This window comes from Orbicella franksi, chromosome 1, assembly GCF_964199315.1.
Source record: "Orbicella franksi chromosome 1, jaOrbFran1.1, whole genome shotgun sequence".
Lineage (NCBI taxonomy): Eukaryota > Metazoa > Cnidaria > Anthozoa > Scleractinia > Merulinidae > Orbicella > Orbicella franksi.
In genome coordinates this window covers 34,555,421-34,696,099 of record NC_138145.1, presented here as the reverse complement: position 1 = coordinate 34,696,099, position 140,679 = coordinate 34,555,421, and the positions used below count along the sequence as shown (strand labels likewise).

The following is a 140,679-nucleotide window of genomic DNA, read 5'->3' as shown; positions in this document are numbered from 1 at the left end:
TTGTACGGGAAGAAATTTGCTGATCATCTGTAAAAGTCGTATTTGTTTTGTCTTGATTACTAATTATAATATAGATTCGATTCGAATTGACATTGAACTAAGATCATTTCTGAAGAACGAGCCTCAAAACATTTCTCAGACTAGCTGAAGGGACCTTAACGAGCTCTAATTCCATTAACAAGAAATGGTCAATGTTCTTTCATGCGAGGTTAAATGAGTGATCCGTAAAATGACTCTTAGATAATTTCTTGGTTTTAGCAATCATCTGATTTTGAGTGAAACACTGGCAAGATTTTGCCGGGCTTATGAACAGCTCACTAAAAAAAAATGAATGTGAAATTTTGGTCTTTAAAGTGAATAAATCAGGTACTCACTATCAAATAACTGTGATGGCGGCATTTCATATGGAGCGTGTCTTTGAGGAGGAATTCCTCTTTCGTTTGTAGACATACAATTCTTCTCTCTGTGTTGTTTAAACTGTTTGTCCGACCCCTGTGTTCGTGTCGCTTTGTGTCTTGAATTTTCATTTTTTAATTGTTGTTCGGAAGTTCTTTGCGAGTCTCTAATTCTTGCTTGCGGCGGGCAAAAGTGATTGTCATTTGACACAACTGTCTGAGGAAAGTTCATTGCAAATTGTCTTTCACTTTGCACTGGAGTTAATTTTGCCTCACTTCTTTTGACTTCACCAGATCCTGCTGTAAAGCTGGGACCACCCCTAATACCAGAGGTACCAAGATGGTCTTGTTGAAGCGCGTTACCCGTAGTACTTGTCGCGCGAGCAAACCGCGGTTGCACAGCACGTGTTGCAGGGACTCTGAAGTTTCCCACGTGATTATCACGTGACTCTTGAAGGCCGAAATTTTTAGCATTTGAGTTGAGAAGGGTGCTGTTTGAATTGTTCATTGGAGAGGCTCGGGCATTGGAAGATGTTGCTGAAATTAAAGGAAGAGATTTCTTGTTAAAAAATAAAGTTAAACGTTTTTCTTTGTAGGTTTTGAGAAAAAGTCCTGGACAAAAAAGCTTCCAACGATTTAAAATTTTATCTTAAAAGATGAGATATCATTCAAACACGAAAGGTTAGCATCACCTAATAACGCATAATAAACAATGAAAGTACTGCCAAGTAACATTCATTTAAATGATCATACGTTAGTGTCTTATTCACAGCACTAAAAACTAAATTGCGCAGGACAGTAAATAGTACCATATGAAAGTACTGCTCAATGGCTTTCATTTGAATGGTCACACACTAGGGTTTCTTCTACAGACTTAAAAGTTACCCTTTTCCATTTCTTTTTTCGAGATATTTGTGAGAGCTTCCTCTTCTTGCGTTAGGACAATGTAGCTGCGCTGATGATTTTTGCTCTTCCCATCATCTGTCTGCTTGAAAACGTATAAATATTACTAGGGGAAATTGGAGTTTGATTATTGAAGTGTTCAATGGTTCTTACCAGAGTCATAGTCTTGCATGCCCAGAGGAATCCCTAGGAATTGCGGGTATTTGTCATCGTACCAAACCAGTAATTCTCTCCCTGGAGGAACCTCCTTAAACGCACGATAAAAAATATTTCCACAATATTGGAAAGCGTACAAATTCTGTTCCTTTATGTGACGAGCACAGCGGATAAATCTCATCCAACTGGAGTTTTCTTCATCGCTTCCATCAACATAATGACTCAGTTTACCATCTTTGTAGATCTACAACGAAAGAAATGTTAACATCTCAATTCTCACCACTGTCTGCCATACATTGTATGATTGTGCTTATGAGAATTTACGTTTGCATTAAAAAATTGTTCCGGAGATGTTTTGGTCGTTCTTTTACATGGCTGACTTACTTGAAGTTGTGAAAGAGAGGATGACAGAAATTTATTAAGAATTCATGACCTCATCGTAAAAAATGGATTTTTGAAATGCTTCAGTATTAAGTGGAGTTTCTTTGATGAGTACAGTTTTTCGCCAATAATAGAAAAACTAATATTCGCACTCAGGGTGGACTTTAAGTTGATGATGTTTACGTTTTCCGAAATCGAGCACTGGAAATCAACAAAAAGAAAAAGAAGTATAACCATTTTTGGTATATTTCTGTGATTCTTTGAAAATAGAAGAACCGTAGCCAAAACAAAACATTAAAAATTTATAAAAACGTCTACTGGCTATATAAAGTTAAAACTTTCGAGCTTTCGGCTGACACACTACAGCGCTTCGATGGATTAAAATGGAAACAAAATGACAACTACAACTACGACTACATGCAGATAACAATTCAAAGCCACTCCCTAATCAATACTCTATTCTTTTAAAAAAGAACAATTAGTTTATTGATACATATTTTTCTCGTTTTAAAATACTCTTTTTATAGTCCCACTGGCCTATAGTTTTGTGTATATTTGAAGCTGTCATTTTTCCAGGGATGACAACATCGTAACGAATGTAACGAATGTTTCGTGAACTTTTAATTGACTGATCAAAGGATCCATTTGGGATGAAAAGTCACGCACTGGGGTAGCCAATACAAAGAAAAGTCAAACTTGATTGTTTGAAATCGCTTTGTTTAGGAGGCTATCGCATTCCTGTGCCATACAGAATGGTACATTTTATAGATCTTTGTACTTTGTGAATATTTGCTACCAAAGGCCCATTTATGTGCTATATGCCTTTATCTCTAGGGTTTGTGTTTTCCTTTTTTACTTCATAATCACTCGATGCACAGAGCTGCACGTCATCCGGGAAAGACCGTATGGCGTTGGTGAGCTGTTGTTTGGAACAATCTAGTTTTTGACCAGAACCTTACCTCCCAGAGGTATTCCGTATCTATGTCTGGTGAGAGGTTCCGTGGAGACAGACGCCTGCCTTCATAAGGTCCTATCCATGTCCCAAGTGGTATGTGCTCTTTAGCGCAAACACCGTAACTCGCCCCAGGAATACTCGATGCACAGAGCTGCACCTCATCCGGGAAAGACCGTATGGCGTTGGTGAGCCGAGGCTCCTCGTGGTCAGCAGCAAGCTTCTGTTTCTTCGATGATGCAGTCTCTGAGAAAATCGACAAACGTCATCAGTACTAAATGAGCGGGAAGCAGGCTTTAACGAACAAAATGTATCTCGATTCGCGATAGTTCCTAAAAGGTTTTATGGCAGATCTAAACAGAGCTGCAGAAAAATTAGACGAACTGAGAACATTGCCCAGCATTCATTGACGTCATTATCACGTGCATAACAGGTGCCATGTATGCTGCCGCTCATGCAATAAGGAACAAAGCTCAAAGTGAGCAGGGTAGTCGCAAAATTCAGTTACATTCTACCATTTCTTGTCAGATAATTTTGTCCCTAACTCAGCAGGTGGTCATAACACGAGAGCAGAAACCGCACATTTTTGTTCCATTTGTCCCTCTGGTACACAAATAGACTCATCTATTGACCATTTTGCTACAAGTGAAAAGATCCACTGACGAAATTTGTCAAGCATAGAACTTACAGAATTACTAGAACGAACTCTTGTGTTGTCGATCTGATACAAATTATTTTGAAGATCCAATACGTCTCAGTGCGTGAAACCAAGACTTATGTACGTATTAGATAAAAAAATGTTGTAATAATAAAATTCTTTGCTCCACTAAACTTAAACTAAATAAAACCACAAATAATCAGAAAATGTTACAGCTTTCTATCTTTTTACCCACGGAGGTTTTACTTTAATTTCAGGGTAAAAACGTGGGTCTGCGAATTGAAAAATGAGTATATTGGGTGATATTGGTTTAAAATCAGCAAATTCAAATTTATTGCAGCTATTCTCGTAAAGAGCATGGAGTTCGTAAACACTGTGGTGAAAGCGGAACTTTTGAGAACAATCGGGTCGGGGCAAGCTGAACAAAAGAATAACAACAAAATTAATCGTATACCGCATTATTTATCAATATATTTCGAGGCAAAACCTTAATGTAAAAATATCACATAAAAATGTTTATAAACTAGAAACAGAAATGGTTCATATTGCTTGTTGACCGTTACGACCTGAGCTATATTACCACTTAGCGCAAAATATATGTCTATTAAATATGTACTAAGCTTTCTAAATAAGTGTCTGAATGGCCTGGCTTATATTTAAATTTCATACCTTGTTCTCCTTCAGCTTTTCTTTTACGTTTTTTCACGTCTATAGCTCTCACTTCACGGTTGCCGTACAAGTAAGACATAAGTGTTTTCTCTTCGAATATATGGTATCGATTTCCTCCGCTGGTTTCTTTTGCATTTTCGTGTCTTGCAATGATCTTGTTTTCCATATGCAGTGTTTTAATACCCTGAAGGAAAAAGAGTAAGTTTGCAAACTTGTTAATCTGAAATTCCGTGCCTCTAACGAGAACTTATACTAAACAAAGTCTTCATATACCCGACGGTTTGAGAAGCACTTTAAAGAAAGGTCACATTTGCATGATGCGGAGGGCTGTTAAAAAACATATTAGACAACAGGTGAATAACTTGGTTTTTTTAAGTTATTTAACACCTGGCTTTCCCTTTATGTATTTTGCTTTAACTTCTTTAGGAAAATGCCTTTAAATAGAAGTTATTTTTTCTCCTTCCTAGCGAAGCACTTGGCGAAGCTCCACACTTTACCAGTGTTTAATGCTAGTGAATGCAATATTTGTCAGTTCTTTATATCCGCAATTAACTTCTCTCGCTTGCTTTAGGTATTCCTGTTTACAAATGTCTATTTTTATTGACAAATCTTGTCTAAGCCGTCCATATTTGTATTCCTAGCGGCTTTTGTTGCGGTCGAGCTTTGCAGGAGTCACTGTAATACACAGAAAGAACTTATTCCTGTTATGGTGTTCTTAATTTAAATTTAGGATCAGAAATCAGAAATGACGTAATTATGTGTGGAGTTCTGCACGATTCTAAACTGACCGGCGAAAAATCCGGTTAAAGATTAAGCAACTTGTCGGGAGCATTCCCCGACGCGGGATGGTTGAGTTACCGACGGCTTACGCTATGCATGAGCAAAAACAAACATGCCGTAATGTTTGTCACGATGATCCCGAACTTTCACAAAAGCATACACGGAACCGCGAAAAGTATTTAACTAGACTTTTCAGCTTATTTTCCGGCTTTTTTGTTCTTATAGGAAGAAAAAGTCTACTGGATTACTCGCTCAGCCCCCGCACAGAGAGGAGTTCATATTTTTTCCGCCTCCACTATGGAGCTACTGATAAAAACTTCATTCAGTTTTCCCGTTTGCTGTCATAGGGCAGAGGCCGCCCAGAAAAATAAAAGCCGTTGAAACAAAATAAGCGCGCGAGTGATGAGATCAGGGAAAAGATTTCAAGTCGTTCCTTCTGAGGAAATAAAACATGTCATTTAAGAAGTGGATAAAATTACTAAGATCAAGATGTCAAATTTAATAGGGTGAAGGCAAGTACAGGAAAAGCAACACAACGCAATACGGTACAACTGTGGAAATGCTCAGAGCACGTTTTTCCACTCTGAACTTTCCGGCTTTTGAATTTTCCAAATCGTAGCAGCTATAGGCAAACGGTCTTTTGATGGAAAAAAGGTTAACCTTTTCCACGAGGTTTAAATTTGATTCGAGAGGCAGGCGCACTAGTACGGCTAGAATATTTCAATTAATTCTTTGCAGATAATCCTAAGATTAGCGTTTTAGTTGACATCGGCCAAGAGCGTAACCCTACATGTTGTTTCCCTTATACTATATTTTACTAGTAGGATCTGAATTAATATAACCGTCTTTACCAGTAAATTAGTTTCTTCATCTAAGTGTACTAACTCACCAATATGAGCTTCTCTTTACATGCAGAGGGTTTCTATTTCCTTGTTCTGCTTGTTCGTTTTCAGAGGTAGACTTGTGCACGTGAGTAGTCGAGGTTCTCAGAACCACTTTCTTGTATCAGTCTTACTAGGCATAAAATGGATAATGTACTTGTAAATCTTTGTGTATAGTCATGCCGAATGAGTTATTGTTCTCAGAAATTCCGCATTCCACTGGGTTCCTCGTGACCGGCCAACGCAGGTACAGAGTTAAACTGTGTAAGTGTGTTTACACTTCGTCGTCGAACTGCAAATGAGAAGTTTTTACCGCAATAAATACCAGGCAGGTCATCGTCGGGTTCTTTCAACCAACTGGAAAGATTTTTACAGAAGAGTTGCGAGAGTTGTGAAAGATGGCGAAACAAGCTGACTCACTAGTCAAACGTTGCACATATGCAAAGTAGATCTAATTACTCCAATTACGTGAAGAAGAGTATTAGCTGCTCTTTTAAAATATAATTGATGAACCCGCCGGTAGAGAAATACTAGATTTTTATTTGTTTGTTTACTTGGAAACGGGGCTTTTCACACTCGATATTCAAGTCTATATACGTAGGAATTTAAATATAGAATTTAGAACTGGAAACAGTCGGGTATTGCGATAAGTTCTCAACTGCATCATATGATATTTGACTACGCATCAAAAATCGTTTCAATACGAACTAAAAGTTGAAATGCTAAAAAGTAGGTTTTAACTGAACTTACATAATCGCCCGAAGTCTCCAGTATATTCTTTTCGCGTAAAAATGTAACCTTAGTAGCAGCGAAATCAATAGGTGTTTAAAAAAATGCATAATCACATTAACATACGCAATTCGGTGAGATACCGAGTATCTTAAATAGAAAACGGAACACGTAAAAATGTTTTCGACAATATGAAACGTCCATATCACCGCTTCATCGGAAACGGAAATATTCCACAGTAGGGGTCAGCTTTAGGTCTTGTATTTGTTTTCATTCACAATGTATGCGGAACTTTGAACTCTTGAGAAGCAATTTATTCTGCACTGTGGAAATGATTGTTTGATCTAATATTATTCTTGTCTGGACCATTATCTCATTAAGATTGACAGTAGCCACCCACAACACGGAAAAAGTTTGGTCCAAATTCAAAATAGCTTCTGGGGCTTTATGCTATGTCACGAAAGCAGTATATTTATGAGCAATTTTGTTTGAATACGTAGATATAAGTGAATAAAATTAATGGAGAACGTGAACACATTAACGCTGAAAGACCGCTCAACTCGAAGGCATGCTTCGTGAAGTTGTGAAGACAAGACACACACACCGCTGAATAAAATGTTATTCCATTGTGTGTTATCACGGTTTTATTTCGCGAACGTGAAACTTCATTGAAGTGAAAACAAAATGCCATCACAGGCATTTTCTGTCATAACCATGGATTTGGGGTTTGAAAAGCATTCACATCAGAGAGAACGGTATGGAATTTCAAAGGTTACCAAGAAGCAGTGCGGGAATTCATTGAATTTGAATAACTGCAATTGTCTGTTTAAACAGTGGTGAGTCAAGAGACAAATGACTCACATTATACTTGGTCCAAAAAAGAGGCAGTCAAAAACATTCGTAAACTTAAGCGGTATTTTTCGTGCAGTCAGTAACAAAGAATTATTATTTCTGTGTTACTTTGGACACCCTATCTTTCAATCATGTCGATTCATTCCCTCGGAATTCACTCTTGCGCCTATGAAGTATGAACTGAAAGAAGGAGCCGAGGAAACAAAACGGAAAGTAAATAGCACTCGACTGAACGAACCAATATCAGATGAATTAAGACAGTGCTAAAAAAAAAAACCGACCACGACAGTGTCAGAGTACATGTTGTCGACACGAGGCTCCATGCTGGTTTGATCGCACCAAAACAGTGGAATCAAATGATCAAAAAATAACGTGGAATCAAAGTGCTTTAACACAACGAAGAAATCGATAGATGCTTTAAGTTTTTACAAGGAGAGTAGAAATTATCTTTGCTGTTATTGTTTCACTGACTTAAGACCACTAAACTAAAGAAACCTCTCGACAGAAGTTGCAAGACATCTGCACATGCGCACAAGAAATGGCGGGAAAATTAAGCACGTTATGTAAGAGTGAAACGAGAATATCACAAGAGACCAAGATACAGGAAAGCCACTTATAAAGGAAACGAAGATGTTCCCAATTTGAAATGACTATTGCCTATAAAATTATGCTATTAAGTAAAAAGCTTCAATCTATGTCTTGTCAAATGCGCAATCACTTAAAATATATGCTTGTTTGATGCAGTACACACCTTTTTAAGTAAACGTTTTCGTGTAACAATGAATTTTAGAACTTTGTTTGTGCCAGCATCGTCTTTAAAGAAAATAAGACAACAAGCAAGATTTGAATTGGTTATACTTCGAAAAAATTGCTTAATGACACAACAGCTAGAAGACTTTAAAGGATTCTTCACGACGTTGTCTCGTGTAAAACTAAGATTCACAAAGGCATTCATTGTCAACACGTGCTTGCTATCGTTCTCAGCCAAGAGCTGAGTTCCACGACTAACAGATGGCAGAAATCTGCAACAGAAGATTAAAAACGCATTAACGGTTGAATTCGCGACTTAAAAGCTGCAAGAAAACTGAAATAAAAGCAAATCTTCTCAGGTTCAACAGACATTTGAGTGGCTTCGTCAGCTCTCAGCTGGCTTCCTAAGGCTTTAACCAATGTGCAAAGATTTTAAGCTCCACAGGCCTTTTTAAGGCCTTCTGTTATTCAATTACTTATTTTAAAGTATCATGTTTACATTAAATTATTTATACCAGGGTTAGAAAGTGGATACAGCAGACAAAACAATGGAAAATCTTGTGAATATTTCACTCAGTATTTGCTGTTTTTAAAAGGAACCAAATGCAGCTCTCAGCAACGACCAAAGTTTTCCGGGATTTTAGATTCTATTAAAACCAATTGAACCCCATTAAGTTCAATTCAAAACATAAATGCCGTGTTTCAGGTTTCACGGTAAATATCAGGATTCAAGGGAGAAATCTGACTTGTTTTGTTAAGTAGCAATCAGTTCAAGTTTTGAGTTGAAAGCACTGTGCTAGATACGTAATCATATTGTGCCTCTTGAACGAAGATATTTTATATGACTCTTGTAGAGTGCATGTAATATGTTTTTAAATTTCGACTAGAAAACTGATTTTACATATCGCATGCTAGAGAAGCAGAACACGAGGTCTGGAGGGTACTGTATAACAAGATAAACTCAAAGTGTCAACTTTTGAAACTCTTTATGAATTCGTAAACTCTCAGGGACGGCCATATGGCCTGAAGAGAGACAGTCAATTTAATGAGGGAAAATGTCAAATACATTAATGGCCGGATGATGTAAAATAGAGCTGGAATTGGAGGTGTAAAACGTGCTGAAAATAATTCGTACAGATTCGTTGACAAACAAGGTACAGTTTACTATGGCGATAAAATTCTTGTTTATTTTACTTTAAATGTCACTAAATTCACTAGAGTTTCTAGCAATTAGCATTCTACAGTAGTGTCCATTCAGATTTTTACCCACGTTGAACATTAATTACATAAATTCGTGCATGATCGGATTTCCACCCACAAGCTAGTCTGGTCTATTAAAAAGCCTACTTAAGTCATTTGAAAATGTTTATACCCAAAGCAAATATTTACTGACGTCAACCTTTGAATACAGACAGGAGTTGAATAGGTTCTTTAAAAATTGTTTCCAATTGTTTGTCTTTACGTATTTGCGAGAGCGAAATAAGTTCACCATTGTCAAAATAAACCCCACCCCACTCCAGTCTGACACACGGTGAAAATATTAACCACGTGTGTGGAATTGTTATTCGTTTGCCTTCACTCTTAACACACGGTAAAGAAAGGAAAATTTTACATTTTGTAGCTACACAGCTAAACAAATGTTTAAAGATTTCCCTTGAATAAAGAAACTTCTCTATGTCCTCATTCACTGTCATACCATAGCATATTCAGCTCGTTTTCAGTTCGTGTTTGTAGAATTTATCGTTTTACAAACTGTCATTGGCTTAAAATACTTGCAAAAAGTCACGAAATGCCACATAATTCAAAGAGAAAGCTTCATCTTGTTTTGTCCTAACAAAGGATTTTTCTTCTCCGTGTTTACAAAAAGCAACCAATTTTTGACTTGTGCAATTTGAACGAAATATTTCTGGCAGTTTTGTTTTGCTGAGGCGAACGAAGCGTCAATGACATTTCCAGAAATAGTTCCATAATGAAATTTTCCCTGCGGTCATTTATCTCACTTTTACGGTGAACCAGAAACTTCAAATTGTCGGTAAAAACTAACTATTTACTCTAATGTTCTAACACTACGGTATCCCGGCTTTCAAGGCATGATATCAGAAGTTATTTTTCGCTCGTTTTTGAAGTGCGCCCTTTAGACGACCGCCCTCATTAAATATTTATCATGTAGCTCGCGGTCACAAGCCGCATTTGATCAGCGCGAGGACAGCGAAGATTTGTAATATTTCAATTCAAATAAGACCTGGCATTTCTGTTAAATATGACTAGGCCTCATGTATAAAATGCTCTTATTGGCTGGCTTAGAAATCGAGTTGAATTCGACGAAATTGGCATACATTAGATCGGGCAGACGGCTTCAAGAGTGAGCGAAACAATTCATCTGCACGCGGAAAAAATTCCAAGAGAACAAAGTGATTTCAAAGGTAAGTCACAGCAGTTTTTCTAACACAGATAAAACAAACAAACGCCAGGCAAATATTTTGCCTTTTCAGGTGCGGAACATGCCATAAAATAGTTGCACTTCACTTCCGTTTTGTCAAACATGGTCGAGTCATTTCTCCAACATTACCTCCCTCTCACGAAGTGTTGTTTGATCTTTTCCCATCGATGTTGTGATAAGTACGATATGCTTCAGATGTTTGCCTGAAATGTTTTTTATTTGATTTTTTTTTTGTTTTTTTTTTTTTGTTTGGTGGAGTCCTTTTCGCTGTAAGCTTTTGAAGGCGGGCCTGCGTCGCTCTGAAAGCACTCCATTCTTCTTTGTTGACTGACACGAAAACGATGAAAGAAAAAAGGTCATTTAAACAAAGAATGAACTAACCCCCTCAAATTGAGCTATTGAAAATCACTTCTGAGTACCTAAAGTTTTATTTTGACTTTGAATTGTCACTGAATATACACATTGCTCATGCAATGTTTGCTACTAGCCAGTCTCGAAGACTGGTTCAAAAGGGTCGATGGACCACGATGCAAAAAGACTAGAGTTGTGTTGAGATAAAGTAACAGTGGATTGCATTCTTCCTCTCTTGAAACCTCTGGTCCAAAGTACCTTTCACAGTACATCGTGTTTTCTTTTAATAACAAGTTACTGATGTGGCATCTGCGATGTTTCTCGCTTCTGGAAACTCTTAGTTCTAGCTTCTCTGCGATGTGCGTTTGAACTCAACTGACAGCTGCTGAGTTTTACGATATGTTCATTATCTTGGCGCGAAGCGGACGAATGTTGCATGTTTGTGGAAATGAAATAATCTACACATTATGGTTGGTGAGTTCGCCATTAACACCTTGGTAGAGAGAATTCCGAATTCGAAAATTTACGAGCGGTTTACGCAGGCATATTTCATGGTATTTTCGTGGTTTAGTTCCCAGTCGGAGTAGCTATTTTCTTCGGACCCAGGTAACAAGGCGCTTAGAAAATATTGGTGTTCCCTATAATGCAGCTAGCTACCTAGAAGATCATAAAAAAGAACACCATATCTCAAAGTTTGAGTTAAAATATTAATTTTGTTTCGCTAATCAGGCGCAGGATTTGCAGTCGGGATGCAAAAGGGAACTGAAATGGTTTCTTAAAGGGTGGAGTTATCAATTGACCAATCAGAGTTCAGCATGCGAATCTTAATTAACATACTGATTAGCGGCCGACTCCTTACCACACAACAATCGTCAGATCATTTAACATAGGCATTAGATAGTATTAACATTGCCAGCAAAAAGCTCTCTTAGAGAATTTAAGGGGAATAACCAAATGTCTTAGTTTTAGGAGTTGTTTTCCCCGCTGAGTGACAGAATGGAGAAAAACGCGTTGCTACACGCCGCGAGATCAAAGTTTCGTACTACGTGAGTGATTTGTTTGATCAAAGTGCACCAATTAGGAAGCTTCTTGTAACTAAGAAAGGTAGCTTTTCATTGGGCAGTGTCCAATGGGGAAATTACCTCCGCTCAACATTTATGAAATGCGAAAATGTAATAAGGATGAGGACATTAGCGAGCAAAGCATTCCAGAGTAAAACGAAAGACATTTTTTATCTAGCGTGTTTTCTAAATTAAGGTTACCGTATACCTTCAGGGGTGTCTCACGTCCAAGCGATGTAGCGCGTCCGGTTTAAGCTGTAGATACCTAAACCCCTATATCAAATTAAAGCTTATAGAGCTGGCTATCAAACCATACTAAAAATTTTGAAATAAACTGAAGTGCCGATTTTTTCACGGCCACTAAATGCGAGCGTCCTAATCGCCTTTTGGAAGCTACAAGTCAAAGCGAATTTTGTTTTTCGCCAATTTATTTTTTTCCTCGGTTTCAGGACAAAAAGCGCTAAAAAAGCGTGTCTGCGTTTTTCCACATTCAATTGCAGTAAAAAGTTACAGAACATTTTCAAAATAGGATTTAAAAAATGTGAAGTGATCGTACAAAAATTGCTCTCGGAGAAAAAATATTTCGAAATAAACAATTCGCAGACACGTTTTTGTTTTTTATATGTTAATCTAGCTACTGTCCAAATTTGAGGGCAATCAAACAAATCCCCTTTGAGTTGTAACTCTTTAAAGTGTCTGCTTCAAGCGAAAAAATTTATTCGAGAAAACAGCGCTAAGAAAAATCCCTTGCTTCGCAAACAAACTCCGCCCACAAACGCCTTCAACTGGGTTCTCAGATCACTGAGCCAATCAGCGCTTGGAAAATTTACTACCATTAACTCGCGGTGAAATTTACGCGTGAATCTCGAAAAAACCCTTGTGTTTCGCAATGCGAGGAGAGGTGGTCGTTTACGAGAGGTGGTCTCAACCGGAGTTTCGATTGTACGTAATATGTTTTTTAAGTAGGAGGTCGCTGAACTGGATCGTTTGAAGCGTAGAACTGAGTCAGTTTTGTTTCCAGAAAATTGCGAGGAAAACACAGGGCTAAGTCAAAAAAAAAGCTATAAATATTATTTGCAAATATCTCTTGAATTTCTAAATATCTTAATATTTTCAAATATCTCGTTCACTTTTAAATCTCCCAAAAAAATATCCATGTATTTGTGGAAAGGCCTAGAGCGGAGTTTCTGCTTCACCATATCCGTGATCCGTTATGTCGGACATCCGTCACGCACAATAGGGTCTGTAATAAGAAGGGTCTCGATGTGGAGTGCTGGAATCTCGGTTCTCAGTTAAATTTTAGGCAATTTCTCAGCTATCAGTTCAAAATTTCAATTCATTTCTAAGGTATCAGTAAAGTTTTCAGATCCGAGATCTTATTCGCCAGTTAAAAGCCGCGTCATGTTATTTCCGGCTTCGGAGCTGTCAGTAAACATTTTAGCCAACTCTGAGCCTGCAAGTTAAACCTAATTAAATCCGTCTTATATCAATAGGGTCATCAGTTAAATCGTGGTCCGTTACATTGCAGGGAAATTCGACACAAATCGGTATACTCAGAGAGGTATAAGATTTATCAGCAAAAAATACGCTTTCGTGATCTAAATTCAAATTCTCTTAGTTAAAACAATGGAGATATATAGAGACGAGTGAGGAACATGTAAATTTTGACACTGAACGTAAAGCTATGTAACCAAAGTGACACAAAATGTGTAATGAATATATATTTACAGATAAAGTGAGTCGCGAAAAATGAAAAAATCTGGGAAAGAAATGCTGGGAATTGAAATGGATGCGTCAGGGCGGACACAACAGCCAGGGCATGCGTACTTGCCTGCCTGGGCGCGCGCACGCTTGTGTGTAGACGCAGTTAGTGGGGGAAGGGGTCGGGCCACAGGTCACCCAAGCGTAATATAAGAGTTTGTGTGGAGAACGGTGGCTAAAATATGAGTTTGTATGGAGATCAGGAGTTGACATTTAATTCGTTCAATGTATGGGTAATTTACCGAATGAAGACTCTTGAACATTGAATGGTGTCATTTTTTCTCATCCTGGAGAGTTTAAACGAGATTTGAGCGAATTTTGAAAAATTTGTCCTACGGCGTTATAATAAGAGACAAGGTAGGAAACTCTGGCCAGTTTGACGACAAAATACTCTTCGGAAACGAGTCAAATTTGCACAAAAAAATTGCATTTAGTCACAATATTTCTCACTGAACTCGCAATGTAAGGCCTGTAGTTTCTGTCTCTGCAATCCAATGAATCACACATTCCGTTTTCACCGTGTTAGCTGGCCAAGAGTTTGAAATATGACAACCAAAATAGCGGAAATTGATGCTTGACGACGCTAAGTTGATTAGTTTGCTGTGGTCGCCGCTCGGCCGAAACTGGGAACGTGGTCAATTATCACCTCACGGGTGGAGGGCAAGAAATTTTTGAGCTTATAAACTTTGTTTCACAAGTCTGCTGGTCAATCGATCTTCGGTCATCACCGTGAATAACACTCACTCACGCATACAGAGGTATGAAACTCCAACGCAACCGTTTTTCTTTTGCTGCTTTTGCTGTAATCCTAAACTCTTTGGCTACAGTAGGAGTTTGTAAGATCAAAAATTTCTTGCCCTCCACCCGTAAGTGTGATTCATTGGATTGCAGAGAGAGAAACTAAAGGCCTTACATTGTGAGTTCAGTGAGAAATATTGTGAGTAAATGCTATTTTTGTGTACAAATTTGACTCGTTTCCGAAGAGTGTTTGTCGTCAAACTGGCCAGAGTTTCCTACCTTGTCTCTTATTATAACACCGTAGGACAAATTTTTCAAAATTCGCTCAAATATCGTTTAAACTCTCCAGGATGAGAAAAAGTGACACCTTCAATGTTCAAGAGTCTTTATTTGGTAAATTACCCATACATTGAACGAATTTAATGTCAACTCCTGATCTCCATGCAAACTCTTATATTTTAGCCACAGTTCTTCATACAAACTCTTATATTACGCTTGGGTGACCTCTGGTCGGGCGAGGGAAGACAAGTAAACGCAAAATATATTTTTTGAAAATTAAAACTTCTGGTTTATCCGCGAAAATAATTTGGGAATATATCTGTTCGTTTTTACAGATGGAGGACACCTCATCATCAACGGATGTTAACTCATCTTCATCTCACCGACAGCAGTTTACTGCTCAAGATCTGCAGCATGTTCTGTATGACAGAAATCCTGTTAAGATTGTTCATGTTTACGGCAACATCAATGAAAGCAGGGTTGATTGCTCAGGTGAGAAATAATGTGCTACATGCACAAAATTTGATCTGTAATGTACAAACATTTATTGGTTGTTTGGTGTATTGTTAATGGTTTTTCAAAATTGAAAAAGGCATTATTTTATTTTCAAAGTGTGGATCTAGCAAATTAACATTGATAAACAAAGCCCCTTATAACGGCAATAAACTGTAAGATTTTTTTTGGCCCCAAGATGCTACGAAGCGTCCACAACTTTTATTTCTGAAGTCAAATAGGTTTGGATTTTGAAAGCTAGCGTTTGCAAAAAAGCAACTTACGTAATAAAGAGATTATTTTGCAGAACACGGCACTGACACAGCATTAAACAACTTACTTTCACAAACGCCATACTCAGAACAAGTCTCTTAGAACTGCTTTCCATTCTCTGCAAGCTATCAGTTGTCTTTATTTTGAATAAGCGCTCAAAAATAGCTTGTTATAAAATAAAAAGAAGTTAAGATTCGATTTCATTTTCCATTACGTATTGTCTGTTATCTTACAGACCAGGAACCCAAGATATCAACTGCAAGGCAAGGTAATGAAGAAACGACAGTTACCATAGAAACCGGCTCTAGAAAGTCCCCAAGAACGAACGCAAAGCTAAGCTATGCTGTGGCTTCGTTCCCGGATGAAGTAAAACTGTGTATATCAGGCATACCTGGAGCTGGTTATGGAGTTTGCGCCAAACAACATATCCCGGTGGGAACATGGATTGGTCCATACGAAGGAAAGCACGTTTCTATTGATGACGTCACATCTGATATGGACACGTCATACATGTGGGAGGTATGATCATTGACATCATCGATTTCTTCACGCTCAGAGCGTGTGCATGTTTTTATCGAGTCGTTCCCTTCTCCAGAGTCGCCGGTCTCTTTTAGCCGGTGAGGCTTAAGCACCAGATAATGCTGCCTCTGGAGATAAGTAATGTGATTGGCTTAGAAACTCATTTGCGTATTGGATTTTCGTTCGAAGCTTGCAGCCGTTTACACGCGCTAATCAGTTTATCAAACAATTTTGAAGACGCATAACGGCCAATTCCTTTCATTTCTCTGTCTCCGAAATTGAGTTATCCAGTATTGTTTCTAAATCTTCCTCCGGAACATCGGGGAAACTAGAAAACGTCTCCATTATGTAGACGACCTCCAGCTATTGCACATGAATTAATGCTACAATAGCTCATCTAATCAGATTGCAGCATTGCATTAGTATACTAGAAGAATTCTACTAAAGAAATTTGGTTTTGGTGCAAGCATGAATATCTATGAAATTGGAACTCTGTTGTTTTTCTATTGTAGATATACGAGGATTGTAAATTCGTGTATTGTTTGGATGGAAGTGATAAGAATTGTTCAAGCTGGATGCGGTTTATACGTTGCGCTCGACACAAACAAGAGCAAAACCTGTTTGCATTCCAGCATGACATGAGCATTTTCTATCGAGCATTCCGAGACATACCACGTGGTACAGAGCTACTAGTGTGGTACGATGACAACTATCTGCAGCACATGGGGATACCCGTGGGGGGCTGGGTCAAGGATTTTTCACAGCATTTACCCGGTAAGATATTTTATTATACTAAGAATATTTTAAATTCATAGTTCAACTGTGGTTCATTGATTAGTTTATGTCATGTCCGATGCATACGTAATGTTCATAAAATGTCCGTTTTTATACACGCGCAGAGATTATATCTCTCAGCCATATTGATTATTTCAAGATGTATTATATAAATTATACAATACCTCAAATTATTTTCGTATTGTGATTGGTTGTTACTTATGATCAATTGGAGGACATACGCATACATGACGTCATTAACCTCTTTTGTTTCTTTATGTTATAAAGCAACTAGATTCCATGTAGCCGTGCGTCTGTTCAATGATTATAGATCACGGAAGACGTTTGCCACTTTTTAGTTCTTACCACTGATTTTGACGTCGTCTGTGATTTTAAACTGCTAAACAGTCGCACGGCAACATGGAATCTACGAATTTTTTCTTGGAGTGCTGATGGTATCTCTCACGAGTGAGCGCAGGATATTGATGAAGTATCCTTATCTAAGACATCTCAGTTCTTTATTCATTTAAAAAACACTGAAAATAGTGGTCACCTTAATTGAGGTCGGGACTGTAATCGCAAATGTTTAATTTATAAACGACAACCATTCAGTTTAACAAAATGCCAAGATTAAGTCCGTTTGCTTCTTAAGAAAACGTTATTTTCTGTGTTTAAAAAGCGGTCAGTGTAAAACGTAGACTGCAGACTGCAGACCAGGGGTAAAATGCAGACTGAGTGTGAAATAAAATATTAATAATAAAAAACACGAGGATCAAATCCCGATCAAATGAGTGTTCGTACGCGTACCCGTAATTTTTTTTGTCCAAAATCCCGAAAACTCAAACCAAAAGGCGTTTCCTAGCCTTAGTCAAACATTATATTATCAACCTCGAGTTCTTGAACCAAGTTTCCCACAAGGGCCCGAACTAATCGTAATTCTACGCATCTTACCTTTGTTTACTTGTCGACAAAGTCTAAATAACGTTCAAACCACCGCGTGTCATAGTTGCTTCAAGTAGGCTTGGAATTGTTCGGAACACAAGGCAAGCAAAACACAAGAGCACAACAACAGGGCAAGCTAAACTTGTACGTATCGAGCCTAGTTTGTGAAATGCATTCAATCTTTGTACTCGACTTTAATATATCAAAAGGTTTGTGAATTGGTATTTGCTGAAAGGTGACAGTCCGCTATCCAAACACGAGAAATTACCCTCAGTCTGCTTTTTGCCCTCAGTCTGCATTTTACCCATCTTACGCCATTTTACCCTCAGTCTGCTTTTACCCCCGGGCTGCAATCTGCAGTCTGCGCTTTACACTGACCTGTTTAAAAAGTCAAATTCAACTTCAGTGATGTGAAAGAATAATCATACATGTCCGTAACCATGACGACACATTACCCTCACTGCGTAGTAGGGAGCTTAAGCAACGACGATGACGTCCAGGACGACGCCCAGTCAAAGATGAATTTATATTTTACCAGTGAAATTCGCGACTGTCTAGATCTGTTCGGTACGCCAACGGCTCTAAAAATATGCTTAAGCTAAATATGCAACGACGGCCTTCAATTCTAAATGAAAATACGAAAAATTAGCCGTCGTCGTCCACGTTCCGAAGACGACGCAGAACTTGGTCATTTCACATGGTTGTTTTGCAGAGGACGGCAAAGAAATATACACAGATTTATAACGCACGTGCACAGCTATTGTTTTGCTCATTTAACCTTTTGTTTGGTGACGTTCTCGTTGCCGTCGTCGTCGTGGTTTGCTTAAGCTCCCTAGTATCTTCACTGCGCGCGACGAAGAAACTAAATATTAGAAACAAGCTATTTCATCAATATCTATATAAACACAGCATAAGTACCAATGTCAGTATTTTATCAATATTTATATGACAAATTCGATTTCTCTTGACGCCCCCTGAATCCGTCTTATGTCGGTCTTTAAATAGCCTCCCGCTTAGACTTTTTAATAGCTAGTCATGCACTTCTCCTCAAGTAAGATTGCGTGACAAACGCAAAGAAATTCTGCGTAGGAGGATAGTTTTTATGTTGAGAAGTATTAACCTTCCTCTGTTCTATTTCTAAAGGGAAGATATCAAGTCTGAAACATCCTGTTGTCGTTCGTTTGTCACGCGAACGAGAATCACTGGGTGAACACGACATTCCATTTGACGCTGATAGCACTTCCAGAGCAAGCCGCGTGGAGGAAAGAAAGTCTTCTACACAAACGGTTTACAGTTTGCTTCCTCGAGAATCTTGTAGGCGCCTTCTTGACGAATCTTCGCCTTCAGAAGGACTGAGACCCATCAATAGATTCAGAATGCAACAAGAAAACGGTAACAGCAACCCACTCAGTCACAACGTTACAAAGTCAAGCGCAGGAATTCAAGAAGGTGCTGGTTACCGCAAGATATACGATAAAGTACTGGAGAACATTGGGGAAGGAGACGAATTCCAGTGTGGCCAGTGCAAAATGACCTTCACTCAGAGATCCCTCCTGAACAACCATCTCTGCTCGCGCATGCCCTGTAAACCTTACAGATGTGGTCATTGCCAAGAATCGTTTGCGCAACCGAAAGAACTGCGCATGCACGCCATCGTGCACGTCAGCGAGAAACCATTTAAGTGCGGTTACTGTTTGCGATCGTTCTCAGGAGCGACAACTTTAAATAACCACGTGCGCACGCACACAGGCGAGAAGCCATTCTTATGTGAGCGGTGTGGCAAATCGTTTACGCAGGCTTCCCAACTAAGTCGACATCGAAGGATCTGCTTGGAACATATTGATTAGGAGAGTGATCCAAATCGCTCCCTGAAATTATGGAAACTTTATTTGGTTAATTCAAGTTTGTACACAATCTCTACAAAGTTGAATTTCGAGTGCGGTATAATTTACAGCGAAACTCCTTAATTAATTTGACGCTAACCTTTTAATACCCTGCGAGTCCCTCACAGAAAAGGTTAATTGACGAAAAATAATATATAATTTGATTTGAGAAATAATAGTACTGCCCAAATGCTAGCATGACCAATGGTGGAATTGATAGAAATCGAACAGCAACACTCACATCTCTAACATCATCGAAAAACATTACAATTTGGTGCTCTCTTCTAACCGCTGCAAAAACGTTTTTCAGCATTTGCCCGTTGTAGCCTTCAGACGCTCCTCCAACCTTCGTGACTTACTAGTTACAGCTAAACTCTCTTCTAACTCTGCCAATCCCCAACTTCCTTCTGGTTCTTTCCGTTGTGGCAAAAACTGTGCTACGTGTCCCTACATTTCTCACGGACTTACTACATACACCTTCTTTTCTACCGGGGAAACACGCCCCTTAAAATCTAACCTGACCTGTGACACTAAAAACCTCATCTACATGATTCAATGTAACCGCCGTTATTCACAATACATAGGAGACACGAAACGACGTTTAAAAGACCGATTTAATGAACACCGCGGTACCATAGATAACCCTAACACCAAATCTAAACCTACTACAGCCGCAGAACACTTCCTGTCCTCTCCTATACTACACTGCTAACGACATGCAATTAATCCCCATCGAAAAAATCCTTTCCAACCGAAACTCTATCCGTAAGGCCAGGGAAGCTTTTTTAGTTCAAAAAGCAGAACAATTGATCTCGATGGTCTGAACATCCGCGGAGAAACATATCAATTGTTTCTTTTTGTTATGTTATTTCACTATTTTATTTTACCATATGCTCATCATTTACACTGTCAATTAGTTAGTTTACGTATTTCCATAAATTAGTTTTCCGTATTTCCGGTATTACGAAAATATGCTACATAAAAACACGTCCCAATGTAAAATTCTCATTGTACCCGAAGAAGGCTGGTTTGGCCAGCCGAAATATAGTACACCTAAAAAAATCATCCCACGTTATCTCGGTTTCTGCTTTTATATTCTTTATTTTACGTGTGAAGCCGATTAGATCACTATTGATCCAACGTATACTAGAAGGATCATCGTTCTGGTTGCTCGCTTAAACATTTTATAGTCAGTCTATTTTAGTTCAGACACGAAGACTCTGGATTCTTCTTGCAATAACTGTGGTATCGTGTTTTAGTAAAGACGATGATAATGGTGATGATGATGACGACAACGACGACGACGACGATGATAATGATGGTGATGATGATGATGATGATGATGATGATAGCGTCGTATTGAAATAAACTCATTTCATCATTTAGAATGTGGCATTTCGTCTAATCATATTTCCTAAGCTCATCTGGAGGCAGTGTGGCCGAGTGATTAAAGCGCCGTGCTTGAAACTGGAAGGTCGTGGGTTCAAGTCCCATTCTGAGCACTAGCTGGTGTTGTTCCTGGTAGTCCCGAAATCAGCTCCTCGGCCACGCTTGAAAATAGCCAACTGGTCTGCCTTCTTCCTACCAGTTGGGATATTCAACCATGTTACGATCATAAATCGGCATGTTGGAAAGCAAGATTCATTTAACTTGACGTTTCCTATGTTCTACGATGTCCAAAGAAAAAGAATATTAATCGGCATGAGATGTTTCACTGTTTTTTTTTCCTTTTGACCATGAAAAGCCCCATTAGGGAAAAGTTCAATTAGATTTTTAATGTTATTTATCTCCAATTCCATCCCGTATCCCACGTCCCGCGTCCCGCGTCCCGGCCTCATGCTCAGGTCCTGCTAACACTGGAACTCGTGACACCACAACCGGGGCCTTTGCACCCCCAATACCTTTTGCCGTTTTACATACAACACGAATCCTGAAACAAAACGTTGGAAATGTGGGAACGTTCGAATCCAGAATCCTACGTGATCCTATACATTTTTTTTAAGAAATTCACCACCCGAGCGAAAAATAAAATCAGAGAAACGTGACGCTGGACGGGTGCATAAGTTATCTGATCCCGTGAATGATCCCGCGTAAGTTCGCGGCCGGCCTAACATCTGGTCAAAAGAAACTGGGAACGAAAGAGATAATCCAAGATGTTTCATTTGCAGTTAAAGACAGGAATTACACCACACCAAATTGTTTTCTGGTTAGCCTGAATATCACTTTGGTTAGCCTAAACAGCACTCCAGTTAGCCTAAATACCACTTTGGTTAGCCTGAATTAGCGCTGACTTGGGAATGGTTATTTCTTTAATGGGGTTTCTAGCGGATTTAATGAAAGTATTTTGACGCCAAAGCCACTACTAAGACGCTTTTAATGATATTATTTGAGTTTTATAACGAATTTTCCTTCTTCTACTTGGATTTGGGTGCAAGTAAAATGGCTTCAGCTGCTGCAAAACACTGAAATAGGGGCCCACCTTCGATGCCGCTCATAGACTACAGCTGATGCAAGACTTCTATAAACAAAGGTAAGCTTTAGCACAAAAGCTGCTGTTTATGATAGCAATTTTACTGATATTTTCTTACTTGTTATAGACTAAGTAAGCATGCTTTTTTTTGAACTGAAATAATACCGGTGCGATACCCTGTTTTTTCTTCATACCGCCCAACCGCGGGAAATTCAAATTCTTATATCTGACACGGCACCGTTGTTTTGAACAGAAATATCAGACTATCAAGCTTATATAGACACGACTGTTTAACTGGTAAATACACCAGTCGTAAAATTCATATGAAAATACATCTGGGACCCACGTGCAATGTTTTCCATTTGTTTTTTTCTCAAGCATCTCAGCGGGCCGGATTCCTAAATCCTCGAATTTGATTGGCTAATCATACGCACGTGACCGTTCCAGCTTTTTACGATACGGCCCACGGGCCGGATTTTTTCTTCGCAGCCTAAATTTCGCTCCTTAAAGTTGGCGGTAGTTGTCAATCTTTTGCCTTTTTTACACGTCCATCGACGATTAGTCAACGCATGTTTATCTCTGTTCACTTTAAAATGGCAAGGAAAGTCACTGTAAGTAAATTCAATTGAGCGTTTTGAAGTTGTGAGAGGTTGCTTGGTTGTTTGTAGCTTGGCGCTGTAATGGCGCGTAATCCTGTGTTTCTCTCACCATAAAATTTGAGTCAATTTCAGTCGAGTTTACCTCTCTGATCGTTGCTGTATTTAGGAGAATTTCTGTGGAATTTCCTCGCTTCCTGCTGTTCAATTTACGGTAGAAAAGTCTGATTTCAAGTGATTTTAAAAGCAACCACTGACAGAAATTGTTTTTGTAGTAAAACTTCAAACTTCGCACGAAATTTCACACCGTAAAAACAATTTTGGAGAACTTAACTGGTGAAATAAATGCAACTAACATGAAGTAGTTCGTAAAACATCTGTTCTTTAATACGTCTTTCTTTGTCTACTATCTGAGTTACTCGCTCGTTGCCGAGATTTTTTTAACAAATCGTTAGTAGACGGCGCGGAAGCCGATTCAGTGACAAGAGTTGCGTAAACAAACCCATTTGTAATCTGTAAAACCAATTTACTGTAGGAAAAAAAAATAAACATGTTATTTGCCGGCTTAGGGTCGGTCCGTATAGTGAAAAACTGTGACCTCGGGCAGCATTTCCAAGACCTCGGTCACAGTTTTTCACTATACGGACCGACCCTAAGCCGGCAAATAACATATGTATCTTCACTGGTGAAGATATTGATGATGTCATTTCATGCTTTTCCACTGTTGTTTGTGTAAACAACCGTTGGCCTCAAGACGTGAATTTTATATTCTATATTTCACACACTTGCTGCGCTTATGCTTAAAATATTGCCGTTTTTACCACTCAGAAATAAAATTTGTATCTTTGTGCTGCTGTGTATATCCACTAGATAATCTTGATTCAAGTTTCAACAGTTTCTCATGTACAACAACTAGGGCAATAGTAGGCTTCCTGCCAGATTCTGAACTACAGCAGCATGACTGGGGTAAAGTTAAATTTGACCAAAATAGCTAAAACAAGTTAGGTTGTAGTGACCTCTAATAACAGGTGCCGTAGGGTGTGTTTAAAATATGAAATAACAAAATGATGAAAATTTATGGCACCACAGGTAAGAGTCAATGTGGGATACGGGTGTCTGTAATCGTTACAGTCGAACCTCGATTATCCGGACTCGTTGGGACTAGACGAAATAGTCCGGATAATCGAGGGTCCGGATAATCAAAAATAGGAATATTAATGAAGAACAAAACTGTTTAAATAAAGCAACATTTAATCACGAAAGAACACTTTTACAAATCGTTTGGAAAACAATATGGTCTACTGAACATCTTGAACCACTCAACTCTGAGCCAATCAGAACTCATTTGAGTGTTCTTCATTAGTTATGATGCGTGCGAGCGCTGCTTTTGCTCTTTAAAAGCAAAACAAACTCTCTTTTGACTGCCCTTTTCAATGCTATAGTTTCAAAAAGAATATTGCTACGAATCTTAATCATGATTAATAAATATTCATGGCAAAATTGGGACTAAAGACAAAGTCTGGATAATCGAGAAATCCGGATAATCGAGGTACGGATAATCAAGGTTCGACTGTATTAAGAGCTCAGCACTCTTGAGTAAGTGATATTTAGGCTAACCTTAGCGCTATCTGGGCTAACCACAGTGCCATTCATATTTTTTCATTTCCCCTTTTCATATTTTAAATATACCCGGTGTCATATATTGTGAAAATAGACAAGGTACATGTATGTTTCATTAGCTCCTGTGAGCTTAGGGGGGGGGGGGGGGGGGGACAGGGGGATCAGAACCTGCCGCCTCCCGTACCCTGCTCTCCCGCTTCCCGTACCTCCATCTCCCGCCTCGCGCCCTTTTCCGTGCTGCTCCCGTCCCCTGTAAATTAGCAGAGTCAAAACACATTCTAGTCATTTAGCTTCGCAATTCTTAAGCATTTCCTTTGTTTTTAAATAATTTAACAAGATTACCACTGCCATATGTTTCAGTTCAATGAAGTTTTGACCTACTTGTTTATCTTCTTTGAGTTTCACCATTTTCATCGGCTCTTCAGATTTGTTTCTGAAATCCGTTTTCAGTGACGACGGTCTCAAAAGTTAATTCTAAATTGTATCTTGTTCTGATAAAGTATACGGATTTCCAGTAACCAGTCCGGCGTTTATTGGGATCAGACAATTAAATCATGGAAGTAGGATTTGACGGAATTGCAGCCAAACGTCCCAGGCGGATTTCAGATATGCGTATTTATTGTTCGGGAAATCTAAAAGAAGTCTCCCATGTGCCTAGGTGGACGCACTGGTCTCCTTCTGCTCCAAATGGTCGTTAGACCTGTTAAGTCTCCTTCCTCTTCCGAGTAAAACGTAAAACGAACCACTCCACACTCTCCAGCGCGCTCATTAAAGCAGCATTCAGTTGAGGCATCTCTACACCACGCGGTGAAATCTTTGGTCCGTTCTGATTCACGGTCGTAAGGAGCAAGCTCCCAAGAAGATCTTCCATGCACGGACCTTTCACTGCCGCACCGAAAAATACTGAGACCTAATAAAATTGTCTTGGACGACATTGAGTTGAGATCGCCTGCTCGTCTCACCTTTTTGCAATTTGACAGCTTACGCGACACGTGCACTCATGCCGCTTGACATTTCATGACCTATGACGTAAACACTGTAAACGGGTTTACTATTTGACCGGAAGTAAGCCTGTTTTTCAGCCCAAGCGCAAATTTTCATTTGCTCGTTTGCTCAGAAGTCTCAGAAGTGACTGAGAAGACGTTAAATGCAAGTCAAATATATTTTGTTTCTTGTTTTTGAAAGTATTCTAACGCATTGTTGAATTAAAAAAATTAGCGTTTCGCATTTCTCTCCCGCTTCCCACCCTCTTAGAACTCCCGCTTCCCGCCCTTTCCTCTCCCGCCTCCCGTACCCCTCCCGCCTCCCGTACCCCTCCCGCCTCCTATTCTCCCGGGCTCCCGCCCCCCTGTCCCCCCCCCCCCCCCACAGCTTACTCCATGAAGCTTTTGTTTTTATTCTGCTATAGATATCACACTTCTACCTCTAGTCTAGTCATAGGTACATGTAATTCATGTGCTTTACTTGTGACTAGTTTGTATAGGTAATTGTATGAATGCAACTCAGTGGAATTGAGAATTATTTTACACTATAACAATAATAATAATAATAATAATAAATTTGTATAGCGCTAAAATTATAAAATATTCTAAAGTGCTTTACAATGTAAGACTATGAGTGAGATTTTAATATTTTCTCAAACTTGCAAGAACATTTGTGCGAGTGCAATTTGAAAGAGTTTTTTAAAAACATCATGAGTAATGTAAATCTTTAATTGCTTGAGCTTTCATAATATTACTCATTTATTATATAACTGAGAAAATTACGAACATGCTCACATTAATAGTTGTGCTGCAGTGCATTTGGCCTGCTCTCAGCCAATCCCAATGAAGTCATTTTCTCGGTCATATTTAGGACAAAGAAATTCAGACTTCCAACAGTCATCCAAGGTATTTTGAATGTAATAGAAGTTTGCCTGAAGCTTGCCAAAGATAATTATGAGACTTCTGAACACAAAGATCATGTGAAAAGATTCCTAAATGTCACTCAAGCATTATTTATTATTATTTACTATACCCAAACACTTCCAAAGATTTCCAAACAAAATTCCTAAAATCATCCAAAGATTGCCGAAGATTGTCAAAGATTTTCAAAGTTTTTCCAACATCATCAGGAGGTTGAAAAACTTTCAGAAATTTCCAAAGATATTTGGAAGACCAAGGGCACTGTCCAGTGCCTAATGTGATCAACTAATGCATAGCCAAAGGCTGATAGTCTGTTTCTCAAGGGTATTATTGTCAACCAATTGCACAACTTTTCTTGTGCAATTTGGAGTGAATAAAAACAGGCTCCTACAATTCATTCTCATCTCCAGAGCTGCCTGTGCCTGTTAGGCAGCAGCACCTTGGCAGCAGTGATTTAATGCTGGCTTTCTCAAGCCAGGGAAGTTACAAAATTTTGAAGTAAACGCCTTCTTTGTTGGAGGAGGCAGCTGATTTTGCCATCTTTTCTAGAGAATCAGATGAAAAGCCTAGCAGAGTAGCTGGGCAAAACTGATCAAGAAGTACATGTAGATAGTGATTTTTGCTGCTGGCCAGCAATCCTGACTGAGTACAGTTTTACTACATTTCTTTACCACTTCATTACCTCTCCAAGCTTTACACAATGAAAACAAAACAAAAAAATTTTTTAAAAAAAGCGAAACAAGAATTTTGTTGATAATTGCATGACCAGTGTATGAAGGTAGTCATATAAGCCGTAATATTTTGTACACGATTTGTAAATTGTTTAAAATGCCTGTCTTGTCATGTTGTGGCAACCAAATTTCATGATTTACAGTAAATTTGGTTCTAATGATGTTTGTACAAAATGCACACCTGTCATGTAAAATTGAAAATTGTTGTGCCTTAATTTTGGTCACTAAAATGAAGACTGCAGACTGCATGTCTACTATTGGCAACCAAATTGTTGGAAATTCAATAGACACTGCCTAATGTGCAGTGTTCACAGGAGACAGAGATGAAATTTACTTGCAATTTTTGCTGGTGATGTAATTTGCTGCGACTAGAGTATAAAATCATGATGTATGGCTGTGGCTTTTAAACAGGTAGTCAGGAATGATTTACAATGAAACGTTTTTGTCAAATATAATGTTAGGTGAACATTTCTTAATTTGATCATTTAAGTAGGGTTGAAGACACACTCATCCTGAATGATTCTGAATGCCCAGTGCCTTCGACTACAAATCATTATCTGTCTACTTGAAATTTTTTGGAGGAGAACCCTGTGCTTGAAGTTTGATTATTCAGACCCTATATAAGGCAGCTAGTTAGAGGTCAGGTCCATTCTCTACGATCATATTCTCATACTGTATTGTCAGTACTGGAAAGTTTTTGCATGTTAGTTATATATTGTCATCAGTGGCAATTTAAAACCACTAAAATCACTGCAACTACAAGACAACGTATGAAAGTCTATGATCATTTTTTGACAAGAAAGGTTACCAGAAAACAATATGATCCGATGAAAACAGCCTCAATTTAGCTTAAGGTGTTTACAACTGAAAAAACGAGTTCAGTGATTTCCTTTGGTATTACCGAATGTGACTTTGGCATGTCAAGATCTTTTCACAAAGTTCAAAGCATGTGGAAGCGGATTCATTAAAGTAGAACCTCCTCAAAGCTATAACAACGGTGTTTTTTAACGGCTATTACTTTTGCTATCATAATAACCTTTTCGTCTCGAAAATGACAGTAATTTGGTCATTGATGATTGAGTATATTTGTTTGATGCAATTATTTTAGCATTGTCTGAAAAAGAATGGAATTATTGATCTATCAAACAAGAAGTGCTGACAAATGTTTGAAACCGTTGAGAGCCACCTTAACTGTCTCAGGAAGTATTGAGTACTTTTTTCATGACGCAGGTTTTAAACCCCAACTGACGGATCTATGGGCTTATAATTCGAAAACGAACTCGGTGACTCCCCCTTTTATTAAAAATTTAAACTTCCGAAAGTAGCGACCCCGCTGAAAGTAACGTCAAAAAATTGTGACCGCTAATAGATCCCGAAAGTAGCGACCCTCCGAAAATAGCGAGCCCACCCCCAACCACCAGCGCCCTCTACCAAAATAGTGAGACCCAGGTTCAATAGTATATATATTTTTCCAGTCAAATAGTCAGGTGAAAGTTACGTATGGTAACTTGAGTTAAGGCCTTCTACAACAAGGGAGGGCATCCCTTATGCCACAAAGCGTTGTGAAATGTCAATTCGTGCTTCATAAGTTGATGTTGCGCTATGTTCGGCGGCTCCTCCCAGCTTCCGACTATGTTGTCTGAACTGTGCTCAACGATTTGATTTGATTACTGCGCGCTCAGCAGTAGTCGGAAGCTAGGAGGAGCCTCCGAACATTTGATTGACGGTATCGCAAAACGGATTTGTCGGTTGAGCTCTGAATTTTAGAGTCCGCATGTTATTGAAAGGCGCAGTAAAAGGTCTTAAAACAAAACCCGTAGAATTTTCATCAAGTAACAGGAACGAAATATAGGAAACCTTGATTCAAATTAACATTTCAACAGGAGCGTATTAAAAGGAACGTTTCTTCAAATTTAAGTTCAAAACTCGACCAACGCACCGAGATATTGTTAATAATAATAATAATAATAACTTTATTATTGTGTCAAAAGGCAGTAGCCGAGGGGAAAAGTCCTCTCTACTAATCGTGGACACCTAACTAGTAACGTAATTAAAATCATTTGTTCAACTCTAAATTACAAAATATTTGTGGGCCCTTATACAGTATATAGAAACCTAATTACAACCGTTAACTTAGCTAAAAAGACTACGAATATATTAAAATTATATATCTTAAACCCTATTAAAATATTAAAATTATGTATATTACAGCAGACTAACGTAGCAGGGCGTCATGAGATGCAAATAGTTGATTGTTGCTGTTAAACGCATTGGGATTTCGATGTGTTAGCACCTTAGACATGTGTGAACAACCAATGACTATGATTTCTTGCCGTGTTATTAGTGATTTCGCTGTAGAACATAATTTACATATTCATGTGGACTTTGTGTATATGGAATAAAGGTGATTTGAAGTACAGTTGTTCTGATATATTTATTTGGTCGCTATCCGGGACTACATCAAGTAGGCTATGATAAAACTGGAGCTCTGGAAATAATTCAATGAATATAAACTAACTTTACTGGCTTCTGCTCACCTAGCATGCGTTTAGCGGCACCCATTCCCCAAGTCCTCGCCCGGAGAGGGGAGGAGTGAGTACAGTTTTTACTTATCGTCCAGTGAGGCAGTAATCGTATATGACGTCATTGGATATATAATTAAAGTTGTTTCATTTTTTTTCATTACTTGTATTAATATATTTCGTCCGTGTTTTGATTTCAACCTCTGCATGTCTTTCAGTGCTGAAAATGGCAGTCGGTCATGATGACTTTGTCTGACCAAATTTGTGAAATTCAGGCCGACTAATTTCACATTAGTAGCTTAGCTTTACTTACCACTTCATATATGCCTATGGATTGTATCATCAGATTATTTCTGCGTTTGCAAATTACGTAATATGGTAACATGTCAGGGTAAGATAGAAATTTGGAAGGACACATGTCATGCTACGTAATAAAAATTACTTCACTGGCTTTTGCTTTTGTGATGAATTAGAACACTTTTCTTCTTCAAACTACAGTCAAACCTGTATTAGGCGGACACCCTCGGGACCCGTGCTAGTGTCCGCTTAATACAGGGTGTCCGTTGAAAACAGGTTCCCTCAGAAGTCGTCGCAGAAGGGTCATATTAATATTCGTCAGTATCAAAAGACCTGTGGAAGGGTCAAATAGCATTCCCGTGAAGGGTCAAGAACTCTGAAATACCGTATTTCCATAAACAATATTACAAGTATATGAAGTTAAGCGATTTACTGAGTATACAGTAACAGTATCTATATTGATCGAATCATGTGAAGGTTTACTATTTCAAACAAGAACAAAAGTTCAGTAAAACCAAAACCAAATAACAAAATATTGCATTTCTGTGACAGCCCAGTTTTTTGGCAAACTTAAGCCGGTGACCGATCCACTAAAACGTGGACAAAAAAATCATGCAATCTTTTTGCAGTATCCGTTTGATGCAGATTTCTACCAATAGAAATGACCATAAAAGTCAAGTTGAAGGCCGGTTGTCCGCGTCCGCTTGATAGAGGTGTCCGTTGAAAACAGGTATTTTTTACAGTGAATGTGGGAAAATGTGCGCTGCTGTCCGCTTAATAGAGGGTGTCCGCTTAATATGGGGTCCGCTTAATACAGGTTTGACTGTACATCATTGCCTCTTTAATTAACGCTTTCTCTGATATTAGCCCTTTTTTGTCGAAGAACGTCAAAACATCAGTGAAAATTTCAAGAAATTTAATGACAGCTAATCACACACGAAGTAAGTTTTGTTCTTGATCACTTTGGCATATAATGATTCTTCGTCATTTCCCCTGCAACGACGGAAGCACGTTATTGTCGAGGTAACTATTCAAATTACAGTAACCTTCGCTCCTTGCTTGTTAACTCATGACTTTTTCAAAAATAGCAAACAATCTAGACTGTTCTGAGCGGTTTCCGAAGCTTAAACTCCGGTAATTTATATATACTGGGGAAGTAGGAAAATTTGGAAAGGAAGAATGAGCTCTAGCGAGGCTTTTGAAGTGAAGTTGGTTATGTATGAAGTCTATATTGAAACAGTTTATTTGCGATTAAAGATATTGAGCACTTCTGCTGAAGAGCGTCAAAGATTTGTTATCTTTCTGACGTATTTCCGAGACACTGCTCAATGAACTTAGCTTAGAATGACGGGCAGTTTCTTAATCAGTGTTATTCAAGCGTCACATCATGGCCTTTGACTTTGGTTTATTACACTGACTGAAAAAGAGAGTTGACACAATTCATCCCATGTTAACAACAATATCTGTGTGTTCTCTGCTCGCATGGAGGAAGGAGATCTTTAAGAAGAGTACGGGCTGTTAATTGGGCCGCCATCACGTTAGTGCTGTTCGACCATGCAAGACAGATGAGTTTTGTGCAAGAGTCGAAACTACAAGCATGGCGGCGAAGGCCAACATGTCAACAAAATACTCAAAAGAGCCCAGGCGTTTATTAAATAACTGTCATTGGTTAGAAAATTTTCAAACTTAACACACAGGATTAAAAACTGAAAAACTGTGATTGTGAAAAACCGTTCCTCCCCCATCTGATTGCCACGTTTTAACCCGGGGTTGGCCCCCTAGAATGGAAAGTTGAAGTTAGTGTACTAATATTAGACTAGACTAGAGTCTGAGATGCCATAACCAATCGCTATAAAGAAGCCATTTTACATTCAGTGTGGTTAATTTATATTAGTACACTAACTTCGACTTGCTCGTTTGAAACTTAATCTATTCAGTTAAGGAGTTAACTAATCACATTTAGCAAGAAAGCAAACATACGTTGAAAACAATAGAACGAAAACGGTCCATATGCCTATGGATTGAGTCATAAGATTATTGTGTATTCAAAATACGTAAATAGTAACATAAAATAGAAATCTGCAGGGGACATGTCCTGCTACGTAACAAACATTACTTCACTGGCTTTTGCTTTTGTGATGGTTTAGAACACTTTTCCCTTACATCACCGCTTTTTTCAGTTTAGTCTACCAATTATTTACGCTTTCTCTGATCTCAACCCTTTTTTGTCAGAGAACGTCAAAAAATCAGTGAAAATTTCAAGAAATTAAATGACATCTGAACTCACATAAAGTAAGTTTAGTTCTCGATCACTTTGTCATCAGTTATGATTCTTCATCATTTCTACACCTCCACGCCAACAAAGCACTTAATTGTCGAGGTAGCTATTCAAGTTACGCAAGCATTGTTTCGCTTCCTTGCTTGTCAACTTGACGTTTTCAAAAATAACAAACAATCTAGAGTGTTCTGAGCAATGTTTTCATGGAAGATCCAGAGAAGAAGAATGAGCTCTATCGGGGCTCTTGTAGTTAAGTTCGTTGAATATTGAGCCGGACCGTTTATTTTCGATTACAGATACTGAACACTTCGGCTAAACAGCGTCAAGAATAAGCTCCTTTCCTCATCTTCCTGACATGTTCCCGAGACACTGCTTAATTTAAGACAGGGAACGTAAAGTATGATAAGAGAATTGTCATGTTTTTAGGTTAACACGACTAAGAATCATCTATGAAATGACTCCACGATATTTTGTAAATATATTTAAATGGCAAAAAATAAAAACAAACAAACCTCAACCGCAAGGAGGAATAAGTTACAGACCGTGAATAGTTCGTTGGTGACCCGTGCAGTTATCATGATCATTGCGTCATCCAAAGCGGAAAAACTCCTAGCGTTGCGAGCGTCTTTCACAATAAGTGCGACAAAGCGTAAACAACACTGAAGAAGAGTTATTCTTGCCGATACGAAAAACAGGAATTCAAAACGGTGCTACGCATGAAATAACACTTTCTGGTTTGCACTTTTTTACTTGTCTGCTGAAAAAACGGATGAAATAACACAAAGAGAATTTAGTTTAGAATGACGGGCAGTTTCTTAATCAGTGTTATTCAAGCGTCACATTATGGCCTTTGACTTTGGTTGATACGTTTATTACACTGACTGAAAAAAGAGAGTTGGTACCATTCATTCCTTGTTAACAACAACATCTGTGTATTCTCTGCTCTCATAATTAAAAGAGGTTTTCATGGAGGAACGAGATCTTTTGGAAGAGTACGGGCTGTTAATTAGGCCGCCATCACCTGTTTAACCAAGACAGATAAGCTTTGCACGAGAGTCACAACTAGAAACATGGCGGCGAAGGCCAACATGCCAACAAAATACGACAGAAAGCTCAGGCGTTCATTAAAAAAATGTCATAAGTTAGAAAATATTCAAACTCAACGCACACGATTATAAACTGAAAAGGCTGTGATTATTGCAGAACATATAGTGAAAACCGGCCCCTACCCCCAATCTGCCACGTTTTAAGTCGACTTTGCCGCTCCAAAATGGAAAGTTGAAGTTGGTGCACTAATGTACATCAACCACACTGAGTGTAAAACGGCTTCTTATTAGCAATCGCTCATCGGCACTCAACACGTTTGGACGCATTGCCTTTAAACGATATTGTCATCTTGTTTACTGATCACATTTATCAAGAAAGCATAACAATAGGAAGAGAACGGTCTGTTAGCTCTTTTGTCGTTGCTGTTTCACTGAATTGTATTGCCTTTTTTTTAATGCAAAAAGAATTGAAAACGATAAATTCATCTGAAACATTGTCATAATTACAAAAGGTTAGACTGAAACTGTCTTCAATGGTAGGTTCCCACATTCCTACAAGTATTTAACAATGACTGAAGTAAAAACCTTAAGATCATTCTCTCTAAATGTTCTCGAGTACATCTCTATCAACAAGCTGGGCAGGAAAGGTACAAGTCAGACTTTTAGCTCGAAAGTCAACCGTGACTACATGTCAATCACACCGCCTACTGCAGCTAATCAGCGTTAAACAAGGGAACCCATTCAATTGTGCTGCAAAGATGTTTCTATCGAGAAGATCAAAACTCGTTTACAATACTTCTGACTTGGATAAATGCAATAGGTACATCAGCAACTTATATCATTTGGTGCATAAGCCAAATCTAACAAAAAGGGACGAAACAGTTGCATGTGAGTTTGATATCTATGGTATGCAAGTGATTTGAAACACAGTTCTAATTTTTCTGCAAGGTCGCTATTGCCAAGTAGATATGATACAACTAGAGCTTCGGAAATGGTCACTTTACGAATAAAAGCTTACTTTTGTATTGGCTCACTTTTCACTTTTATACTCGCCCGGAGAGGTGGGAGTGGGTACAATTTCTACTCACCTTCTAGTGAGGCAGTAATCATATATGACCTCCTTTCTTCGCCTGTATTATTATATTTTGTCCGTGTTTTTATTTCAACCACGGCATGTATTTCAGTGCTGAAAATTGCTGTCGGTCATGATGACTTTGTCCGACCAAATTTGTGAAATTCAGACCGACTAATTTTACATTAGTAACTTAGCTTTTAGTCGTAAAGATCTTGTTTGTAGACCATATTTGCTTTGAAACTTATTAAAAGTAAAAATCATATGGATTAGCGTTTTGTTTTGCTTTAACAGCCTCTCCACATGTCTCCAGACTTACCGCACAAAACGTGACACGTGCATTCCTAAGCATACTTATTGCTTCATAGATTGCTATGTCTATAGTCATAAGATTATTTGTGTATGCAAATTAGGTAAATGGTAGCATAAATAGAAATCTGCAGGGACATATCCTGCTACGTAAGGAAAATCACTTCAGTGGCTTTTGTAGTTTTGTGATTTTGTGTAGAACACTTTTCCTTCACGCCACCGCTATTTTAGTTTAGTCTACCAATTATTTACGCTTTCTTTGTTCTCAACCCTTTTTGTGTCAAAGAACGTAGAAAAATCAGTGAAAATTTGAAGAAAGTTAAAATGACATCTGAACATTCTATGAACTAATACTATTATCGTGGTGACACTGAAGTTACGTTAGCTTCGATGGCTGTCATCTGGACGTTTCCAAAAATAACAAACAATCTAGAGTGTTCTGAGCAGTGTTTTGAGGCTAAAACTTCCATAATGTATATAAACTGGAAGAATTCGACAGGAAGGCTCTTGTGGTTAAGTTGGTTGTTTATTGAAACAGTTTATTCCGGATTAAAGATAGTGAACACTTCTGCTAAACAGCGTCAAAGATTAGCTTCTTTTCTCGTCTTGCTGACATGTTTCCGAGATACTACTCAATTTTAGACAAGGAACGTCACGTATGACAGGAAAATTGTTATGTTTTTAGATTATTAGCACGACTAGATAACATCTCTGAAATGACTCCACGCTGGCGCCCCTGTTAATTTATCATGGTACCTCAACCGGCAAAGAGGAATAAGTTACAGACCGTGAAATAGTTCGTTGGTGACCCGTGCAGATATCATGACCGTTGCGTCATCCAAAGCGGAAAAACTCCTAGCGTTGCAAGTGTCTTTCACAATGAAGTGCGGCAAAGCTTAAACAACACTGAAGAAGAGTTCTTCTTGCCGATACAAACAACAGGAATTCAAAACGGTGCTACGCGTGAAATAACACTTTCTGGCTTTGTACTAAAAACGATGAAATAACACAAGGAGAATTAAGCTTATAATGTAAGACGGACAGTTTCTTAGTCAGTGTTTGACTTGACAATTCTTGTCAGCTTGCTCATTTGAAATTTAATCTATTTTAAGAAGTTTACTGGTCACATTTATCAGTAGAAAGATAACAAATACATTGAAAACAATAGAAAGAGAACGGTTTGCCAGCCCTTTTGTAACTGTTGTTTCGTTGTATTGTATTGCTTTCTTTTTGATGTATCGAGAATTGATAACGACAAATTCATCTGAAACATTTTTATAATTCCAAAAGGTTAAAGAGAAACTGTTTTCAGTTGCAGGTCCGTACATTCCTACAAGTATTTAACAATGAAGTAAAAAGCTTCTTAAAGATCATCTTCCTCAAAATGTTATCTCGTAAATCTTTATCAACAAGTTGGGTAGGAAAAGGTACGAGTCAAAGTTTTCGCTTGAAAGCCAAGCGTGACTTCACATCAATCACACCTACTGTGGCCAATCAGGCGTTGCACAAGGGAACCCATTCAATTGCTGTCACTAAAAAAAATGTTTCTATCGAGAAGAATAACACTCGTTTAGAATATTTCTAACTTGGGTAATACAATATGTATATCAGCGGTTATATCATTTGATGGGTCAGACAAGTCTGACTCTAGTTATAATCACCATGCTGTATGACAATTTATTTACCGGTTCAGAAATATTGACGTCATCATGGAAAAAGAAACATAAAGTAAACCATTGTAATCTAATTTAAACGGTGGAAATTTGAAAGGTTTTAAGCTTTTAAAGAAGACAGGAAAATCTGTACGTGAAAACCTGAGCGGATTTGATCACTTTTTGGATTAGGCCTGATGATGAAGAGCATAAAAAGCCTGCTACTCTGTAATTAGAATAATTATCTTTGGCAATGCGGAACTTGGCGGGAATTATGCTTTCAATCGAAAATGAATTAAAAGAACGAAAACAAAGGATATCATATTGGTTCTTCAAATAAACTGATAACGTGCCGCTATGAAGCAAAGCGACAATATTGCCATCTTAACCGTCAACAAATGCATCATTTGTGAAAGAATAAGTTTCCGACCTGGACTCGTATATTAAACTCCGGAGATGTTGTTATTTGAGCCGACTTCGAAAAAGAAGGGAGCAGTGCTTCTCTTTCCAACGAAAATGAAACAAAACCGATTGTGGGTAGACAACATGCGTATATATTGCATCTCTGTTGACCAATTTGTTTCAGCTCTGCTCACATAGTTTTCATCTTTTTGAAGCAGGAAAAATTACGCAATGAAGGTTACTTGAAGTTAGTACAAAAACTACGGCGAAAAACGGACAGAATTTTCCCTTGGAAAACTGAGATCGAGAGAGTCAAGGACTTCTAACATGTCATTTAATTTCAAAACGAGAAACAAGGCAAACATATTTCGGTTTTCCTTCATTAGAGTTTCAGTACTCCTGAAGATTTAGAAATGCGTGATTACTGTTTGCTTGAGTAACTTCAATTTTTTTGTGTCATTCAGCAAACTTGAAAAGAATAAATTGTCGCTGAAGGTTTTCGCTAAATCCTGTATTAACCCTCGAGATACTTCCCTCAGCAGTTGTAAACTTGCCAGGAAAATATATAGTTCTTTGCGGATATTGAACCCTTCCGAGGCTATTACCTTCTATAAAAACATTCCTGGTTAGGAAAAAACTTATGAAATACCAAGCATTTAATATTTGAATGAAACGACGTGATATATTTACTCAAATCACGTCAATTAAAGCGAGAGTTTACTTTAGCCATGGAAGTATTTTATGCAACGTAGCGGCATTGCGTTTTTAATTGAAGTAACGGCATATTGAAGAGTGGCAAGTTAAGCGGGTTGTTGCATTGGTATAGAATGCTTTGCCATGAGAACGTTACCCAGAACAGTAAATTCGTTTAAGAATTACAACGTTTTGGGTTGATAGTTTGATTCAGAAATAATTTTACTTGATTATTAATTCAACGAAACAGGAAAAAAGCTTGAAAGCAGCTGGGGGTAAATGATGCGTGAAGAGCTGAACACAATGGCACACGATATTAAATTGTCTTTCACAAACAAAAGTGCTCATCCATTGATGCTAAAATTCTAAGGATCGAAACGTGTTAAGACAAAGCCCTTAAAATGGGAACCCAGTTGCACTAAGCCTCCAGGTTAACAAGACGAAAACTACTTTCGACTAAAACTTTTACACTTTCCTTGAAAATATTTCATACCATCGAAACCGACACTGAACAAGTCCAAACAACTTGCGTTTTCCTAACTTTAACAACTGTTGCGAATTATTCAGCCCGTATGAAAGTTCGTTAATTAATCTCAAAGATGTTTTTTTTCCCTTTTATTGTCTATATCGTATTGATAAAGAGCTTTGTTCTTTCAACCGTGATAAGTCCATTATATAACAAGTGGCACATGATCACTTGTTTTCGAAATCGCCAACCAGTTTTGACATCATAATAGCCTGTGTGCATATGACGCACGTCAGTAGTAAGCCGAGCAGCCTACCGGTGCGGCAACGTTTTTACTCCAAGCTCTCACAAATCAAGTGAAAAAATCAAAGCCATCAGCATTGTTGAAGTGCAACTGGCGAAATTTGATCTTTCCCGAAGAGGACGGAGCAACTCATAGAAAGTGGCATAAGAGAGGGATTAAATATGATGGTAGGTTTTCGCGCCGAAACTGACATAATCCACGTAACTTTCCGGCCATAACAAACTTCTCGTTTTACATATTCGTAGACGGGCTATAATTGGTTTTTGTAGTGTAAGCGAAGTTCTTCACTTCAAAGCCAAAGCTGATCCTATGGCCATTTTATCGAACGTTTCTTGCCTCAAATAACTGTTGTTTTGTGTTAATGATCTTTAGGACTACCTGAAGCGTGTGGAATTTTTTCCTGTTTCGGACTTTTTTGATTTTTCGACCTAGGATCTTATATTCTTCAGACACTTGTAGCAAAAGGTAGAGGAATATTCATCCTAGCTCGCAAGGCGCCAAATAGTGGTTTTACTCAATATCACGGGTGATGTTGGACAGACAGCGAGCGTAACGTGTTTATGACTTACTTCAGGAATTCACGCATGAGCGATTCTTTATTCATCAAACATGTGCAGGCAGTGGAGTATAAAATTAATTACTTGCAGCACGCCAAAACTAAGCAAATAAGTGTAGTTAACTTCGCTTGTAGCCGTTTTGGTTACTTCTCGACAACTGCAGTTTTTACGACCAGTACGAATTTGATTTTACAATCTTGATTGACTACAAGTTTTGAGTTACCGCAAGTTACCGTTACTTCTTTTCTACACTCAGACTATGCAACTTGTTTTGTTTGCAACTTTTTGGACCATGAATTTTTCTATAATCCCTGCAAGACTTTATCATATCTTTTACTGAGACGAACATTTTTCAACTTTGTCAGCTTGATTACCCACAAAACGTTGACAATATCGCGAAAAAGGATTAAGTAATAGTAGGATATTAAGTTTGAAAACAACGGACCTTTCCTTGATCGTTTAGTTCATATTTTTAGCCTAATTTTCTTCGTAAATTTTTAATATTTAAATAACCTCAATGTTGAAGTGTATTTTGTTTTGTTGTAAAAAGTCTCAATTCACATGTATGCATCTTTAATACAATAATAATAGATTTCTATTTACATTGTGATATACATTTTTCAGAAAGAAAACGTGACATTGACTGTTTTTTTTAAAATTTGGTATTAGTAAATCAAAACTATATGTATTATACTTTAAATTGATCAGCAAAACCTAGGAGAAACTATTTGTAAAAGAACAAAGAAAAATTAAGAAGGTTTTTCAGTATTGCAGTTTAACGTTGCTTGGAAACCAATGTAAATACCGGTGTGTAAACACATGGATAAATGACTCATTGCCGAGTAATTTTCTTGAAATAACTGATCAATATGTCGGATAATGAACTCCAATATTAGAAATATATAATATAAGTAGGTTCCATTTGTTACACTGCTTAGATCTAAAGCACTTCTGATATTTAACATATTGCGTGATGTAAAGTTGTTATATTGGTAACTGACTGTAAAGCGCATTTGCTTCTGTCTTGTCCAGGTGCCAATTTTGTATTTATTTATTTATTTTTTGTACTGAACTATTTTTAACTTTAAAGAAGAATTAATTCATGTCGTCCATTGTTTACAAATTTATCATAAGTTATTGCTCAGTGACCTGTAGATTTTTTGAGTACGGGTTTCTTGACTTATCTTTTGGCGTGATATTAACAACTTTTAGAAAGATATAAATCGAGATTTGTCGCACTCAATTTTGACAACTAAGATTCTCCCCACTTTTTAGTTTAATTACTTTTCTGATGGGTAACTCTTAGCTTAAGATATAAAGTTCATCAGTTATACTAATGTTTGGCGCTTAAACACAAAGAATATATGACTCTTCAAATTTGGAAAAAGGATACTTTTTGCTACTTACAGTTCAAACGTACGTTTTTGTCGCTCTGAAACTGCACATGTTACGTTTATCATCTTTTCACCGTTTCAGACACTCGCTTGGGGCAATTTGTGATATTAGAACACCTTTGTAGTCAAATATTCAAGGGACGTAATCGCATTGAACTTTTAAATATATTGATGCGACGTATAAGAGCGGTTGCAGTGTAACGACAAAAATAATACATTTAATTGAGGCACAGCTATATTAGTGTTATTTACAAAATACAGTTCCCTTTTTGTCTCAAACAAAAATAGCAAATTCAACGCAGGCACGTAGTTTTTGTTCTCAGGCAAACATCTCGGGGTTATATCTCTGTTGAGCAATATTGACCTACATGTAGATGAGATCGTGCTTTAAGATTTAAACTTTATAGCATTTAACCTAATTGTTAAGGTTAAAATAGGCATTTTTATAAACGACTTTGTTTATAAATAGACTTACAATCAATTAGCAAAGTATCATTTGTTCGTTTTACCTGCGTCAATGTTTTGATTTAAACCGCACAGCGCAAAAAATAGTAAGTTTACATAAGTGGCTGTTGCTTGCTTGGATTTTAAAGTTCACCTCCTGTTTATTAAGTTACCATGGCAAGTTATCGGCGAATGAAAAGTCTGATTTAAAACAAGGTCACAACATAACAACAAGTATTGTACTCTGAGGATCGAAATTGCTCACATTGAAATAAAATTGTCGTTTCTTTGCGCGGATCTTAATGATATCACCAAAAGAGCCCTCTAAGGCTGGAAAGCTTAGAACTGTTATACGAGATGAAAAGAAATTTTCTACCAAGCGATGGTAAGTTTTATTTAGTATTAGTATATATTTTGCATAAAAAGTACAATTTGTGGAGTCTTGACGGGGAGTTCCGTGATGTCTTTTTTGAGCAAAAATACAAGCAATTATTTGAGCCAGAAGAGCCCTTTTACCTTTATAAATTCGGTATCTGATTAAAGCCATTTTTCACAGAACTGTTTCTGATATTTTGGAAAAAGATTTATGGATTAGATAACCACGAAAATATAGATTACGTACCGAAAGTAGCAAAAGTGTGTTGTGAAGGAAATGAAAAGATAAAAGGCATTTTTAAGACGTCTGCAGAACCTTTCCTTTCCCACTTCACATGTCTTTATCTGATTGAAACTAGGAAACGTGAATAAATATTTTTCTAGACGAATATATTACAAGGACAAGGCTAATATACGCATACATAGTTTTTATATCCCTCACTCGATCTTCCAATCTGTCCAATATCACATATAATCAATTTAATTTTTTCGCTTTGTTAGACGTTACGTAAGTGGTGACGTCAGTGGAAATAATTATGGAAATAATCCGGCAGAATTTACCACAACATACCTTAGAATGTTTTTGTTTTTATTATTACTATTATTATTATTAGTTATTATTATTATTATCATTATTTTGAGAAAAAACCCTTTACTTAAAGTGTATCTGAAGTTAGAGGCAACAGGACCAAGAAGAGTCACTTTACTTTCGGTCAGTTACTTCATTTTAGGAGAATACAACTTTAACATCCATTGAAAACCAGACTGATCAGTTGACAAGTAAATTATTAGAATTAACTTATCTCCTAGTTATTGATACTTATGACCCTTTTGTAAACATAAACTGATACATAAACTGTATCGTTTTCCGATATAGTTTATTAAAACCAAACACCAAACTTTGCTTCTCATAGTTTTAACACTTATTACTTAGTTTAATGTATCTCTTAACCAGTAAAATCTCGCCACGTTTTCTAGTTTTTGCTGTCCTTAACGCTTCTTAACGTTTCGAATACTGGAGAAATCAGGTGGAATCATCTTTGCTTGTTACGAAATTTATGACAAGACTATTACTTATATTAAAGCACTGAATATAAAAGTCACCTAAAACAAAGAGGGCAACCAATACTGGATCTTTATATAGGATTTCTGTCGTCACAAATCTATTTCTGTGTCTTGTGACCTATGTATAACAAATGTGCTTTTCATCTTTTATTACTGCGGCTTACGTAACTATGTTAATAAATAATATCTTCGATTCGAGAGGAAATTCATAGTGTGTTCGCCTACAAAAGTAATTGTGAAGTTATCTTCAAATAACGCCAGTAGCGTTGAAAATTTCTAAAGTAACGCGCTTTGTTTTGCAATGCAGGCGTCAACTGTTGAAAAGGCGGCGTATTTGAGACCACAGTTCAACCCGGTAAAGACAAAACAGCAGAAGGAAGCAGTGAAGCCCAGTTTTTTTAAGTTTACCGAGCAAGATTTATATGATTACCTGCATCAGAAGAGTGGAAAAGTTGAGACGATTAATATTGAAGAATCCAGGAATAGGAAACTGGAAGACAATGGTGCGGGGACGGAGAAACAGTCTTCGTGTAAGTTAATCTGTATCTGTTCTAAAGTTCTCTCTTTTTTTGTTTGCTTGTTTACTTGAGAGTAGTGTGATATGCGGACAGAGAAACTATTTAAAGTAAATTTCAAAGCGGAAAGTTGTCTGTTTTAGCTAAGAAAAGCACTTAGTACAACCCGAGATTTCCGAGATTAACACTTAAGTATAACGGAGCATCTTAAATTGGTAAGATCAGCTCGCAAAAACGTTTCATGTACTCGTCAAACGTCCATAATTTTGGAGATGTCATGGTTTGGTACGATAACCTAGGTTGGATAGTAGAGCCTGCTTCAGTTGCATAACAACCAGTCAACATTCAGCTAAAAATCTGGTCGCTAGTCAGTTGTTAAAAAGGGTATCGGGGACGACTGAGAACAATCTTTTAGTTAACTGAAATTTCAGGCGGGCCACTTGTTGAAACTCCATCCAAACTTTCCGAGATAAACATAGATATATCATGGCATACAGATGGAAAATAGAACTCATTCCATGTTTTACCTTCAGTTTGCAGAACATGTAACAAGGTATACAACATACGCTGTCCTATTCACTCATCCCACAACACACCTGACCTTAGCTACCCAGGGGACTGGGACAGCTATGCCATGAAGTCATTCCCTGATGTGGTGCAGTTGTGTAAATCCAGCATCCCAGGCAAGAAGTATGGCGTGGCTGCCAAGCAACACATTCCTGTGGGTACGTGGATAGGTCCTTACGAGGGAAAGCGAATTAATCCAGATGAAATCAACCCAAACATGGACTCCTCGTACTTGTGGGAGGTATGAGAACAAAACAAAAATTACTTGTGTTTAACTGAATGTTACTGACCTATTGAGTGAAGTGTTTCCAGAGTGACTTGACTAAACTCCATCTTCCGAACCTGTCTATTAGTGTAGCTTGTTTATATCTGACAAACTAGATTAATGGTTTTGTGAAGTCATTATCTATCGAGTTTATTTCCTTGATACTCCAAATTAGTGCCTACTCTTCTCCGACAATATCTTCGTGCGATAGATATTGAGCTGATTTATAAATCCTGTTTTGAGTGATATTTCGTTTTACCGTTTAGCTAGTTGTAAAGACCACAAACTGATTACAACAATGTATCCGTTTTTACCTACACAATTACTGATTTCGCTTTTACAATAGAGAATTAATCATTAACTTCATTCTCTTTAATCTCAGATTTACAAAGATGGCCGCCTCTTGTACTATCTTGATGCGACAGACGAGGCCACCTCAAGCTGGATGCGATTCATAAAATGTGCTCGTCACAGAAACGAGCAAAACCTGTTTGCTTTCCAATACTGTGGCAATGTCTACTACCGAGCCTTCAGAGAAATTCCCATAGGGACAGAGTTACTGGTGTGGTATGAAGATCTCTACCCGCAGTACTTTGGGATTCCGTTAAGCATACACGACTTGAATTCAATGGGTGAGTCAACGTTTTCTTCCGTTGTTATGTATTTTATTACCCGGTGTTTATTTATGTTCAAGTAAATGAAAACTGCTGCGTAGGGACGATTTCGGAAATTTTAAAGATCTCAAAGATTTACAAGTGGGCCAAAGACGGCGCGAAAGACGTTGTCTGTTTGGGAATCTGGTACCCAATTAAGTCTCGCAACATGATAGTTCTGCAATGTTTAAACTTTTTAAACTGAAGATTTCTCATTACATTTTGACGACTTTGTTTTGCAACTTTCACTCTTAACTTAACATCAACAGAACTGAACAGTACTTATTTTTTCGCCTCAGGTTCCAGGCCTTACCCAGTGATGGCGACGCCGTACGCAGATGAACAACAAATTTCCCCCGTTCCTCCTCCGACCTCTGCTGCTATGAGACAAGCGTCTCCGCAGGTGACTGGACCTAACCAGAGAACATCACCGCGTGATTCGCCACAAGTAAGAACCGCGCAAGAAAGAGAACTTCAAGCAAACAAACAGATACCAAAGGAAAGCATCAAACGAAAGCACGAAGAAAACGACCGCAGCAACAATGCTAAGAAGGTGAAGCTGCAGAGCACGCAGAAGACTGACGGTCCAAAAGAGATGCTACGGAAGTTAGAAGAGGCACGTCTCAAGGACAAGACAGATCTGCCTTGTGAATGGCCGCGTGTAGCTGACGGAGAATTCATCTTGGAGAATGGCGAACCAAAGATATGGCATTGTGGTCAATGTGACAAATCTTTCGCTCAGCGCAGTCTGCTTCAAATGCACGTCTGTTCCAGAAATCCAAACAGACCTTACCAGTGCGGTCACTGCGCACAGGAGTTCGCGCATCCTAACGAGCTGCGCACGCATGCTGTCATTCATTCTGGCAAAAAGCCATTCAAGTGCGGATTTTGCTCGCGAACCTTCGCCGGAGCCACGACTCTTAACAACCATGTCCGAACCCACACAGGAGAGAGGCCTTTCACCTGTAACAAGTGCTACAAAACTTTTTCACAAGCATCGCAACTCAGCAAGCACAAGAGATCCCTCTATGAATGCTTCTCTTGAGAATTTTTCTGTCGTGAGGACCCCAAGAACAATTTTACATTAGCAACTATAAGATTGCGTGGAGTTGTAAACATTTATATATCACGTTATAAAAAGGACTCTTGTGTATTTTATAATTAGAAACACTTTGAGCGTAACTCTAAGTAATTTGTATTTCAACGTGTTTTCCTACCTTTCATTGTGGCGTTTTAGTCACACCGGATTTTAAACAACAACGACAGAAAATAACTGTTGGTCTTAACCAGTTAAGTGATTTACAAGTAATATTTACCTGTTTCATTATCGAGTCTTTAAAATTGTTGTTTTTTTACTTATTTCTAACCTTAGCTAGTTAAACTAGGGATGCGTTTCTTTGGAAAAATCCAAGATTGTTTTTTTCAATAAAAGCAAAAACGGATTTTGTCTTTCTGTACTAAACAGATTCATCCATGATCACATTCTTTGGTTCGTTTGATGCACCATGATCCGAGTGATCCTCGATTATTCTGTTTAGTAAAGAAACGCAAAATCCGTTTTCGGATTTAAGAATCCAAACTTCGATTTTCCCAAAAAATTGCACCCTAGTTTAAAAGATTACGGAAACACTGCGCAAATCCGTTTGTGTATTAAGTAATTATTTTAATCAATGGACTCGTTCCAACAAAAGAAAAACTGACGTAGTTCATGTTATCGCAATATTATGGATGAAACTTCACCAGGCGCTCATCACTCAGGAGAATCCAATGGAAGTCATTTTCAGAAAAATTTACCTTTCGTCACCATGGAGATCATAAAGATACAAATTACAGAGGTTGACGACAACGTATCATTAGTATTCTAGAAGACAATCTGCAGGTTAAAAATAGATGTAAATATTGACATAATCTCCTGAGTAATGAGCTCATGGTTATTTTAATTTTATTTTTTTCCAGAAATTCCTCGACTGTCTAGACCAACTCTAAAGGGACACCATAAGTGCTGACGTATATGCGTGTTAAGCTCAAGAGCGAAATATATTTATATACTTGTAAATAAACAGACATTGCTGTATATTTTTGGAAAACCTTTCAAAAAGGTTCGAGAGCAATACATTCGTTTTCTTAATGTATATTTACTTGCGCTTGTAAAATATCACCAACCGGTATTCATTAAAATACACTGCGTTCGTTATTGAAATTCCTTTATTTGAAATTCCATGGAAAAATAGCATTGTTTTAACGTTTCTTCGATAAAAGAAACAAAATTTCTCGCCTTGTTTCCACATAAGGGAGAAAGGTTTTCCACGAGTTGCCGAATTTTTCTTTAAAAAGTTTCCCCCAATTTGTTAAAACGAAAACGAAACTTTTTTCTGTCATTTGCTCTAATCACTCTAAGAAAGTAAGCTTTCCAAGGCTCTAAAAACCATCTCATCTTTATAAGGTATGTTATCTTTCAAACGTGAAGATATCGACATTTATGGAAAAATGTGTAATACGGTTATGCTAAATGAGCCAAAAACTGTCGATATCAAGTCAAAAGATTTTCGAAACCTCCTCGGAAATCTCCGGCAAACGTCGAGAATCTTACTTAAAATTCGTGATAATCGGGAACGCATGTATAGCCTTTAGGAAACATATTCGGAGATTATTCGGAAATATTCAGAAAATGGTAAGACGAATATAAACACTAAAAGCTGCTCCGATTTCTCAGAATGGTTAAAAGTGGCTCAGAATGCAAAAAGGTTTCAATAATTCATAGAGGGAAAAAGACTTTGTTCGAAGGGAAAAATTTGCTCCAATCAAGAGAAGTTGCCATGCAACTTTTCTTTTGAATTTTATTAATTTTTACTGTACATTTTAGTAAAATTACACGAAAAGAAATGCATTAATACTAATAGAACAAATTTAAAATTTTACAGATGTATTTGTCTCCATGAAATAAAACAAAAAAATTATAAAGAAATGAGAACTAAAAGCAGAAATAAAGAAAAACACTAGGAGAAGACAGAGATACTCAAATATTGACATACTCGAGTACAGAGCTTACTGATACAGTATCAGACCTTTTCACACTTTTTATATAGCTTGGCAAGTTTATCATTAGAGTGGAACTCCGTTAATCAGGCCACCAAGTTAATCAGTCTATTTAAAGTGACATCTTGACAAATATATCTCAATTACACTGTTCTTTAACACGCATTCGAAATGCAGACACAAAAATTATATTTCACAGACTCCGTTCAAAGTGTATGAGACAACAAATGGTAGGAATTTCCCGGTTAGTGCTTCAAACCACTTCTAAACGCCAACAGAAGGGCGAACCCCCGTGAAGAAACAATAGAAGGGCCCTGGGACCTACATATCGTGGACCCATGATGCTTCGATGGCTTTTTTCCTTGTTCTTCAAACCATTCGGTAAGTATTTTGCTTTTGCCCTGCTTTTTTTTACAAATTCTAATCGTTTTTTAGGCTATACCTTGTGTTTTTACACAGTAGGTTTCTTTTAGGTGATATTTGTCGCTGTTCAGGATATTTAAAATCGTTGAACATGTCCCATAGAGGACACAAGTCGCGTAAAAGGTCTCGTTCTTGGTCGCCATCTTCCCGCCAAAACTCCGTTTCGTCGCCTGACGTACATCATGAAGGGTCTCCGCCGAAACGACGCAAGGACGAAAGCGATTCCCTTCAGAAGATTCTTCAGGCGATTGAACGTCTTTCCAACCGAATAGACTCGTTAGAGTCCCGAGCAAATCAGCCAGAAACTATTGCAGATACTGATTGTAATATATTCGTAACCGGAAGTTGTGTTAAGCTGTTGTATTAACCAAGATGCTTAGAGAATAAAGTTGTTGTGTTAAGCAAGCCTCGTCAACTTGTGTTGTTATGTCACCGAGCCATACTTTTGCCAGTATGTTTCATTTTGGCGACGAGGATGGGATACTCTACATGCACGAAGACGCATGAGAAATCCCGTGAAGTTTTGATTTTCTCTGTGTGAGGAAAAAGGTTTGTTTTCGACCGAGGCAACTTGATCAAAGTTTGAGCACGTGCTATCAAAATGGCGGGAATTGGATTGTTTGGTCGTGTCGGCGAGTTCAGCCCTGAGCGAGAGACTTTTCGTTCCTATGTGGAAAGAATGGAAATGTTCTTCATGGCAAATAATATCATAGAAGAAACAGGCGAGGGTAAAGAGGAAGCCAATCTCGCAGTTGCAAATAGAAAACGTGCTATCTTTCTGACTGAGATTGGACCCGAAGCATATTCTACCCTGAGCAATCTGCTGGCACCAGTGAAACCAAAAGACACTCCTTTTGCGGACGTTGTCAAAGCATTGGAGAAACATTACAATCCAGCGCCATTGGAGATAGCAGAGAGTTTTCATTTTGGAACTCGCTTTCAAAAACAAGACGAATCCATCAGTGACTTTATTGTGGCCTTGAAGAAGTTATCGATTCATTGTAACTATGGAAGTTTCTCAACCGAGCTCTGAGAGACCGTTTTGTGTGCGGATTGAACAATCCCAAAATACAGAATAAACTTTTGAACACCGAGGATCTTTCTTTTGAGAAAGCGTGCCAGATTGCAAAGTCAATGGAAATGGCAGAGAAGAACACCCAAGAATTCCGTCCTGTCAGTGCAAGTGACGACAGCCAAGGCATAGTAAATAAACTGGAAACTGTAAACATTAAGGAACCCTCATGTTACCGGTGTGGTGGTAAGCATGCTGCATTTAAGTGTAAATTTAAGTCAGCAAAATGCTACAAATGTAGCAAAGTAGGTCACCTTGCATCAGTTTGTCGCAGTAAAGATGTTGAGTCTAGCATGAAAACAAAACAACCAGGAGCTAAAGGTACTGTTCATAGTGTCTTAGAATCAAACACAGAAGGTTATGATGATAATGATGAGTTAGGTATTTATTCCATGTATGCAGTTGGTACAGATAATCCTACCAACAAAAGTTATACTGTAGAAATGACCATAAATGGTTCACCATGTTCAATGGAAGTAGACACTGCAGCTGATTACTCAATAATGAGTAAGAGCACACATTTTCAGAAATTCAGTAATTTTCCACTTCGTCCGTCAAAAGTTGAATTGAAAACCTATACGGGTGAAACCCTTACATTGTGTGGTGAAATGCTGTGTGATGTAGTGTACAAGGGCCATGAATATACATTGCCAATTATTGTAGCTGATTATGAGAAGAAGCCTACTTTGCTGGGAAGAAATTGGTTAAACCATATAAGGCTTGAGTGGGGTGAAATATTTAGTTTAACAAGATCCGAGTTGGAAAGTGCCAAAAGTCAACTTGATGGATTACTAGTTAAACACAGTGAGTTGTTCAAAGATAGCTATGAGGGCATGAAAGGGTTGGAAGCACACCTCACCATGAAAGATGGTGCAAAGCCCATATTTATTAAGCCACGTAGGGTTCCATATGCACTAAAAGATGAAGTTGAAAAGGAGTTGGATAAATTAGAGAAAAATGGGGTAATCGTTAAAACTGACAGATCAGACTGGGCAAGCCCAATAGTAGTTGTGCCAAAGGCTGACAAATCGGTTAGAATTTGTGGGGACTACAAAGTAACCATCAACTCTGCTGTTGAAGATGAGCAGTATCCCCTTCTCACCCAACAGGACTTGTATGCTGCCCTCTCGGGATCAAAATTTTTCAGCAAACTTGATTTGTCGCATGCATATGCTCAGCTAAGTGTTGATAAAGCAAGTCGTGAGTACCTGACAATTAGCACACACAAGGGACTCTATTCCTACAGCAAATTACCCTATGGGGTTAAATCAGCACCTAAAATATTCCAAGCTAAAATGGATATGATTTTGCAAGGAGTAGAAAAATGTGTGTGTAAGCAGGATGACATTCTTATTGGTGGTGTCAGTTGGCAGGAGAAAATCCTGGCTGAGGTATTGGAGAGGTTGCATAAATATAACCTGCATTTGAAGATGGCAAAGTGTGAATTTCTGAAGAGGGAAGTTGTCTATTTGGGTTTGAAGATAGATGCTGAAGGTTTGCACCAGTTGAGGAAATAGTGGATGCTGTAAAAAGGGCACCAGTACCACAAAACGTCAGTGAGTTGAGATCTTTTTTGGGTATGGTCCAGTACTATCACCCATTTCTACCAGGTTTAGCAACCACACTAGCACCACTACATGAGCTCCTCAAAAAGGGTGTCCAGTGGACATGGACAAAAGAGCGTCAGCAAGCATACGAAGCTTGTAAACAAGGTCTCACCAGTGATGCACTGTTGGTGCATTATGATGGGGACCGTGAACTGAGACTTGCTTGTGATGCGTCCAGCTATGGAATTGGAGCAGTTATTAGCCATGTGATGGATGATGGCCAGGAGAGGCCAATAGCCTATGCCTCTCGGACACTGAGTTCAAGTGAAAGGAACTACGCACAAATTGAGCGTGAAGCATTATCAATTGTTTTTGGTGTAAAAAAATTCACCAGTTTTTTGTATGGGCGTAAGTTTACCCTGATCACTGATCACAAACCATTGTTGGCAATTTTCAATCCAAAATCCGCTATCCCCACACTAGCTGCAGCTCGAATGTAGAGGTGGGCTCTAGTAATTTCGGCGTATGACTATGAGATTGAATACAAAAGATCTGAAGACCATGCCAACTGTGATGCTCTCTCAAGCCTACCACATGAGGACTCCACAGTGGGAAGTGAGTGTGTGGTCTACAGTGTGAGTGTAATTGATGATGATTTTCCAATCACTGCAGGAGATATAGGAAAGGCAACCCTTGTAGATCCTGTACTTGGTAAGGTACATCAATTTGTGATGTCAGGTTGGCCAGAAGGGTGTCCTGATGAGACCCTCAAACCCTATCATAATAGAAGAAATGAGCTGTCCTGTGAACAGGATTGTGTCCTTTGGGGCTCTAGGGTGATTATTCCACCAATCTTTAGAGCCAAAATGCTGGGGCAGTTGCATTGGGAAGACCCTGGTATATGTGGTATGAAAGCAATTGCTCGTACATGCATGTGGTGGCCAAAAATGGATCAGGAAATCGAGGAAGCAGTGAGAGTATGTACAGTATGCCAAAATGTTAGAAATGCCCCACCCAGTGCACCCCTGATCCCATGGAAGTGGCCAACTAGACCATTTCAACGGATCCATATTGATTTCTGTCAGAAGAGTAATGATTACTTCCTTGTAGTAATCGATAGCCACTCAAAGTGGATTGAAGTGAAACATATGAGCTCTACAACTACTGAACGGACTATTGATGAGCTCCGTTTAATTTTTGCTACTCATGGTTTACCTGAAGAGGTGGTGTCTGACAACGGACCACAGTTTACGTCCATTGAATTTGCTGAATTCATGCGCAAAAACGGCATCAAGCACACGTTCGTTCCACCCTATCACCCTCAATCTAATGGGGCAGCGGAGAGGTCTGTGAGAGTTGTTAAGGATGCTTTAGTTAAACAAGTGCTTGAGGGTAAAACGGGCATCTCTATGAAACACAGACTTGTTAATTTTCTATTTCGGTATCGCACAACCCCTCACAGTACAACTGGTGTGACCCCCGCTGAGTTGATGGTGAAGCGTTGCCCAAGAACAAGATTAAGTCTGATTAAGCCTAATCTGGCACAAGTTGTAGAGAATAAGCAAGAGAAACAGAAAATGTATAAGGATTTGAAATGTAAGAGGGAAAGATCCTTTGTAAGAAATGACAGGGTGCGGGTACGAAACTCGAGGGCTAATTCTAAGACTGATAAGTGGATTCCAGGCACTATAATTAAAGTTTGTGGGCCCAGAACCTATGTAGTTAGGACAGGACACAAAACCAGATATGTGCACACTGATCACATGATAAGAGCACATGATAATGTACCAGATGATGTCAGTGAGCCAGATGTCGTGGTGCCTGAATCAAGTGGTCAGAAAATAAATGATGATAATGTGAATCCTCTCGATAGTACTTCTGAACCACATGTAGATCTGCCCGAAAACGAGGATACTGTTGTATCTCCTTTAGTTGTAAGTCGTCCACCTACAGTTTTGCGAAGATCTCAAAGGATTAGAAAACCAGTTGTTAAACGTAACCTGTAACTGTAGGTTATCACTATGTCTTGGGTATAAGAGCATCCTGAAAATCTGGGGGAAAGCAGTGTAATATATTCGTAACCGGAAGTTGTGTTAAGCTGTTGTATTAACCAAGATGCTTAGAGAATAAAGTTGTTGTGTTGAGCAAGCCTCGTCAACTTGTGTTGTTATGTCACCGAGCCATACTTTTGCTAGTATGTTTCACTGATGATGATGCTTTGTCGATTATGTCGGGTGAAACGTCAGGCTTGGAGATTAGCGAATCTTTGACGACCGAAGCGTCTTTTTAAGACAGCTACTACGCCCATTAGGCCACCCGTAGAGCCTATTCAGGCACCCGTAGCGCCTACTAAGGCACCAACAGAGTCTAGTAAGACATCTGACGAAGCTGAAAACTCAGCGAAATCTAGTGATGATCACAGGCTGTTCCACCCACTTGCCAAGTCAACCTCCTGGAAACCATCAGCTTCTTTCTCCAAGTTTCTTGATACTAATTTTCGGAGAAAATTATCTTTCATCTTAACAGCAATCTCTCGTTATTTTGGATGACTGGGCAAATCCTGAAGTGGATGCACTGTCTGCTCCAAAACTCGATCAACAATTGTTGAATCAAGTACCATTTAAAGTGAAAAAGTTTGCACATGTTCAGGGTGCTTTCTTAATTGCCACGGGCCCACTTTGTGGCCTTCATGATTGTATCGAAAATGATTCAGCTCCAAGTTATGAGGAAATTAAAGTAGCTTTGGAGCAAGCTCTTTGCCTTTTAGGCTCAGACAATGCTCGGCTGTCTATCCTGAGACGACAGAGAGTCCTCGCAGCCATAAACCGTTCGAGGATAAACCTCGCGGAACTACCTCTGCCTAATGCAAAATCATGACTATTTGGAGGTGATTTCCCCTCCTTGGCCTCAAAACAGGCCGAATTGTCCAGGGGTTTCACGAAAAACGTGGCACAAACTACAGGGAAATCCTTTGCTAGACGTAATAATAAATCCCAGTCCCAAAGCAGACATCGAGGAGACACCTTTAACAAGGATCAATCCACTGGGTATTCAAAACCCTTATAAATTTCGGTCAAATTACCAAGAGCCTCGTTCAAAAAACGGGCTTTTTCGTTCCCCTCACCAGAAGGGACGTCAGCCAGACTCTCAGAGTGCATAGTGTCTTGGAGAACCCTAACATCGGACTCACAGATTCTCTCAATTGTTTCAGGTTACAAGATAAGTTTCCTCAAAACTCCTTTTCAAAAGTCTCCACCATTTATCCAAACATCGGATCAGGAAGCACTCCTAATATCCCATGAAGTGAACGAGTTATTGCAAAAAGGGGCCATACATAAGACTCCTTTTACCAGAGACGCTTTTTACAGCCGCCTGTTTCTTGTATCCAAAAAGGGAGGATCTATGCGTCTGGTGCCGTAGACCTACGTTCCTTGAACAAGTTCACCGTAATCGGGCATTTCCAGATGAAAAACCTCAGTTGCCTAAAGACGTTGCTATTACCAGGAGATTTTATGACAAATATAGATTTAAAAGATGCTCACTTTTCTGTACCTGTTCACGAGTCTTTCCGAAAGTTCCTTCGCTTCATTTGGAAGGGAACATGTTACCAGTTCAAAGCTCTCCCATTCGGCCTGTGTTCAGCCCCCAGAATTTTTACGAAAGTTCTAAAACCTGTTGCCGCATTCCTGAGGAGGAAGGCTATTCGAGTCCTTATTTACCTGGACGACTTTCTTCTTTTGGCTGCAGCAATGGAGGAAGCTGGGAGAAATACTCAGCTGGTAGTGACTCTCCTCTAGTCCCTAGGTTTTCCAATAAACCTCAGGAAATCATTACTGATTCTAACACAAGTGATAACCTTCCTGGGTTTCCAAATAGACTCATTGTGCATGATGATATCACTCCCGGCAGAAAAGGACAACAAATTTCTAGACTGTTGTCACAGTCTGCTCGTTTCTCAAAGTATCACATTGCGAAACCTAGCAAGTTTAATAGGTCTGTTAGAGTCCTCGAGACCAGCCATTTGGCGAGCTCCACTACACTTTCGTAACTTGCAGTCAGATCTGATAAGGGGCCTACAAATAAACCAGGAGTCTTACGACGCTTTGTTTGCCCTGTCATCGAGTGCCAGAGTAGAACTTGCGTGGTGGTTGAAACACCCTCAATGCAAACGGCAGTCCCGTGCACCTTCCTCCATCGGATATGATCATCGCAACTGACGCCTCCAAGAAAGGTTGGGGCGCAGTTCATCAATCCCTTCAGACCAATGGCAGATGGTCACAAAAAGGGTCTCTCCAACACATCAATTATCTGGAGCTAAAGGCGTCCTTTTTGGCTTAAAAACCTTTCTCAAAGGCAAGTTTCACGTAAACGTATCTCTCCAGTTAGACAACAGGACCACCAACGCTTACATCAACAACAAATTTGTCGTTGATGCAAGCGTTGGCGCTTTACGAACGAAGAATATACATTGTATTTACCGTGTGTTTGGGCTCGCACACTTTAAGAACGAAGAATATACATATCGTATTTATTTAGCGCTTTTGGGCTCCCACACTTTAGGCAAACACAAATGGCATGAGAACGAAGAATATAAATTGTATTTAGCGTGTGTTTGGGCTCGCTTTCATAACGAAGAATATGCATTGTATTTAGTGTGTGTTTGGGCTCCCACGCTTTAAGAACGAAGAATATAAATTGTATTTACCGTGTGTTTGGGCTCGCACGCTTTGAGAACGAAGAATATACATATTGTATGTCGGGCATTGTATTTAGCGTGTGTTTTGGGCTCGCACGCTTTAAGAACGAAGAATATACAAAAAATATTCTATGTCTTTACAATAAGATGCATTTTACCAATGAAACACCAATCGAATAAGTGCAATTCCATTGGCACCAATCGTACCACTGGTGGTACCAATGGACGAGTAGAATGGACCCCTACTCAGCCTGAAGCCATCGGAAATATTCAAACTCTTTATAATGACATGCGCTTCACCAATGAAATACCAATGGATTGAGTGCTATTCCATTGGTACCAATCGTACCATTGGTACCAATGGACGAGTAGAATGCACCCCTACTCAGCCAGAAACAACTGGAAATATTCTACGACTTTATAATGAGATGCATTTCACCAATGGAACACCAATCGAATAAGTGCAATTCCATTGGTACCAATTGTACCATTGGTTGGACGAGTAGAATGGACCCCTACTCAGCCTGAAGCCATCGGAAATATCCAGTCTTTATAATAAGATGCATTTCACCAATGGAATACCAATCGAATAATGCAATTCCATTGGTACCAATTGTACCATTGGTTGGACGAGTAGAATGGACCCCTACTCAGCCTGAAGCCATCGGAAATATTCTAAGTCTCTATGATGACATGCGCTACACCAATGGAATACCAATGGATTGAGTGCTATTCCATTGGTACCAATCGTATCATTGGTACCAATGGAGGAGTAGAATGCACCCCTACTCAGCCAGAAACAATTGGAAATATTCTGCGTCTTTAAAATGAGATGCATTTCACCAATGGAATACCAATGGATTGAGCGCTATTCCACTGGTACCAATCGTACCATTGGTACCAATGGACGAGTAGATTGCACCCCTACTCAGCCTGAAGCCATCGGAAATATTCTAAGTCTTTATAATAAGATGCATTTCACCAATGGAACACCAATCGAATAAGTGCAATTCCATTGGCACCAATAGCACGACAATTCTACGACTTTACAATGAGATGCATTTCACCAATGGTGCAATTCCATTAGTACAAATCATACCATTGGTACCAATGGACGAGTAGAATGGACCCCTACTCAACCTGAAGCCATCGGAAATATTCTAAGTTTTTATAAATCCCCATGTGGAGACATTTCCCAATGGATTACCAATGGACTGAGTGCCATTCCACTGGACTCCGTTTGTGTGTATTGGACAACCCTCAACCAGCTCAATTCACACAACTGTCTCATTTGGGCCTACCGGCTCAACTGGCTTCGAACCAGCTCAAATCGCATCCTGACAGAAACATTTGGAAAGTTACGTACCAGGAATATTTTTAGATGAAAACTATATTCAGTATTGTATAACTTTGAAGAGGCAAGGTTAAAAATTCAGTTGGATTACTGGGTTAAGGGAATAAATATAAGATTGCCCTGACACTTGTACGGTTATGTGTAAGAACTAGTGTACATAGGAGTAAGGGAGCAAACGTATACTGATCACTGCACAGTCCTTATACATTAAGGGTCCTTACACGGACTCCTCATACCACCTTATATTTGTCATTTTATGAAGTGTGAGGTGAGGTACTTCCTGCGGCTGCAGCTGTAGTTCGTCTCCTACTGGTTAAAATGTTAATATTCATTGTTGTTCAAAGAACCATCTCGCTTTTGTGCTTTGGTAGATGTAGCAAACAACTGCAAATCCGTTTGCAGAAACGTGACGGAAACGAACAACGGCGGAAATCTGCTAGTTTAAATATGACGGAAACGTGACTTGGCATTTCCTTTCCGGAAACGTGACGGAATCACGTAGACTTGAATTTTCACGTTTCCGCAAGACGTAAACATAACGGAAACATGGAGTTACATGTTTCCGCCACGTTTCAGAAATACGGAAACATGTGATTTCGTCCCGTGAAAGGGGGTACACGTTCCTCCCAACATATGACTCTGGCCTTAGAGATGTGGGATTGGTGTTGGGAAAGAGACATCCTTGTGATAGCTTCTCACATCCTAGGAAGAGACAACGTCTCAGCGGACAAGGAGTCCAGAGAATTCAAGGACATGAGCGAGTGGAAGCTGGTCCGAACAATTATTCAGCCTTTTTTCTGCTGAATTGTCTGACGGATCTGTTTGCGAGTCGCCTAACCAACCAACCGTCGGATTACATCAGTTGGAGACCCGACCCGGAAGCCATCCACACAGACGCCTTTACGATAAACTGGGCTCCTCTACGGAGCTATGCCTTCCCCCTCTTCAATCTGATATCCAAAACCTTACCGAAGGTAACGATCGACCAAACGGAACTAATTCTCCTTGCTCGGCCCAGCCCTGGTGGCCGGTTCTGCTGAGACTTCTAATATCTCAGCTAGTTTTGCTACTGAACAATCCAACCCTCTTAACGGACCCGACCGACCTGAACCGAGTTCATCCAATGTATCCTCGCCTTCACTTGGCCGTGTTTCACATCTCTACCAAGGTTTTCAAGCTGAGGGCATTTCAACAAACGTTGCCGATCCACTCATCGCAGCAACTCGTACCTCCACCTCGTCGTACCCCTGGACGGCAAATTGACCCTCTCTCGTCATCTATAAGTGACATTCTAAATTTCTTAACAGAACCCTTAAACGAAGGCTTAGCATACCGATCACTTAACGTCCTTCGTTCTGCTATTTCATCAACTCATCCAAAGATAGACAGTTTTTCAGTGGGTCAGCATCCTTACGTTGCTAGGATCCTTAAAGGAGCTCTCAATAAACGTCCTCTCAAGCGCAGGTATTCCCATACCTGGAATGTTGATGCCATGATTGAATACATGATTTCTTTGTGGAAAAGCAGCACCCTATCAATTAAAACTATCTCATTGAAGTTAGCACCCTGTTTGCATTAACCTGTCCTGAACAGATTTCTGCCTTGGCTTCCCTGGATCTCAGACATTGCAGCGTCCTTCCAGGAGTTTCTTTCAAACTCACCGTCCCTAGAAAAACTGGCAATGCGGATGAACCAGCGGAAGCAATTTTTTGCCCGCTTTGACCAAGACAAGAAGCTCTGTCGTCCCGTGGATTGTTTTAGACAATATGTAAAATTATCCAGGAATGTTTGACCCGTTATCCCGTCTTCTCTTCCCAATAAGTTGTTTATTTCATTTAAACGCCCCCACAAACCGGTCACTTCTACGACGTTGGGGCGTTAGCCACGAACCTTTATGAGTCCAGCAGAAATAGACAGTCAAATTTTTAAAGCTCACTCTGTGCGTGGTGCATCTACGACAGCAGCAGCCAATGCATTTGTCCCGCTGTCGAGTATCATGCCAATAGCCGACTGGTCTTCTGCTTCAACTTTCAGAACATTTTACTATAAACCCTTGTTTACTTCAGACTTTGCTACAGGGGTCTTATCCTCAAAGTAGATCTACGTGTAAACTCAGCTATTCTCCTGTTAAGTTTTGAATTATATATAATATATATAAATGTTTTGTTATGTGGAACCATGGCTGTTTTATCGCTCTTAGTAGCAGCGTTAAAAACTACCATTTGTTGTCTCATATATTTCGAACGGAGCCTGTGAAATATAATGAGAATTATACTAGGGCCGCGAAGCGGCCCTAAGTTATCATTCAAATTATATGAACAGATGAAGTGAGAAATATATGAGCTTCCCACCCTTCTTCCCTCCCTTCTATGGGGTCTCTCTTTTGCCTGTCTATTCCATGGCGTCAAAAAGCCACCGAAGCATCATGGGTCTAAGAGATCTAGGTCCCTGGGCCTTGTGGGTATACCAGGCCCCTTCTACTGTTTCTTCAGGGGGGTTCGCCCTTCTGTTGGCGTTAAAAAGTGGTTTGAAGCACTAACCAGGAAAGTCCTACCATTTGTTGTCTCATTTATTTCTCACTTCAACTGTTCATACAATTTGAATTACAACTTCAGGCCGCTTCGCAGCCCTAGTATAATTCTCATTTTTAACCTTAATTTTGAAAAGCGTCCTTTTTTAACTTCTCGCGGATTTTCTCTTCTTTCTTACACGCGGGTCCAGGTCCGACAACCCGTCTGACACAAGCCTTTTTTCACCAAAAGGTCTTTGAGATATTGTGAAGGTTTACTGATTTTTTTAACATTTCCAATTCCCAGACATGGGTTGCGCATAGTTAAGCCTAATTTATAAAAGTATCTTGTTTGTTTCTTCTTCTGGATCTTTTCTGCTCTTTTTACACGCGAATTCAGTGGCAGCAGCCCGTGTGACACACGTCTTTTCTTCTACAGGGTCTTTGAGACATTTTAAACCTTTTTTTCAATGTTATAAATTTTCGGGTTTCCACAGGTAGGTTGCGCCTAGTCAACCTTAATTTTGAAAAGCATCTTGTTTTTTACCTGGATTTTCTCTGCTCTTTTACACATAGATTGAAAAGGAGCAATCCGTGCTACACTTTCCATTTTCCCCATAAAGTCTTTGAGACGTTTTAAAGCTATTTTATTTTAATATTTTAAAGTTTTGGTATTTCTCACTGGCGGCTTGCGCCTTGTCAATCTTAATTTAAAAATTATCTTGTTTGTTTCTTCTCCTGGATTTTCTCTGCTTTTTTATACGCGGATTCAGCAACCCGTGTGACGCACGCCTTGTTTCCTCAAAGGGTCATTGAGACGTTTTGAAGCCTCTTTTTTACAATCTTTTTTTTTATTTTTCGCACACCAAAGGAAGGTTGGACGTAGGCAACCTTGATTTTGAAAAGCATCTGGTTGCCTACTTTTAATCTCCTGGATTTTCTGTGTATTTTGTTACACGTGGATTCAGTGACAGCAATCCGTATGACACTCAACTCAACTCGACTCAAATCAACTTTACAAAATGTGGCTCGTGTTTCCACCACTTATATTTCTCCCAAACCTCCACTTTAATAATAAAACAGGTTTTGTTGCCAATAACTAATTTGTTGCCAATGACTAATTTCATTACTTTTATTGCCAATGACTCCATGGAGGCACGAAAGCACATGATATTCTATTCTTGTCTCAAAATACCACAAGATTTATCTGGCGATATCATTTCATCACGTGACTGTTTCTGCACAAAATAAATTATCTGATATTTAATGGATACTGATAGGACTTTGGAAAATGTTAATCAGAAAGCTAGAAACTGAATCAGGACGAGTTATTAAGGATAGAAGCTTCTAGTATTTAGAACCTCACACAATTTGTCACTGCGTCTGCAAGATCTTTTCGAGTGCTAATTTCAATTTATTAAGGATATTACGCCTGTTGAAAAGATGAAAACAGGGAACTCTGACAGAAAAGACAAAACCTGGCATCAACTACAATGATATTAAATAAGAAAAACATAACAAAATAAACGTAACAAAATAATAACAAAGAATACAAAAATTTACAAATCTCGTAAGCTCTCTGCAAGATCTTTTTCAATACTAATTACAATTGATCAAGAAATTACGGCTGTTGCAAAGGTGAAAACGATGCAATCGGACAGAAAAGACAAAACCTAGCATCAACTGCAATAACGGTTAACAACAAATCCTTTCAGATGGCAAAATACAAAATTTACTCACAGTTGTCCAGCGTTTGGTTCCGTTGTTCATGATGTTTTGAAAGGATTTTAAAGGTTGCACTAGGCTGTTTCAACTAATTTTCAGCCGTTCGATGTTATGTTTTTCTTTCATTGTGGAACTATTCTCTCGTTACCTCTTTGAATCTGTGTTATTCCGTCATCAGTTGTACAGTTGCCCGGGTTCCATCCTTGTAATCCTGAACTTCAACCCAAAATAGTTGTTCTGTTTTGCTCTTTATCTTTTAATCTTTTCATCCAACTTATTTGTATATTTAGTGTTTTTTGTCACCATGATAGGGAAATTAGGAAAGAAAACTTTTGATTATCAGTCCGAACACTGTGCCTTAAGCTTTTATCCAATTAAATTTCGTAAACATACAAAACAATTAAAAAAATAAAAATAAAAAAACGTCTCGTAAACATTTTGCCATCACCCACACTCATCAGGGTTTTTGTAAGAAAAAGTAAATTATTGGTCATAAACAACGAAACTGCTCATTATTATTCTGTAACTTCAAATGTTCCACTTTTCATAATACACCTCTTCAATCTTAACACTCTCCTATGTCTTAATGTTCTAATTAAATCTAGACATGTGATCAATTTCACTGATGTGCGACGTAACCACGTTGACCAAATTGTAAATTCCCTAAACTGGGCTACACATTTGACCGTTACATAGTAAAGTTTTTCTTTATTATTTCAAAAGGTAACTTTTTCGTTATTCTTCTTATTATTCTAATCTTATTTCGTTCATAACTCTGCTGAAGAAGATGGTCTGTCAGGATTCTAGAAAGTTCGTTTTTACAAAGAAAGAGTTTGGTATGCAGCCATTGTTTCTAAACACAATTGATCGACTCATTTTAAGATCGCTCGCCGTACAAATCCTATTTCTTACATAACCAAGCTTTCCATGTCAGACACCCTATAACTCAGTTAACAAGAAATTTAAAAAGAGCCCTTATCAACCAGCCTCTGTAGCATCATTTACAAACACCTTGTGTTCAAAGCGCCATAGCTTACTGATTAAAGGCGAACAAGGGAAACTTGTTATGTACTTGTAATTTTGTGTGAAGTTTATAAGCTTACTACAGTCAGCCACATGTCACATGTCAAAGTATTTTCAATCTTATCTGGATGCCTTAGAAGTCATTAATTTCTAATTCGAGCCTGCTTAAAGAGTTATGTATTTGTGGCATGCTATTACGTTGCTCGCTTGTTATGTAAATTTTTCAGTGTCACTTCGACAAAAGGTGACCTTTTCCTCTCCTCCTCCGCTAATCACTAAATACTCTTTCAGCATAAAAACATCCGTCCCAGAAACATCTTCCTTTCACTTAAATTGAATTTTAGTTTCATTCTTGATAGAAAGAAAGTTAATGATGATCATCCGTTTTATTTGGTAAAAAACACTTTACATGCTTGAATGGCTTTAGAAATTCTTGAACAATACGCCAATCAATGTTACGTATGCAAAATGGTTGGGTTTAAAGGCCATACGGCAAAGAAAAGACTTCACAAATATGCAAACGAAAGGCACATAACACTACAAATATTGCAAAAATTACTATCGCAGATATGCAGTGGGATCCTTCTATAATTCATCAACTTTGGAAGCTTAAGATTTCAAATTTCATATTCAACTACCTTTATAATGACAATAAAAAGGGCCACACGAGCACAGGGTAAAATGAACCAATCATGTTATTGCAAACTGCTTATTTCCAACCCAAGCGTGGATAAATGACAGGTCAGTCTGAAAAGAATACAGTTTTGGAACCTTCAACCGTATTCAAATTTGTTTGTTCAGTCCATCGGCACATTAAGAAGTAGAAGAAGGATACTAAGCTTCGCAGGAACATCAGGCAAACACAACGGATGCTGTGGAAATGTCTTTGTTTAGCGAAGAGGCTAAACGAAGGTTGGAGTTAAATTTGGTAAGCACTTTGATGAAGAATAGAAATCAGGGAGAATACATAATTTTCCGCATTGAATAGACCATGGCTGCTTCATCATGATTTCAGAGGGGGCAAAGAATGAATTGATTCAAAAAGGGAGAACATATGGCTACATCAAGTGTAATTCACAAATCACCAAATTCTGCTTCACGATTCTGAGATGCACGGATAATTGTTTCGCCCCTATGACATGCCAACATACAGCAAGACACAAATGTATTAGCTGACTCTATGTTATTATTTGTAATAAAGTATGTCCTGTGTAACTACACTCTAGGTCATTGCACTCTAATTCACATGAAATAACTGTTGCAGTTGTAGAGTTAAAAACGAAATTTGATTTGTGCAAGCATGGAATTAGTTTGTGCTAATACCAGAACTTGTTTCTTTAGTTAAATCAGCTTGCTATGCCATCCAGCTTAGAGCCCGGGCCTTCACATGCAAACACAAGATATTTCAGTCCCTCTGACGTGTTCACGGTACTTTATGGCACAAACACAGCACGGCAGGTCAGTATGGACGAAGGTGGTACTTTCACTACAGCGCAACTCAGAACAGCGGACAGAGTTAATTCAGGTAAGTTTAGAATTAAGGCTTAAAACTGGTTCGTGTCGTGCTGATCAAAAACCAAGTCCAGTCACGCGCAACTACGCGGATACTCGCGTGTTGTAAGAACTTGCGCGTTCATTAATAGTGTTACTTTCTATTTCACGAAAAGAGTCGATGCTTATTCGCAATAATATATTACTGCCGTTTAAAATTCATTGATAAAAGCACTATCGTAAGAAAATGCAGCCCACGATGAAAACAGGGTTAACTAGCCACACATCGAGAAGCTTCTTGCACTACGTAAATTGTTATTAGATTTGGTCTAGCACTGACATTAAATAACTTTAAGCTTAAGCCAGTTGTTCTTTCGTGTCAAATCGCACAGGACAGTTTGGGGTAGCCGGAAAGTATTAAACAGCGGAAATGGTAAAATTTGCATACAAATCGTAGGTGATCATGGTTTTGTTCAGTGAGTGTGATTGATTGTGGGAGTGTATTTGGATGCGTAAGAGAAATTTGGGAATTTTTCACGTGCTATCGATTACGAGAGATGGCTAGTCAGGGACGTTGGACTGCAACTACAAGGAAAGCTATATTAGCTACTAATAACTTACCGACTAAGCCACTGTACTTAACACGCATTGATCAAGAGCCAATTTGATTGTCATCAAATAAAGAGCTCATACTATACACAAATCAATCCAAACCACACCAATATCTTGTCAACACTCACTTAAATTAATGTTCATCATTTTCAAGATGCTTCCAGACGAGGCATTCGCGTCATTCACCTGACCTTTGCACAAGTCTAGTTCCGTGGAACAGCTTGTTAAAACGATGTGTTTCAGTGAACACTGACTCAACTCAAATGAAAAGGTTACACTAAAATATTTTACCGTTCAATATACATTTCATACAAAATTTAGAAACATTTTAATCGGAAATGAATTTCAGGGTTCAGTGGGTGTGATAGAGGAGTCGTTCTCAACTGGCTAAAACGAACCACTTTCCCACCATTAAAAAACAAATGTCGTTCTACTTTTTTACTTATGAAAATTCTAGTTCAGTTTTAGCTTTTGTTATTTTGACTATAAACATTGTGGAGATTTACATTGCGTCCAATAAAATATCATAACAAACTTCATTATTTTTAATAAATAAATGTATCGCAAGAGTGCCTGGCCTGGACGGGATGTTTCAACTTTGTAAATATGATTCGTTAAAAACCATTTTTCAAGGCGAAAGGAACATCACAGCGAGCGAAATAAAAAGCTTATTGTATAGTCAATTTTTGCACAATCGAACTCTAACTGCACCTCTGAAAGTCTTTACTGGTCACTATGGTCTTTAGTAGCCAAATTGCTGTCAGATTTTGTCAGATTACTGTAAGTCAAACGTCTAGTAAAAGTCCAGACCTCAGTCTATCTCCCTAAAAACTGGCACGTGTAGGTGGGTTTGATTCTATTCTTACGCAAATTACTTTTAAAAGGAGGCTGATAATAGTTTCAGCTTTTTCATCACATACTTTGATGGATCAATACCATCACTCTTTGTCATACGATCCTGCAGTAATGGTATCAATCAAGTTTAATGCTCAATCATTGTTAAACAGGTTGTGGTCATCCTTTTATAGCAACAAAGCAACAGTACAGCCAGTTAGAAAAACCCTTTATTCTAACTTAAAGTACTTATAATTCAAAAATGAGCTCGGTGACCCCAATTCTTTTTTTAAATGTGTATGTCGAGTTATGGATGCAAGCGGGAAGTTTGGAGAGCTTCTTGAGTGTTCTATAAACTTCCCAAGTGCATCCATAACTCGATATACGCACAGCTAAAAGCATGAACCAATTCTTTTACAACATAGCGACAACAACTTGGGCGTTAAGGACGGTGCCCACTAAATACAAAGGTTTTGGCGCCAAATTAGGACCAAGTGCAAAAAGTAGATCTTTGCAAGGGCTATTGGAATCCACAAAGAAATAATTAGCCTTGAATCTTCACAAAAATGCTGACAACAGCACTTTTCTGAAAAGAGAAGTAAAGGATATTTCTTCACAGATTTCCTTAGAATTCGCTTTTACACACAGAAAAGCAGACCGGCACATTATAAGATCTTAAAACTGCATGATAAAAGGTTACATAAAAAGCATTTTTGGCATGTTTTTAATGGCAAAATCGTTGCAACAGCGCTTTTAACGTCTCTGACAGCCTTCCTCTGGTTCTGCTCAAATACAGTCTCAATAACTTTTCCTCACAACCAGACACTAATCACGTGTTGAACGGGCTTGCCACTTCCATGTCATAACTTAAAATGCAGGGGTAACCATGCGTTTTTTAAAGTTATTCATCTTTTTTGAAAACTTTTACGTTGCCCGTTACATTTTTCCTGTTACCTCCCTAGTAAGTAAAACATTTGCGTCTCTAGCACTTGTTTTGCGCGCGCACTACGCCATCGGCAGGTACAAGTTTACATTTGGATTTCAGAATAATTTTCGACAGATAACAGCTAGTTTTTCAGCTGGAAGCCGTTAACAGTTGGTGGTTAGCGATACGCTGCTATTCTGGTATTCCTGGTTTTAGTACGGGTTCATTGAACTTGATTTGGTCACAGTAGAAAAATTTTGCTTTCATTTTAGTCGCGCACCTGGTAGCGTAGTTGATTACGTCCATCCCAAGCCTAGCGCGCGCTTGGAGTGTAAACCATGCATTGCGTGATGCGCAGAACGTGTGCGCACTAACAAAAGTATGCACCGTCCTTAATACAGGTTTAATTTGTGGTTGACCACAAGGTTCTCACAATGCACGCAGAAGGACGTATCCCATTGGCTGGTTAAAAACACGCCACAATCAGTAGAGCGAGAACACTTCATCTGGTTTCTAAAATTGCCAATGAGAAATTCGCTTTTTCGAATTAATAAAAATATAGGCAAGCAAAGTCAAAATACTCAAGTTTCAGTACGCATCTTAGCTTGGTAATTGGTAAAAGTCAAAGGCCCGAAGTACGGTTTGAATTGTTAAGAATGATGTTCACATTGCCGAAACTTTAATTAACAAAAGGAAGTCGCAGCTAAACTTGTCAGAAACTTTGCAGCTAAAATGAAACTGTACATGTCACGTTACCATGATGGCGCAACAGGAATTAGGTAGGACCAGCGCGCGTGCTATGTCATAATATCGAATTGTAACAAGCATGGTTAAATACGTTTTGCAAAGATAAAAAAAATCAGTAGAGAGGTCCAGAACCTACGTAAATTCTCAAAAATATAAAGTGGCTATGAATCCTCTCATAGTTTCATAGTTTGGTTATAGTAAATGAATTAACTCTTGTCTTATTGTTTATCCATGAACTTATGTAGTTGTAACGATCCAAGGAATTGCAAATTTCAAATTTACGTGTTCATTTCAAGGTTTTTAACTAAATTACATTTTCCTTCCAGCTTGTAAACTTTGTCAAACAATACCACATGGAGCGTGTCACATGCACGAGCAACCCACTCAATCGCTGACAGGCGGACGGCTCAGCTACGCTGTCAAGTCACTGCCACCAGAATGTAAGCTAGGCGTCTCTAACTCAGCAGGGGAGGGGCACGGTGTATACACTAACCAACCCATCCCTACAGGTACATGGATTGGCCCCTTTGAAGGCAGACGAATTCGTCCTTGTGACGTCACACAACACATGGACACGTCGCACATGTGGGAGGTGAGATACAAGTCTTAAACGCTGTGTTTTTAAGTGGATAGTTTTTACTGTGGTTGGTTCTTTCTCGATCTGAAAGATGAAAAAATATATTCATTTATAGCCCTGACTATTCTTTGTTTACAGCTTTCAATTGCACTTCCATATTATTCTTTCTTGAACTACGCATTGTGTCGACTGAAATTCCTTCATAGTTTTGAAGTTTGATTACTCTTGCAACGTTTTTTCAGTCAGTTATCTCATAAAAATTATGATTGGGCAACCACTGTGCCTTGGTTTCAAGCGTACATACATACATACATACATACATACATACATACATACATACATACATACATACATACATAAACTTTATTTGAGTGTCGGAGTATTTAGCTAAAGATAACTAATTGGGGACACTAAAACAAATACAAATATAAAATATAAAATACTAATATTATATAAAATATATAGGTGGTTAATAATTAAAAATATGTTTTATAGGTCTAATTAGTTGAAAAATAAGTTCAAGATTACTTAAATTGGTTGTATTATTATTATGTTGAGCAAGCATAGCAGCTGCATCTTCCGTCCAACACATCTGTTAGGTTAATGGCCCGAACTGCTTTTTTAAATTCACGAAGGCTTGTTTTGTTGCGATGGTCTTTGTCTACTTTTCCCCAGAGATAGGGTCCTAAATATCTTATGCTATATCTTATCTTATGCATTACTTTAAATTCAAATGGCTCTACACCACCAGCAGTGCAACATTTTTACATTGTTCCAGTCTTACTAAGATGAGTTTCATCCTAAAACTGTATTTGCTCTATTTTTTTTACCTTCACTCAAACGCATCCATTTAGTTGAGGCTGAAATTTACAATTCATTCCACTATGCCCTCAACCCTACCTTATTCTCAAAAAGAGACATTTATATAGCAACTAGGAGAACAAGTGTTGCTTTGGCCAATCCTCATTGAAGCACTTAAATAGCTCCTGATCCTCATTAACCAATCAAAAGCCCAGCACGATTACTAACCGTTACTGCTAACGCACAGGCATGACGTCACACCAGCATAAAGTAATAAGATGCCGCTGATCGGCGTTGACAAAACCGGGATCGGACCGGATCACGGATCGGATCACGGACCGGATCACTGATCGGATCACGGATCGGATCACGGATCGGATCACGGATCGGATCACGGATTGGATCAAGGAAAAAATTCAAAATTCAAGATTCAAAATTCAAAATTCAAAATTTTGTTGAGTAAATTACTAGAGTGACTACTGTGAGCAGAACGTTTTATTTAATTCATGTGTGATATTCCTTTATTCTTTTATAATATCAAGCCAACTGGGAGCTGGTCACAGATGAATTTTTTTCAGGCTGTTGGGTTTTGATTGCGATGATCAATCATGTCTTCATATCTTTCTCCGCAGTTCAGATAAATGATATTTTGTATATTCACTTGCATCAAAGGTAAACTGCCATAAAACTAGTCAGCATGGTAATAATAGACCGAACGTATGAATCGAAACACAAAAGCTAAAAACACTAAAAAGAATTAAACACCTGATGATTTCAAACAATTTCCGTTTTTGAGACAAATCTATACTTTTACAAGATGTGAGTTTGGAATACGATATTTCGCTTTGAAATAAAACGAAACAAACCATTTGTATTTCAAGGAAATATAGCTGTTTTACAAAAAGATTATAAGAATAACATCGATAGTGTGAACGATAACACAACCCGAGAATAAACAACATTTTAGGAGTTACGTCACGATTTTTAGAGTCATTTTTAGGGTCGTAAAGAATTGCCTTTAAATAGGATAAAACCTGAAAATGATCGTGTTCTAGGATAGAAAACACTTAAGAGGCAAGAACAAATCAAAACGGAATGAGGATCGTTAAGGACGGCAAAGATTAACGAGGACTGCAAATGACAAACTTGAAAAACTAGGCTAATTTTTTTCGAGATGCGCAAATCGTGACGTAGCTCCTTTAAAGCAAGTCATGTCCTTAAGCTTTCGTACGTGAGTTCTCTCATTAACTGTAATGCCAACTGTAACGCTCACATCTGACACGAAAATGTAGCCGAGAATTAGCTACTGATACTAACAACAATTTCAAAAGCGAGAATGGGAGGTCCACGCAAGCTTCGAGCCAACTAACGTTCAAATATAACTACATCTGCCTGTTCATTACAATTTAAACTCGTCGTAAATTAGGCGCTTATGTGACTTTTTAAATGACGTCTTGTCGTTCTCTGTAATTAACATGTCATTGCGTCAAATTCGGGATTCTTATTTTCATTTAACACATTTTAGTTTTCCACTTTTATTTTTTATTTATTATTATCTTATAAACGATTTGATTTTTTTTGGATTTTTTTTTTAAACTTTGTTTTTTTTGTGATCCGATCCGTGATCCGATCCGTGATCCGGTCCGTGATCCGGTCGGTGATCCGATCCGTGATCTGGTCCGTGATCCGATCCGTGATCCGGTCTGGTCCTATCCAGGTTTTGTCGACGCCGATGCATCAGCTTACTTAGCAACTTTGGTCACAAAAACTCTGGGTGCAGATAATTTTCTGGGACGAGGTGTCGCCATCATTTAATATGCTCCCCCCCCCCCTCCTCCCCCACTGACAAGTTGAAGATTTTTAACAGAACTTCATTCTTTTGGACAGATCTATGAAGGTACTATCTTGTCTCATTACATTGACGGAAGTGACGAGAACAGTTCCAGTTGGATGCGTTTCATCCGCTGTGCAAGGCACAAAGGCGAGCAGAACCTCTTTGCATTTCAGTATAACGGGAATATTTACTACCGAACATTCAAAGATATCCCCACGGGCACGGAGCTGCTTGTATGGTATGACGAGAAGTACCCAATGTACATGGGCATTCCTCTCGGAATACAAGCCGAACCTATAGCCAGTACATCTACTGCAGGTCAGTCTGTATATTTATGACTTATGGTTTTTTCCTCTTAATAATCTCGCATAATCGGTCGGACCGTTATTAGTCAGTCAGCCAGTCAGCCAGTCAGTCTGTCAGTCCACCAGTCAGTCCCCAGTCAGCCAGTCATTCAACCAGTTGGCCAGTTGGCCAATCAGCCAGCAAGTCAGCCAGCAAATCAGTCAGTCAGCCAGTCAATCACCCAATCCATCATTCAGTTATTCATTCAGTCAGGCAGTCACCCAGTCAGCCAGTCCATCAGTCCGTCAGCCGATCCAGTCAATCAATCAGTCATGCAGTTACTCAGCCCGTCCGTCAGTCAGTCAGCAGTCAGTCCGTCAGTCAGGTAGCCAGTCAAACAGTCAGTCAGCCAGCAAGTCAGCCAGCAAATCAGCCAGCAAATCAGTCAGTCAGTCAGTCAGTCAGCCAGTCAATCAATCAGTCAGTCAGTCAGTCAGTCAGTCAGCCAGTCAATCATCCAATCCGTCATTCAGTTATTCAGTCAGTCAATCAGTCAGGCAGGCAGTCGGTCCGTCCGTCCGTCCGTCAGTCAATCAGTCCGGTCGTCAGTCAGAGAGAAAGTCAGTCAGCCAACAAGTCAGCCAGCAAATCAGTCAGACAGTCAATCAATCAGTCCATCAGTCAGTCAGAAAGTCAGTCAGCCAGTCAATCACCCAATCCGTCACTCAGTTATTCAGTTAGTCAGGCAGTCGCAGTCAGGCAGTCAGGAAGTCGGCCAATCTGCCAGTCCGTCAGTCCGTCAGTCCCTCAGGTCAATCAATCAGTCATTCAGTTATTCAGTCAGTCCGTCAGTCAATCACTCAGTCAGTAGGTACGCCAACCAGTCCGTCAGCCATACAGTCAGTCAGTGAACAGAAAATCAGTCAGTCATTTAGTCAGCAGATCAGATAGAGGGTCATTCGGTCAGTCGATCCGTCAGTTAGTAAATTAGTTCGTTAACCAGTGTCGGTCACTAGATCCGTCTGTCGGTCAATCAGAACGTCGTCTAGACAGTCAGTTAGTTTGTTAGTCATACCGAGTGACGGTCGGTCCGTCCGTTGAAAAGACAGTCAGGCAAAACCAACAAGTCAGTCGTTCAGTCTGTCAGTCATTTTGTAGTTAACTTCTCAGGTTTTAAATCAAATTAAATTCTCAGGTACACATGACAGAAAACAAGGCGACACAACCGTACAAAAGTCTAGTCAATCTTTAAATCCAGTTTTGACACAAGTCAACCCTCAGGATACAACTCGATACACCAGAACTGTTACTAGCTCCCAGTTCACTACGAGTAGAAGTCCTCTTTGGAGTGGTCAAGGTAACGGAATAAGTAAATAGATAACAAGATCGAAAAATAAATAGATTTTTATTAACAAAGAAACCCACGTTTCTGCCTGGTTTGTCGTGAACACAAACACTGAACCCGCCTTTTCTCAGCAACTTTGTAACATGACTACAGCCGACATGAGAGCAGTTCATTATCGAGCTCGTTCTTGTTACTGGCTTCTTGGCCTCTGTTAACTACCATTTTCTTCTTTCTTTGCTGATCTGAATTTGAAAGACCCCAGGCGTAAAACACGGTAGCTCTCATACACTCCCTGACCGAGGCTATCTACCAGGTGCTCAGAGTTAAGGGGAGAAATGAAAGTATAGGCAGAATGGTAAATATTTAATTTATCGCATACAATATCGACCTGTTGCCTTTGTTCCTCTACCAGCAACACAAATGACAGATCCACCCAACTCAGTAGAGTAAAAATGACGCTCATATCACATGACGTCTATTGGTTCATCTTTGTCTTCCCGCCCGAGTGCTCAGTGCGGGCGCGCCGCGTTTGAATCGAAAGAATTTGGGGTAAGGGTGATCTTGCAAATACGGTCCGTGTGTGTCTCAGATTTTTTGAAGGGAAAATCATTATTTTCGGAGTGGAGGATATGTAATCCTTAGGGTAGCACTATACTGAAAACAAAACTTCTTTTTCAGACACAAGAGCTTCATCAACGGATACTAAGAAACTCCCACCCCTTGTTCCAACCTACTCCTTGCACCAAAGGCGAGCATCTTCCGACAATGCTCTAAGTGATCAGGGGTTACCAGCGACCGGTGATAGGGACAGTGACGTCAGTAACCTTAGCAACAACAAGGTACCCAGTCCCACAAGTCCAGTCAGCGAACTAACCTCGTGGCGATGCCAGCAGTGTCACAAGACCTTTACTCAGCGAGTGGCGTTACAAATGCACGTGTGTCCGTGTCAACCGACCAAGCCTTTCCAATGTGGACAGTGCAGTGAAACATTTACTAACTCCTCAGACCTGCGTGCGCATGTGGTTTCCCATACTACTGAGCGGCCATTCAAGTGTGGGTTCTGCTCACGCACATTTGTTGGCGCAACAACGCTGAACAACCACGTTCGAACACATATGGGGCAGAAACCCTTCAGCTGCGAGAAATGTGGTATGACATTTTCACAAGCCATGCACCTCTCCAAGCATGCGCGGGAATCGTGTGAATACGTGAATGGCACAACTAGAACGGATTCTGTAACGGCTCAAGCACTGCCAACTTAAAAGAGTGACGTTGGAATTTTTTGGCCAATTTTTAGTATGTAAGACAAATCAAATGGAAGTAAAAGCAAATGACATTGTTCTTAAGTAGCAAAACACCAGAGGGATAACAATTGAAAATTGGGAAACACTGAAAATTATTAGTGGCGTACTCCTTGATAAAAAAAAAAATTCGGAACAGAATGAGTCTTGTATTGCGACGCGATTTTGTAGCAAAAAGAGAGTTCACACGGCGCTATGATGACTCATAAAGTTTGACTCGCAAGAGTATGTTAAGCGTTAAATGCATGTGTATGTTTTTGTTGCTTTAGCTGTTCAGCTCTATTGTTTTAACTACCATTTTGTAGAGCCAAAACAACAAAGATTGAAAAACAAAAATTGTCACAAAATCCAGCCGGTGCGATTAGCTGTTGACCAGAAGGGTTTTGTAGGTGAATGGTAGCGCAGACATTTAATAGCAGTACCAACAAAGAGTGTAAATACAATGGATTTCGCCGCTTGCTGCTATCTATAACATAGAAAAATAGTTTCTAAATGATCTGTAAATATTGTCAATAAAGAAAGATATTTTTTCAACCGATTATTTATCGTGTGCAATACCAATACCTTGATTTAAGTTGCCTAAACAGGAGTTCAAGTCATTTCAACCGGATTAGAGCTTAGAACCAATATAAACCATTACCTCTCCAAGGGGTGTTTTAAAAGGCAATTGGGGTGACGACGGGGAATGGGGGGGAGAGGGTGGGGAGTAAGAAACTGATGAAATAACATGTTCTCTTAAGAAAACAGTATCTCAATATCATTAATTGTTATTAGAAGGCTAATATCCAAGTGATTGTGTTGGGCTTTCCCGCCAGATTTGATCGATTGATAATCTATCTATCGCGCTTCTCTATTTTTAAAGGCTTCTTTTGTATGTTTGCGCCAATATTTTATTCGCATTTGCAAGTTCTTGAAAGAGTCCTTTGTCTCTTACATAATCCTTGTTGAAACGCCTTTGAAAAAAATTGTTATGGGCAGGTATTTTAAACAAACTAACTCAGTGTAGGTACCCTATACATCCATATCGATTCATCTCAAAATGCATAGCACGGGGCAACTAAAAATGTTGCATCGTAATTCGCAGAAATCAGCACTTTAAAGGTCCACAAACAATGAGAAGTTAAATTTTCATCTTCCGCGACATTTAAATAGTCTACATATCATGCAAATATGAACAATGTTTTCTTTATAGCTCCGTCTCTCAGAGATTAAAAGATTAAGGTATTTTTCTCTTTGTCAGCTATGTCTGCGGTAAATTTCTTACCATTGTTATTTAACCCATGAAGTTAGGATCAAGGTCTCCGCAGGGTTATGGTTTCTTTAAGTAAAAAAGTAATTTAAATTTCATTAATAACCACAAGACAGCTATTTCAAAAGGTCTGAGATATTGGTATTTAAATGAGAAATTTATGTTCATTATTATTGAAGCGTGACAAGAAAGCGAGCTTGTTTCCCGCCAAAACCCAACATAATGTTAATCAATTAACATTAATGAAACACACAACCTACATTTTAAAAACTGATGTTAATTTTATTCGGAAGAAATAGTAGGCTCTTAAAATTTTACTTCGAGAAAAGCGAAGTTTATATCTGATTTAATCCCAAGAACAGCAACATATGGTAATCGAAAATTCAGGACTTGGTTTTACAATTCAAAATTATTTTCTTTGATTAAAATAAAGTGGGCGTTGTGATATGCTGCGGCAAACAAAAGGTTCGAGTGTTTTGATTGTTCTTTTTGGTTTCTTTAGAAAGATTACGTAGGTTCATTTTAGAACGCTATTCAACGCAGATTAGCCAGTTCATTGCAATTCGAACTTACGTGAGCAAAACAATTGAACATTTCTTTCAGAAACCTAAAAAGACCTTTTAAAAAGTTCTTTTCTACTAGCATGTCAAAGAAAAAACGCCACATATTTAACATTTATTTGAAATTTGACTTAACAGTTTTCGTCGAGTAAAAGCTATCACGCGTGATGCACGTGCGTGCGTGGCTTCGCGCGTGGTGTAACACGTGTTGGAACAGGATTTTATGTTGTCTGGTGTGCCAGTTGAGCTGTATTTGGCATCATCTAACATCTAAGATTTGGACTATAACCTAAAATAACGTTTGATCTGAGAGAAGTTAACGTTCTGTTAAGAGGCAGTGGTATGTTAGTGTTCGTTAAAGATCTTAATAGTCTGCGTCATTAACTGCACATAAACAGGAGATTTCTAAACAGTAAGTAATCAAAGCAACAGATATTGTTAAATCATGAAAAGATAGCGTATCGCCAATAGTTGATCCAGAATGAAGATACATAAACAGAGAAGAAACGAGAGTATAAAATTTCAGAGCATACACAATTATAGGATATCATTATGCTAATGCATAATTGTGTCAAACACACGGATTACTAGCTTTGGCGCGGAAACACGGGGAGCTCAGAACAACCTGGCGTCTTAGAATCTACCAAACCGGTTGAAAAAGGCAATTTCCCTGATCGATCTAAAATGTTACTGTAGCATTCACTGACTGTGATTGAATAAAAATTACCGTTCTTCCAACTCTATCTATCTTAAACCTCATTCAATATTCAATATACGGAGCAAATTATTACTTTAATTATCTCACTCAGAAATGGCGCGAATCTTGCCCAACACATGACATACATTACCAACAAAAGGCTTCCCTTAACGATTGTCTTTAAATCCCTATTATACTATAATTTGTGGTAATTCTTCGTAAACACAATAACCTTTAATTTAGTGTGAAAAAGGCGCCAAACTATTAACTGTATCTTTAAATACCAAAACACATATTACTGTTTTACTAAATACACCAGAGCGCCAATTTCTCTGCTTTGTGCGCAACCTTGTAAACAAGCCAACAAATATTCATCGAGTGTTTAAGGGACACCTTGATCAATCGAAGAGTTAAGTCAAGAGATAATGGAACTTGAATACGAGGTAAGGATATACCAGCCGCTAGCAGTGTTAAATAAACTGTCAGGATAAATGCAGGGCTACAAGTATTATAGACAAATACATTTCCCGGCGAATTAGGGCGAATCTACGTTGCTGAAACAAGAGATGAATTTTCTGCAATCAAAGCTTAGCTTATGTTCCAGGTAGGATAAATTCGGGTATTGTGCAGAGTATTGCAGTCTGTACCACTCTGTAGTGATATTCGAGGGAACTTCTGGGTCACACATCACTGCTTAAAGATATTCGTTCCATGGTGGAGGCAAACCTTGATCTAATTTTCATGTCAAAAATGTCATTTTTTATTATTGTAATTTTTGTCTCCTTTTTCTCGTATGCACGCAAACTATGTGAGATATGAAGACTGCCAACATTCTAGATCGACTTAAAATTGTTCACTAAGGAAATTATTCAGAATTTAAACGAAGATTGGTAAAGGAACAATGCAATCAACAATAAACAAGTTAACTTAGGATTTTATAGCCGGAGATCTCTTTATAATATATCTCTATGTCAGTACCAACGGTAGGTTTGTCGATAAGGCAAAATCATAGCATGTTCTGAGTGAAGCTAAGTGAATAAATACTGTTATCTTTCCCGCAGAAACTTAACCTTGCTGCAGATCATTTTTATCATCACGTTTCTCAGCCTGCCGCAAAGAAACCACGGTTTCAGAAACCGCTTGATAGTCCCAGTCTCTCTCAATGTACCTCAACTGAGGAGCACTTCACCTTTAAAGATCTACAAAGATGCTTATTCAGCAATAGTGAAATCCAGCCAGTCAGCATCAAACAGTCAGTGGTAACGCAACGAAACGAATGCTTCTGTGAGTACCGTCACAAAAGTTGATCGCCTTGCAGCAAAGATAGTTTGACAGCTCCTAGTTTTCGACGCATACTAGTATCACGCACCAAGGCCGGCTAACGCTCGAAAAGTCAGTTGCACAAATTTAGATATGGTGGTTGATTTACAATCCAAACTGATTACAGTGCTTTCACTTGCTGGCCGATCCAGTATGAACACAACAATTACGTTATATGATTTTGAACGAACAGGAAGAATTATCAGTTAATAGTTAACAAAACAAAAGTAAATTTCGAAACCTCAAGTGACGATGTTTTAGTTTTTACTGCAACAAAACGAACTGAAAACTTTTCAGTTACTGATCTTTGTACTGCCTTTCGTTTACGTGTCAGGGTGTGACGCAAGTTTAACAGACACGAACTTTCAGTGTCCGAACCATAAACATGAAAACACCGCCAATCAGTTACCACTCGCTCTCAGATCACTTCCACCGGAAGTGGAATTGTGTGCATCCAGCATTCCTGGAACGGGATTCGGTATTTGCGCCAAGCGAGCGTTTCCTGTTGGCGCGTGGATTGGGCCTTACGAAGGAACATTTGTGAAGCCTGAGGAGCTGTCTTCTGTTAAAGATACAACATACATGTGGGAGGTAAGTGTGGTACATCGTCAGCCGTATGAGTTTGTCGTACGCAGACAGCTTTGATCTTACCACACATCGAATGGTGGTCAAAACTCGAAGCAAAAACATGCAACTGACGCCAAATGTAAGGAACATGCATAAGATAATTAATTCACGACTTTTAACTGTGCTTCTCATAGGTACGTTGTTAACCATAAATGTATGAATTCCTTCATCCAGCCAAATTTTGCTCGTTAGAGGCTAACAATGGTCAATTGGACTGATTTATGGCGAAAAAGAAAGTTTTCAGGGAGAAAATTTGTGCTTTTCGCTAGGACACACGACACGTTTTCTGACCAATAAGAAAGCACAAGAAGCGTAAAACCAAAAACGCGCAATGAGGATTTCAGTTGTACAAACAAATATTATTTGGAGGTTTGCGACAGAAACCAAGCAGGCATCTTTTTATTATACCACCAGATTTTCAAGGAAGGCAAATTGGCCGGATACATTGACGGAAGCAACGAAAATGTCTCAAGCTGGATGCGTTTCATCCGCTGTGCTCGCCACAAAGCTGAACAAAACTTGTTTGCCTTCCAGTACCTTGGAAAAGTATTCTACCGTTCTTTCAAGGCCATCCTGCCTGGACAGGAAATGCTGGTTTGGTACGATGAAAAATATCCCCAATACCTTGGCATTCCATCAGCTATTTTTGACATGGGAGCTGTGATACCGAGTGGTAGGTTATCTGTTATCAGACTAGATACTTCCTGATAGCTTGATAGAGCTGTGGCAATATTTTTATCCACAGCTAAAATGTAACACAGGATGTCTAGCCAGCCTTCAATCCTGGCCATATATTGTCATGCTGTAATCATGAAAGATACTCTCACATTGCCCCTCTCCGTCATCAGGTGTAAAAATGGCCAGCAATCGGAAATATTAGAGAAACCTGACAAATGTCTCGGGTTAACCAGAAAGGCTAGTATTCCTTGTTGAGGAGTAACTGTGGTCGCCCATTTGTCCATCAGTGTTTGTGACAGAATGATCACTTGCTAATTGCTGTGTTCCGTTTTTTTCTCGGCAGGTGCCAGTTCAAAGCCTGATGAAGTGATAGTTGTCTCTCCACGTAAGGCAAGCCAAACATCGTTCTTTCCCAGTCCTCCTCCTTCGCCTGTTTCCAATCCCAGCAGCAGTTCTTTTACGGTTACGTCCGCGCCCATAAATGAAAAACGTACCCCTCCATATCAACTTTGTGACGAGAAACTACTTTTTTACCAGGAGCATGGAGTAGTGGAACCTGTGTCTTACACCACCTCCATTCCCAAGCAGTGGACCAGTCCGCTGGATCAGAATAACGGTGATCCACTGAGAGATCCACAACAAAGCGAACATGAAACGTCTCCGTTACGAAGTGGAGACCTTAATGAAAACGCAACGCTCCCGATGAACTCAGTTTTTAACAGTACTTCTGAGCAATGCTCATCATGGACATCAAGTCAAAGTCCGCTAAACCCAGCGTTACTTCAAACCTCGACGGTTCAACAGAAACCTTTTCAGTGTGGCCACTGCCCGCCTTCTTTCACAAATGTCAATCAATTGCGCACGCATTCTGCCATTCATGTGAGCAACAAACCATTCAAATGCGGTTACTGCTCGCGTTTTTTCAACGGGGCGACGACTTTAAACAACCACATTCGATCACATGTTGGAGGTCGACAATTTGCGTCTTCTCTAAGATGACATAGTAGAACGCAGAACAAAAATCAGTCCAGTGTGTGTATACTTTGTCGACTAAGAAGATTGCCCCATTAAACGATAAACCTCCACACTATAAACACATGATAAGAAGTAAAGTAGCGAGAAGGCAAGGGCAAGGGCATTCTGTTTAACTGAACAATGTAGTTAAAATCAACGGACGTTAGAATTCTCAAACTGTTCGTTGAAAAAAAACAATATGTTCATATTTAATTGACTAACTTGGTGGATAATATTCCCAGTGATTTGTACTGATCCAATGCACACGTGGCAATTTTCCATTAGAGATGTATCACGTGACCAATTTTGACTTAGGCACCAGCTAGTGGCAGATTGAGACAACTAGAATATTATAATACACATAGAATATTCCAATTTATAGCATAGTAAAGTTCGTAATACAAGGAGATGTAAATCTGGTATAGTACACTTCACAGAGATTAAAGATTCAGAAGATTCCAGTGCCTGGAGGAAGACTTTATGACTCAGTCTGTCTAGACAGAAAAAGTCGTAACAATAGCTTTCTTGAGTGTAAATAGTTTGAACGTCGATAGTTGGAAGCTAAGCAAAGCAGACAAAGCAACCACACTAAAATAAAGATAAAGTTTGCTCGAATTGCAATGCTGAGGTCTTGTAATTAAAAACAGATAACATGCTATAGTGTGTTGAATTTGGTTTCAGTGGGTTCCCTGGAGGAATTAACTGGCTGGCCTTCATATATCCGCCCGCTGATCCGAGAGGAGATTGACCGCTGTATAGAGGCTATTATTCACTTCCTCCCCTTCCTTTTGATAAGTTTGGGAAACCATGCAATTAGGGCACTTGAAAACAACTGACCACAAATATGACTTTAGTCATGCGCATTACCTCTGCACTACACCTTTAAAACAGAGACTAAAGGAATACAGCGCACGCTTTCCACATGAGGAATTCTGCGACATATGTTGCTATATATTTCTCATATTAGTACTTAATCCAGGTTTCCCAACCACAAATACCAAGTTCAAAGCTTCAAGAAGAAAATATTGAGCACTTGGGTTTCATCATAAATCTGTTGACTTCATAACAGACATAACAATCATTCTGGTATCTAGGGACCCCCCTTTGGGACCACATTCATCTAGGCACTGTTGTTATTTCATTCCCTTTTGTTGTTATTAAGAGGTGGTCGAAAAGATGCAGGCTTTTTAATCTTTAGTTGTTCAAATAACCTTACGGAACCCGAGAGTCAGACCCAGTAAGCAAGATACATCAACCTTGAAATTGACAACTTCTAGAAGGCTTGTTATTAATCAAACTGTCATGTGCATGAGAATAATCTTCATACATTAAGGAGAAAGGATAACTTTCGTGCAATGAGTCGAGCTAGAGGTTTTTCAAACAATGCACAGATCGCAGATGATGTCATTTAAATGTCAATCAAATGTTGAAATCTCTCCTTAGCCATTATCATGATTGGTAACTCCATGCTCATCCTCCCGTGAACACTTGAAGCTGAGAGTTTCCTTCACGCAAACGAGCAGTCTACCATATTAAGTATGTAAGAAGCCTGTCAAAAAGTGCAAATAAATGGACACTAAGTGACACCAACGGTAAAATCCTTTTGGACTTGGAAGAACGCTTCGACTTTATGAAAGAACAAACAGCTAAGGTAATGTACAAGGAATTTGTCGATGAAATCCAAATATGGGTGTTGACAGCTGATGCATATAACTGTCTTTGAAATGTTTGGTGTGCAAAAAATACTTAGCAAAAACCGGCAAAGAAAACAAGCGTGATTGCGTCAGGCCAGGGTGCTTGTTTTACTAAGAGTGTGTTGGTTTCAGATGTTAGCAAATATTTCTGCTTTGACAGGGAACCCGGCATAGTTTTTGTTTATTATCTGGGTCATTTTAAGAATATTAGCAAATTTTTGAACAAGAGTACGATGATAAAAACTGATTAACTAAGGTTATGAACAGCCATTACTTTTCTTTAGTCAATTCAAAAACACCAGTTTCTATCCATGATGAATTTCCATTTTAAACGATCAGAACTTCTTTGATTTAGCTCATTTGGATTCATTAACATGGAAATTCTCACGCCAAATTTGCATTTCTTTATTTGAAAGATACGCTTGGTTAATTAAAGCAACACCAAGTTCACCCAAACAGTTCACAAGTATTGCGACAAAGAAGCTTTCAAACTTCACTGAAGTGGATAGCTCAATAGAGTGCAACAATGAAATGCTTTTAATTGCCCATGCAAGACATGCAGACATCTGAGATAAAACGCTCTGCAAATGAGAGCAGCTGGGGTTATTCGTTCATGTGTACAACAATAAAAATATGCAAACGAAGGTATTAACGAGGATAAAACATAACTAGCCGGCCTCTAATGGAAGTTTCCGGGCGCTCTGAGGATCGCAACAAGCTAAAAACATCCTTCATACGCGAAAACAATATTAACGAACTCTTAAAAGTTAAAAAAAACTCTTGACCGGTAACTAATTTTCATTATTTAGGCCATGGTTTGTCACATAGTTTCAAACGGTTTCTTATTTAAATTACGTCACTATTTCATCAAAGTCGTGCAGTCTGAACATTTCGACGACGTAATGAGCTGTTTGCGACGGCGGTTCTGTTACCAACTATCTCCTTTCCTCGTAAATATTGATTGAGTTAGCTTCGTTGTTGTCTCTCACCAGATAGTGCGCAGTTAATTAAAGTCCATTCGTACTTAACAGGTCAACGAAATAACTCTTGTTGACATGGTAATGTTGGGATTGTTTCGCTTGATTCTAAGGAAATCGATCGACTATAGTTTATCTTCATTACAGCTGTATGTTTCAAACACTGCTCTCTAAATTTCAGATGAGTAACGCAGGAATTTCAAGAGCAAAGACAACTGGGGAACACACATTTGTCAGTTCACGGGCTAGAACGCTTCAACCACAAGCAAATCGACCAATGCTGTACACAACAGATGATCTTCACCGATGTCTGTACAAGCGCGATGAAGTAATCGTTGTGAGCAAGGAAGATTTTAGAACTTCCCTTCAACACAAAGAAGAAGTCCACAGCTACTGTAAGTCACAGTTCATGTGAAAAGTGCGTAAGAATTAACGAACTAACAACGTAATCCTGTTCACGAGTTCGCATAGGGAAGCGCCAGAATGGCGTTTTGACTCGCAAACTAGGCCATAAAGTTTTTATCTACTTTCATATTAGATCATTACTTATGTGAAATATTCATTAGTTTACTGAGAGAGTAAGACAATAAGCTATTCATTAAGTGAGCAAACACCAAATACAATTTAAATTGTTATTCAGTGATACATTTTGATACACTCCTGGTTGCTTGAACATCAGTTCTTCTTTGATAAAAGCTGACTAAACCAACTCCTATTTTATAAGCAAGTGAAGAAAACCATTATTAGGGTTTAAGACGGATAGACCATAAAACCACACAGCCTAAAATTGTGCCAAAAATAGTCTTTTAGTTGGTGTCGTTTATCGCTAACAACAAGCTTTGGTTGACGGCATCATTTTCACTACGTCATAAGGAAATAAAGATTCTTTTGTAAATCAAAGCAATATAATTTCATTACGTAAGAAATCCAAGTTGTAACTACAAGGAACTTAAATATCGTCGATAGATAATCACGTTTTGAGTCCAACTTTCATCAAAAGGACCTAACATCTACGTTTGTTCTAACCTGGATCAGACTCGATTGCCCATTGACTTCAGTGGTGTGTGAATGGGACCTGAAAGAGAGTCAAAGAGAAACCATAAGAGCGAATTTAATCAGATCTTCCTCCTGATGGAAATCTCCTTAGAAAATTTCACACTGTACATGTTTTCATTCGAAATATTAGGAGGCTTAGACCAGAAGTTCAGAATCTAAAGGAACAAATGAGCAGTTCAAAACCTTTGCCACAAATGCCTTCAAACATCATTGTATGAATCATTAAAACACTCTCAGTCTTAATTCGAGGATTTCAGAGGTTATTCTCCAAAGCTATGGCTAGTCTCTCGTAATTTTAATTTGGTCCCCATTTCTATGAACTTCCAGCTCTGAGCAAGAAGATAATAATGTCGCTCTCTTATTTCACTAGGGCGCTAGTTTTTAAGGTTGACCAAAACACTAAGGTTTACCAGCCCTAAGATTTGTTACTAAGCAAGAACTCTAGGGTATTGATCAGTCTTTATAATAATAATTCTAGTATAGTAAACCGGTTTATTTTCCAGCTGCACATTAGAGAGTGCGAATTAAGGTCTAGTATAGCAAAACAGTCCATAATCTAACTGCACTCGCAACAGAGTGCAAATTCAGGTCTGAGCAAACTAGAAACAATTTTGGAGACAAACGTTTAAACCTAGTTTAGCCACGTGAAAAAAATTATTCCTGAAACAAATTTTTCGCCTCCTTTTTCCGTCTCGGAAACTAGAAAAGTATTTTTCCCCATTGGCCATGGAAAATGTTTGCTTCACAGGCACAAATTTTGCTTACGATGCATATCAATTTTTTTTTGTAAGAAACGAATACAATATCGCACGGTATTTAGTCTAATTAATCACCAACCATGTTCCGATAATGTATTGGCTTCACTGAGTCTCGGCCATCACGATGGCTTTATTTATATGGAACATGAGTGCGGCGAGTGTCGTTTAGTTCCGTTGATTCATTGATTATCTATGAAATTTTGACTGCCGGGTATCTAGTTTTCTTTTTTAAACAGTGTAGTATGTCGAGGCTGGGAGAATTCGTTCACTACAAAACCAAACTACAACCATTTAGAATCGCCTGGCATTTCTAAACAAATATCGAATACACTCAGAGAATTTCAACTGTAATTTCTGTAGATATTAAACTTATTATATGAGATTTGACTCTGGAGTCAGAGTACAAATATTTTCTAAGTTAGTGTCGGAACATCGAGATTTTATAGCACGGTGCCCAAGTTCGAAAATCCCCTCGAATAAAAAGCCAAAATAATACTTGAAAACGCTTAACATTTCTAAACAAAGAGGTACTATTCTAATTAAGAATTGAATGAGATATTCCGTGGAAATTATATAAGAATTACAGGCTGCCGGGTATCTAGTTTCTTTGAAAACACTTCCCGGCTGCGGGGTATCTAAACACAAAAGCGACTGAACTGAATGAAGACGAAAAGAAATGTAAAAAAAATTCGGTATAAAATAAGCTTAGCTCTTCAGTGAAGTTTGTTACCTTACATTTGGGTTTTGTTCTTGAACACACCAATGAACTTCACCGATTCCTTCTGAACAACACAATCTGCGGTCATTATGAGCCGCGTAAACAAATACTTCATTTGACTTCATTTGCACAAGCCGTATAATTTTCACTGGCAGCAATACTATTACTTCAGGTCTTTCCGTGAACCTTTCTAGTTTGTTACACTTTTCCAGAATATAGACGACTTGGGAGGTCATTATGCGCAGAATATTTGGAAAGAAAACTCTATCTCGCTCGCTTTCCACTGGCATGTTTCACTCAACTCAAAAAGTGAACACCGCACCGACCACCGCGCCACAAATTTTGCCGCCTTTTCATACCATCACTTCGTTTAAAACAAACTGAAATGTCCACATCGTCCAGTCGATTGAAAAAATTCAATAAAACAATTAGTCCATTCGCCCTTGTTGGATACAGGTTATTTATAACCCTCTTAGATCTTTGTGTTTTGTGCTGCACGCAGCATAAAACACAAAGACATTTTAGTGTGAAGTACATAGCAAATCATTTTAACTCATCGTTTCTGTTTTAACCCAAGACTCGCAAAAGTGGAAATCCCGAACCATCGAGTTTGGATTCGAGTTCGAGTTCGTGTTCGAGTTCCAGTTCGAGTTCCAGTTCGAGTTCGAGTTGGACTTCGAGTTAATTTTCGGGTTGGAGTTCGAGTTAAAGTTTGAGAGAACTAATAAAACATGCAAATAAAAAAGAACAAAATAAAAAAGAGGAGGCAGGTGAGGTGCTCGCAAAACAACACAACCCGCCGATATACTTGCATTTCTGGAAGGACCGCTTTTCGGGGAAAAGGCGCGGGGAAGCCCTTGACGAGCATCTCCATCATCGGGGATGGCACAAACACAAACGAAGGATTAGTTTTCCGCAAATTTTAGATGCTAACCATGAGCCAACGATCTCATGTCCATCTCTTTTAAGAAAGTGCATGTGGCGTGACGCGTGACGCGTGACACTAACGTTGTCCACGTGGTCATCTTGTGTTTTAAAATGACACATTTGGATAACAGTGGTATGATCTGAGATCCTGTCATTAGTCTGCTTGCTGGCCATCGTGGCATTAGCAATGGAAAGGTAGGTTTAATTTAATTTATGAAGACTTGCAGTTGAAAGATTTATTAACGCTGAAACATGCCTCTGTTTTCAGTGATTAAACAATCATAGAAATCACTTCATCGCTAGAGAAAGATCAGAAAAGATGCACGTGGTGATACATTGTAGGTCTTATCTTTTCATCGTGGATCAAAACGGTATTTCGGAAGAGACTGAAGGATGTACAGTGGAACCCCGTTAATACGACCACCTTCGGGTCATGGAAAATTGATCGCATTAACGGGGTGGTCGTATTAAAGGAGTTCTTTAAATAAGAAAATGACTGACTGAGCTTTTTTTTTTGGGGGGGGGGGGGACCAGAATAAAGTGGCCGTAATAACGAGGTGTTCGTATTAATGGTGTGGTCGTAAGGCGGGGTTCCACTGTAATGCCGTTTTGGGATTGTATTTTTCTGCACGTAGCTTTACAGTGGAACCAAGCCTTACGACCACCGCGTTAGTACGAACACCTCGTTATTACAGCCACTTTATTCTGGCCCCCAAAAAAGCTCAGTCAGTCATTTTCTTATTTAAAGAACTCCTTTAATACGACCATCCCGTTAATGTGACCAATTTTCCATGGCCCGAAGGTGGTCGTATTAACGGGGTTCCACTCTATTTGCTTATGCGCCCGTCCGAGTGGCACATGCAGTACCGACCTTGCGCTATCTTGAGGGGTAGGCAAAGCTGTCAGAAATTACAGTGTTTGTTTGGAAATCCGATGGCAAATAACTTTTTCCAGACTCTAATTTAACACAATTTGTAAATCGCAATGTTAGAATTCCAGGTAGAAAAGATTGTATTCACCAAGTTTGAAGGATGTAGCTTTTCTAGAAGACGCTCAGCTAATTTTCCTAATTTTCATACATTTGTCTCTAAATTTGGCTGGGTAGACGCTGTTCGCGGGAAACAAAATATATTATATATTGAATTGAATTTGGACAAGTATAAATTGATTTATGTTTGCAAATGTTTTCCTTTTCAGTTTAATTAACACAGGTTTATATTGACTCGATTTTTATTTTATCCTTTGCATTTAATGACAGTACTCGAGACTAGCTACGCTGCAAGATAAAGTGATTCAATGACTTAAACAACATTAATAATTGCAATAGTTAGAATTAATTTTTAGGCTTTTAGTTTAAGTGGACGGCAGGTTGACTGTCACACTGTAACTAACTATTTTTTGGTAAATAAAGAAGAATAAATATATTGTTCCAATAGATTTCTTATAACTTTTTTTTAACTTAAGTGAACTACTGAAAAAAAAAAAAAACAATTGATTGCGGTCGGGCTACAAAGCCGGAAAAGATAATTAGGTTGTTTTGATTCCTTTTGTTTGGTCTTTGCAGTTTTCGCCTATCTCTTGTCAAATTTCTCATGTGTAAACTCCAATTCTAACTCGGTCTTCAACTCAAAGTCCAATTCGAACTCAAACTCGAATCCAAACTCGAGGGTTTATTTCTCCCCGCAAAAATACTGTACCGCTACACCACACACACTATTACATGTGTAAAAAGTTAGTAGCCAAATTAAAACAATTGGCTCTGCTATCATGTATGTAAAAGCTTTTACTTGACAGTAAAATAAGAAACACACAATGACAAATATGGTGGTGGAATTTATACAAAACAGCTTTCAAGTTATCACTAAAGTACCTTAGAAAACAGCTCAGACACACATAAAATTTTTTTAGTTACAATATTCACTGTTTGATAATTGATGACAAAGTAGAAAAATCAAGTTGTACCGAGGTTAAAAACGTTTCAATCTATCTGATATAATAATCGGGAATGGTGGGCAACCAGCTGTCGTTAAATATCGTAGAGTACTTTATGGAGCAAGGTCTGAATGGGTTAACCAGAAAAAGACCAAAGTTTACCGGCACTGAAAACTAACAAATGATGCGAAATATTCCATGTTGCCATGTGTCTGTTCAGTAATAGATCACAGGTGACGTCAAACGTGGTAGGAACATAAAAGCAGCACACGAGGCGATCGGTAACCGAGTGTATCACTGATGTTCTACCACATTTTGACGTCTTTTGTGATCTGTCACTGAAAAGACGCACGGCAACATGGAATCTATTTGTTTTATATATCTATATGACGTGATCTATGCGTCTGTCCTCCAATAGATCATAAGTAAGAACCAATCATAATACGAGAACAATTCGATATATCATATAATAAGTGTCTCGACTTCAGCATTCTTCTTACGGCAACATGGAATCTATTTGTTAAACTGACGACTGGAAACAATCAAAATTGCCAAATATAAAATTAAACGTCTGAAATTCCTAATGACAAGCTAAAACATCTGTTCCTCTGAAATCTCCTAGATCCTCTCGTCCCCAGGGCCCGCGCGTTTTCGGTCAACGGCGCTCTGGATCAACCGGAATCAGAAAATCCTGATTCCGGTTCGATTTTGCGCATGCGTTTGATTTCAATAATGGTTTCTGAACATACCTGATCATAATTAACTTTACAAACATCCCAGGTTATTTGAACGGCAGCCAAGTGAAAGCTGTATAATTAAAGCAGGAACGGAAACTGACATTAATTACATTGTTTTTGGACGATCTTTGGACATTTAAAACAATAACTGTGCAAAAATTTACCCTCTCTCTCCCCCGCTAGGGTGCAAAGGATGCCGCCAAGAGCGCACTGAGCAGTGTCAATTGCACGGTCCTCATCAAACATTTAAACTAACAAGGACAGTAAACAACAATAACAACATAAACAACAGCGCCGTGGGATTACCAAGCGCAGTGGAGTCGTTTCCAAATGAAGTGGGCCTGTGTATATCAGGTATTCCTGGGGTGGGGTACGGTGTTTGCGCTAATCAGACTATTCCACTGGGCACGTGGATTGGACCATATGAGGGGGAACTGGTACGACCTGAAGAGGTGCTGTCTGGAACAGATACCTCGTACATGTGGGAGGTAAATTATTTTTATTTCGACTGTTTTCATTCTTTCACGGTTCAATAGCAAAAATCTTTTCAGATCGTAAATTACAGAGAAGTATCTTTTTTCAGAACCTTTGTTTTCAGAGTCCTAAGCTGTCTAATACTGTTAAATTATAAGTTCAAAAGTATCTCTCATATATTTCTTGTATTAATAGTATTTTTTGTCGATTGTAAGTGGGCAAAGTCTGTACACGAGCCAAGTGGCCCATCAGCCCGGCGCTTTTCTCCGGTTTCAGTAGCATGAAGCGACCAAGAGTATTTCTACTCCCCCCTTGATGGGATGCTAGTACATCACATGGTTACCCCAGCATTAAATTCAACGGTACCCATTTATACACCTGGGGGGAGATAGAGGTACTGTGAGAGTAAAGTGTCTCGCCTGAGAACAAAACACAATGTCCCCGGCCACGGTTCGAACCCGGACCGCTCGATCCAGAGACGAGCGCACTAACCATGAGGCAACCGCACCTCCCACATTGTCGCACGGTTTACCTACCATCAGAAACGCAAACTAGATATCTCACATATCGACCCATTGGTCAGGTGTATTATTTGAGTATCGCTGGTCAACGAAATTTTGGCGAAAATTTCAGTCAAACCGACTATCTCCTGTTGGTCAATAAAAATTGTTGAATTTTTCTTGTTTTACAGATATTTCATGAAGGACAGTTACTTTACTACATTGATGGACGCGATGAAAACAAATCAAGTTGGATGAGATACATTCGCTGCGCACGACACAGAGGCGAACAAAACATGTTTGCATTCCAGTATTGCGGTCACATCTACTACCGAGCCTTCCAGGACATCCCCGCCACGACAGAACTGCTGGTTTGGTATGACGATAAGTACCCGCAGTATATGGGCATCCCGCTGGAAATATGCGAAACGTCCCCCCACAACCCTGTTGGTAAGATATGGTTCCGAGGGAGCTAGTCATTTGTTTTACTGATAAAGATTGCTCGATAGCTGCATTTTCCATTTTTATACTTTATTTTCTTGTACTTGACATTTATTGTCCATGCCAATAAATCAGTTTCAATGCCTAGTAATCACATTAGGCCTACGCAATTAAGCGTGGAAAAAGTACTTTAGCAAAACGTTGTAATTTCTAATTCTGGGGTGAAATAAGAGTTTGTATTGTTGTTGTTGCAAGTGCCGCATGAGACAAGCACAAATATTCCACGGTTTTGTGCAGTAGAAAACTGGTTTAACAGGTCACAGTACTCGTTTTGCTCTTGTCTTGGTGCTTCTAACTACGCGCAACGCAGATAAAGGCTAAACACGACCTCGTAAGTCACCAAGCCAGCATAATTTAATGAAGGTAATAAGTGACAGTCACTTTGTGATTAATTCACTTATTTTTCTCGTTCTTAATACAGATCCGAGACAGCACCCTGAAATGGTAGTCGTTGTACCCCACGACACTTCTAACCCAGGGACCTCTTATTCACACCTGCCTTCGTCCAGGCCCCTGGTAGATAATCTACAATCTTTACCCAGCCCTCGCTCGACACAAGTCAGGCCCTCGCCATCATCACGCGATCACTTACGTGATCGGTCACTCAATGCGTCGCATATCATGCGAAACTTGACTCGAACTGTTTATCAAGGAAGTGAAACTTTGCGTGCAACTTTACCAACAGAGGGTCACAAACGTGCGCGCCACGCTTCATGGGTGAACGATGGAGCACCTTTACAATTCAGTGCGCCAGTGACTGATAATTCTGTTTCTTTTTCGGAAGATCTCCGCTTCACACGTGAAAACCAAGCTGTATCTTTTGGACAAAGAAGTGGCATTACGCGTAACACGCAGACGAATGGTCATCATGACGTCACATCTTCTAAGGAACTGCATGCTACGAACACAATGGTTCCGCTGACAACAGCTGAAAAGAGGCAGTCAAGATCTGGAGATGAAGAACGTAATAGTTCAGATGGTTCGGATGCAAACTGTGGACAGTGCGGCAGGTCATTCGCCCAGCGCTCAGTTCTTCAGATTCATGTCTGTCCCAACAGGCCGCACAAACCCTATCACTGTGGTCACTGTAATCAGTCCTTTGACAATCCAAACGAGCTGCGCACGCATGCTGTCATTCACGTTGGCGAGAAACCATTCAAGTGCGGCTATTGTGATCGATCATTCGCGGGAGCAACGACTCTTCACAACCACGTGCGCACGCACACTGGCGAAAAACCATTTACATGCGAGAGATGCGGAAAGAATTTTACCCAGGCCTCACAGCTACATAAGCACGAGGGACTACCGGGAGACTGTGTTCCATACGAAGGCCTGCCTGAGTAGAAGGTCTAAGACATTCGGACTGAAGAGAAAAACCTGAATAAACCGACAACCAAAGAACAATGCGAACCTGCCAGCTAGAGCCAGTCATACAGGAAGCCGATTTGAAGTCGATTTTAATGACAAGGGACTTGTCTCTATAGAAATTTATATAGTTAAGAGTTTTAAAAGAGAGCACCGATGCTTTGGCTTTTATTTAAGCTTTGCTTAGCGATAAGATGTGTGTGAACAACGATAAACGATACCTAACAATATAAATACAATCCAAGCATTTAAATGTTATCTATTCTACTTGTGTTAAATTCTCCAGCCTTAATAAATGCCACTATGATTAATACATAAGAAATACAAATTGTCCAGGTCTGGCATGATTTACAGTTAGCATACGCCTAGTGGCTTAGAGGAGGGTACTCGAGAGTAAACTAACAGCGAGGTACAAGGGAGAACTTTGTGAGTATGGGACTGGCAATTTTTAAAAGTTTTGTATTTTCTGGAACAAAGTTTTGTCGGTATTTTTGGTGCATGACACTTAAAATGTTAAACGGGGTGTTCGCCAGGGCGACCCACTCTCGCCATCTCTTTTCATAATAGTACTCGAATTATGACACTTAATACTTTTTTTTAGGTTTAGTTTAACATTAACGTCCTTTATGAAGTTATTTATGATGGTTCTGATGAGGTAGTTCAATTAAAAAGTTGACAGGGGTTTCGCTTTATATATATATTTTGCGTATTTGAAATCACGGTTGCATTCCCTTGTTCAAATTTTAAAACAATTAGATTACGAGCTCGAGATTTCTATCGCGTGAGGGTTGACGAGGGCGCAGCCTGAGTCAACCATCATGCATAGAAATCGAGAGCGAATAATCTAATTGTTTTAGTATAAATCTATTAGTCGTTCAAAACTTTATCTAAATCCTCTTCACAGACACTTCGAAAACGCAAAGAAGCAGCCCCCAGTTTGTTAACAAGCATTCCCTGCTACGCTACTCGCTATCTACAACAGCATAGTTAGTGAGTAGCGTAGCCAATAAGAGAACGCCATCCGTGATAGAACGCTAGTAGATTTATACTAATTCCTATTAGAAGAATTTTACTAGTATACTAATGCAAATGCTGCATTCTGATTGGCTGAGCTACTCGTACACTATCAGTCATTAGAGTGCAGTAGCTGTTGGTCGCCTACGAAATGGCGACGTTTTTTCGTTTTCCCGAAATTTTGGAGGACCATTTTGATGCAAAAGGATAATTAAATTCCTGAGAAGACTAACAGAAGGACATTAACAATGACGGTGGTACACTAGACCCAGGCTTTCTTAGGAGATGTTGCTCTTTTACGGCAATAGGGCGATCGAGGCTGACGTCATCGTTTACATTTATCCACATAAGAATACAATTCTGGGTAGACTGAGAAGGCGTCATGCCAGTTACAACTTGTCTCCAAACATTTGAAGAGCTTGAGAAACTTAGTAACATGCCGACGAATTTTTTAGCTTTTAGGGCGTAATGTTTTAGGACACATTACCCATACATTGTAAAATTTTGGGTTTTTAAACACAAAAAGTATTCAATGCATCGGGCTTGAATTCCTCGGGACAGTTACTTGTGCCATAACCTTTCAATAAGGTTTCACTTAGCCATACGCTTGCCTACGATATCTTTTCAGCTAGGCTAAGACAGATAACTGGACCATAAAAAAATGATAATAATAAATAATAAACACGGCACTATTTGGCATCCGATCTGTTACACGAAAACAGATTGAGCCAGAATTTGCTTTATATCATTTAAAGGAATTTAAACTGCATTCCGCGAAAACATTGTACTTGATGTTCATCAATGGTGAGGCCTTGTTAGGGGAGGTATGCATGTCTCTCTTCTGAATTTGAAAGAATATCGTGTTGGAACTTCGTCATTCTGACTACACCAACACGAAACATTCACTGTGAATAGTTTATTGAGAAGATCTGACCAGATGATCAGAATCCTTGCAAATTACAACTATTGGTTCGAACAATTAGAACCTGTGCTACCCAGATACGGAAAACCACTAAAAACCACCCTTTAGATAAAAAAATACGTGGAAAACGGCGTATTCCTCGTCTAACCAGACCCCGAGGAAAGGGTACAAAATCAACAAGCTAGAACATTTGACAATTATACATATAAGCTGTTAAAACAAGAGCTTAAAAAAAAAGGAGACAAACACGAAGACTGACTAACCTAGAATGACCTAAATCTCCCGCCAAAAGCCTCTAAACGTCCCATGACACCCCACGAGCCTCCCTATCCCCTGAATCGTCAGAAATTACATTTTCCGTTTCAAAGACCGACCTTTTTAATTTTAATAAGGCATTTTAATAAGGCATTTTAATAAGGCAAGTGTTCAAACATCGACTTATCAGTGAAACTTTCTCCATTGACAGAAAGTTTTTAACAGCTAAAAAAAATTCTCGACCGACGAAAATATCTCAAACCATTAAAATTTCCTAACCGATTTAAAAAGGGCTTGACCTAAATTTAAGTTAAAGGTAAAGACGTTTCCCAATGAACTAAGGAAGTTATTATTTTTTAATTTCTCGATCGGCAAGAAACAACGTGACTAACCTCGAATCACAGAGCATGAGTTTCTTTTAAAGACATTGAATGCTTTTAATAAGGCAAGATTAATAAACCGACGTTACTAGCTTAAGTAAACAGATCATCCGTTTCTCATATTGAAATAAATACCGCTGATCTACCACAGCCTGTGGCAGATCAGCAACAAATGTCAGTGAAATTTCAGTGAAATTTGTTGCTCGCTGGCCTTTCTTTGCAGTTCCAATTCCCCTAAGACGAATAAGGTTCTCGTTGAGTGTTGTCCTTCAGTAACATTTTTAAAAAATTTTTTTAAGTGGCAACCTTTTTAATAAAATACTATTAGCAGGAGAAAGGAATGGATGCTGTTAACTGATTCGTATTCTGGTATTCTTCTTTTCATAGCCTAAAAATAAGCTGTGCACGTTTTAGAGAGATTACCTACCAGCACACCAGTTTTCTGTCAAAATGTTCTCATCATCATCACAGTTCCTAGCTCGCCTCTGGGAGAATACGGCCATTGAACTTGTCTCCTCCAATCTGCTCTGTCTCTTGCAACAGTGACAGCTTCATTCCAAGTGGTAAAACCCATCTTCTGGCTCTCTTCCTCTACAGTTCTCCTCCATGTTTCCTTAATTTGGTCGACGTCAAAATGTTTTAGAAACTGAAAACAGGGCGGAAGTTTTCCTGGTTTTCTCTTTTCTTTCCTTTATTGCGGTAAGAGTCAAGCGTCTTGTCATTCTAGTTATTATATTTTCTTCATGTCGCCCTTCAAGGCCAAATCGCTAGCCAGAATTAACCCTAATAGAGCGTCATTACTGTAAACTGGTTCAACTGGTTCAAACATAAGGGGTGCACATTTGACGCTCGAGGTGGGTGGGTTGGTGATTTGGTATAGGCAAGACCCTTCCATGCGCTAAGAATTCTTTTTCTCGGGACGTCTGCCTACAGAATAATTTTTTCTCCGTGTAGCATTTTTCTTTCCGTCTCTCTGAACGTGCGTGAAATTTTGTTTTTGGTGCAAGTATGCTAGCAGGATTTTTTTTTTTCAAAATCACCTACCCCCCTCCCGTTTCGCCCCCCCACCCCCTCCCCCACCATTTCCTACAAAAGTCATATGGTCCATCTCTAAGGATATAAGAAAAAGTACAAAACAAATCTTATGAAACTGGTCTTTCGGAACATTATTATACAACGTGGCGCCAAAGACCAGAACAAAACAACGCTTGAAAACGCTTATTTGCTGAGAAACACTACAGCCATCATTTTCGCATGCGCAGCCCGCATGTTATGTGAATAAACAGCCTGGTTCCCAGCGCGTTTTCTTTAGACATTGGGAAGGGCGCAAAATGACGACAGTGTTTTTGCTATCCACACTAATATACGAGGGGACTCCGTTTTCAAATGTTCTTAAATGTAGCGTTTTCGATGAACTTGAGCTATGATCGTTTTCGATCATTATAGTGTGGATGTTCGGAAAGAACAAATCGAAACTAAAGCTTGCGTTTTCAAACGAAACACTGGGTCTAAGAACACAAGATCTACATAATCAAGCGGCTGCAGTCACCTACGACAGGTACGATATAAAACTGTCCCAGAAAAGTTATTTCCACAAACAACAGTTACATTCGCTTGATTGACCGAAACGGAAAGCAACATGTGCCAAAGTAAACGAAAGACAGGAAATGGATATCACCGGAAACGGATGTAAACGGAAACCAGTAAAGATGCAAATCCGTTTCCGCTGTGTCCGACTCAAGTGCTGCGGAAGTTTAGAGAGGTCTGTGAAGAGGGGGTGCAGTTTTATTGTTCAGAAAAACGAAATAACACGTTTTTCCATGTTCCTGTTTGAATCATTGAGCAAACCAACAAGAAAAAAGCCGTCGTTCTTGAAGAGTCATATAAATAGATCATTGCAACATTTCCACATTAGTTTTCGTTTGACGTAGTTACAGGTGCAATGTCTGAAGAAGATGGCAGTTTTAGATGAAATTTCTTGTACCAACAGTGAAAAAACCACGGACAACTTGGAAAATTCTTTTCGAATTCGATTTTGCCTCCAGCATGGCACGATTACAGCCATCATTATGCAGGCAGCCCGGTTTATTTTAAGATTTCTTTGAAAGGCCGGATGGCACGCAACATTAACTCCCACCTCGTCTCCATTCTTGTGCTAATCCGTTAAGATTAATTACGAAGGCTGTTACGAAATCTTGAGGACTGTTTAAAAGGGTACATATATTAGAATATGCAAATAACCAAACACTTTCATTCAGTCGGCTTTTCCATTGAGTTGTTTGTGTTGAACTAATCAAAGAAATCACTGAACTGTATTGAACTGAGATGAAATAAGTCTTAATAATGTGGTTAACAAAAGCGATTTTTCTCAGTTCAATCGTTCTTTCCTTTTGCTCAAAAAGCTAACAACGAGTTCGGTTCAGGCTGGAAGAACGCAAGAAACGGCAAAATAAAGCCAGTTTGAGGCACGAGTAATAACAGATGAACGATTATTTTGAAATCAATGAAACATAACGGGTATTTAAGTAAAAAGGCGGTACCAGAGTCTATCGGAATGCATCCCCCAAGGAAGTTAAATCAAAGAATTACACAGCATGACGGCAGAACTTTCTGCATGAAAATAAACTGCGACCACTAAACGCCATAAAGACTGTTGACATAACTGTTGGCTGAGAAAAATTTTGTCTGCGCAAATAAAAGATGCACGGCTAAGTGATGATCTTAATTGCGGGCGGTGATAGCAGTACCACAATCATGAGTAGAAACGACGAGATAACAATCTCTCACGTCTTCATTCTTGTTATTCAAGGCTTTTAAATTTACAGATAGTCCGTGTTGTATTCATGAATTTGCTTTTGTTTTGACCGTAGAAATAGACAAAGAATCTGCTAAATTTATCTCGAACATTTTATTAACCTACCCATAAAGCTTATGGTAAATATACTACAGTATTCCTGGGATGAAAATAAAAGCTATCTATTCAAAAGGGAAAATCACGTACTTTAGGAGTTCCCTCGAAGAAACTTGTTCACTTTGTAAACATCGCGCGCGTGTGCGAGGCACGCGAAATCGCGTTAGGTTTTGCGTGTTCGAGTCCTCGCGCGCAGGGAATTTCGCGGTAACTAAAAACTAACACAAATATGCCACACGCAGACGTCCTTACAACAATTTCTAGTTTTTCGGTAAGGAAACTAAAATTAATCAAAATTACAAAAAGTTCTATTTATATGAAGTCGTTTTTATTTTTCAAGGTCTATTGGTTCGCCGAACAGTCTCTCAAAATGCCCTATGTACAAATTTCATATTACGAGTAATTCAGTTCTACCATGATCGTCCCTTCAAGAACACATACGAATATTTACATTTGTTGTACAATGATCAGAATAAAACCACGAAGTTAAAGTGCTTTTACAAGCATTCATAAGCTTCAAAAATGAAAGACGCTCCTTGTCCTGATTAATTTTCAAAACTAAATAGTTAATATCGTAGTCATTGGCTCTTTTATTATAAACTATGGAAGGTCTTTACTCTTTAGTGTCCTTGTTTTTACATTCTTTCATTTTTCTACACCATATTCACAAAAAAATATCTCCAGTTGACGAGATCTGGGCTATAAGCGTTTCCGATCAACACTCCAGTGTTAGTCCACACTGACATAGTGTTTCTTTTATATTCTTCTAAACGCGGGCCACACAGTCGCCAGGGATTCTCTGATGTCTGCTAAGCTGTGATCCTTGAGTGAAATTCTTGCCGCATTTGTCACACACAAACGGTCTCTCACCAGTGTGTGTCCTTATGTGATTGTTCAGAGTGGTAGCCCCGGCAAACGCACGCGAACAGTAGCCGCACTTGAATGGCTTCTTACTGGCATGACTGACAGCATGCGCGCGCAGTTGGGCGGGATGTGAGAAGCTCTGCGAGCAGTGTCCGCACTGATATGGCTTCTTTGGCGCCTCATTGCAGACGTGAACTTGGAGCATGGTTCTCTGTGGAAAGGACTTCTTGCACTGGCCGCACTTCCACAGGCTCAGCTCAGTGATGTTGCTGAATACGGGTTGACTTGGTTTTGCAGTTTTGTTCTGTCCATCTTCAGTAGGGATGGGTGAGGCAGGATTGCTGGTCTCGCTTTCTGGCGATGGCAGCGGGTGAGACTGATTAACCACCAACTTCTCCTGAAGCATCAGGTGCTGTGGCTTTTCAGGGCCAGTCACAGCAGACGTAAAGTCGAAGGCAGAAGGAACGTCGCTCTGAATACCGTTGAACGGCTCACCACTGATTGCTCTGGTCGGAGATGGCTGTTGCTGACTCCCAGACTGACTGTTTGGCGAATGCGGAGGACTGGAGGGAGAAGACACTGAGCTGGGAGGGGTGGGTGGATATTGTGTCTCAGATGGCACCCGGCCTTCTTCCGTAAGGACAGTGCCGAACTTTTCTGGCTGTTTTGTAGTTCCTATCGAGAAAACGTTAACAATATATCAATTTCCCGTACATTGCACTCTACTGTAACAAAATGTACCCAAAAATATATTCTGCCGCACCCAAATATCAACAAAAAATTTACCTTTTGCTGTCAAGGGACCCATATCGAAGATTGAGCTTGGGACGCCAAGGTATTGTGGGTATTTTTCATCGTACCAAACCAGCATTTCCTGTCCAGGCAGGATGGCCTTGAAAGAGCGGTAGTACACTTTTCCCAGGTACTGGAAGGCAAACAGGTTTTGTTCACCTTTGTGGCGAGCACAGCGGATGAAACGCATCCAGCTTGAAACTTTTTCGTCACTGCCGTCAACAAATCCCGCCAGTTTGCCGTCTTCAAAGATCTAAGGGATGCCAAGCAAGAAAATTATCAATGAAATTATCGCCCCCAAAAATGAGCATTGTAACAACGCCCAAAGCTTTTATCTCTAACATTCTCAACATACCTCCCACATGTACGAAGTATCTGTAACAGAAGACAGCTCCTCAGGCTTCATAAATGTTCCTTCATAAGGCCCAATCCACGCGCCGACAGGAATCGCTCGCTTGGCGCAAATACCGTATCCCGTTCCTGGAACGCTTGATGCACACAAGTCCACTTCCGGCGGAAGGGATTTCAGAGCAAGTGGCAGATTTGTTGCTCGTGGAGAGGCAGAAGTTTCGTGTTGATGACACGGACACTGGAAACTCGGATCTGTTGAGCTAGCGTCGCACCCTGAACACAAAAATTATCATCAAAACGACTCCAAAAATACCCTTTGGACAACAAATTATAAAGACTTGAGACTGGATTAGTTTGTAAGCCAAGCTAATTCATACAAACACGCAAAGTGGGCAAGTGACTTCTTGCATTGGTAACTCTATTTCGCAATAACTCTTGAAAGTTTTTAGACAAAATATCAGAACAGACGATTTGACAAATAAATGCTATTACAGTTTAGTGCTTTCATTTTTCCCAGAAAACGGAACAGTTGGTTGCGTGGTTTTTCTCAGTCCATCAAAACAAGGTGCAATCAAGCTGCACGCACGAAATGAGCATTAAAAAAATATATCCTATGATGCATTTCGAGTAACTTTATCATCACATCATGGATTACTTACAGAAACAAGTCGATCCCTTTTTCTTCACCAATACGTCCTGTGTGCTAACTGGATGAACGGCCGATGCGTTGAAAAGACATTTCTGTAAGTCAGTCACAGTGAAGGAGTACGGTGAAAGCTTTGTGGAGATCACTTTGGGCGATGAAACCATACGGGCTTTCTTGGCTACAGGCTGAAACATCTCGTCCCGATTCAAACTCACGCTATCCACGACAGGGTTGATCATTTTTCGCGCCTGTCAAAAGATACACATTTTACATTTGTAAGAATCGAGAGAAGTATTTAGTTCAGCAGTGTAAGAGATTGATTTAAAAACCTGTTTCTCGGTATACCTTTTCCGCTGGTGGAGCATTTTTCGTCCCAATTGAAATTGTTCGTAAAAACGGCTTCAAAACGCGACAGCGTATGCGCGCTTGTAAGTTTAAAAGGTTTTTAACAAGGATCGGAAGCTTGTCGATTTTTATTTCTTCTCAGCCCCCGGTGATTAGTAAGCAATATCAGACTTGTCCGTGGTTCATTCAATCATACATAAAATATTCACAATTGTCTAATTTGCTTTTAAATTACCGAATGCAGCGAAGCAAATCGTTTTTCGGCACAATGGAAGGCAAGAGGCATTGTTTAAAACTGTTAACAAGTTTTTTCAGAAATTCCGTTTGCTTGCTATCCACTCACACCCTTACAACCAAAAAACATCTCGAGATTGCATGAAAAGATTGAAAATTACCCTGTTGGGTGAAAAAAGTATGAAAAACTTCATGCAAATCACGGTAGTATTTTCCTTTTGTTTTTCCCCTTCATAAAAGTTTTGGATGTTTGCATAATTACCTACGTAAACCGAAGTTTCCCAAACTTCTAGAACAGACCCACCGCAAAAAAATTGACGAAAGCGAGTTTTAAATTTATACCCTTGCTTACAATCGATTGATATCGAAATTTCGTTGCAAATTGAAGGAAAATCGTGGATTACGGTGAGTTTGCAGGAAACTCAACTCGGTGAGGCGTAACTAGCTCAATTGCAAGTGGGTGAAGAAACCAAGAAAAAGCAAGCAAAAGTTTCGCGCTTTTCACAACCAGCAAATTGGCCAAACAGTCGAAAGTGTCAAAAACCGCGCGAAAATGCCTGCTGACAGCTGGTTGTTACTTCGTCTACTGTCAAGGAGTGGAATTTCTGTGCAACAATGCGATTCACCACTTAACTTACAAGCGCTCACCCAAACTACGCTGTCTGAAACAAAATTTATCCTTACCTTGTTTTCGACTTCCATTTCCAGTGTTCTCAAACTGTCGACGATGTGGTAATGGTATATACTTTGCGGTCCAGAAGGTGATATCTTACAACTTTTGGGAGTTGAGATTTGTCTAACTGCTTGCTTGCGTTCCACCTCGAGCACCGAATAGCTGATTAGTTTAAAGGTCTTATTTACCAAAAGGCGGGCGATGTTAAAGCTTACGCCTTTTATGCAATATTCACAGCCTTTGAAGACAAAAGTGCATTATTTTCACGGAGAATTACCACCAATAATAAGATGGAGTACAAAGGAATCTCAAGCACTTTTGTCTTTTATTTCTCTTCGTTTGTGCTTGGCCGCTTTTCGAAAAAAATATTTACAAAACAATAAATCGACGCTTAGCTCGAGGACTGTCTGAAGAAAGTTTTCAGTAAGTAATGTGGAGCTAGTACTTTTGCATGTCGACTAAGAACTCTCGAAATTGATGAAAAAGATAAGATTGGTTAATTATCTGTGATGGCGACGTTATGTTTTTCTCTCCCAGAAACACAAAAGACCTTGATCGATATGACTGCTCATGCGTACAAAAGACGCCCGTTCATAGATGATAGCCTAATCAACGAACTTCTAATTTCATTTGCAGAAATATTTTGCGTAGATTTTGATTGGTCGAATTTCCCCGCGCAAAATGGAAAAGCGGAAGTCGAAATTGTTTTTTTTAAGATTTATCCCTTAGTTTTCGCGTTGATTAGTTATTCACTTCTAATTATAGTCTTCTGTGCTCACTGGGGAATGCGAAAAATAAATGACAAAAGTGTAGCGTAACGCTGGAGAAATAATAAGCTTGTCCTCATCACGTACTTTATCAATAAAGGATTTCGTGGCAAAACATGTTCCGTTTTTGTGGAGTTACTCGATGGCTAGTGCACCAATCGTTTCAGCAAAGCATGAAGGTCAAACAAATGCTCTATTTTTTGCTTACCTACGAGGTTTAAAGTGATAAAGTTGATTTCTTTTGACTGTCAATGAAAAATTCAAACTGACGTTAATGAGCCACACAAAAAAATGAAGATAAATGAATCGTACAGTGGAAGATGAAAAAGAAAAAACACAAAAGGGAGTGGTTTTTCTTTTTATTGCCTACTGGATACCGACAGAGAACTAGAGGCCGTAAAACTCTTTGAAAACAACTTCGCAAGGCTTGCATGCACAAAACGAATGTCCGAGCGAAAACAATTAAAGTTCTCCAAAGAACTAAAATTTATCCAATGCGAGGACATAATAAAACCTCAACAGTTAGCTACGATTACCATCTCCATGTCCAGAATCCTTTTCAGGGATGGTCACGCATGATCAGTCACACAGTTGTACCCAGACCCATACCCCGTTCTAAAAACCTGATAACATGACAAAGTCACAGTTTCATTCTTGTGCATTGTTCACTGTTATCATTTACTAATTGACTTTTCTGTCAAAAGTTACTGCAAAGTGTAGTAAACTTAACAGTCAGACTGATATCGTCACAGAAACACAAAAACACAATTACACAACAACTCATTGTTAAATTTATTTATTTTAGCAAGCAGCTATTTCCTGTTGGTTTCTATTAAAATAAAAAATTAGTAATTTAACCTCTAAATTACTTGAGAATTCAAATATTTACCTACTACATTGCTTATGGTGTTTCTAAAAAAACCGTTTTAGAAGCGGGCTTGTAGTAATTTTCCGGATAAAAAGAAGTTTTGATTCAAGCGATCATAGATGAAGGTGAAACACTACCCTTACATTCACGCGGGTTTCTGGCGTGTCTTGCCAACAGTCCAGGTTGTGAGAATGTTTTACCACATTTTTCGCAACCAAAAGGTTTTTGTCCCATATGAGATCTTATGTGATTAGTCAGTGTTGTTGCGCCAACAAAAGCGCGCGAACAAAAGCCGCATTTAAACGGCTTCTCGCTAGAATGCGAGATGACATGCGCACGGAGATGCGAAGGATTGGAAAAGGACAAGCTGCACTGTCCACACTGATATGGTTTAGCCGGCTGGCACGGACACACGTGTAGCTGTAGAGCCACCCGCTGGGAAAAGGTCTTGTGGCACTGCTGACAGCGCCATGACGTCATTTCCCCCAAAGGAGGACTCTTAGCAACTGGAACTAGATTATTTCCAGGATCACTGACGTCACTTTCTACGTCACTGACAGGAGAGGATCGCTGGTCAGAGAGCTTGCTGTCGGTAGATGAACTTCTTGTTAATGGAATACCTGCTTCACGCAAACGCGGTTGGGATTTCTGTTCCACTGGCTGTAGCATTCCGGTAAACCAAACATCTAACAAAAGATAAGAGACCAAGAGATTATTAGAAAACTTGTTTAAAATATTGTAAGATAACTAGCATGTTTTCTCCCATCTCAACATCTAATTTCTCTTAACATTGTCAACTCATTGTCAACCAGACAGATAATGAGAATACAGAAAGCAATCAGGTAAGAAATATTTTCTTGATGTACAACCAAACTTCCAGACCTAACATTAAAAGAAATGTGTCAATCAGTAAGGAGAATTAGCATCTTGAACTTGGAGCTGAAGCTGTTTTTTTTTTAATTTTTATCTCTCGGACTAAAGAGCAAAGATTATACGAGTACCTGAAGGTGTCTGCTCTGTTTGAGCTTTGTGATGTGATAAGTCCTTCTCGCATGTTTCAAACACTCCTGAAAGAGATATAGTTTATTAATCGTAGCTTCTAAAAGCTACTCTAGCATGCACCTCTACAGATATGTGATGAATTCATCTATATATTGAGTAAATGATGCATTATAAAATTGAAAAAGTAGATCAGTCTTTTCCTCTGTCTTTCTTACCTGTGATCGTTGCAAGTGTCTGTCATCTTATGTCCGTCGTTTTGTTTGGTCTATCTCAGTCTTTCAGTCAGTCAGTTGGTCAGTCAACCAGCCAGTCAGTCAGCCAGTCAGTCAGCCAGCCGGTCAGTCAGTCAGTCAGCCAATCAGCCAGTCAGCCAGTCAGCCAGTCAGCCAGTCAGCCAGTCAGTCAGCCAGCCAGCCAGCCAGACACACAGGCAGGCAGTTTGTCTTACTATCTGTCTGTCTGTTTGACTGGCTTTACGGTTATCTGTCTGGCCATTGTAATTGTGCTTTACCAACAAAATAATTTAATCATGCTTGTTTAATCTGTGAAACACACGATAAAACGGTATTATTGTACTGACAAAACTTTTGACTTTGCCAAAACCATTCGTCTCGAGATCTGAGTCAGTCTAATGTATTCTATACTGAAAAGTCTCTTTATAAACGTACCTCCGTGATCTATAACAAAGCAAATTTCCTGCAGTCCTGTCGGTATTCCAAAATGCTGAAGATATTTATCATCATACCAAACAAGAAGTTCTTCTCCAACAGCTATGTCCTTGAATGAACGATAATAAACGTTGCCTCGGTATTGAAAGGCGAAAAGATTCTGTTCATGTTTGGAGCGTGCGCACTGAATAAAACGCATCCAGCTTGAAGACTCCAAGTCACTACCATCGATAAAATACATCAACTTATTGCCTTCGAAAATCTGTAAAGAACAAACATTAAAAGCTTAGTCTTATTATTGACACGTTAATAAAGTCATTATTATTATTATTATTATTATTATTATTATTATTATTATTATTATTATTATTACTAGTCAACCAAGCCAACACAAAACTTTTTTTTCTTGTCTTTATTTGGTTTCTAGTCCGCTTGAATTTCCTCGTACAAGCGTCAATCAGTCAAGTGCTTTAGACTGTTCAAATTCTACTTCCTTAATACACTTCCGTGTTTCACAAGAAACCACAACAACGCCTAAGTTTTCTTGGAAACTCCTTCCAGCACTTCCACTAACTAGGCCATGCCTAGGCTGTTTCCACTAATCCAGTTAAGCTCGAAATAGAAACTCTCTCAACTCATGTTACAACATTTCTTAATGTTTGATCTGAGAATCTGGCGTTTCATCAAACACCGAAATAGCTGCTAACTGTTGTTAGACATCGTACGCCCCTGAAATTTTAATTTCTCAATGATGGCCGCTTACCTCCCACATGAAAGACGTATCCATGCCTGCTGTCACGTCACCAGGATAAACTCGTTTTCCTTCAAATGGACCAATCCACGTCCCTGCAGGAATGTGCCTTCTGGTACAAACTCCGAACTCAGCACCAGGGACACTCGACCTACACAAACACACTTCCTGCGGAAGTGACCTCATAGCTTTGCACGTATGAAAACCGCTGTCCTGTCTTGACGCATAACTCAAACCATGTAAAGGGCAAGGTTCGGCATATTGCTTCTTACAACGAAGACACCCTAAAACGAAAGAAGGAAATGACAGGTTGAAAACATTTTCATTCATACAAGATTTGCACATTTCGCCGTAAACAAAAAATCAGTGGGAGACTGTGAAATATCGCGCCCGCAAGAGGAGCAATTAATACGCACGCCCTTGCAGACCTATGTGGTTTTAAGCCTGGTATTAATCGAACATTTGTTAACAGCAACATCAATTTAAAATAATCAAGTATTTTCTTTTCAGACTCTAGCGCCAACAACTTTCACATTGTTTGTTCCTAAACAACAAGTTATGTGACAAAAAAACCGCGGCTGCCTTCAGAGAATCGAGCATGAATTTTAACAAACCACTGTCTACTTCTTACCGTCTGCGATATCATCGAAACAATGCAGAAGAGTAAAAAGTGTTGATTATATTTAGAAGCTTGAATCCCAGGAGAATTTGTACCTGACGGTTTTTAAATTCACTCTGAAAAACAATCTACTTTTCAAAAGGGAGGTTCAGCTAAAAATGAATCATCCATCGTCAGAACCGACTGTAGAACTTTTCAGTAAAAGGAATTTTTACTCTATGCTATGAAATGCAGAAACAGCCGTCCTTAACACGATACATTTTACGAGAGAAAGTAGTTTATTTTAAGGGCGTGTCCGCGAGAACATTCAAAAGCACGTGTATAGAATAAATAAACGACATCCCTCAAACAGAATAGCCGGATAAATTTTAAAAGGAATAATTGCGTCGCGAAACTTCAAGTCTATCATATCTCTTGACGGCAAGAAAAGCCAGCCATCGTAAAAAAATCTCTGTTTGACGTGAAAATTCAGAGAAAAAGTCCGCGCCAAACAAAATGATTAACTCAGAGACAAGATAAAGGATTCGACAACTGAAATATTTAGAATTTTTGAAGCGTTTATGCACATTTTAAGAGCAGAAAGTGGTCGCGACCTTGAGAGAGCGTTCCGTCAACTGAAGTTGAAGTATGAAGGCTTCAATCACGCTTCACTGCAGCAAACTAAGAAAAGAAGTATTGTTTTGAATTTCAAAACGTTATCAAGTTGTATTTCAAATAACCTCTACACCAGACAGCCAGTAGTAATCTCAAGAGAGATTTAACAATAGCCTTCATTTGAGGCGGCATGCGGTCTCAATGAAAAACTTTTCAAAAATGGCGTGCGAAATTTTAAGCAAGTCAATAAACAAAAGGCAAAAGTCACGAGTTAAATGAAAGCGACATTTTTTGAAAACAATGAAAACGACTATATTATATTTTTTCATTCATTCAAGTCCATGAAGCTTAAGCTGCAGTTTTTCAAAGTTATTTTTCTTTGAAAACTTGTTCACCAGTTTGCAACCAGCGTACGAAAGCGGAAATGTTTCAAAACCGCGAAATGATAGTGGGTACGTTAACTTTTCTTCCCCGCTTGAATTTAAAATCATAATTAACTTTGTCTGATAATTCGAGAAACGTCTGAAAACACGTGACGTTGTTTGAGTGGAGTTTTCGTGGGCCGAAGGAAGTAATTTGACTTCACGTGCAATTTTTACTTACGCACCTACGCTAATTTCCGGTTACGTGAATCCGCCTCATATCAAGCAGGTTACGGAATTTCGGGTCACTGAACTTACACATTTGCGAGTTAAAACCTCCAAAATTCACTCCACTTTTTTCCAGTGTATCGGCGTCGATGAAGACAGGTTGTTTTCTTTCAAACAAGAAGCTAACAACAGCAGCTGTAGGAATGAATGGCTGTTTTCCTTGAGGTGGAACTTTGACGTTGAAAATTTTCTTCATCGAGTGGCTTGAAATCTGAAAGAATTGAATTGTAAATTAGATCAATTTATTAAAATGCAGTGTTTAAAAATAAACTGACCTTCCTGATCGTTATCATGATTACATGACCGTCAAAGTTTCATTCATTGACAAAAATAAGCTCCGTCGGACAAATACAAGCGGTTTTTTGGCAGTAGCTTCTGACTAGGGTAGGAAGTAAAAGTACGAATGGAACCGAGCAGTTAAATTCAATTCTGAGCTTCTCGGGCGTGAAATACAAGTGCATTGAGGCATAAGTTTCTTTACCACCTATTCTTGATCTAACAATCTATTTAGCTTCAAAGCAAAATTACAACTCGACAAAACTCTTTTACAACAGATATTTGCAAATTTAGTTTTATCGTTGAGAAGGGATTAAATCAGTAAAACAGGCAAACATCGCATTAACATTTGTGCTTCATTTACACGACTGTTAGATCGGCTTGTTGCATTTAATTTTGTTAAATTCATTAATACAAACGAAACATTTCGTGTAAAATCATTTTTCCCAGCAAACAAACAGTTTTTCAAGACTATCTCTCTGTGCATAGCACATTTTGTTGGTTCTTCAATCATTCATTTAGGAAACTTTGTCCACTATATCGTAAACTGTACACAACTTTCCAATCTCAATAATGATTTTTCATTTACACTCATTTACTTACCAAATCGTTTTGTATTTTTGTCTTCAGCTCTTCACTGTTCACGAATATCGACATTGTCCTCCGTAGTTGGCTGGTTACTGTGGTTTTTTTTTTTTTTACCAGGAAGAATATTTGTAGTGAACGTCTGGATAGCAACACGACGGAGCTTGGTAGTAAATTCTAGAATCATTCATCGCACAGGGATTGAGGTCTTGTTTGCTGCAAGAGCCTGATTGGATAATTGTCTTTCTGCTTGTTGATTTCTATTATTCTAGTACTTGCTTTATATAACACAAGAGAAATAAATAAATTCTAGGAGCGTTCACCCATTACTGAAATATTCACCACTGCACGAAGACTGAAATTTGCCAACGTCCACAGCAATTAAAACCTGATCTTTGTTTGTCCTTTATTAAACTAATCTTTCTCTAACTAGCTCTCTGTAATCAAAGAAACAAGGTAGTTATGCCCAAGAGGGAAAAAAGCATTCAGCTCCGAGCGAAATTTTTGCAAGGATTGTCAATGAGCTCGTTTTTGTGAGGAAGTTAAATAGACAATGTCCCGAGGAATTGTCGGTTCCATACGAACAGACTTTTATCGGGGCTGCAATGCATAATTAAACCCTGTATCAAATTTTCTCCCTTCGTTACGGAATATATACATACATACAAATGCCAATGATTTTCCAATGTAAAATTTGTTTTACTGTGATTGCTACTTTTTACAAAATTTACTTTTTTAAAAGCACGGTATTTACATTATATAACAGTGTTTTTGACTTGAAAAAAAAGTATGTCAAATATGGCCGTGTTCTACATAGTTATCCGGTTAGTCAAATCACACGTATCAAATACCAAAAAGTAATATTATATTATTTCCCATTAATCCACAAGCTCATTTTCGTTAACAGTGTTTACCGATCTCAATGTGTTTATGGTTTTTTGGGTGGGGTGTGTCAGTTGAAGCAACTTTAATAGATTGAAGAAAGCTTTAACTGTCTTTATGCTGATATCTTTATGGTTTACGCCCATTATATGCAATGCAAGCGCGCGGTGTATCTGAACTGTCCTGACAAATAAGTGTAACTTATCCCAGTCAGCATAAAATCTGCTAAAATTCATACGATTTCGATAATGAAACTTGGCAACCTCCACGCAAAAAATATAACCTAATTCAAGTCTATTCTTTCTTTGAAAAATGCAAATTTCCAGTGATGAAGCCAAGCGATGGCAGAAAATTGAGCAAGGAATTCTTTGAAATTAAACAAAACATGTAAGTGGTATTTTCTGTAAATAAAAGATGTTGTTGTGTGAATCAAGAAGGTATTGTTATTATCTTGTCAATGGTTCGTCAGCATAGCGTCACTCATTCTAACAACTGAACTTTAATTTTGATAAATAGAAACCATATTAGGTCCTAACTTAGTGATCTTGCTCAAGTTGATTAGAAGTTTAGAACACAAATAATGTTCTTTCCTGACTTCATGTATGTAACTTGACTAAGACACCGCCTCAAACACACCTCACAAAAACACATAACAATGGACAAATCAGAATAAATCTAAATACCAGTCTAAATAATACCACGCAGTCTAAATAACACCATTCGGTGTATAGTTCTACTCAGGTATTTCCTTTCCGTTCCAAACTCGAATTGAAAGATTTGTTGATTTGTTTGCTGTTTGTTTGTTAGCTTTGAGAATAGAACGCGGCTAAAAGTGATGAATTGCGTTACTCTCACCGCCTGACTGGTTAAAAATACAGACACTGTATGGAGAAAAAAGCTGCTGATCACGCTTGCTTCCCAAAGGATTTGGGTGTCCCCTTGTATAGGCTGACGTCTTCCCACCTAGCCCAGGATATCTCAATAACTTACCCATACATACGAACGGAACAATAAGCTCCAAGCCGCCACTCAATTTCTCCCGAGGATTCCAGCCCCCAATGTATCCCCTCCCCTCGCAGTGTGTCCCCCTTAGGACATGAATCCCCCCATTACCCTAAGCCTTCAGTCATGAACCTTTGCTAGCTATAGCGTCGCGGATTTGTCTATCCAGTTCAACTATGATCCGATCGTCTGTGGTATAAACTCCTGTGTGGAGTAAAGTGTCTCGTTCTTCAATTAATTTAGCAATCCTGCTATCTACGTCTTCTTCGTCATCTTCATGAACAGATGAAAGTCCAGCTGGATGTTTCACGTTCCTTCTCTGCGAAGAATTAGCTGCAGACGTTTTTACTTGGCTTTCAGTTGGCTCTGGGTTTAGACGAGCTTTCGCTTCCTCTTGTTGTTTTAGTCTGTGGAGTAGGAGGGAGATTAAAACCACTGCAAGGTGACAAATTATGGTCCTACTCTGCGAAGTTATACCGTGTATGTTAAGACTCTTGGATAAACTCAATCATTGATTAACTATAGGAGAATCTTTGTTTACAATATTTGCCTCCTTACCATAAGCGATACAGTTTCTGATGGAGCTACAAAGAGATTAATACTGAATACTGAAAGGGCACAGCACGATTAACTGTCCCAAGGAATTTGAGCGCGATGTATTGAATACTTTTTGTGCGACAAGGGTTTAAAAGCTCAACATTTTACAAAGAATGTATGAGCTCATTAGCGCTCTTGCCACACAGAAATTTTGATGTTTTTGAAAGCCAATTTCTCCTTGAATATTACACCCAAAGAGCCAAAAATTTCACCACTTATGAAGTTTCACAAGCTCCTTAAGTTTTTCTAGTAAAATCGTGTCTAGCATGATGCCTTCTATGTGCAAAGTCGTATGTTAATGAGGAAAAATGTAAACAATGACGTCAGCAAAGATTCGCCTATAGAAAGCAAGTTTTTTCAGTGGAACGTGACCAAGTTCTAACAACGCTCTTGTAAAATCAGATTTTACCGCAATCTAAAATAGATTTTTGTTGGATTTTTTTAAACTGATCTAGTAATGTTGTGCTTCCAAAACCGCTTATGGCAACTCAAAGCTGAAAGATCTAAAAATATTTTTTTTCCAAATTTGGTGTAAAATTACAAAACAAGAACCTGACTACTTACCTTGACAACTCAAGTTTAATTTCCTCTAGTGCTTCCTTTTCCGATTTTACGACCTAAAAGAGGGGAAAAAATGACACTATACTCTTATCCTTTCGAGTATAATAATATGCAACCTGTCACAGGATGTCGCAGACGTAACTTCGTTACCTCTTTTTCTTCAGCGGCGAGATAGCGCAGCCGCATGTGTTCCAGTTCCTGCTCTTGCTTTTTGAGCCGCGCTCTGGCCGCAGTCTGTTCTTGTTGTTTAAGTCGCGCCAGTTCCCTCAGCGCTCGGCCCCATTGCTGTTTATAATGAATCTTTGATTTGTTTGCTGTTTCTAGCTTACGTTCAAGTTCTGCCTGCGGGGAGAAGAGACAAGAAACTTATCGTTCTAGTTTGAAATGGTTTAATAATCTATATACACTCCTTCTAATGTCTGCGCTGAGATGTTATCTTGTTATTCACTTTTGTGGCAGTTGTGAAGTTAATACCTTTTCCATTTTCAAAAGGTTGATTTCGGACTCTAGTTTCACTTCAGGTTTTGTCAGTTGTTGTTCCTTGTAAGCCATGAACTCGTTTTCCTTTGTTTGAAATCGTTTTTCCGCTTCGTACACCTAATCAAAAAAAGACAGTAAGTATACAACATGGAAAAATTTGTACAAAATGACAATGGCTTTTGATAAAGTGTAATGAAAACAAAACGAGATTGGTAACATAAAGCCAATAAAAACGTGAACCGTCCAAAAAGCCCAATGAACCAATGACATCATTGCACGCTGCGCGGGAAAACATGTCACCAGTGCCAAGTGTCAAGAGCGGCAAAACGGGTAACTCTAACTACCGCCAAGCGCGGGAAAACATGTGACCGGTGCCAAGCGCCAAGCGCGGGAAAACATGCAACCAGTGCCAAGTTCCAAGTGCGGGAAATGGTGTAACTGTCGCTAAGCGCGGGAAAACACGCACCCGGTGCCAAACTGTTCTGTTCTTTGTTTTAGGTTAAGGGCCCATTAACCGATCTTTTCGAGCCGTTGCTAGGGAAAATTTATTCTCATATAACCTCGTCATTTTTAGTCACTTCAGAGTTATTTCATGTGTTTTAACTTTTTCATGATCAGCAACACTAGTGATGACGTCATCAGGCCACGCCCATGGTCATGTGACTAATACTGAAAAAACGCAAAGGCTCCCAGGCAAATTACTTTATCAGAATTTTTTTCATTGATTTAATATTTTAATTTAAATCCTCATTACGCTATGCATCGATTTTGTTTCATTTCTAAAAGGTCAGATTTTGAGAGAATTTCAAAATATTAAAAAGTTCGTAATTTTCTGAAAAAAGCATGATTTTGAAAAAGGAATGCATAGCTATGTTTCCAACGTTGGTTTTAATCGAAATCCGTCAAAAAAGGCTGGATTTAAGGAAAAACCGCGTTTCCTTTAGCATTTAAAGAAACCGGAAGTGCGCCCGATATATATTGGAAGTTACCCTATCAGCGCGCGCGCAATTTACACTTCCAGCTCACTTCGGTGAGATCAGACAAAGCCACACAGAGTTATTTTTTCTCTTTCTATTGCTCTTGTTTTTCTGTCTTTCTCTTTTTTTGTCTTTGCTTGTATTTTTTTTACTTTGCATTTTGTGAAACACAAAGAAAAACATCTAAAATGTGAGCGAATTTGGAAGTTATTGAGTTATTTTTATTTTCTGCGCTCAGGCTGACGTAAGTAACCGGAAGTGAAATTTCACCTCCTTAGCAACGCGCGCGAGCGCGCGCATAAATCGGTTAATGGGCCCCTAAGATCAGTATAAAGAAAGGAGTCTTGTTACTCACTTGCTCCACTAGTCTCTGTTTCTGCTGTTCCAGGTCTTTCACTTTCATCCTTGAAACAAAATTATTCACATCTAAGTTTAAAATCTTCGGTGCTTCCCTTCTGTGCAGTAATACGACTGATGTTCGCTCTAAATTCCAGAACCGTGACGGTCATTAGTGATAGTGAAATTCAGTTAGAATCTATCATAATCTGTCAATTTTCTGTCCTTTGGCTAATGGACGACGCCGAAACTAGCGCACGAACGCAGCCGATCGAATTTAGTTAAATAACTTCTTGACAACACAAACACCATTCTTCACCTAGAGGGAAAACATCATCCTGTACGACAGATACAGCTACATATGTGCACAAATGTGTCGTCAATTTTCGAGTCTAACCACGAAACTGGAAGTTTCTTCCCGAGATGTAAATTACTTTTATGTTCAACAAATTTCAGTATTACCATGGTATTTATAGTAGTGACGTCGTCAAGGTGTCAACCATAAGAGATGAAGGCTTTACCCTTTCTCATACGTATTCGTATACTGGTATATATTCTGAAATTCGTCTTGAAAAAGAAAAGTAGACTATTATATATCAAACAGACTTGTTTTTCGGAAGGTGAAGGCGCAGGTGTTTTCTTGGTCAGCGACCGACCGCTTGCCAAGAAACACCAGTAATCCAGTATTGCAGCTAGGGCAATACAAGTTAACGGATGACATTCCAACTGTATGCATTTATTAATCCATACATAGTAGGAGAGCTATTTAATATAGATGAACCTCTCCATTTCCACTTGGTGTGAACAGTCATCTTTCATCCTCCGAGCTGCCTCTCTCATCTCTGTCATCTTTCTTTCGTGTTCTCGTTCAAGTTCGTCTTTCCTGTGCATCACCTGAGAGGCAATAAAAATGAAGAGACTTTTGATAATAAAGACCATTTGTTGGCGGATCAAGCTGCTTTTCAGAGCAACGGAAAAGAGAATTCATCGCAGTTATGTATGTAACTTAGGCAGTTGCGAAAAATATGCGTGAAAAACATTCAGGCTGAATTTTTTCGCACTAATTTCTTTTTCAGGCTTTGTTTTCGAAAGTTAAGTACATAACTCGGCGATGCTCTCTCGTATCTTTAACTCTCTTTCGTAAGCTAAACAATCCTAAGATCGCGGTGAATTTTGATTCGGATATTTGACTACGATGATTTTTAAGGCAGGTGGGACTGAAGCGGGGTGGCCTTGTGGTTCACCAGCGGACAGGCCAAAAGAACCGCCAGTTATTGATGCTGGGTTCGTTAATCGTTATCAAACAGTTCTCGTCATCATTAGAGATTCTTCTTACAAGCTACATTATGGTGTTATCGGGCTTGCGATTTACCTTTTCACTAAAGAGCATAAAGAGCACGGAACTAACAAACTATTGAGTTGACCCGGAAAAGTAATATGGCTGGAGAAAGGGGGGGGGGGGGGTGGTAACGTACGTTGATCTAACATCCCATCCAGGATACCCCAATACCCCAAGTCGCCCCCTGCTACGGAAACCCACCAGGTTAATCGGCTCCAAGCAGTGTTGAGCCTCGAGAAACAGAATTTTTTTAAAGATGTTGAGGTTTAAAAAGTGTAAAATTGATCCTGGCTCAAGAAAGTGCTAAAAAAAAATATAAAATGCTGGCCGGATAGTAATCTAGATACAAAAAGCTGAGAGTATGCTCTGACAATTCAAGAATAAAATGGAAAACAAAACACACCTGAGTCTCACTTGCTGACAACTGTTTTTCTCTCCTTTCCAGATCAGCAATAGATTGTTTGAGCTTTTCTTCTAATCGAGAATATTCCTCAAGCTAAGGTAAGAAAAAAATAAATTACAACCTAATTCATTCCATTCTGTCTGTATATTTAAAAGCAAATCTACAAGAATGAGTGCAGTTTCTTTTCTTTTACCTTTTTCTTAACCATTAGTTCTCGTTCTTTGTCACGTCGTTTCCATTCCTCGGCGAGAGTTTTCATGTGTGAGGTTTCTCGCTGTTGCAGCTGCCGTGAAAACAACATAGTGTCAGTAAGTGGTCTTTACCAAGTTAAAATAACAGGTATGATCGTTTAACAAGTAAGTCGAAGACGATCAACATCTTTTTAGATTGGCATTGGGAAACCGATGTGATCATTCTTAGATTAAAACGTTCACGACAACAAACTACAGGATAGCCCTTTAACTTTCCCCTAAGTCGTAGAGCAGCGGACGCAGATTTTATATATAACAGCCTGAAGGCCACACGCCGCTTTCGCCCAAGCTCCTAAGGGCAAAGAAGCTTGTTTAACAGTCCTATGTGTAAGAAATAACAAAAAATAAAACTGGTGCACTGCATCAGCGAGCAATTGAAACAATGGCCCATTACCAACATCAAGTTGACCGTCACAGTAAATTCGGAAAAGTGATGTTTTGAGCGTTAGCCTTTGCTAAGTGGGAGCATTTTTGCACAGACAAAGGGATAATGGTCAAAACGTCACGAGGGCAGCTTATTCATCGAAAATATTAGCCAGTGTCTCTCCGCCCTTTCTTAGGCTAACCTGATCACCACTAAAGACACCCCAACTGTGTCAATAATTGGACAAAATTTTGTTTCACCTGTGCTTGAAACAATTCTTCCTGTTGTTCTTTCCACAGTTCCAGCTCTAACGCAGCCTTGTACGCTTCGGTGTCACGTGGGTCAGTGACAGGAGGAGGACTGGGTTGAGCAGGCGGAACTCGCTGCGGTTCGGCTAAAGGAATGGCACTAGAGGTCTGGCTGCTCTCAAGTGAAGAGGACAAACTGTACTGAAGTAATACACAAGAAAGTTCCGTTAAGAGATTAAAAAAAGAAAGTAGGTACAGTCAACTGTTGTCTGGCGGACCTCCAGCTATTTCGAACACCCCGCTACATGCCCAGCCGAATCTACAAAGAAATGTATGGACACTACTCCCGCTATTACAGAATTACGGGCACTTCATGTGCTCCTAAACTAATGTTCTTATTGTTCTAGTCTCGATACAACAGACAACTTGGACGTATTAAATGACTTAGTTACTCGACACTCTTGGAATGTTCACTAGTTTTACAGCATTTTGACCTTTATTGTATGATTATGTATCACAGTAAATGTCAGTACACTACAAGTTAAAAGAGACTGGAAATCTTAAAAGAGTATAGCAGTGTACGTTATTTGTTATACTTTGCGACCACAAATGAGCCTTTTTCATCACACTCCGCTATTCCGGACTCTTGCTATTAAGGACACCAAATGACAATCCCGAAGGTGTCCGCTATAACAAGAGTTGACTGTATTCAGTAAATGAGAGGCAAGTTTTCCCCGATAGCACGTTTGCTCAAATTCAAGGTTTAGCACTGATTGATTATCCCTCCCGTCCTTCCAACTTACTTCATTTGCTCCCATCAGTCGCTGCAAGTTTACTGGGCCCAGGTCCTCTAGTCCAAGAACCACGTGAAGCTCACCAATTTTCCGGGCGGGTCTAAAAAAGGCGAAATGAAGTTGAATTATATTTGCATGGCAACTAACGATGAGATCTGTTAAGCTAGGATGCAGGCCAAACGTTATTTTCTTGAGGGATAAGTAAACAACAAAGCTGTTCTATATTCGGTGACATCTCGAGATTTGTGTGTAGAAACGTTTTCCAGCCATGCATGTGTCACGTCTGTTACGTCTTCTATATGTTTCCCGCCATAATGTGCCGCGTTCGTCGGAGCTTCCAGATTATTCCCGCCAAAAACTCGAGATGGGATAAAAGACAACTCAAAAACTTGTATAAAATAACTAAGTTATATTCACTAAAAATGCAGTGAAACCTCCATTAAAAGAAGTGTTCTCTTAATAGAGGTGTCCTTTTAATAGAGATTTTAAATACAAAGATTCATACAGCATGCATTTTGTCGGAGATGAAGAGTGTGTGTGTCCTCTATAACGAATTGTTCCCTTGATGAAGGTGTCCTACAATTAAGTTTCACATACTTTTCTGTGGTAAAGATTAATACCCTCTCACTGTAAATCTGCCTATATCCAGTCACTTCTTTAGCCTAAAATATGGACACAAAGATTACATAGAGCCATTTAGAATGACTAAAATTGTGTGTCAAAACAAAGTTTGCACTGACTCATTTCTGGACGAGCTCAGCATTAAGAATTTCACTAGTCAGCAACGGGAGGAAACTCTAGACAGCTGGGAGAAGATGCGATAAGACCATAGAGGGAGAGGGTACATTAAATAATTAGGTAAGAAGGGAGATTTTCAGAAATCAGAAAGTCAGGATTTTGGTAAGAGAGGATAATTTTTCACTAAGTGACACACTATTTTGCAGATTGGCGATTTTTTGAGGTTTGCGGAAACAAATACATAGCAACACAAGTGGATTGAAAGCCATTTTTGATTAACGGGATATTAACGGGAGTAAATTTTTGTGGCTTTTAATTTTGCTGGTGTTTTTTTTCTGCTAGAACTTATTTTTGCGGATCAAGTACCATCTGCAAATCTGCAAAAATTAAACTCTGGGAAATAAAAGTGATACACGGTAGTACTCAGAACATATATGTCAGCTTTCTTACCTGTGACAAGACTTGAACTTTATCTGCAGCTAACACAGTGGCTAGTGATGCACTTGATACTCCAATCAGGACATTTCCAGCCATGTTGTCTTTATGCCACACCTCAATTACAAGAGGAACTCTATAGTAAAAGCACAAAAACATTACAGAACCAAAAATGCTGCATAATACATGTTGTAACTTTAGAATACAATAGAGTCATTTCACAAACTGGCAAAATCAATAACATAGCATGCTGCTCTCTCTCCTCCGCAGAGGCCTCTTTTGTGCTGTCTTGGCCGTAGGTTGGTAGTTCAGAGGCTGGGGAGAGGGAAAAGCGGAAGTTAATCCTATCATCCCCCGCATGCCTTCGTACTCCCAATATTCAAGTTCCCATAGGGAGCCTCTGCGGAGGAGAGAGTAGCATGCTGGCATATCCTTCTTTTCTAACCTTGTGAGAGTTTCTTGAAGCAGCTGTGGAGAGGCAGCAAAATCAAAAGCACAGAACGATTTTGGGAGAAGGACTTCCATGCTACGCTGAACTTGCACAGGGGGACTGGTCATTACAGGTGCTGAGCTGCTGAAGAATGGGTACGTATACCTGTCAAGGAGAGAAACTAAATTCAATCACTGGAATTGCCAGAAGATAATTCTGGAAGAAAAGGATGGAAATATTTTTTTGTCGAAAACTCACCTGAGAAAGCAGTTAACAGGAGACGCAACATCAAGGTTTGCAATACTGCGCAGGTCAATGGAAAAACAGAAATGGTGAGCTGATGGATCAAGAGGTAGCCTTGTTCCAAGTGAAGGAACACTGCTTGGGCCTGGGGCTGGTATTTGAGGCTGAGGAGCCTGGCCTGTCATCTTAGACTTCTTGGGAGGAGAATCCTGCAAAGTGTTATGTACATTAAGCAGGTAGCACAATGTAAAAGTGTAAAAGGTTAACACACTAAAACATACCTTGTGAGTCCCAGCAGTTACCCCACTTCCAGGCCCAGGTTTTTCTTGGCCACTCGGGGTGCTGGATCGTGGTCGGGGTGGTGTTCCACCCAGGTGCTCTCCAGCCATCTCTGTCTCTGGCCCTTTCCTAGATTCTCTTGGTTTTGCTCTAGGAGGGGAGCCTGAGAACTGCTTTAGAGCTGACTTGCCTTCATAAGGCATATTGTCTGCTTCAGATATCCCCTTAGGATAAATGAATTCAAAACAAAATCATTATAACATGAAAACAAGGCAATAAGTCAGTAGCGATAGCCACATACAGACTGCAGATGAAAGTCAAGTTTTTGTCTTGTAATAAATAATCAATGATTTGCAAATGACATTTTGAATAAGCACTTTGAAAACAGAATTCACGAAATTTCTTCAAAACATGTCTGCTGTAAATCTTCCTTCAGTGGAACAACTTTCGGGTCCAAACATACTACCAATAAATCTCTTTGAAATCATAACACAATAAACCTTCAGGAACTAACCTGAAATGGAAAGTTGCAATAACCTCTTGCTAATCAGCGTAATTTACATTGACCAGTTTTTAATTTGAGCAAAAAAGCTACGAAACTTTTTATCTATTTTATTTATGACTAGTATTCAAAGTTTACTTGTCTCAATATACCCACCCCTCCCCCAGCTAAAATTGGTGATGATGCACTAGCAACATTCCCCACAATGTCTTGTTGTTCAAATCTTAGTGACACTGACACACCAACAGCAGGCTCTGAATCATCTACTGCTTCAGAAGACTGGTGATTGCGACCAGGTGCCAGCAGAGGAAACAGCCGTTCAATCACAGCTGGTATGGCTGGTGTTTGCTGTTCATCAAGAAGACCTTGAAAAGAAACAACTGCTCTTCCTAATGATTGGTCCCCACTACACAAATGGATCTGAAAGCAAAGTCACAACAGGCAAACAGAGACATAGGAATTACCAAAAGATTTTAGGGAGAAGAAAAGGAACACAATGGAACACTCTCAAGTTCTTCCACTGCCCTAATTGAAACCAACTTTCCGTAAGATAAGTTATACAAAATTTATAAAGAAGCAATTAGAATTTGGGTGCTGATCTTAAGGTTGAAGTTGTTGATCACTCTATTTTTACCTCCAGTCCTGGGTGTTGTGCAAAAAATGCTTTCAGAACCTCCAAGTTACTTCTGATTCTTACTGAAGCTCGCTCAGCGGGAAAATTAGGTTGTAGAAGATCCTGAAAGACTTCATTTGTAACATCATTGCTGAGTAAAGAGTAATAAAAGTAGAATCCACCTCCAAGATTTGGGTCTGACAAGGTGAACGTAGATGGGATCAACTGTGAATCAAATGTAAGAACATGATGGATTATGCGTTTAGATTATACATACCAGTTATGGAAAGCTTGTGAGTGATATACTATGAGCCACTTACATTTTCTCGGTACACACTCGAGCATTTAGGCAAGTACATGTATGTATACCAAGAAAATACAAGTGAGAAGTGAGATAATTCATGGTATACCACAAGATAGCGTTGCATGACTATTCTATACCATGCTACAGAAAATACAATGGCCAACAAAATCAAAGCATCATATGCCTGGTGCATGATGGGAAGGTCAGGTGTAACACCATCAAATATACATCAACCTTCCTATTCTCATTTGCTGTACTTTCTGTAACATGGTATAAATGTATGTTGAAAACATGATAAACAGACTTGCTTTCTATAAGCTTTGAAGTAAGTGGCTTCCCTGGTGCAGCACCCATCAGTAAGAGCATCATAAAAAAGTGTAACATACGGCCAGCGGTTCAAAACAGAACAGGCAGGTGCCAGGTCTTATTGAGAATCTTTCAACTTCCTTATCTTCCTTATCTTTGCAAAGATCTCAGAAATGATCTTCAAAGAACTTGGCAAGATCTTTGAGAAAGATCTTCAGAGATGCCACTCACTAACATTCCCAAACCAGGCTACTATATACTGTCCAGGAAATTAATCTTTTATGAGTCCCAAAACGATTATGACTCCAGACAGGACTCAGAATAAGACAAAAGATTAATTCAAGCCAAACAAGTTTACCTTTGCCAAATTGGAGGCTAGTCCTATAGTGACAGACAAAACAAAGATGTTATTGTCTTCTAGTTGTGGTCCAATTTCATAATATCCCTGCTCTTCATTCAGGAATAAATGTATTGCATCAGATTCTGGTCTTCTTTCTAAAGCAGGTCTTGACTCTCTCCCTTGAGAAGAAATAATACATAGGATTATGCCATCCCTGTTTAATGCAGTACTCAACTTACTTCAAATCACTTTTATGTCAGGCTTAAAAAAGAAATGAGATCCATAACAGCTGTTGCACTTTATGGTCATGAAAACGCTGGTCAGAAATGTTTAAGTTTTGAAGTTGTCACCAACAAGAACCGGTGGCGTGAGAACGGCACATTCAGTAACAATTATAATATTGTAGGTGCTGACTATTTCCAATGTCAATTATGATTTCTGTAATAAAACACTTTAATAACACAACCATCCATGTTATAACTCTAGTCTTGAATGACGTTATCTATCATCAATTCTAAGTAATTCAACTAACTTACTGTCATCTCCTTGTTGTGTCTGCTGTTGATTACCAGTAGAAGCTTGACTTTCAGTTGGTTTAGATTGTGAGTCATCCTCTAGTGATAGCATCAGCTTCACCTCTGGTTTCAACCGCTGGTACTTCGTGCTCAGAAGTGAGTGCCATTGTGCTCTCTGTAACAAGGCTGACTTTCAGTTCTATAGATCAAAATACTAACTCTCCAAACTTATTGTAATACATTTGTTCAATCTTAGTTCAGAGAAATTAGTAGGTACAGTGTATCAACTGATACAACATTACTGTGTACTTGACGATATTTTATTTCAAGAGAAATTAAAATAAGTGAAATGATCAATCACGAAGTTCACCTACAATAATATTATTGTTTGTAAAAGAGTAAAGATTTTACAAATTTTCAAATTTGTTTTTTTTCATTTTTAACCCTCTCTTATTTGCCACTATTTCACATCAAAATATAAGCATATTTCATTTAAGACAGGTCCCAAACAATAAGAAAAACATCAGTAAATGCAACATACAACCAATATATTATGTGACAACAATACACAATTATTATAATTATTCAGTTAACCTAAATATCTAGTAAATGTATTATGATATCAGTTAGTCATGGTGACAAATCAGAACATTCCTTTACTTACTGCTGGCTTTTGCTGTGCTGTTCTTAAATCTAAGATCACATATCCAACTGGTTCTTTCTGGGATGTTAGAGTGTCCAGAGCATAACACTGCCAAAAGAAAATTGATTACAAACTAATATTACTATGTACATGTAAATCAACAGATTAATGTAACTACAGTGGAATCTTGATTTTTTTAACCTCCAAGGGAAACGAAAATTGGTTTGAAAAGTCGGATAGTTTGAGAAATCAGGGGTAAAATTACAGTGTTCCACCAAGGAGAGGGAAACGACTTTTGCTTCAAGTTATCTGGAGGTTCGAAAAAATGAGGATTCAAGAACTTGGTATTCCACTGTATAACCATTTAGTGTTTATTACTTAGAATTGCTGCTTTATATAACAATGTGAGCCTGTCATGGATCTCAGCCCTTAATTCCATAATAATATTATATTATTATTTCTAACCAAGTTACATTTCTCTCTATACAGGAAGATGAAAGTTCACAGTCTCTTTCCATCTCAAACTAATTTGTGTTACAAGACAATACTTTATAGTGGAGGGAAAAATAATAAGTGGGAGATAGCAACCTTTAGAGACTGTTACATAATAACCCAGAACAGACAATGCTGGAGTCACTGTTGACGGCCTAGGTTTCAGAAGAAACTGGGTATTCTTATCTCTGGAGCAACTTGGTTCTCTCAGTTTATGGGACTTGATGCAGTTTGTCTAGGTTTCCTTAGTGAGTATTTTGGCGCCTTCCTTTATCACTAGAGAACTTAATTAAGCAATGACGACTGCGACCCCGAAGACAACCCTTAATTAAAAAATGAATTTATATTCTCTCTTGAAATTTTTCAATTGTCTAGGTCTGTTCAGAGCTCAAATTTTGCAATCATCAATATCTTGCTCAAGCTAAACACTGGTATGTAATGCCAGTGTTCAATTCCAAATGAAAATATGAAAAATTAGCCACTGTCATTTGCATTCTCCAAAATATGCAAAACATAGTCATTTCATGTTGCTGTTGTACCCAGGACTGCAAAGAAATGAATAAAGATTTATGACACATGTGCATAGCTATTATTCTACTCATTAAACCTTTTGTTTAGTGGCATTCTCGTTGCCGTTGCTGCCATGGTTTGCTTAAGTTCTCTATTACCATAAGGAGGGTATGGACCAGGCAAACTGACCACAAAAGGTGAGAAATGATTTACCAAAGATATTGTATTTTATTCTATTATATGACTAGGTCTGCAGGTAGGCAAGATAAACCAAATCCTTCACTGTGATTGGCTATCCAAGCAGACAGGTTGGGGTAATTTTGCCTACTTGCCGTTAACTGTAGTTTCCAGCAAGAAAAAGGTGCTCAGTCAAGAAGGCTGGATATTAGGTACTGTAGCTGTGTTCTCTTTTTACGTGTTTATGGCCCTTGACTGTGTCTTAGTACATAAACACTCGCAAAAATGGAAAAAGTTGAGCAAATTATATTAACCTCTAACTAACCAATAAAAGGGCAGTACTGGGGAATATTGCCTCAAGGTAGTGGAAGTATGGGCCAAATTCAGCGAGGTCCATACAAAAATGACCAAGGGTCAGTATTCTCCAGTATGGCTCATTAGCAAGCTAGGTTAATGAGTACTTTATTAAATGGCACTCAAAGACAAAAAATTAGACAGCTTATGACTGTTTCCAAGGAAATGGACCATATGGTAAAATCTCAACCAAGAAAGAACCAATCAGAATGCTCTAATTGACCCCAGGACTACCTTGCCATACAATAACTAGCTTGACCTCATGCTACATGTAGGTCAATAACTTAATATATACCTTCAGTTGTTTATTTCGCTCATTCCCCTCCTGCTGAATAAACTTTATTCTATTCATGTTATTACACATCTGACAATGTCACTCTTGTTATTGTGTTTTTACCTGAATTTTGATTGGTGTTCTCTGCAAGCGATGCTGGTGTAAAGACTTCTTGGTTAATTCCCAGGCAAGTTCAGTTGTAAACTCCGGAGTCTCCACGTGATCAATAGGATCAGTTGTCAGTGTTTCTCCATCAAACTTTGTTTCAACAATGATCTTGTGCCGTGGTCGTTTAGGGAATCTTCGCCCTATAAAAGTATATTGCAGCCCATAAGTTATTTTTCAATGTGTATCAGTCGTACTTGAAAAAAGTATCGGCATAAAAGCAACGTTGTTAGAGGGAAAGTGATGTCAAATTCAAACTTTTGGGAAAACTGCGAGGCGAATCTGAAGTGTATTGCAGATTACAATTTACACGCGCATGCACGTCCTCGTATTTCTCGCGACACCAAAATGAAAAGTAATTATCGTCAAACTTACCTTCAAGTACCGAGACAACCACCAAAATTCCGTCACTCAAACCCATAAGCAACACGTTGACTGATGGTAAAGCTATTTACTTGTCGAGAGGAGGCGACAAAAGACGAATATAGTCCCCAACAACAATTGCACAAAATCCGCCATTTTTTCAAAACTTAGGATACTACGTTGTGTAGGCAATCGTGATGCAGACCCTCGTATCTAGTCTTTTCCGCGGTCAATAATAGCGTCCAATATGGCGAAATATGGCGAACGGTGGCGAACGAGGGATTTACAATAAAAACTCATCAACTGCTGTGTAAATAGAACTGACAGCTAAGTGTCGTTGCTGAGAAAGCGGATTAATTTCAACGACTGATAACTGCACTTTTTTGTTCCGTGCTAACTGCCCCATCAGAAGGCAATTCTTATGCAAATGAGTTCATTTTAACAAGCTGTCAAATATACCGCGAGATGTTCTTCTCTTAGCAACATCTGTTTCACACACTGTCTTGAATTTATTGATCAACGCGGGCGTCTTTTTGGTGAGGACCACAAGCTGTGAAAGTTTGCTAAAGGACTGGTTGATCTTTTTTGACGAGATCAGCGGTCAATGATAAACAACACGTTTTACGATTCACCAGATCGATTCGAGCTAGACAGAGTAAAGCAGAGTAGCTTGGTATAAACAGACGAAGATGTGTGCCCTACTTAAATCTGAAGAAAGACCAGATAAATAAACAACGATCACAAGGAAATGTAATTTCAGCGGTGCCGATGCAACTTGCTGTTTCACCTCAGTTGTTGGAACGAAGCGTGATTCCTTCTCAAGACGCAAATTAATTTAACGTTCGGTTAAGCTTACGTGCAAGCCACAGCAAATGTGGAACTGAAATAATTGGATCCCATTTCTTGGGAATTATCACTGTTATTAAGCTTACATAGCGACTGGAAATTTTGATCGTTAATCTGCGTGTAAGTGTTTAAGGATTAAACTAACATGGCCCACCATCGTGATCGTGATCGGGAACCCGATCTCAAAGGAAAACTTTCACGCAAGATTGCAGAACTTACAATGGTCATTCATTTGTTATTTACACGAAACCACGAGCGAGAGTTCGAAGTGGAAGCTTTGAAAACTGCATACGAACATGAGATTAGTGTTATACTCGACGAAGCTAAGGGGAAAATTTCGTGGCTGGAAGGGCAGTTGGATGAACTTGAAAAATTCCGTGTTTTGCTGGACTTGAAAAACACAGAGAGTGAGAAAGACAAACAGCAGATCAGTGACCTTCAAAATAAAATAGCAGAATTGACTGCACTTTTGGAACACAAAGATCAGCTCATAACAGTGGCTGAGAAACAAATTGTGGAATTAAAAGAAAGCCTTGTGGACAAGTTGAAATCTGGTGATGAACAGGTAGCACTTATGACAGTAGAGTTAGAAAATGTGAAAAAAGAAAACAGTGAATTAAAAGAAAAATTTAAGGGAAAAACCGATAAAGTGAAAAAGTGTCAAAACCAAATACAGAATCTTCAATCAAAAGTTAAAGCTTTGGAAGATGAATTAAATGATATTTTGGAGAAAAAAGAGAGACTTGAAAATAGCGTCAATGGATTACAAGGAGACTGGCAGGATGAAATTGATAAGCTCAGTCTCAGAATTGAAGAATACACAAAACAACAAAAAGAAGATCAAATGAGAGCTGAAAAACTAGAATGGAAAAATAAACAGCTGTCTCAGCTGGTCAGGGAGCTAGAAGAAGATAAACGACAACTTGAACTCAAAATTCAGCAGTATATTGATGAGAGGAATAAAAGAAAGGAATCAAAGAGATCTCCCAGGCCAGTCACAAAAGGGAGCCCTGAAGTGCCACGGACGACACCTGCGTTTGATGTAAGTTGAGCCTTTGCCATTAGTTAGGTAAACACTAAGAAGAAACTGATGCTCATTATTTTTCATATGTGGCCAAGAATCACGTGAAAATTCAAATTTCTATATACCGGTAGCTTTTCAGGTCAGTGCCGACTACTCATAGTGAGTGTTTCCCTACTAGTATTTACTTTGCTGGTACAGTGGAACCCCACATTACGGCCATCTCATTAATACGGCTACCTCTTTGTTATGGCCACTTTATTCTGGCCCAAACAAAAGCTCAGTCAGTCATTTTATTATTCAAAGAACCCCTTTATTACAACCACCCCATTAATACAGCCATATTTTTGAGGCCGGTTGGTGACTGGATTATCAGGGTTCCGCTGTACTAATGTGTGCACTTGGGCAGAGAAATGCACTGTATGGGTGCTTTGAGCTAGAGTTCAACACTGTGACCCTAGCCAGGGCTCCAACCTGGACTGGTTATTCTCAAGTCCAGCACTGAGGCCCCAATAGTAACAATTTCTTTACACAATATCCCGTCTTATCTGATCTAAATGTCCCATATCCCATTAATTTTCCCTGGGAATACTGGTATTCTGTATTACATTAATTTTTTCCTAAATATCCTGTATCCCAGAAACCCTTAATAGGGCTTCATTGCTTTAAACATTGGGTCGCTGTGCCTCCCATAGGCAAAAGTAATGTAAATGGGTAAAAATCTCAAGGCCAAGCTTTGCCAGTCCAGGTGGCCTAAACATGTATGCCACATTTTGAACATCTACATTTTGTACTAAATAAGCTGTAGGAGCCTAAAAGGTCAATATTCCAAACCTAAGCTTGGTATCAAGAAAGCTTGTTTTGTGTGCTGTTTTGAGATATACTGTGTCTAATACCAATAAATGTTAAACATTTTAGAGAGATGATGAACTGGAACGTCTCAGAAGAGAAGTGCAGCGTTATCGCTTGGAGTTGAGCAACAGAGAATCCAACTTCAATAGAATGTTTACTGATCACCACCCTGTCATAGTTGAAGGAAAAGGCAGGAAGTCCTCATCTGCTATGGTGCCTGACAATGTAAGTGGCTGAGGAGTCAATGTTCAACTCACCCATAAGGAGTGATCATACAAAAATCACTCTTGGAGAAAAAATATTTGGGAAAAAAAAATTTGTAGCACTTTTTGTAGTTAATTTGTTGAATTAGCTACTGTCTAAATCTGAGGCCAATCAAGCAAATCCCCTTCGACTTGTAGCTTTCAGAAGGTGATTCGGATTCATGGAGAGGTTGTGAAATATTCAGCAGTTCATTTTGTTTCAAAATTCTTGGTATTATGTGATAGCCAGATCTATAAACTTTAATTTAATATAGAGGTAACTAGGGATCTACGGTTTAAGCTGGACACACCACATGGCTTGGATGCAATCCACCTCAAAGGTATGCGGTACCTTACGCAGGCAGCTTACCTATAGGGTAATGTTACTGGTGTTGCACATAACAGTCTTTCTACATGTATGTGGGGTCGATAATCAGATCCAACCCATTTTAAACACCTGTGGTTCCTTACATTTCATGGCATGATTCTTATTTTGTGTATAAACTAACATATTTTTCCTTGTGTCAGTCTTTCCCAAACCTGAGTGGTGTACATGGACGGAAAAGAAGTGGAATTCAACCTCATTTACCAGCTCTTGGAGAGCAACGCGTACACAGCAACCCGCAACATCAATTTCACGGCCTTTAATACATGAAATAAGGAGTGTCAATCACTTCTTGTTGTTATGAACTTGTTTCCCAAAAAGAATATTAATTCTATAGTTTGTTTAGTCATGCCAATGACGTATGTTCATACTCATCTGTTGTAGAGTTTTATTTGCTTTATTTATTGGTCAGGAATAAATTAATTTTATGTGGCTGTTAATGATTTATTTAACAGAATAAAGGTAACAAAAGCACACAATGGTGCATGGCTGTTGAGTGTTAGTTACATCATTCTCATCCCCAGAACTGGTCAGAACTGCTGGTCCCTGTCAGCTGGTAGGCATGTCACAGAAATAAAGTGACTCTGGAGACACTTGATTTGATTGGCTAGATTTGGACCAAGATTTCCACTAATTCAGTCCTGGCTTCCTTCCAAAAGTATCCACTGGTCTATATCTTAACTAAAACTGTTTGATAAGAACAACTACAAACCTTAACAGATTTGTGACAAACAGAATTTAAAACAGAAGTAAAATTCTGACTGGAAGTGCACACATATGGTTAATTATGGAGGACTTCACTGAAAATTCTCCTAATTGAGTGAGGTTTTAGGTAGAGAGAAACCAATGTTGAATAATTATCAGTGAAAATTTTAGTTCATAATACTAGCCAATCAAATCATGTGTCTCTAAGGCCACCTTTTCCTATTGCCAAGGCTGAGCTTAAAGGGACAGGCAACCCTGGGGACAAGAATGGTATGATATACTATAGAAACTTAAATTCTGTTTCCTAGGGTTCCAAGTCTTTTTGCTCATGGCAAACATAGCCTGACTTATTTAGGTCCTGTCATTTGGTCCAAACTCGACAAATCTATTCGATCTTCTGAATCATTGCACACTTTTAAAAAGTGCATCAAATTGGTTGATTTCACTAGTTTGCTGGACAGTACTTGTAAAGACTGTTCTTTATGTAACAACTAGCACTTGATCTTACTGCATGACTCATTGTTTGTTTTATGTATATATTTTAAAACACTTACATATGTACATGTATTTCATATTTTATTAATTAGTAGATAAGTAATCGTAGTTAGGTGTCCCGAATTAGTATACATTGTATGCTAGCGACTTCGACACGTTAATAAAGTTCTTATCTTTATCTTATCTTAGTTTGTGAACTATTTTTGTTATCTGTGTAAATCCCTCTCCACTTTGTATGTGAGGTTTCCTCAAATAAGAGCAACTTAGAAAATGACATTGGATTCACAGGTTCTGATAGAGATGCTAACCAGGGCAAATTATTTTAACTGTATTAAATATTCACAGAGTTATGGATAAGCTATATGTACACGTATGTGAATATGAAAAAGATTAAAATATATATCAAACAATGGTGAATGTAAGTCTGGAACATTCATGCAGAAACAGCAGATAGTAAATTAAACATTTGCAAAACAGAATTAAATAAAGATTCTTTTACCTTTCATATAGTAGATAAGTACTCAAGTGAGTTAAAAACGCCCCCAAAATATAGCAAACTGAAATTACACCCCCAAACAATTACACCTATGCTTAGCATTTGTGGTGTTATGCTTACCATGATGGTTAAGCCAATGAAAGCTTTTGAATAACATTATCCTATGATCCAGTTTTTAATTGCATTCGAGCGTAGGGAGAACATAACCTAATTTTGTGTTGGTGTCCACATGTTGGGCTTCCTGCATAATACAGGCGAAATCAATCGAGGTTGCAGTGGTCTTAACAAATTCAGCCGCCCCGCTTGATTTCGCATTATCCAATGATCCAGTTTTTAATTGCGTTGGAGCGTAGGGAGAACACAGTCTAATTTTGTGTTGGTGTCCACATGTTGGGCTTCCTGCATAATACAGGCAAAATCAATCGAGGTTGCAGTGGTCTTAGCAAATTCAACCACCCCCCTTGATTTTTGCAGGGGCATGTCACGGCCAGTAAATGGGTACCGTATAATGCTAAGACATGTAATAAGACTTGGCGAACATGTCAGTACTGGTATGTGCGCAGGCCATTTGAGCTCATCTTTCCGCTGGATCTTTCTTTGACTTCTTTCCATTCAGTCACCGTACACTTTGCTGTTGTGCTCTCAGCGTTAGATTTTGGTGAATTTAAACGCTTTTACGGTAGCATTTATTGAAACCTGAGGGAATTGTGGTTGTTTATTAACATGACTTGGTTTTGGGATGTTAACCGTAGGAACACCTACATTTTGACTGCATTTGTTGATTAGTTCCAGTCGAGACAGCTCAGTCTTTATCCGGTCAAAATTTTGTTTGGAATCATTAGCAGTGCTTATGTGCAGCAACTGACATGAGCTACAAAACAAGCTATTGGTGTAATAGGTTCTATTTTGGCTGGTGAATCAATCTTCAAAAAACTTCTCAGACAGGCTTCACCATCTCAGAATTTTTCCCAACAATGTCTCTTAAGTCTTTTTGCAGGGCTAAGAAAGTCCTGAGCTCGCTGAACATTTTTAGTCTTACTTTCTTGCAAAGTCTCCAAATAACCAGTAACCACTCTTTCTACTACCCTCCAATTTTGAGGAAAACAGTGAAGGCAGTGACAAAGACCACATCAGACAAAGTAACAAAAATCAAGAATATTGATGGCAATTCAGACTTAAAGCAGGTTATGAAAATGTCAGATCGCATATTATTTCAGAAACCTTGACAAGAAAACAAGCTTAATGCAAATTCTCCCAAAGTGAATTTCTGACAATGTGTACAATGGAAGCCTTCCTTGCGGCCACCCTGTCATACAGCCACCTCGTCATTACACCCAAACAAAAACAAACAATGCCCCAAACAAAAGCTCGGTCAGTCACTTTCTTATTTGAAGAACCACTTCAATACAGCCACCCCATTAATATGGCCAGTCGCTGACTGGATTAACAGGGTTTCACTGACTGTAATTAACCAACAACAGAACTGTGATGTTAATCTGACATAAAGGGTGATTAAGAGACACTTCAATCCAGTCATTCATGAATTTGTCTACACCAGAAATAAGATTTTTATTTAATACAAAAACAATAAATATACAGGAAATATTTTTGATATAGAGCTTTTCATGTTATCTAAAAGAATTTCTACTGTTGCCCTTGTTAAATTTGCTTATGTCGAAATCTTCCTTGTGCAAGCCAGAAAATAATTTTCTTTTCTCCAGGGTGTCTGCACAACTAAAGGGAGAAAACAAACAAATTGAATGTGTTTGTTTATAAAAACACTTAAATAACATAAACAACAAGGAAAAATAATTCCATGATGCAAATCACCTTCCCATTTTTTCCTGCACTTTGTCAATGTCTTGTTGCATTGTCTTGATTTCCTGGAGATAAAAATGAAACAAAACTGGAATCATTGTTTAAAATCAAATCAAAATTGGCTTAGATACCCATCCAGGCCATCAAGGTTTCTTCTCAGCTCTTGCATTTGGCAACCTACATCATTCTCCAAGGAAAAAGTAATTCAAACCCCGGTATACACCAGATGCAGATGCAGTGTACATTTTATTTGTTTTGCACCATTCCAATACTGGTAGCCCATCTCACTCTTAAAAGTACTTTAAAGAGTTTAGTAAGAAACAGAAGAGAGGTAAGCTAATCAAGGTAGGTGGAACTTCCTTTGAATCCAATAAGAATCTCAATCCTGGCATTCTTGCTAGACATTACCTCTTGTAACATTTGTTCTCTTTCTTCCAATTCTGAAATGTCAGCTTCATATTTACTGTCAGTCACTTCACAATCCTATGAATTTCACAAAGTGAACAATTAAGGTCCCATCTATATGGGCTTGAGTACCCAAGACAACCCTCTCCCTAAGGCAACTTCACGTCTTTATATGAAAAAAAGTTATCCCTGTTGGCCAAGTCAAAGTTGAACCCACATGATTATTTATGACACTTATCATTACTAGAGGTGCATGAAGTGTTCTCTCTCTTTCTCCGAGTTTCCTTTGGTCATGTAATCACTGTGGGCTTTGTTAAGTCAATTTTCACCTATATTTTAATAAAAAAAATCTGTTTTAAAACCTATAATCTTGGCATGCTGTGCATTGCCTTGGGCAGATGAGCCATTGATTATAAGAGAAAAAGTTGTCCCGTTTCAAAGGGCTACCCCACCTAAGACAACTCGGAGATAGAGAGAGACGAGACAACTCGAGGACAACAGTGCAAAAAACATGCATCTGGAAACTGCACTCAAAATTTAGCTTGTATGTTCCATACCTTGCACACTTGTTTTAGTTTTCACTTCTTTTTAATTATATTTTTTAATCTCATTTTTTAAGAACATTGTTCAATATAAACAAGTAAAAATGATGTCACGATGTCACCGAAACGTTGTTCTTTCTTATCGCTAATTTTACTTGTTTATGCTTTACAAAACCTTTGCTTATATTGTTTAATATAGTCTGGAAACAGATGACACACACCACTCCTAAGGCTTGGCTGTCAAGTCTTAAATCTTGACTGTTTCGATTTCTACCTTCATCCTACGATCACAACGTCAATTCCTCATACTGAGTACCATGCATTTGTTTCAAAAAACGTTCTGAGAGTTTGGTGGTAGATCAAGACCTTAGTGCCTGCCTTGAGTTACGACTTACGGGGAGCTTTAATTTTTTACCTGCTGTGCTCGCTGTCTGCAATGCGACCTTATATTCATCAGTACTCTGTCCTTTATCTGTTTCCGCTTTGTTTGATAAGCCTCATACAACAACTTCACATCTTGAAGGTCACTGCAACGCGAATACCATCGAATTTATATTTAGCTTACATTAGAATGTCAACCGAGAATATCTCTTCTAAATTCTATGATCTCAAAGACAATGACAGTTTTTTCCCTTACCGATACTTCCTAGGGAATAGTTCTTTGAATTCATCCATTGTATAGCTGTTAAGAACTTGAGAATTGATCAGAGCATCCGTCAAAAGTTCCCGACTCTCTCGTTCGCTATCGGCCGCCATTTTCACCCGCCAAGGGTAAGAAAAAGACAACCACCTCTACCCTAGAGGGAAAAGTGTTGTTTTCATATAATGCGTCACGCAACATTTGTCATGGGGAAGGGGAGAAGGATTGCGTGACGATGCAGAAGAAATCACAACCGTGTTCTGCATAATTAATCTTAAATTTAGTAGCATAGATTTTTAGGATTTTATTTGTCTCTTTTGTTTTGTTTTAGATACAAATATTGAGAGAATGTTTTACCTGCACATCCCTTTCCAAACACTTTGAAGTACAGGGGAACCCCATTAATCTGGGCACCATCAGGCCACAAAAACCTGGCCATCTCCTGGAGTGAGAGAAGAGGGGAGGGAAGATAAGAGACCCTGGGAACAAGGTTGCCTTTTCATATAACTCAGCTTGTGAAATCCCCATCATAAAGCCTGAACAAGGTAGCCCTTTTGCCCTTTTGGTTGGGGCCTCCCCATATGGGCCATTATATATGGGGAGCACCCCCCCAGGGGGGGGGGGTCATAGAGATTTATTTCTAGGTCGGATATATTTAGGTTCAGGTTCACTGTCACAGCCCCATCCAATTTTCTATGGAGTACTATTGCTAATCCCACACCCCCTAGGCTCGATTTCCAGCCATTTTGTGAGCCCGCGTTCCTTGCCCCACACACAACCAGACTCCCAAAACGGCTGGAAATCGAGCCTACCCACCCCCAAACCCCTTGTACAACCAATATATAAAGCAAGTAGCACATAAAGTGAATGTTTAATACCTTATATGTACACTATACATTACATGATCACCACATCTGTAGAAACTGTACCAAATGCTTCCTTGGTATCAAAAAACTAAACAGTTCAAATTTTGTATCTTGAAACTTATTTATTTGTAACTTTTTATAATGTCTACAATAATAATTGTTGTTCTGAAACATTTTGAAACCTGTATGTGACATTTTAGAATCAAGCAATAAAGCAATATTTACAAGGAAAAATGCCATTGTACAAATTCTGACATGACTCTCTCCTGCTACAGATCTTCCACTACCATCATTGAAACAAAGTCTTTATAGAATATGATGCCTTTGTCTGGATCAACAGCTGCGGATAGCATTTCTTCCATCTCCTCTTGAGTGAAGGGTTCACCTATCAAAGCCATTAAAGAAAAGGAGTCAGCTACATCTAGGATACTTTATTATACTCATGTACCCCAAGGATAGACAACGTCTCATGCAAACAAGAAGATCTGTTAGATCTTATAACCGCGCTTTTAAAATTTAACTGTTTTCTTAGCACTACAGTCGCAACGCAGTGTACATTCCAAAGCAATCCTTGATGATTCATTGATTACTGTAGACACCACATTACTTGATCAACACAAACTGTATTATTGCACCATCAGTCGTAACCGGTGTGAAATACCCGATGACGTAATAGTCTTAATCTGGAACTTTCTTCGGGATACGTATGGGCATGAAGATACGAACACTATTAACAACAGCTTTCTTTCTTAAAAGTCACGATTAAATTAAATTGTTTGTTCCATTGAGTAAAGGGCTAGCAAAGAAGTCACACAAGTCACATAATTCAAGAATTGCGTTATCCACGGCTATCTTTAGTACGGTGGTTATTTCCCTACCAATGACGTAATCCTTGCACGTTCTGACAAGTTCGTTGCTTGGCTTGCAAATGTTTAATTTTCCTTCCGATCTATGAACTCGCTGCGATGAAACCGCCAAAGAATTTACTTCATTTGCCTAAAACCACGAGAAATACTCGCAAAATTACAAATAAATTAATGAACGTCGCTTCTGGCGAAATAAACTTGCAAAATAAACACGATCTTATTTGTCACGTAGCGAAAGTGAAAGCTGCAACGTCAACGCATTCCATGGCTGACGTAATACCTTTTTTTAGCGTGTTCATTATTCCCTTTAAATCCAACGCTTTGATAAAACGAAAAGAAAAAATATTTTTTCCATAAAAAAGAAAACAATATCCGTAAAATTGTCCGTCTATTTATGTTTTAACAGCTTCTGCCGCGAAAACATCACACGTTGCGTGACTCAAACTTTGGCCGAGCGGAGGTCTGCGTCTGGTCACCGACAAAAAAAAAAATAATAAACCCCGGGTAAACCTAGAACCGCGCTCGGCCCATGGCCGCGCGGTTAATAATCACCTCAAAAATGGAGAAAGTCCCATGTTGATATCTCGAGTGTGGGATAATTTCATTGTGTTAATATCCCAAGGAAGGGATGAGGTACATACTATTAATTAATTCCTGGGATAGTAATATTTCCGACATAATTTTCAAGGTAATGAATATCATTACAATAAAAAAAATAAACTGAATGCCATTTTATCTTAGACAAAAACTACATTTTTTGGTACAAGAAATAGATTTTCCTCAATCGAACTGCTGAAAATGAACTTGGAGTTTGGCCGTCGGAGTTTTTCCTTTTTAGGGGCTTCAATTTTTAACAGTTTACCGGCGGACATAAGAACTCTGAACTCTAGGCTTTTATTTAGGCAAAAGGCCAACGAACATTTTTATTTGTAATTTTTAATCGTGAGTTTTTATATGTTTCCCAAAGTACTAGTTTTGCCTTTTTAACCTTTTACCTTTTTTAAATTTTTAAATTTTTAAATCTTACAGGACCCCTTTGATAACAGTACTTTATAGTACTGATGGGTTAATCCTGTCTAAAGATTCGTTATTATTTATTATTACAGTGTGATTCCTCAGTGATTTTCAATGCTTGATTCATTTTTACCTTCTTCACTCATATATTTTGTAAGCTCTTCTGCTGTGAGGTAACCTTTATTTTCTTGATCCAGAACTTCAAATGCTTTCATTATTTGGTCTTCTGGTGCTGGTTTGTATCTACAAAGAGGATTTTAGGGTACTGGTACATAAAGTTATCATACACAAGTCTAAAGCTACATACTGGTAATTCTGTATTTGCCCAAAATTCCCCAAATCTCATATATTGGTTTCCAATTAAGTTAATAAGGAGTACTTCTACAATTACCCCTCCTGACTGGTAACCCCCCCCCCCCCAACCGCCCCCCATAACCTAAGGATCAGCATATTTCAAGGCCCTGTATTTCTTACCTTCTCTCCAATAGTGTTTTCAACATGATAGGTTCAAATTTTTCAAATCTTATATACCCTGTTGGTTCTTCCTCTTCTACCTAGAATTAGAAATAAGATAACTAGTTAAGTCATAATAAGCTTATAACTTTGAAAAGGTTAAAGCTCATTTAGTTTATTTAACTTAACAAGCTTTTAAATATTTAAATTAAGCCTGATGATGATCTCCAAGAGAAATAATTATACAAGACACTCATGAAAGACACTGAAGATAATTTACCTCAGCCAGAATATCGTGAAGCTCTCCTTCAGTAGGACAACACTTCAGGGATCTTACAATTGTTCCAACCTCCCTTAAAAGTGCAAAAGTGTACAGTTAGCAAACTGATTTCCACTAAAAGGTAAGGCCAAATATTCTGAAATATTTTACAATGTTTACACGAAGTCTGGCACCTAACATCGACAGTCTTGTTAGATTCGTGATCAAATATATCAAAAGCATCTGAAATCGTCTTTTGTAGTTCTGCAGCGGACGAATCAGAGGATTCAGGAGCAAGTTTTTCGGGCTCACTGCTCGGATTTGGGGAACTCGCGTCCACCATTTTTCTTTCTCTTTCTGTTCCTAGGATACCGTAATCTGTGCCCGCGATCCCAAGGTGTAATTGCCTTGTAAAATGAATGCGCGTAATAACAATTCTATAAATACAATTGCGCAGGCACTAGGATTTTGTAAATAGCAGATTTGAGAGCTTAAAGTATGGTACGTAGCTACATTTTCCAACATTCTGTGATTTTTCTGTCTACTTACACCCGCATTTATACGTTCTCCTGTCTTTAGGGAGACCTCCTGAAGGAGTTGCCTTCATTTAATAGGCACAATTTTTCAAAATACGCCACTGATTCGGCGACCAAACCCACGGTAGGTTTATCAAGCCTTCTACTGTTACTAAATTTCTGGTTCGATTGACTTGCTTTCTGCTATTTTAAGTTCACTTCTCCAAACGAAGTGATCTGAATTTATCTGCTAGAACTAAAGCCAGTTTTTATCTAAACATGTGGCGAAACAAACGACATGATTTGTCATTTGAAGATTTATGAAATAGACATATGGATGTTTCAAATACTCGCCATGAACCATGTTGTTTGAATTTTATGTCTGTTGAATATATGTATGTAATACTTAGTATTTAAACAAGTCTCATTCGATAGTAAACACTGTCAACTTTCAGACTGAAAATCATGCAGGTTTTTTACATATCCGAAATTTAAATATTAGGTTACGATGCAAGTCGTGTCTGAAGGTTTGGTTATCAATGCTTATTTGGTTTTTCTTTCATAGAATCGTAGACCTGTAGTCTATTTACCCACAAAAGAGGATGGAACAACTGAACAAGGTAAGACTGAACTTGAGTTCAAAATGGTTGTGGAGCTATAACACTATTAAGTTGGCTCACCACTTTTACATCAGTAGTAGAACTGCTTTTCCGTGGGATGTGGACAAGGATTATTCAGTTAAGATCACTCAGATCAAAGGAACCAATAAATCTGCTCTGGTCAAGGATTCATAGGCTCCTTTGATGCAACATGATCTGAATGATCTTGAATCATTGGCCAGTTCATCCCAGAGAAATTTGCGTGAAAAATGTTGAATGGTCTACTTACAGATTTCTTTTGTTGGCAGGCAAGAACATTACATACATACAGCTCATTTGAATCAATAATATAATTTGCATATTATGAAAAATGTATGTAAAGAAAATATGAGTAAATTATTATTGGTTAATGTTTTGTTGAAATTTTTTGTTTTATTTCAGTTATTGTGACAGACAAAGCGAATATTTTATTGAGATATCTTCATCAGCAATGGGAAGTTAAAGTAAGATTACTTTCTTAAACAGAATAATTCTTTGCTGTCAATGGTATTTTTAAAGCTGCATGGTTGTGTATTTGCCAGTTGGAAACATTCCCATTGTGAACAGCTGTGTCCAAGATCTAGTTTGTTATATAACAGACTGTTAATGAATGAAGAGCATTTGTCTCAATAGTCACTGCACACATGTTTTTTTCCCCTCAGTTAATAAATTAAAGGTGTAAAGAATATGTTACTATTCTACAACCATTCCTTATTGAGTTCTACCATTTTGAGTTGTTTTTTTTTTCATTTTCTATTGAGAAAAGCCATTCTACTCTGGTTTGATTGCTCAATGTTTTTAGCCAGTATCAGATCATATGTGATTGAAGAGGTCGATATGGAACTCTATATTATAAATTTAATCATATCTGTGGCAAAATTATTGATCATGATTGGTTCACTTCAGAATTTAGGTGTTTTACTGTCATCATCAAGTCTCTGTGCACCAGAAGGTGCATAAGGCTGGTGTTTTACTGTGCAAGTCAGAAAACCATGAACAGTTTGACTTGATTCTGACAGGTCAATTCTGTAGTGGCCAATCACAATCACACAAGCAAACCTTAAAACCACAAACAAAATTACTATTGCTGTTTGTAGTTTAGTTTTCTCAAGCCTAATTGGCATTTCCTTGGCTACACAAAACATTTCATAAATACTCTCGCTACACAATAACATTCCATAAATATTTCTGCTGTTTACAGTTTTCGGAGTTTCACAGTAACTGTGCAAATGTGCATGTATAATGTTAAATCTTAAAAAATAGCACAGTTGTTTTTTAGTGTTTTGTGGTGTAACACTGGAACTTTTTCTTTGCTTCTAGAATACTCAGTCAGGTAAAAAGCGTGACATTGTAAGTGCAGATCTTCCAGAAACCTCAGAGCTTAATCCATCAAGAAAGGCAAAACGACTAGATCATGAAGATTACAGTCCTCCAGATTGAACAGCACTCAATACAAGCAGAATTATAAATTAATGTTATTGTTCAACAACAGCGTCAGCTTGTGTGTAGGAAAGACACATCTATCATAAGTTGAAAACTGAAGTATTGATTAGAAGCAGTAATTAACAATTTTCAGTTGCAACTGTTGACCGTCAATCAATGAGTATCAGACACTAGATATTTATTTTAATAATAATGTTATTTGACTTCTTCCCTTCTAAAGTGAACTTTATAGGGAAATAACCAACTGAGCGGTCTCCTTCTTAGTCTATGCACTTGTTACTTCCCTTATTGGGGACTAAGGCAAAAAGAAATGCATTTAAGCATTGTTACTAATTATTCAGCAAGAGGGAAAGGACAAGGAAATGAAAATGATTGTTTGGTCTTTTTGCTCGCCTCAGCTGGTTTTACCCTAGTCCAAGAGATCTTGTTAGTTGAACCTAAAATTATTATTGGCAATTTATTATAATTTGACAATACTATATTTTCTGGATCAAAACACTCCCAGTGTTCAAACATGGCCTGTTGGACCTGGTATTATACCTGCTTTCAGTGTTACGTGCATAGGCAACATCTTTCGACCATCTCTCGACATTCCATCTTTCGACATGCTATGTAAATGGCAGAAAGACCGTTTACCTGTGAAACTGGCAATTTTTCTGGTTATTAGCGGAACAAATGACAAGTATATGATAATTACTGACCTCAAATGAATGAAGGAGACTGTGGACTCCTGATTTACGGGATAATTCAAACAATTTTAGTGTAGTCGATCGGCTCTCAATGGTGACTTCTGGTACTATTGGGCCGCTACTGCTCAGTTTAATATTCGAAAGATGTAAACAATTTGTCTCTCACAGAATGACTTCTTGATCTCCTAACCTGAATTTGATGTCAAATAAATCCATCTTCCATGACTAAAAGTTGAGTTTGACCATAAAGAAGTCTGTTGTGCTTACATTTTTGAAGTAAGCCAGGTTACATAGCATGTTGAAAGATGGCATGTCAAAAGATAGTTGCTATGCACATAACACTGAAAGTGGGTGTAATTTGACCCCTCTGGTTTATTTGAGCTTGGTTTTATTAAGTAAGCCTTTTTATTCACTATTTTTGACAGTCGTGTATTTTTCCCATAAATCATTGAAGTGGTTATTTACAATTTGACCATGGGTACCTAGCGTTTATTTGGTACCTGGGATTTTATCAAGAAAATATGGCACTTTATGTTATGCACAAGTTTGCTATGAAATCATTAAGCATGACAGAAACATTAAGAGATGATCAAAGCAGTCATCAAATTTAAATTGTTTATAGACCCGACATGGGCTGGCAATTTGAGCATGCCAGCAAGACAGTCCTTAACAAGCTCAATTTGCTGCCTTTTTTTTTTTCATTTTACTCAGTCTATGGCATATATTAATTAGCTGGCAGAATTTCAGTTGTCTCCCCCCTTGAGACAAACACTCCCCAGATAGACACTCTCTTTCCCAAGAGTGCATGACTCAAGGAGACAGCAGAAACTCTATGGCTATGGCAATATCCTCATAGTTAAAGGAGAAGGTCACTTCAAAAAGCTTATATTTTTGTCTTCGTCTATAGCAAGTAAACATTCAGCTTTTTCACTCACTGAAGTTTCAACCGCTTAAGTGCTTGCTATCCTGAAGAAATTTGTCTTGAAAGAAGCAACTTCATAGGCTGCCATTTTGACTGTACTTGGCAGCCAGGCCGTGTTAATGTGACATAATTCCGTCCAACTAGACATTGGCGGGAAGGAGAAAAACCTGGACCTGACCTATGCATCCTTCACAAGGTCAGTAAAATGTATTTTATTCCAAGCAATTATCCACTTCCCTATCTTCACTGCTTTCATTTTCGGAGTTTGGAGCATGTTTGGCCCAAAATAATACAGCTTCAGAGCAGCCATGGCCCGGAGTGGTAGTTAAAAGGCTTGTTAGAAGCCATTTGGACCAAATGTCTTGGATGGAATGACCTCATGAAAACACAGCCTGGCTGCTGAGTACTGTTCAAAATGGCGGCAACAGTGTCGAATTTTGGCCTTTGATGGAGATGAATTTCATAAGGAAAACCTGCACTTAAGAGGCTGAAACTTCGATGAGTGACTAAACTTAGTGTGAAGTTTCAATTAGCGTTGACAAAAAAATAGGTTTTCCAGAGTGACCTTCTCCTTTCTGTATAATGACTGTTTTACCATATTTTAGATAAAAAAAAAGCCATTTTGTTTTAATGATCTAATGCAACCTTGCCAAAATAAGCCATCACTGCCCTTAGAACATTTCATTATGTCTATTTCGTCTAAAAGGAGCTGATCATTTTCAAGTTAGCCTGATCATTGTAGGAAATTTCAAGATGGAACTAAGAATTTTTTGCGCAAGTGGAATGATGTGAAGCAAGAACTACAGTAGCTGCAGAATGAACATCGCAGCTTTTGGTATAAATACAAAACGGCTTTGTGATAGGGGACTTCAAATTGAGAGACATTAATAAGATTTTCTTTTTGAGGGCGGGGGGGGGGGGGGCTTGATGTCATGGGAGTTTAGGGGATTTCATGGTAAACCAGTTTTTGTGCCTTGTATATTATTTTTGACCCTCAAAGTAACAGAATGGAAGTGATAAGCATATAAATAATATTCAGTAAATTTTTAAAATCCCTTAGCTTGTAAAATACTCTTTGCTTCTTATCAGGAATTTTCAAAACTGCTATTTTATGTTTAATTAAAGGTGCACCAAGAAACGTGCCAGACTTCTCTTCTTTGGCAAATTCTCAGCTTTATTCTTTTTAGAAATTACCCAGTAAGAAAGATTGGTTGTTTAATGTTTCATCTGGTTGTCTTCCTGTCAATTTACATGTACAACTGCAACTTAAGGATGCACAGAAGCTGCAGTAACAGGGTTTCCACAGGTCAGGAAATAGTCAGGGAAAAGGCAGGGAATGTTAATTTGAGTCATGGAAAATTGACATTTTGAGGAAAGTCAGGGAAAATTGAAATAATTTCAACACAGCTGATTTAACACCGATTTAACATTGAGGGTTGGGAGAAACATTCAGGGTGACTGATCTTAACAATATTATTTTCTCCTTAATGAAGAAGGAAAATTTGTTGACAACATATCCATCTTAATAAACATGTAGGAAGGACGGCTGAAAGTTCAAGCTAGAAGCTGCTTCTAGATCTGACATTTTGTATTTTTTGGTCAGGGAAATGCCATCTTGATCTGGGAAAAGTCAGGGAATTTTGAAGTGATGCCTGTAGCAACCATGAGTAATTGCAAGCACTTAAAGGATGATGCATCCTCGACCCCTGGGCCTCTATATCTTTTAAGAATGAGACTGCTGATAATCATGATATGCCTTGAAAAATGCTGTATAAGCCACACAATCAGATATCAAATTGGGCTTTGTATACAGGGCACCAAAGGTCTTTTTTTTTAACATGAATACAACTAACACGATTCCCTACAGGGGCATCTCATAGAGGGGATTGGCCATTGCAGTTGAGGACAGCTCAGTGTCGAGTTAGCAAAGGATGGGGCAACTAGTCAGTTTGGTTTTTACTTTCCTTTATTCACTTTTTGTTTTATCAAAAATAATGTACTTCTGTAAAACTGAAATACAGTGTACATGTCCAAAACTATCTGGAATGAACTACATTTTATGGAAGAGTATGCAGATTGAAGCTGACGTACCCAGAACACACAGCCAAAGTGTTACAATAAAGTAAATATTCATTACTAACCTTGGCATTGAAGCTATGACCCTTACTTCCCATTTAGTTTCATTTAAATTTGTTCCTATTATATCACCGAGTCTAGAGCTTCTCAAAATCATGCAATCATTTATTAACATTTTTATTGAAAACTGCACAGACATTATAATGTGTACTTTCCTATAAGAGTAAATGATACTTCAGTCAAAAGCCAGCATACAGTGAAAAAATTCCCCTTAGTTGTATCAGCACATATAATTGAAATTTGATCTGATGCCAAAAACAAATGTGATTCTGTGATTCATCATCACAGTCTCTTTTTACTATTATTTACAGGACAGACTACTCAACTACAGCTAGTTAACCAATTTTTTTAGTACTCTCTCCCAGCAGATATGGACCAGACAAGAAATACAAGAAATTTGCACCAGTAGTCTCTAGCGCTAACTGCAATCCACTGATGGGCCCAGCCCTCAGATGCTATGTATATTCAGTTTAACTGTGAAGACCATGACATACACAGCAAACTTATGATGCCAAAATACAATAAGAACTATCAGAGGTTAGTTCAAATCACAGTTTCCATGCTACGAGAAGATCTCGAAACCCTTACGTATTGCTAGTTCACCCTGCAA

At 38.8% G+C, this 140,679-nt stretch overlaps 14 protein-coding genes across 22 annotated transcripts in view; 7 read left to right on the top strand and 7 right to left on the bottom strand.

Moving 5' to 3' along the window:
- Window positions 1-7,247, bottom strand: part of LOC145460411 (uncharacterized) — a 9,603-nt gene extending 2,356 nt beyond the window's left edge. Inside the window, exons 1-7 of one of the 3 annotated variants that reach the window (XM_081445208.1) lie at window positions 6,526-7,247; window positions 5,784-6,067; window positions 4,115-4,298; window positions 2,795-3,033; window positions 1,452-1,698; window positions 375-932; window positions 1-27 (exon numbers count right to left, since the gene is read on the bottom strand). The exon at window positions 1-27 is cut by the window's left edge and continues 2,356 nt beyond it. In XM_081445208.1, coding sequence (XP_081301334.1) covers window positions 1-27; window positions 375-932; window positions 1,452-1,698; window positions 2,795-3,033; window positions 4,115-4,280 — 1,237 coding nt within the window. In that variant the 5' untranslated portion in view covers window positions 4,281-4,298; window positions 5,784-6,067; window positions 6,526-7,247. Of the gene's footprint in view, window positions 28-374; window positions 933-1,451; window positions 1,699-2,794; window positions 3,034-4,114; window positions 6,221-6,525 lie in introns of those variants that run through there. The other 2 variants (XM_081445203.1, XM_081445219.1) reach the window with 2 other exon arrangements.
- A 6,331-nt stretch (window positions 7,248-13,578) lies between these two features.
- Window positions 13,579-19,739, top strand: LOC145460686 (putative histone-lysine N-methyltransferase PRDM6). Its single transcript, XM_081445575.1, has 4 exons — window positions 13,579-15,228; window positions 15,737-16,020; window positions 16,533-16,794; window positions 18,880-19,739. Exons 1-4 carry the CDS (start codon window positions 15,072-15,074, stop codon window positions 19,581-19,583), a joined length of 1,407 nt encoding a protein of 468 aa, XP_081301701.1. The 5' UTR covers window positions 13,579-15,071; the 3' UTR covers window positions 19,584-19,739.
- An 18,106-nt stretch (window positions 19,740-37,845) lies between these two features.
- Window positions 37,846-46,086, top strand: LOC145460494 (putative histone-lysine N-methyltransferase PRDM6). 2 transcript variants are annotated; one of them, XM_081445333.1, is made up of 5 exons: window positions 37,846-38,148; window positions 42,124-42,346; window positions 42,865-43,139; window positions 43,546-43,795; window positions 44,116-46,086. In XM_081445333.1, the coding sequence occupies exons 1-5, from the start codon at window positions 38,143-38,145 to the stop codon at window positions 44,859-44,861; spliced, it is 1,500 nt and encodes a 499-aa protein (XP_081301459.1). In that variant the 5' UTR covers window positions 37,846-38,142; the 3' UTR covers window positions 44,862-46,086. The 2 variants fall into 2 exon arrangements, with proteins under 2 accessions (XP_081301459.1, XP_081301466.1); XM_081445340.1 differs by lacking the exon at window positions 37,846-38,148 and having other exon boundaries at window positions 41,360-42,346.
- A 15,899-nt stretch (window positions 46,087-61,985) lies between these two features.
- Window positions 61,986-72,638, top strand: LOC145460487 (putative histone-lysine N-methyltransferase PRDM6). Its single transcript, XM_081445327.1, has 6 exons — window positions 61,986-62,129; window positions 62,543-62,726; window positions 66,137-66,402; window positions 69,076-69,340; window positions 70,503-70,664; window positions 71,331-72,638. Exons 1-6 carry the CDS (start codon window positions 62,082-62,084, stop codon window positions 71,912-71,914), a joined length of 1,509 nt encoding a protein of 502 aa, XP_081301453.1. The 5' UTR covers window positions 61,986-62,081; the 3' UTR covers window positions 71,915-72,638.
- A 2,246-nt stretch (window positions 72,639-74,884) lies between these two features.
- On the top strand, window positions 74,885-79,000 carry LOC145494561 (uncharacterized). The gene is made up of 5 exons (XM_081474099.1): window positions 74,885-74,902; window positions 75,521-75,743; window positions 76,114-76,370; window positions 76,776-77,079; window positions 77,428-79,000. The coding sequence occupies exons 1-5, from the start codon at window positions 74,885-74,887 to the stop codon at window positions 78,081-78,083; spliced, it is 1,458 nt and encodes a 485-aa protein (XP_081330225.1). The 3' UTR covers window positions 78,084-79,000.
- Window positions 79,001-79,614: 614 nt separating this feature from the next.
- LOC145460422 (uncharacterized) lies at window positions 79,615-91,456 on the top strand. 3 transcript variants are annotated; one of them, XM_081445244.1, is made up of 5 exons: window positions 79,615-79,749; window positions 80,951-81,164; window positions 87,081-87,385; window positions 88,063-88,321; window positions 88,794-91,456. In XM_081445244.1, the coding sequence occupies exons 1-5, from the start codon at window positions 79,729-79,731 to the stop codon at window positions 89,714-89,716; spliced, it is 1,722 nt and encodes a 573-aa protein (XP_081301370.1). In that variant the 5' UTR covers window positions 79,615-79,728; the 3' UTR covers window positions 89,717-91,456. The 3 variants fall into 3 exon arrangements, with proteins under 3 accessions (XP_081301370.1, XP_081301378.1, XP_081301360.1); XM_081445252.1 differs by lacking the exon at window positions 79,615-79,749 and adding an exon at window positions 80,476-80,850; XM_081445234.1 differs by lacking the exon at window positions 79,615-79,749 and having other exon boundaries at window positions 80,476-81,164.
- A 1,142-nt stretch (window positions 91,457-92,598) lies between these two features.
- On the bottom strand, window positions 92,599-99,856 carry LOC145460477 (putative histone-lysine N-methyltransferase PRDM6). The gene is made up of 5 exons (XM_081445314.1): window positions 99,136-99,856; window positions 97,886-98,120; window positions 97,231-97,499; window positions 96,870-97,128; window positions 92,599-96,758 (listed from the first exon to the last, which is right to left on the bottom strand). The coding sequence occupies exons 1-5, from the start codon at window positions 99,151-99,153 to the stop codon at window positions 95,986-95,988; spliced, it is 1,554 nt and encodes a 517-aa protein (XP_081301440.1). The 5' UTR covers window positions 99,154-99,856; the 3' UTR covers window positions 92,599-95,985.
- Window positions 99,857-99,942: 86 nt separating this feature from the next.
- Window positions 99,943-106,196, bottom strand: LOC145460507 (putative histone-lysine N-methyltransferase PRDM6). Its single transcript, XM_081445352.1, has 6 exons — window positions 105,923-106,196; window positions 105,074-105,254; window positions 103,193-103,464; window positions 102,430-102,691; window positions 101,761-101,826; window positions 99,943-101,445 (listed from the first exon to the last, which is right to left on the bottom strand). Exons 1-6 carry the CDS (start codon window positions 105,974-105,976, stop codon window positions 100,865-100,867), a joined length of 1,416 nt encoding a protein of 471 aa, XP_081301478.1. The 5' UTR covers window positions 105,977-106,196; the 3' UTR covers window positions 99,943-100,864.
- Window positions 106,197-107,480: 1,284 nt separating this feature from the next.
- Window positions 107,481-122,024, bottom strand: LOC145460313 (centrosomal protein of 120 kDa-like). Its single transcript, XM_081445075.1, has 22 exons — window positions 121,834-122,024; window positions 121,417-121,601; window positions 119,508-119,594; window positions 118,865-119,018; window positions 118,347-118,507; window positions 117,400-117,603; window positions 116,922-117,185; window positions 116,266-116,487; window positions 116,000-116,193; window positions 115,757-115,906; window positions 115,327-115,447; window positions 114,736-114,800; window positions 114,148-114,238; window positions 113,357-113,545; window positions 112,675-112,764; window positions 112,482-112,574; window positions 111,521-111,633; window positions 110,759-110,807; window positions 109,421-109,543; window positions 109,097-109,288; window positions 108,950-109,002; window positions 107,481-108,195 (listed from the first exon to the last, which is right to left on the bottom strand). Exons 1-22 carry the CDS (start codon window positions 121,877-121,879, stop codon window positions 107,913-107,915), a joined length of 3,129 nt encoding a protein of 1,042 aa, XP_081301201.1. The 5' UTR covers window positions 121,880-122,024; the 3' UTR covers window positions 107,481-107,912.
- Window positions 122,025-122,110: 86 nt separating this feature from the next.
- LOC145460549 (uncharacterized) lies at window positions 122,111-128,318 on the top strand. The gene is made up of 3 exons (XM_081445393.1): window positions 122,111-123,709; window positions 124,607-124,765; window positions 125,311-128,318. The coding sequence occupies exons 1-3, from the start codon at window positions 122,813-122,815 to the stop codon at window positions 125,428-125,430; spliced, it is 1,176 nt and encodes a 391-aa protein (XP_081301519.1). The 5' UTR covers window positions 122,111-122,812; the 3' UTR covers window positions 125,431-128,318.
- Window positions 128,319-128,407: 89 nt separating this feature from the next.
- On the bottom strand, window positions 128,408-130,458 carry LOC145460644 (uncharacterized). Its single transcript, XM_081445523.1, has 5 exons — window positions 130,266-130,458; window positions 130,044-130,155; window positions 129,090-129,164; window positions 128,694-128,746; window positions 128,408-128,597 (listed from the first exon to the last, which is right to left on the bottom strand). The coding sequence occupies exons 1-5, from the start codon at window positions 130,382-130,384 to the stop codon at window positions 128,492-128,494; spliced, it is 465 nt and encodes a 154-aa protein (XP_081301649.1). The 5' UTR covers window positions 130,385-130,458; the 3' UTR covers window positions 128,408-128,491.
- Window positions 130,459-131,120: 662 nt separating this feature from the next.
- Window positions 131,121-134,161, bottom strand: LOC145460623 (dynein regulatory complex protein 8-like). The gene is made up of 5 exons (XM_081445501.1): window positions 133,921-134,161; window positions 133,748-133,820; window positions 133,489-133,568; window positions 133,148-133,257; window positions 131,121-131,519 (listed from the first exon to the last, which is right to left on the bottom strand). The coding sequence occupies exons 1-5, from the start codon at window positions 134,067-134,069 to the stop codon at window positions 131,404-131,406; spliced, it is 528 nt and encodes a 175-aa protein (XP_081301627.1). The 5' UTR covers window positions 134,070-134,161; the 3' UTR covers window positions 131,121-131,403.
- Window positions 134,162-134,176: 15 nt separating this feature from the next.
- Window positions 134,177-139,071, top strand: LOC145460669 (DET1- and DDB1-associated protein 1-like). The gene is made up of 5 exons (XM_081445556.1): window positions 134,177-134,227; window positions 134,306-134,386; window positions 134,807-134,861; window positions 135,282-135,343; window positions 136,200-139,071. The coding sequence occupies exons 1-5, from the start codon at window positions 134,225-134,227 to the stop codon at window positions 136,317-136,319; spliced, it is 321 nt and encodes a 106-aa protein (XP_081301682.1). The 5' UTR covers window positions 134,177-134,224; the 3' UTR covers window positions 136,320-139,071.
- A 1,082-nt stretch (window positions 139,072-140,153) lies between these two features.
- LOC145460287 (protein unc-13 homolog B-like) overlaps window positions 140,154-140,679 on the bottom strand; it is a 47,994-nt gene continuing 47,468 nt past the window's right edge. For all 4 annotated transcript variants that reach the window (XM_081445043.1, XM_081445052.1, XM_081445060.1 and 1 more), the window contains one exon: window positions 140,154-140,679. This exon is cut by the window's right edge and continues 1,929 nt beyond it. The gene's annotated coding sequence lies outside the window, so the exon portion shown is untranslated.

Excerpts from the sequence above, each read along its gene's own strand:
- LOC145460686 (XM_081445575.1), top strand. The coding sequence starts at position 15,072 with ATGGAGGACACCTCATCATCAACGGATGTTAACTCATCTTCATCTCAC. Across the intron at positions 16,021-16,532 it reads ACACGTCATACATGTGGGAG|ATATACGAGGATTGTAAATT; the intron begins GTATGATCATTG and ends TTTCTATTGTAG. Across the intron at positions 16,795-18,879 it reads TTTTTCACAGCATTTACCCG|GGAAGATATCAAGTCTGAAA; the intron begins GTAAGATATTTT and ends CTATTTCTAAAG.
- LOC145460422 (XM_081445234.1), top strand. The coding sequence starts at position 80,921 with ATGTTTCAAACACTGCTCTCTAAATTTCAGATGAGTAACGCAGGAATT. Across the intron at positions 87,386-88,062 it reads ATACCTCGTACATGTGGGAG|ATATTTCATGAAGGACAGTT; the intron begins GTAAATTATTTT and ends CTTGTTTTACAG. Across the intron at positions 88,322-88,793 it reads GTCCCCCCACAACCCTGTTG|ATCCGAGACAGCACCCTGAA; the intron begins GTAAGATATGGT and ends TTCTTAATACAG.
- LOC145460313 (XM_081445075.1), bottom strand. The coding sequence starts at position 121,879 with ATGGGTTTGAGTGACGGAATTTTGGTGGTTGTCTCGGTACTTGAAG. Across the intron at positions 116,488-116,921 it reads CAATTTTAGCTGGGGGAGGG|GGGATATCTGAAGCAGACAA; the intron begins GTGGGTATATTG and ends ATTTATCCTAAG. Across the intron at positions 108,196-108,949 it reads ATTAAACTTGAGTTGTCAAG|ACTAAAACAACAAGAGGAAG; the intron begins GTAAGTAGTCAG and ends CCTACTCCACAG.
- LOC145460669 (XM_081445556.1), top strand. Across the intron at positions 134,387-134,806 it reads ATTCGGCGACCAAACCCACG|AATCGTAGACCTGTAGTCTA; the intron begins GTAGGTTTATCA and ends TTTCTTTCATAG. Across the intron at positions 134,862-135,281 it reads GGATGGAACAACTGAACAAG|TTATTGTGACAGACAAAGCG; the intron begins GTAAGACTGAAC and ends GTTTTATTTCAG.
- LOC145460477 (XM_081445314.1), bottom strand. Across the intron at positions 97,129-97,230 it reads ATACTTCGTACATGTGGGAG|ATCTTTGAAGACGGCAAACT; the intron begins GTATGTTGAGAA and ends GGCATCCCTTAG. Across the intron at positions 96,759-96,869 it reads GGGTCCCTTGACAGCAAAAG|GAACTACAAAACAGCCAGAA; the intron begins GTAAATTTTTTG and ends TTTTCTCGATAG.
- LOC145460549 (XM_081445393.1), top strand. The coding sequence starts at position 122,813 with ATGGCCCACCATCGTGATCGTGATCGGGAACCCGATCTCAAAGGAAAA. Across the intron at positions 123,710-124,606 it reads GGACGACACCTGCGTTTGAT|AGAGATGATGAACTGGAACG; the intron begins GTAAGTTGAGCC and ends TAAACATTTTAG. Across the intron at positions 124,766-125,310 it reads CTGCTATGGTGCCTGACAAT|TCTTTCCCAAACCTGAGTGG; the intron begins GTAAGTGGCTGA and ends TCCTTGTGTCAG.
- LOC145460494 (XM_081445333.1), top strand. Across the intron at positions 42,347-42,864 it reads GACGGAGAAACAGTCTTCGT|TTTGCAGAACATGTAACAAG; the intron begins GTAAGTTAATCT and ends TTTTACCTTCAG. Across the intron at positions 43,140-43,545 it reads ACTCCTCGTACTTGTGGGAG|ATTTACAAAGATGGCCGCCT; the intron begins GTATGAGAACAA and ends CTTTAATCTCAG.
- LOC145460644 (XM_081445523.1), bottom strand. The coding sequence starts at position 130,384 with ATGGCGGCCGATAGCGAACGAGAGAGTCGGGAACTTTTGACGGATGCT. Across the intron at positions 128,747-129,089 it reads GAGAACAAATGTTACAAGAG|GAAATCAAGACAATGCAACA; the intron begins GTAATGTCTAGC and ends TTTTATCTCCAG. Across the intron at positions 128,598-128,693 it reads GTGCAGGAAAAAATGGGAAG|TTGTGCAGACACCCTGGAGA; the intron begins GTGATTTGCATC and ends TTCTCCCTTTAG.
- LOC145494561 (XM_081474099.1), top strand. Across the intron at positions 75,744-76,113 it reads GCAACGAAACGAATGCTTCT|GGTGTGACGCAAGTTTAACA; the intron begins GTGAGTACCGTC and ends TTTACGTGTCAG. Across the intron at positions 76,371-76,775 it reads ATACAACATACATGTGGGAG|GTTTGCGACAGAAACCAAGC; the intron begins GTAAGTGTGGTA and ends TATTATTTGGAG.
- LOC145460507 (XM_081445352.1), bottom strand. The coding sequence starts at position 105,976 with ATGTCGATATTCGTGAACAGTGAAGAGCTGAAGACAAAAATACAAAAC. Across the intron at positions 101,827-102,429 it reads CTTTGTTATAGATCACGGAG|GAGTGTTTGAAACATGCGAG; the intron begins GTACGTTTATAA and ends TATCTCTTTCAG. Across the intron at positions 101,446-101,760 it reads AACAGAGCAGACACCTTCAG|ATGTTTGGTTTACCGGAATG; the intron begins GTACTCGTATAA and ends ATCTTTTGTTAG.
- LOC145460623 (XM_081445501.1), bottom strand. The coding sequence starts at position 134,069 with ATGGTGGACGCGAGTTCCCCAAATCCGAGCAGTGAGCCCGAAAAACTT. Across the intron at positions 133,569-133,747 it reads TTCACGATATTCTGGCTGAG|GTAGAAGAGGAAGAACCAAC; the intron begins GTAAATTATCTT and ends TTCTAATTCTAG. Across the intron at positions 131,520-133,147 it reads AAAATATATGAGTGAAGAAG|GTGAACCCTTCACTCAAGAG; the intron begins GTAAAAATGAAT and ends TGGCTTTGATAG.
- LOC145460487 (XM_081445327.1), top strand. The coding sequence starts at position 62,082 with ATGTCTTTGTTTAGCGAAGAGGCTAAACGAAGGTTGGAGTTAAATTTG. Across the intron at positions 66,403-69,075 it reads ACACGTCGCACATGTGGGAG|ATCTATGAAGGTACTATCTT; the intron begins GTGAGATACAAG and ends TCTTTTGGACAG. Across the intron at positions 70,665-71,330 it reads TCCTCTTTGGAGTGGTCAAG|ACACAAGAGCTTCATCAACG; the intron begins GTAACGGAATAA and ends CTTCTTTTTCAG.